The 144179-nt window shown below is 35.0% G+C and overlaps 1 pseudogene; it reads right to left on the bottom strand.

The window, feature by feature from the left end:
* Positions 1–5300: 5300 nt before the first annotated feature.
* Positions 5301–46706, bottom strand: LOC131486309 (large ribosomal subunit protein uL10-like; annotated as a pseudogene).
* Positions 46707–144179: the final 97473 nt, after the last annotated feature.

Here is a 144179-nt window from a genome sequence, read left to right on the forward strand (position 1 = left end):
TTTCTGAGCTCACACCTAAATTAATGAACTTTTTAATAGATTTTTGGCTTTGTCTATATAAACAATCAAGTCATCTTCAATTAGAAATTATTTCTTCTTTTCTAATCATATGTCTTTATTTCCTTTATTCAACTGTATCCTGTTGGCTACAAGTTCCAATTCTTTGTTGAATAGCAGTAATGAGACTGGATAATCTTGTTTTATTCCTAAACATGGAGAAAAAGCATTAAGTGTTTTACTACTAGCTATAGTTTATTTGTAGTTTTTTTAATCAAGTTCAAGAAGTCTTTCTATTCCTAGATTTCTAAGAATTGTTATCATGAATGGATGTTGAGATTTGCCAAATACTCTTTCTGCATCCATTGATAAGATCATGTAATTTTTCTTTCTTAACCTCTTACTACAGCAGGTTATATTTCTTAGATTTGGAATATTGTTTTAGCCTTGCATCCCTAGAATAAATCCAGTTAGTTATGGTTTACTAGTTTCTTATGTTTTTTTCTGAATTCTATTTGCTAATGTTTTGTTAAGATTATTTTTTAATGTCTGTGGGGTGACTGGGTAGCTCAGTCAGTGAAGAGACTGACTCTTGGTTTTGGCTTAAGTCATGATCTCAGGGTTCATTGGTTAAAGCCCTACAACAGGCTCTGCACTCACAGTATGGAGCCTGCTTAGGATTATCTCTCTCCCTGTATTCTGCTCCTCCCCTGCTCATATGGTCTCTCTCTCTCTAAATAAATAAATAAATAAACTTTAAAAAAAATTTTTAAAGAAATTTCTTGTCTCTATATATAAGGAATATTGATCTGTTTCTTCCCTCACTCACTCACTCACTCACTCACTCACTCCTGTACTCCTTCTTTTCTTCTTTCTTTCCTTCCTTCCTCCCTTCCTTCCTTCCTTTTCTCTCTTTCTTTTTACCATCTTACCATCTGGATTTTGTATGAGGGTAATATTAACTGCATCAAATGAGTTGAAAAAGTCTTCCCTCTTCTATTTTTTACATGAGCTTGTTTAAAATTAGTTCTTGTTATTTTTGTTAGTTCTTAAAACATGTAGTAGGCTTTTCCAATGAAACTATTTGAGCTTGAGATTTCTTTTTCAGAAGAATTTAATTTCTTTTTTAAATTTTTTTAAATGTTTATTGTTTGAGAGAGAGAGAGAGAGAGAGAGAGAGAGAGAGAGAGAACAAGAGGGGGAGAGGCAGAGAGAGAGGGAGAATCTGTAGCAGGCTCCAGGCTCTGAGCTATCAGCACAGAGCCTGACGTGGGGGCTCAAACCCACAAACTGTGAGATCATGACCTGAACCGAAGTTGGACGCTTAACCAACTGAGCCACTCAGGTGCCCCTTTAATTTCTTAATATAAGCAGCTCCATAACTATTATCTATTTCATATTGGCTGGATAGTGCTAATTTGTGCTTTCAATAATTGGTCCATTTCATCTATGTTGTCAGATTAATTTGTGTAGAGTTATTTTTTATTTGTTCCCTAATTATCCCCTTTGATGCCAGTAACGACTCTAGAGATATCTCTTATTTCATTCATGACATTGGTATCTTCTCTCCTTTTTTCTAATCTGTTACACCAGAGATTCATCATTTTTACTGATCTTTTCCAAGAACCAAATTTCGTTATATTGATTTTCTTCATTGTTTCTCGGTTTTCTCACATAATTAATTTCTGCTAGTTTTGTTTGTTTATTATTTTCTTCCTTCTGCATACTTTGAGCTTATTTTTGTTCCTCTTTTTCTAGTTTCTTGATATGAAAGCTTAGATTATTGATTTGAGATTTTTAATTTTTGCTAATATAGGCCTTTCGTGATATGCATGTCCCTTCACCACTACTTTAGCTGCATCCCACATATATTGATAGGTTAATTTTATTTTCATTCTGTTGAATGTATCCTTTTCCATTTCCTTTAATATTTTCTTTTTGACTTCTAGATCACTTAGAAATATAGTGTTTAGTTTCCAAGTATTTGTAGGTTGTCCTGTTATTGCTCTATTACTGACTTTCTACTCTGATGCTATTGTGGTCAGAGAATACACTGCATGTGATTTAAATTCTTTTTAATATTTTGAGTTTGTTTTCAAAACAAACTTTTTAAATTTAAATTCTTAAATTTAAATTTAAATTCTTTTTAATATTTTGAGTTTGTTTCATTTGTTTTTCATGATTAAGGTATGGCCTATTTTGATAAATGTTCTGTGGACATAATATGTAATCTATGCTTATTATATGGTATAGCCTATAAATGTCTATCAGATCCTGTTGGTTAAAGACAATGTTCAGTTCTTTTATATTTGGCTAATTTATGTCTAGTTGTCTATACACTTGAGAGATGGGGGTGGGAAACTTAACTATAATTGTGTGTTGATCTATTTCTTCTTCAGTCTAGCAGTTTCACTTCACATATTTTGCAGCTCGGTTGTTTAATGCATGCACATTTAGTATCGTGGATTGGCCCTTTTATCACTCTGCAGTGACCCACTCCGTTCCTTGTAATTTTCTTCGCTGGGAAGTCTACTTAGTCTGATATATCAATACAGCCACTCCTGTTTTCCTTTGGCTATTTGCATATTCTTTCTAAATACTTTAACTTTCAAACTCTATTTATGATTATACAGATATTCCCCACTTTTTTAAAAGTTTGCATTATGCCACTTCACATTTATGAAAGATCTACATTAGTACCTCTTTCCATTAATCTAAAATAATCCGGAGAGAATTTTTACTTTTATGAAAAAAGGCAAAAAGAGCACTTAGTCTTTCTTTTGCAGTGAGTCATTAGAGAGGCAGCACCAACCAGTCGCGGCCAGAGTGTCACCACCTAGCTCCTTCCGCAGGAACTATGCTCAGCATCTCGGAATCAAGCCTCCCTAGCTTTGAATTGTATCTGTGAGCATCTGTGCTTTATCTGGATTTGTTTTGTGCATCCATCAGCAAGATATGTCCTAAGGTATCAGAAAAGCCTAAGAGAGGTTATTTTGACATCTGGGAATGCTGGAAATTTTTTCCATATATATTAATGATAACTGCTTCTTTACTTGATACCATTTCATACCATATGAAAGGTTTCCTAAGAACGCTCTGCTTACAGATAGTTGAGGGAAACCTGTATTTTAAGTGAGGTTCTTATAGATAGCATACAGTTGTATCATATTTTTAAATCTACTTTCAATCTTTATCTTTTAATTATTCTAATTAGACTATTTACATATAATGTAGTTATTGATATATTTAGGCTTATGACTGTCATTTTATTTTTTGTTCTTTGTTTTGTTTTTCATTTCTGTGTTTTCTTTTTCTTCTCTTGCTGTAGGTTACTTAAACATTGTTTAGAATTCCATTTTAATTTATCTGTGATGTCTATACGTGTATTCCTTTGTATAGAATTTTTAATTATTTGCTTTAGGTTTTATATTGTATCCACATAACTTATAAGTCTACCAGTCTTTTGCCATCTTTTGTCATCTTTTGACCAGTTTGAGGAGTGTACAAAAACTTTTCTCTCCTTACATTATTCTACCTTAACTCAATTTATAACATAATTATCTTAAATAATTCCTGTTGAGAGCTAAAATAGACAATTTTATAATTTTTGCTTTAATCGTCAGATATAATTTAGAAAACTTAATAGGAAAAGAGAAGTCTGTTGTATTTACCTATAATTTTACTCTCTGTTGTTTTTTTCTTTCTTTTTGTTGTTTCAGAATTTGTTCTTCTGTCATTTCTTTTCTGTTTAGATTACTTCTTTAAGCATTCTTTTAGGGCAAATCATCTGGCAACAATTCTTATTTGCTTTTTGTTTCTCTTTTGTTTATTTTGCTTTATTTTCAGTCATCTGAGACTGTCTTGATTTCCTTTTTATTTCTGAAGGATATTACTCTTGGATGTATATTCTGGAATGAAGTTCCCTTATTTCAGCACTTTAAAATCATGCTATCTCCTTTTGGCCTCCACAAATTCTTATCAGGAATTCACTTGCATTAGAAAACTTTGCCCATATAGGTAATGTGTTGTTTCTCTCTGTCTGCTTTCAAAATTTTTCTTTTCTTTTCATTTTCAGAAGTTTACTACATGTCTGGGCATGAATTTCTTTGGGACTACCATGTTTGGGATTAGCTCCGTTTTTAAATTCCTAAATGTATGTCTTTTGCTAATTTGGGGAAGTTTTCAACCTTTATTTCTTTGAATATGTTTTCCAACTCTTCTTTTTTCTCCTTTTCCTGGAACTCTGATAACATTCATGTTAGATCTCTTGTAATCGTCTCACAGATCTCCGGGTCCCTCCTTTTGCATTATTCTTCCAGATTATATTCTTTCTGTTCAAAATGTGTAATTTTTGTTGTTCTCCCTTCAGGATTCTTCTTTACATTTTCCATTTCTTTGCTTAGGATTTCTTTTAAAAAATATACCAAATGTGTTCATAATCATGGAAGTAGTTTTATGACGACTGATTTAAAATCCTTGTTAGATATTCTAACAGTTGTATCACCTAAGTGTTGGCATCTGTTGATTGCCTTTTCTTATTCAAATTGAGATCTTCCTGGCTCTTTGTTAATTCAAGAGATATTTTAATTAAGTCCTAGATATTTTGGGAACTATGTATGAGACTTTTGACCTCATTAAAATCTTGTTTTAGCTAGCCTTCTTTGCTACTAATGTGGCAGGGGAAGGTAAAGTGCTGCTCATTTCTGCCAGGTTACAGTGAAAGTCCAGATTCCCCACTTTTCTGGCTCTAGAGAAAGTAACTTCTCTTTACTACTGAGTAGTGATAAAGTGACTATCTAGTAGGCCCACTCTGATACCACCTCAGTCAAGAGTAAGGAGGGGTACCCTGTTACCCTCAGTCAAGGATAGAAGTGCAGGATTCCCACATGGTCTCCACTGATGCCAAAGTAGAAAAAGACACACCAGTTATCACTCATTCTGCAAGGATAAGAGTCCTAGCTCACCACTCAGACTTCTTTGAGCCATCCTAAGTGACAGAAGGGTTGGGTAAAAAAAACATGTTTTTTGATGTTTATTTTATTTTTGGGAAAGAGAGAGTCAAAGCTCGAGTGAGGGAGGGGCAGAGAGAGAGGAAGACATAGAATCTGAAGCAGGGTCCAGGTTCTGAGCTGTCAGCACAAAGCCTGTTGTAGAGCTTGAACTCATGAACTGCGAGATCATGACCTGAGCCGAAGCCAAATGCTTAATCAACTGTGCCACCCACTCATTTTTTTTAATGAGAAGTAAGCTTTTATTTTCTTGTTTCACAAATAAGTTTGGCTAAATTGGTTGCTTTATGATGATTAGTGAAAGAGACCAAATTCCATATCCTTGTCTGATTTCTTCAACCTTGGCTGGGCTGTGGCAGCAGCAGGTGCAGCAGTGGTGTTAGTGGCCATGGGGTGGCAGCCACAAATACAGATGAATCAGCCAAGAAGGCCTTGACCTTTTCAGCAATTGGGAAGGTGTAATCAGTCTCCACAGACAAAGCCAGGATCCACTTGTATCCATTGATGGTAGAATGGGGCACTGATGCAACAGTCAGATACCCTATCCGGAGACATATACTGGCAACACTGTGGACACCTTCCAGGAAGCAAGAATGCAGAGTTTCTTCTGTGATGTCAAGCATTTCAGGGTTATAGAGCCTGTCATTGTCAAACATGTGCTGGATGACTATCTAAAAAGAGAAGGAGGAGATGTTCAGCATGTTGAGCAGTATGGCTTCGCTGGCTCCCACTTTGTCTCCATCTTAAATAGCTGCACATCACTCAGGATTTCAGTGGTGCCCCTGGAGATTTTAGTGGTGATGCCTAAAGCCTGGAAGAAGGAGGTCTTCTTGGGCCCCAGAACAGTGTTCTGGACTGGCACAGTGACTTCACATAAGATTATGGCACCAGCACAGCCATAGCTGGTACCTTATAAGCCAGCATCATGTCCCTGATCTCAGTGAGGTCTTCTTTGGAGAACACAAAAGCCACATTCCCTCAAAGGTGAGGCGATAGTTTTTCCAGAGCAGGGTTGTTCTCCAGATGCCTTCAGATAGCCTGTGTATCAGTATTCTTGCCCATCAGCACCACAGCCTTCCTACAGAGGGACATGGGTATCTCCTGCATCTGCTTGGAACCCACATTTCCTGCTCCCACAGTGAAGCATTTTGGATATTCATCCAAAAGTTAGATGATTGTAAGGAAGTAGTTGGACTTCCAGGTCACCCATCTTCCCTGGACCCCATTGCAGCTTATCAGGAATTGCCTCACAAGGTTTAAAGATGATGTCACTCATAAGGAGGCCTGGAGAGAGGAAGGGCCAATTTTTACAACCAGTGGAGAGTGGAAGTCTAGGTTACACCCTAGGCATTTGCTGGTGTGCATGGAGGTGGAGACAAAAGTTTTTCTGTGATGTTTGGATAGAGTAAAGTAGCTGTTTGCTAAACTTTTCTAAAGTTGTTTTTTTTTTTTTTTTAAATCTTGTTAGACTGCCTCTTGTCCTTTAACTAAACAGGAGGAGGCTTTTGTTAGGGCTTTTATTGTCTGTGCCCATTGGTGTTTACAAGTTACTGGCTTTTATAACACCAAATCTGCAATTTATAAAGAAAAAAGAAAACCCACAGGCTTGGTATTGTGTTATTTCCTGGATGCCAAAGTCCCTTGCCAGTCTGCCCTTTTCTCTACAGTGTTTTACCACTATAATTAGCCGAAAGAGTAGAGGATTACTTCTTCATTTTTTAGGAAAGAGAATTCTTTGCTTATTTGTTTTAATTTTGCTACCAGTGTTTTAAGTGATTAATTTCTAAGCTGTCTAGATTACATCTCTAAGACCTTGGGTTGGCTCAGTCAGTTAAGCGTCTGGTTCGCTAAACTCTTGGTTTCAGCTCAGGTCATGATACCACGGTTTTTTGAGTCCGAGCCCCACATCGTTCTCTGCACTGACAGCACGGATTCTGTCTTTCCTTCTCTCTCTGCCCCTCCCCTACTCATGCTGTCTCTGTTTCTTTCAGAATAAATACATAAGCAAAAATATTTATAAATTCTCATATTTCTGACAATGTACTTTTGGTGCCACAGCTTACATATTACATAAGGATAAATGTGTGTGTGTGTGTGTGTGTGTGTGTGTGTGTGTGTGTGTGTGTCTGTGTGTGTCTGTGTGTGTCTGTGTTTCTCTCTCTAAAAATACTCAGAAATTTTGTTTGTTTTCTTTACCCTTGACATTTACGACTTCTACGGGGATAATCACAAAGTTGAGGTGCTCTCTTTATTTATGTTACATGATAGATTTTAAGTCATCTTGATCTCCAGTTTCAAGTGTTTCTTCACCCCAGAAAAATTCATTTTATTACTTCTTGATCATTGATTTTCATCTTGTTCTTGACTGCACTCTAGACTGCAAATTGTATTTTAGCGTACTTTCCATGTTCCTTCCTCACTCTCATTATTTATGTTCTTTTTTTCTTTTGCTTAAGTATTTTGTGAAAGATTTCTTAACATTGACATCTAATTTACTCATGGGGGTTTCTACAATATCCAATATTGTGTACATTCCTCCATTACAGTTTTTACATCAGTTATCATGTTTTTCATCCAAAGTAAAGCATTTGTTTCTGTGAACAGCTGGCATAAGAATTCCTCTTAGAGAGAAAACTCTATTGAAAAAGATTTTGCCTGTGTGTGAGAAGCTAAGGGAATGCTCAGGAAACAAAGATGATTGCTGAGTTGTAATTTGCTAGAGGAGAGGTGGAACGAATCAAGGAGATTCTGGATAGATCTGAGGCACTCACGATGACCTTTGGGTAGGGCTCCAGCATACTTTCCGCATATGGAAGTTTGGTTAATCATTTTGATTAATTTTTTTGTTTGTTTGAAAATGAAAGCACTAAGTATCGTGTTTTATGTCTGGGCCAATGTGTTTAGACCAGTAAATAAGTAAATAACGTAACAGAAAAAACAAGGAGAACATTGTCTCCTTAGCATTGGCATAGATACTTTTGAAACTCTTGGACTCCCAAGAACTATGGAATTGGTGAGGAGGAAAGTACAATCAGGCACAGAAGAAATTCCAGGCAATCTTTCAAAGACTTAAAATCCAGAGATGGAACAATACAAAGGAAGACCAAATGCAAATAGGGAGAAGATGATCATGTGCAAGTCAAAGAGAAAGGCCCGAAGAGAGACAACTTTGCCAACACCTGATCTTGACTTCTAGTTATCCAGAATTGTGAGAAAACAAATTTCTGTTTAAGCCACTTCTTAGCCCCACATCCCCTCCAAAATAAGGTAATGGGGGTGTTCCCATCTAAGATGCGGTAATGATTTTTTGTTTTTCTCTTGTTCTCAATTATTTCTCCTCCTTAGAGTTGCCCATTTACTTTCAGCTTCAGTGACATTTTTATTCCTTGTTAACTCACTGTGCCTATGCTTCATTGAAATTGCAGAAGGGTTGGGGCACCTGGGTGGCTCAGTCAGTTAAGCATCCGACTTCAGCTCAGGTCATGATCTCGCAGTTTGTGAGTTTGAGCCCTGCGTCAGGCTCTGTGCTGACAGCTCAGAGCCTGGAGCCTGCTTCAGATTCTGTGTCTCCCTCTCCCTCTGCCCCTCCCCTGCTCACGCTCTTACTCTCTCTGTCTTTCAATAATAAATAAATGTTAATAATAATACTAATAAAGAAATTGCAGAAGGGTCATTTCAGAGAGTGGGTTTGTTTTGGTTTCAATCAGGTACACCCAAAAGGAGTAGGAGGCAGAATGTTTATATTCACTCTAATATTCTTTTCCAGTTCAGAGGCCCTCAAATCTGAAGACTTAAGGAGATAGCTAGATAACCATGGAGTCATAGCAGCAAGCATGGAACGCTTGGTTGATTACAGCATTGCTCCTGTTCTCTCAGAGGCTCGTTTAACCTTACTTATTAGAAAAACAAACAAGAGGGGCGCCTGGGTGGCGCAGTCGGTTAAGCGTCCGACTTCAGCCAGGTCACGATCTTGCGGTCTGTGAGTTCGAGCCCCGCGTCGGGCTCTGGGCTGATGGCTCGGAGCCTGGAGCCTGTTTCCGATTCTGTGTCTCCCTCTCTCTCTGCCCCTCCCCCGCTCATGCTCTGTCTCTCTCTGTCCCAAAAATAAATAAAAAACGTTGAAAAAAAAAAAATTTCAAAAAAAAAAAAAAAAGAAACCTCATTTAAAAAAAAAAAGAAAAAAGAAAAACAAACAAGAAACCAAACCTTTTGCCTAGGAAGTCCAGCTGCCCTAAGTATAAGCAAGGAACCGTAGATGCCAGCACAGGTTTCCCACTCTCTGTCATCTCAGGTATCTGTGACCTTTCCCAAGGTCATAGTTGAATCAAGATTTATACCTCCCATGTGTCCCAGCAATCTCTCATCTCTGATGCCGGACTTGTTTTAAATTAACTTAATTATGCCTCCAAACCCCCATTCTACAAGGCTGGTGGAAAATTTAATCTCAGAAATTCTCATACTCTGACAACTACCAAGCACCCAAATATGACCTAAGAGAGACAAACTCTTCCCAGGTTTTATTTAGTGCTATGATGTTGAGGAATTTGCCAACAAGATACCATGTACCCATACAGCCATTAGCAGTGAAAGAGTACAGTGGATGAGTGCAGACAATGGAGCCAAATAGTTCTGAGTAAAATATTATCTCTCCTATTAGTTGTGTGGTATTGTATATTATCTAACTTCTCCATGTCTCTGTTTTTCATCTGTAAAATGTAAATTCTAAGATGTGACCTCAGAAGATTTTTATGAGGATTAAATACATAAATAGGGGCGAAGTTCTCCAAACAGTCCCTCACACACAGCAAGCTCTAGACTTGTGTTGGAGATTGTGTTCCCCTGAGTCCTTGCCTTCTATTTCAAGTGCTGTGGTTTCCCAAAGGACATAGATTACTCAGCCCCCTTCTCAATCTCAGTTCTGCCCATGTATGTTTAGTTGCTTCTTCATTCTCCCTTTCCCATCATTTCCCTCAAAATCCTAGGAATCCTCTTTGCTAAGCTTAAAATTGCACAAAAAGAGAAGAAGCATTTTTAGCTTTTTTTCTGCTCATCCTAATCTGTGGCAAAAAACAAAAAACAAAAATTACAGTACTTTCTGGAAACAGAGGGAGAAAGGTAACTCCATATTATCCTGCCAGGTATGAGCTAAGCCTTTGATCATTTATTGGAATGTTGGAGAGAACTAGAATTTAAATCTATGTGCCTAAGCCTTTTTCTTTGTGAGAAAATTTCAGGTTTTTTAAAATCTAATTTCTGCTAGCTAGAATCCTATAGAATTTATAATTTCTTCAAAATTATGGATAAATTGTTTTTACTATGTGTACAATGAGATAATATTAATAAGATTATAGTAATACAGAATAGAGAGGGGGCATATTCCTTTGTCTGCTACCTTATGGAAATAGACAAAGCATATAATCTACTTATAGAAAACTAAAAACAAAGCATACATCAAGCTTTTTACTTTGGATTTACTCATTCACTATTAAATGTGTCTATAATTTCATATTACTTGTCATTTTCTCTTAATAGCGCTTATATTACTATAGTTATATAAAGTTTGACATTCTGGCTTACTTCATGGATTTCAGGCTGAAATGGTACTTAGAATTGATTTTCTCGGAAATATGGTTTGGTGACATAGAAATTGATCATTTTTATTCCAGTAGATAAGACTCTATAATAATTATCTTTATTAGGTATCAATATTTTCTATCTATGCTTTACAAGTATATAAATCTGATTTTCTATCCATATTCTCACTTGTAGTTAATCCATATAAATACATATATATACATATGCACACTTTTTTTTTGTTCATGATTTTATTTTGCAAATGATTACATACATGTATATTTTATATATTCATAAAAATAATTAGGAATGAATAAGTCATGGGAATAAAGGGCATACCATAGGGAATATGGACAATGACATTATAATAGCATTGTATGGTGACAAATGGTAGATACACTTATGGTGAGCAGATCATAATTATACTGAAGTTGATTCACTGTGTTGTAGACCTATTACCACTATAACATTGTGTGTCAACTATACTCAAATAAAAACATTTTTTTAACATATATATATATATATACACATACACATATTTTTAAGGAATATAAATAATAAACAAATACATAAATAAAGAAATAAAATATATACAAAGAGGGGCGCCTGGGTGGCGCAGTCGGTTAAGCGTCCGACTTCAGCCAGGTCACGATCTCGCGGTCCGTGAGTTCGAGCCCCGCGTCAGGCTCTGGGCTGACGGCTCGGAGCCTGGAGCCTGTTTCCGATTCTGTGTCTCCCTCTCTCTGCCCCTCCCCCGTTCATGCTCTGTCTCTCTCTGTCCCAAAAATAAATAAAAAACGTTGAAAAAAAAAAATTAAAAAAAAAAAAAAATATATACAAAGAAAGATACGTATATATACATTTATATATTAATTTGTATATTTACATAATGTATTTATAGAATATTTCAGCAATTTTCAAAAATATATTTGCATATCTAATGATAATTGTTTCTGATGCCCTAGAATAGCCAAATTTCAACAGAAAATAGTCTCCAAAGTTAAAATAATTTACCAATAACATATTGATATAGTTAATACAATTAATATTATATATCATAATGTTTTATTAATTTATACTAATATGTTAATTCATATTAATATAATGCACATTGTGTCTTCATATAAATTCAATTATTGATATAAATTACAAAGTATGTTAATTTGTAATAATATAAAAATATCATATTAAAATGACCACCTGCCTTTAAGTGCTAAATTTAAAAGCACAATTTCAAAATATTAATTAATTTCAATTTTTGTGGGCAGCATTCTTAATTGCAGATGTAAACCTAATAGTTTTTCTTTAAAATTGCCCATGCACATATTTTTGGAAGAACGCCTCATTCTGACATTTTTGTGTTGCTCAAAATTTTCTCTCTAACCTCTTCACCATCACAAAATGTTGGCAGGGTAACAAGAGCACTGGGAGATGATATGAGCATGTAAGTTATGAAAAATCAGAAGCCACTTAGATTTATAGGTGGTCCATAACTTTCAGGAACAGTATCTTCAAAACACCCATGAATTCTGCAAAGTAATTCTATTCTGAGTGTTATATATGAAGAATAAATAGACCTATTATTCTTAAAATACCTGTTCTAAAGATACCATTGCTAGCACCTAGAAAACAGAAGGGTTTTTCAGGTCTCTAAACAAAAAGAAAAAGGAAGTGCTTTAACAAGTCATATACTGGTGTGATTTTGTGATCTTTCAACTCACCTACATCAAGTTTTAGTGAATAAAAGTTGTAGCTACTCAATTGTGTACATTGCATGTTTCCCGCTCCTTGTTAAGTTATATTTTATTTTAATTTCATATACCATTAATAATTAATCAATTTAAAACTATTAATTTGAAATGAATTATCAAGTAATTACATTATTAAAAACAATGCATGATGTGCTTCTGCACTTCTGTTAATCAAAATGTTATGTGCACGCAAATTAATGTCATTTTTAAAAATCTCCTATTAGAAGGATAACTTTATTTGGAAAATGAAGTAAAAATTGCATTGATTAAAATGGTGAAAAAGTAATTTTAAAAATAATTTTGGCTTAGTACTATTTCATCGTGTATATACACACACACACACACAGATACACACACATATATATGGTGGGTGTGTACACACCACATCTCCACATCTTTTTTATCCATTCATCAGTCAATGGACATTTGGGCTCTTTCCATAACTGGCTATTGTTGATGGTGCTGCTATAAACTTTGGGGTGCATGTATCCCCTTGAACAAGTATTTTTGTATCTTTAGGCAAATACCTAGTAGTGCAATTGTTGAATTATACGGTAGTTCTGTTTTTAACTTTTTGAGTAAACTTCATACTCTTTTCCAGAGTGACTGCACAAATTTACATTCCTACCAACAGTGTAAGAGGGTTCCCCTTTCTTCACTTCCTTGTCAACAACCTGTTGTTTCCTATGTTGTTAATCTGACATGTGTAGGATAATATCTCATTGTAGTTTTGATTTGTATTGCCCTGACGATAAGTGATGTCGAGCATATTTTCCTATGTCTGTTTGCCATCTCTGTGTCTTCTTTGGAAAAATGTCTATTTATGTCTTCTGCCCATTTTTAACTGTATTGTTAGTTTTTTTGAATATTATTCAGCTCTCAAAAAGAATGAAATCTTGCCATTTACAAGGATGTAGTTTGAGCTAGAGAGTATTATGCTAAGCATAATAACTCAGAAAAAGAAAAATACCGTATGATTTCACTCATACAAGGAATTTAAAAAACAAAATATATGACTATAGGGGAAGGGAGGAAAAAGAGAGAGGGAAGCCAACCACAAGAGACTTTACTATAGAGAACAAACTGAAGTTGATGGTAGGAAGTTGTTGGGAGATAGTCTACATGGATGATGGGTATTAAGGAGGGCACATGTTTTGATGAGCACTGAGTATTACATGTAAGTGATGAACCACTAAATTCTACACCTGAATCCAGTTAGCGTATATGTTAACTAATTAGAATTTATATTAAAACTTGAAGAAAAGGGGCATCTGGGTGGCTCAGTTAGTTAAGCATTGACTCTTGGTTTTGGTGCAGGTCATGATCTAATGGTTTCATGAATTCAAGCCCACATCGGGCTCTATGCTGTCAGCACAGACCTTGCTTGAGATTCTCTCTCTCTCCCTGTCTCTCTGCCCCTCCCCCATTCACATTGTCTCTGTCTCTCTCAAAATAAATAAATAAACTTAAAATTTTTTAAATGAAAAAATTATTTGGTATATGTTTTATTCTTACATTTTAACTATAATATTGGCTTATTTCTTTATCAATCTAAACTCAAATAATATTAATGTCAACTTCATACAGTATACATAAGTGTATATAACACTATACTTATATTTCCTCCCTCTTCTCTTTTATATTATTGTTGTCATATATTTTATTTTTACATAGGCAATAAACCTACAATGCAGTGCTATTAATTTTGCTTGGGCAGTCAAATATATTTAGAAAAATTTAAAATAAGAACAAATATATCTTCTCTTTCTTTTTTGAGACCATTTCTGGAACTCTGTATTTCAGATTTCTCTCTGATATTATGTTCCTTCTGTCTAAGTGCAGATATGCTGGTAATGAATTTTCTTAGCACTGGTTTGTCTAAAAAATACTTAATGTAAAAATTTATTTTTCCTGGGTATAATATCCTAGTTTGACTTTTTGCTTGCTTGTGGAATTACTTTAATGATGTCAGTTTTTGTCTTCTGGTTTGCATACTTTCTGACTCTAATTCTTGCCTTTGATTTTTAATCAGTATATGATCTATCTTTCTTTCTTACTTCCTTCTTTCCTTCCTTTCTTCCTTTTTTAAATGACTGCCTACAAGATTAACTGTTTATCTTTGATTTTAAGTGGTTTGAATATAATGTGTCCAGCAGTATTTTATTTTTTGTATTTATTCTGCTTGGATCTCTCTGCATACTGTTTACCCTCTTCCAGCAGTAGATTGCTATTGCTTGGTACTTGGTACTTGCTATGGCTTTGGGGGGAGGAGAGATCTTTATTTTCATGATCGAGATTCAGTGTTAGGCAGATACTCTCTGCCTGTGGCTTTGAAGTGGTGCTTTTTGGCTACGTGTCCCCCCAGTAGCAGATAAACTCTGTCTTGTTTCTTTCATATTTTTTTAAGTTTATTTTGAGAGATAGAAAGTGAGCAGAGGAGGAGCAGAGAGAGAGGGAGATAGAATCTCAAGCAGGCTCCGTGATGTCAGTGCCAAGCCTGATGCAGGGTTTGAACTCACAAACCATGAGATTATGACCTTAGCCAAAATCAAGAATTGGACACTTAACTGAGTCACCCAGGTGCCCCTCTTTGGTACTTTTGAGGGAGGAGAATGTCTTGCTTTCCTCCAAAGTTAGGAGACTGCTGATGGTTTTGGTACAATTTCTGGACCCAAAAATGTCCTAGCCCCAGTAGTAGGGTTATTTTTTCTTTTGGTCTGCACTGGGTCACAATGGTACTTACCTGTGGTCTGGGGCAGCGGGATTCTCCCCTCTTGCCCAGGCAGCTTAGAGCTTTTGTAGAGGAGAGGAGAAGGGTCTCAGTCAAGTCTGTGCCTTTCCTGTCATAGCAGTGGTCTCCTCCTCCATTTTTACCTCACTAAATATGGCTGTCTCCAGTCTCCTATTATGTTCTCAGTCTCATTCATGAATGCTGTGAGGAGGTGCATAGAGAAGAGCCCCAGAGTGGGTATGAACTCCTCTGTGTCTACTATTCCCAGTTACTCTATACTCTTGTTGTGGCTCATGGTCAGTCTTCAAAAGTATATTAAAATTGGGAGCTGAATTTTTCTTACCTGATAATACAGCATTCTGTGCCTCTTCCTCTTCAATGAGTTAGCCAGTGTTTACAAAGCATTTCCATTGGGTTGTGGTGAGGAGATTCTTGGATTTCTGTATTTCTTGGGTTGTGGCCTTGTGACTTCAGCAATCTAGGTTTACGAAAGTTTTATTTTTTGTAGTCTGATTTGTTGTTGTTGTTGTTGCTGTTATATTGGGAGTTAGGTTTTCAAGAAATTTATGTATCTTTGGTAGAAGCAGAACTCCTGAATTAGCACTAAACAACAAGAACAAAAGCTTCCCAGGTATATAAAATATACAACTACAGTTGAGAACCTCAGAAACTGAACACCATGCATGGCCTCTAACGCTGTGGTTTTTGATCCTGAGTACTGATAAGAATCACTAGAGGACACTTTTAAACAATACTGATGCCCCAAGTCCTAGCCTCCAGAGATTCTTGATTAATTGGTCTCATCAAACCTTCAGCCATGGGTATTTATTAAAATCCACCTAGTAGATTCTGATTTACAGGTAAGGTTATGATCGCTGTTCTAATCAGTCTAATGGTACTTTAAGTGTGTAAAGTGACAAATTTCAGCCCATGAACCATGATTTTCTTAAATCTGTTATAACCACAAATTTAGATCACATCTTTTGTACATTTGTAGGAACATATTCTACCTGAGGCCACATCCAAACTATAGTCACAGATTAAGTGAAGTCATTATAGTGATTTGGTTTTGTGAGCTCAGAAGAGAAGTGTCTTTTCCAAGGAATTAAATTACCCCCATTGGAGTCCTCTAATATCATGGTTGGGTAAGCCATCACCTGAGGTTCCTCTGAATAGTCTGCATAGAATGTTAGAAATATGGAAACAAGGACATGTATGTTCTTTTTCTTAAGTTTATTTATTGATTTTTGAGAGAGAGAGACAGACAGAGTAAGAGTGGGGGAGGAGAAGAGAGAGAGAGAAGGGGAGAGAGGATCCCAAGCAGGCTCTGTGCTGTCAGCGCTGAGGGCTACACAGGACTCAAACTCACAAACTGTGAGAGATCAGGACCTGAGCTGAAATCAGGAGTCAGACACTTAACCAGCTAAGCCACCCAGGCGCCCATATGTTCCTTATATGATCTGGTTTTTCATGACCCAGTTCAATAGATGTGGCTATTAGATTGTCAGATATGTCTTGTACTTTATAGTTGACACATACTTGCTACTCAGAATATAGTCTTAATTGAAGAAGTCAAATAGTTATCAGGCAAGTTTCAAGAGCTCTTCTCTGGGGTTTTGACTTACAAAAGAACACTTTTAATAAAATATTCTTGATCATTAAGCAATCAAATTTATTAGTGAACAAAAACATTGAAATTTTGCAAAGTTTAGAAAATTCGAGATATTGAAAGCTTGATAGAATTTGTAATATATACTATTAAAAGACAAAAATATTACATTAAAATATATAGAGAAATACCAAAATAATAAGTAAGAATAGGTACAAGAGTGATTCCAAAATACTGCAGGATTTGTATTATAAAGAGAAGAATTAAGAAATGTCAACTCTGAATTTTATAGAGGTAACTTCAAGTTTTTCTGTTATAACTCAGCTGGGAATGGGAAGGCCCCCTGAAGCCCAGTTATAAGTTGCTTCAAAAAGTAGCTAAAAACCAGTCTATCACTTAGGACTATGCCAAGGAAGATTAAATATTAGGCAGAAAGGAGAGCAAATTGTTAGGTTTTATACTTTTGAAACAATTTTTAGCAAGGGCCAAGCTTCCAAATACTTCCTAAACACTATTTTATTGCTACAAAAGGAGAAAGTTTAAGATACTAATTTGTCATAAGATTTTTGACCCCCAAAAGGTAAACTTCCCACCTATGATTCACCCTAGAAAACTCACACTCTCAAGAAATGCAATTTCTTTATCTATCTTATACATATTTAATTTTCTAAGAAATGTTTTATAGTTTCACCATACTTTCTGAAATCAAATAATTGAGTTCATCATATTCATCTGACAGTCACTTCAGAACTTAAAGAAAAATTTTCATTCACCTGCAAACATGAGAAGTAATCCAATTTTAAAATGTAAGTGGATTTCATGCCTTGAAGAAACATTTACATTAAGTACATCTTAATTTTTTCTATTAAATTTCCAATTTAGCAGTGGAAAAGACCCTGACATGTAATTATTGAATGTTTGTAACAGTATATTTATGTTGTCTTTTTTTTAATGTTTATTTATTTTTGAAAGAGAGAGAGAAAGAACGAGCACCAGCAGGGGAGGGGCATAGAGAGGGAGACACAGAATCTGAAGGAAGCTCCAGGCTCTGAGCTGTCAGCACAGAGCCTCACACAGGGCTCGAACCCACAAACCACAAGATCATGACTTGAAGTTGAATGCTTAACCAACTGAGCCACCCAGGTGCACCTTATGTTGCCTTTTATAAAACTTTAAGATTATGCCATATATGCCACTGGTAAAATAATAGAATTCAGAAATTTCCTCTCTTATGGTCAATCCATGCACATAGAGTAACAGGTCAGATGAAAACAGATAGATAAAATCTTATGGCTATGGCTACACAATTATAGGCTTAGGTGCCTGGGGAAGGAGGACTCAGTCTTCTTTGTTCTAAAGATGCAAACGAAAGACCATGAGGCTCAAAAGGCCACTCCAGATAAACAGGACAATATTTGGAATCAATCTGTGAAGTCTCTAGAGTTACTCTGTGAGACCATACCTTTCATGACAGACATGGAACAATATGTATTAAGTAGAATTTAGGACTCAAATTCTGTACAGAGGCAGAAACACTAATGTTATATATGTAATAAATTCTTCCCCTTTAATATCAAATATTAAAAAAATAAAGTATATGACTTGGGAAAATGTGTTAAGTTTGAGTAAAGACAGAGGTCAGATATGAAGTGCATTGGGCAATAATATCTAACATCACATTTGTAAGCAGAGTATATTTGATGGGTCTGGCTGCCTGAGTGTTTTGGTTTGTTTTCCCGTTAGTGTTTTGCCACTCAGTATGTGTCCTGCTGGGACATGCATGTTAGATAAAAGAAGTTGACCTGGAAGATCACGAGGATTATTCTGTGGTTAATACATATATAATAACATTGCCTTGCTAAAATTTCTTTGAAAACTGTAAACAAAGGAATAATCTGAAGAAATGCAAAAGGTATATGAAAAGTAAATTTTTGAATTAAGCATTTAAAATGGCAGTTTACTAACCATAAATATATATATATATAATATTATATCTATATAATATATAGATATAATATATATAATATAATAATATATAATTATTTATATATATATTCCTCATATATATATATATTCCATATATATATATATATATATATATATATATATATATATATATATCAGAAAATAGGTTTCCATAGTTGGCAGGGCTGACTTACTAGCTTGCATCATGAAAAAGTCAAAATACCTAACTTTAGAATCATAACTTGGTTGCATAATGCTCTATATTTCCATATAGATTTATTTTAGTGCTTATAGGTTTATTTCAACCCTTATTCAATTGAATATCTTTCTCACTTTTCATATTACACTATCAGCTTGATAAAGGCACCTGGCAGGACTTCTGCAACATAGCAGGCTCTCAATAATTATTCACTGAATGGGGGCGCCTGGGTGGCGCAGTCGGTTAAGCGTCCGACTTCAGCCAGGTCACGATCTTGCGGTCTGTGAGTTCGAGCCCCGCGTCGGGCTCTGGGCTGATGGCTCGGAGCCTGTTTCTGATTCTGTGTCTCCCTCTCTCTCTGACCCTCCCCCGCTCATGCTGTCTCTCTCTGTCCAAAAATAAATAAAAAACGTTGAAAAAAAAAAAAATTAAAAAAAAAAAAATTATTCACTGAATGAATGAATCACGATGAATTTCTTCCTCTATTCATGAATTGACAAACTTTTCTATAAAGGGCCATATAATAAATATTTTAAGCTTTGTGGGCTATAGAAGTTCTCTTTGTATATCATTCTTTGTAAGTTAAAATATAAAATATAAAAAAAAATTCTTAACCTGAGGGTAGTTACAAAAAAGGACATGGCCAAATTTAGCCTTCAGACCATTGTTTGCAAATTCCTAATCTCTATATTAAATGGCTCTGGGGGTGCCTGGGTGGCTCAGTCGCTTAAACGTCTGACTCTTGGTTTTGGCTCAGGTCATGATCTCACAGTTCATGAGATCCAGCCCCTAGTTGGGCTCCTCACCGCTAATGTGGAGCCTGCTTGGGATTCTCTCTCTCCCCCATCCCAAAATAATAAATGAACATTTAAAAAAAAAAAAAATGAAAAAAATAAATAAATGGATCTTAAATTTGATTTCTAAAACTCCTTCTAGTTTCCTGAGTTCCCTTTCAGTGGTATATCAGAGCTGGCCACTGTCAGCTCAGTAGACGAACTTGGCAAACAGCATATAAAGTCTCTCTGTTTGTTTATGTATACGTGTGTGTGTGTTTGTGTGTGTGTGTGTGTGTGTGTGTGTGTGTGTGATAAGCTTGTTTATCAGCATACCACTGTTTAAGTTAAAAAAATAAAACCAGAGATTATATTTAAAATTGTCATCAAATTTAAGTATTCAAGTTAAATTTGAAGTTCAGGTAACAAACACAAAATTTAAGTATAAGCGTGTCTCGTAATATTTGGGACATTCTTACATAGAAAATAATTTTTTGTTCATGTTAAATTTAACTTTAGTTGAGAACTTTGTGTTTTTTATTTGCTAATTCTGGCAACTCTATCTGCAACCATTGGAGATCTTTCGAAAAAACTATTAAATGTGGTGGTCATATATGTAATGGAAAGATTTTATATACTTTTTAATAATAGCTTTTCATTATTAAGTAATAAGGATTTTAAAAAAAAAACAAATATTAAATATTGAAAACAAATCCTGTCATTCTGTGGCTGCATCATTCATGATATACATTTAAGCTATATTATCTTTACTATTATAATAAGAATTGAGGACTATTAAGTGCCAGGTATTAGCTTATATGGTTTACTAACATTTTCCTCACTTAATACCTGCAAAATATTCCATCATATAGATGAGAATACTAAATATCATGGAGTTAAGAACAAAACATCAATGAAAATTTAAGAACAAAGTGTCAAAGATCATATGATTAGCAAATGATGAAATCGCTATTTCTTCTCAGATTTTTTACGTTTATATTATATTGAAACTCAGTCCAGTTGCTAGCTATGAAACAAAGCTGTATATTACTATTCTTTGCCCATTTAGGGATTATTTCTCTCTTTGGAACATTTCAAGACTATTCTCTTTGTATCTTTTTTTTATTTTTCTGTGAGGATGCTTACCAATTTATATAGTTTTTAAAAAGAACAATGGTATCTTATTTATGTGAGTATTCCCAACAGTATTTAGCACACTCTTTTATATTTATGTGAGTTTAAAAGTATATTTGGTGAATAATTTATTAGTGTTGAATAATTAATGATGACAGGTTAATAATTAATGATGTGATTGCCTAGTGTATTTGTTGAATGAATGCAAGAAGTGTGGGTTTTTTTTTCTATTACAGTTTTGTTTTGAAACTAAATTTACAGCAAGATACTGAAAACACCAAAAGAGTGACTTTTGTGACTCACCAAACAAGGACTTTGGCACTGAAAAATTAGAGGGATGACAAGAATAAAATAGCCCTACTTTTCTGTAGTGGATATTTTTCTTGGGAAGACAGACAGATATAATATTCAGAGTTTCAGTAAGTGCAATGAAGAAATATAAACCAAAATGAGTGGATAAAAAGTTATTGTAGGGGATGTGATAGTTTACACAAGAAAATGTTTAAAAGGCAATGCTGATAAGGTGATATGTGAGCAGAGATTTGAAGAAAATAAAGTAGCCATTCAGCTATTTAAAAAAATAGCATTTCAGGCAGAAAGAAAATCTAGTGCAAAATCCTTGAGCGGATGTGTACTTGGGGTATTCTATAGAGAACCACGAGACTAATGACATTCATGCAACAAGGTGACATGAATCCACTACTCAAAACTCTTGCTCTGCTGCTGCTGTTTGGAGAATATTCCACAGAAGAGCAAGAGTGAAAGCACAGAGAATAGCTAGGAAGCTGTCATTTAGTCCAGGAGGAGATGATGGTGTCTTGGACTGTGAAGGCAGCAGTGGAAGTAAGGAACAGAGGTTGGATTCTGGATATATTTCAGAAAAATTGTCAACAGAATTCACTGATGGTTTGGATGTGGAGTATTAGAGGAAGAGAAGGATCAAAAAAGATGCTAAGTGAATTGGTCTTATTATCTAGAAAAATGTGGTTACTGTTCCATGATGGAAAGACTGGGGAAGAAACAAGTTTGGGGAGGCAGATTTGGACTTTTTAAATGTGAAGTACTGATTAGTAATCTGGGTAAATATTCCTTATAGAAAAAAGATGGTTAGAACTCATTTGCTTATGATTCTCTTACAAAGTTGAGAAGTCAGTTGGATAAAGAAGTATGCAGTTTGCAGAAGAGGTTGAGGCTGGAAATATAAAGGCATTATTCATTGATTACAAGTGGAATTCAAAGTCATGAAACAGTCTGAAATTATCTGAAGAATGAGTATAGGGAAGTATATAGAAGGATCAAATATTAGGACACTATAACTTTACAGTTTATGAATTCAAGTATAATCCAACAAAGGAAAATAAGGAGGAGTCACGAGTAAGGTAGGAAGAGAACCAAGAATGTGGTATTCCAGAAACTAGTTAAGAAAGGGTTTCAAAAGAGGGAGAGGACATGATCAGTCCAATCCTGCTCCTAGGATGAGTAATATAAGGATAGAGGAGTGGTGGAAACATGGTGATGAGTAAGGAGTTTTGCTGGATAATTGGGAATTTTCATTAAAAGGAGGAAAGAGTTAAGTAATCAAAGAGCACCATCACTAGTCCTCTTGGTTCACGGGTAGAAACCTTATGGAGACAAGAGAAGTAGCAGATAGATGGATTTTTTGATGCACATTCATTCTAAAGTGACTCCCAGGAGGCCAGCAGGAATGGACATCAGATTACAAGTGAGGAAACCTGCCTCATGGCTTTGGGAATTTTCTGCTTCTTTAAGGAATCATTAGTTCTTCTGATATGAACAGGAGCAGGACACAAAAAGAATACATTTGGGCAGAAATTGGCTGCATGCCATTCCTGCTATAACTCAGCTTTAATTGCTGGGTATAACACCAGCTCTTTCCCTTGGGTGAACAGTGAGAAAGCCCTACTGTGTGCCAAGTGCTGAGCTTGTAGCTGTGATGTAAAAAGTTGGCAGCAAGATTCCCCACATTAGGATGTGCAGGTAGAAAATCATCAGATCCTTCTCTGGCATGATCAGGTTAGCTGAATCTCAGTTTTGTGGCTGTCCAGGATTGAATACCTTACTCACTGAGCTCTGTCCAATTTCCATGCAGTTTTACAGAAAGACTATCCTTTTTTTTTTCTTTCTTTCTTTTTTTTTTCCTGAGTGATCAGTCTGTAGGAGATCATTCTGGGATAGGTTAACTCTTCTCTCTCAAGATGGGACAAAAACAGATTGGAATGGGTTCAAGAGAGAAAGGGAGGACAAAAAGTGCAGTTAAAAAGTATAGATAGTACTTAATGTAAATATAAAATTATTATGTGGAAAAATTGAAATTTGATGGAAGGATCATGGATTTGGACAGCGTCCACCTTTGTTAAAATCTTAGACCTATTATGGAACATGAACAAAAAGTTGAATCTTTTTTTTTTCTTAATTTTCTCCGATTTTCTCTGACCAGTAATGCGTTGTGCTATAAGAATCTATAAGCATGTACTGTTTTAAAACCAAGTTAATATTAAATTTAATAATAATAACAGTATCTTTATGACCTTTATATTTTATTTTGCCTGATAAGTCCCATATGATGCTTATAAATTAATTACTATTTAAATAGTAACATTAAAAAGAAACAAAGTAGTCCTGTGATATCTCCATGTGTAAAAAAAAAAAAATGTAGGCATATGGATAAGACACAAACAATAAAGTACAACCATATATCTTTTTTTTTTAATGTTTATTGATTTTTGAAGGAGAGAGACAGAGCATGAGTGGGGGAGGGGCAGAGAGAGAGAGGGAGACACAGAATCTGAAGCAGGCTCCAGGCTCTGAGCTGTCAGCACAGAGCCCAATGTGGGGCTCGAACTCACGAGCCATGAGATCATGACCAAACCTGAAGTCAGATGCTTAACCGACTCAGCCACCCAAGCGGCCCAGTACAACCAGTAGTTGCCATGTCACACTAAATACTCTTAAAGTTGTAAAACAAGTGGGAAATAAAGATTAGAAAGCCCTACTATGTGCCAGGCCCCATTAGATTGATTTTACTAAGAAACTACTCTGGAGTGGTTTTATAATTAAATTGACTTACCTTTATCGTTGTACAACACTGTCCTTGTGATGTAAAAAAGAAACAAGACTACTTGATTAATTGCTAATGTAAAAATCACAATTGCTTTCACCTATTTATTTTTTGTTCCATTGTTTCCTCATGGTTTCCCTCCTGTTCAATGACTCCTTGGCCTCTTAGAGTCCTTTTTTGTAGAAATTACATTGAATCATGTATTAAATTATGTTTTTAAACTTTCAAAATATGCTCATTAGTGCTAAATTTATTCCACTCAGCAAAAACCCCTTGGCAATAATATTAAAATAAAATAAACATTGAGTGTGAGCTATGGCAATTTGGAAATTCATAAAAGTGCAATTTTCTTTCCTTTTGTTTCTTGGAGGCTGTACATTAAGTTTGTAAAGCAGATTGCTGCTAACACTTATAAAACTGGGGTTGGGGGCAAGAAAAGTGATGCTGGCATTACTCTAGGAAGTCAGGTAACAGCTAGCAATGAGAACCAGAAAACCAGGTGGCAATGCCATTAACCCAGTCCGCCTGGCCCTGGTTATCACTGGGAATAACTGTCAATGGAGAATATAATTCCTTAACTTTCCATCCAGTAAAGTATAAGGCAACACATTGAAAATATAAGCTGGAGCACAGGATAAGAATTATTGATGTTGAAGAAGAGGATTTGGTTAGGATCTTAGAAGCATAGTGTACACACTCTAAAGTCCATCATCCTCCTAAAATTACTCAAGTTATTAGTACATTCTCCCTGTGCCTCTGCAACCAATTCTATTTTTAGCATAATATTCTACCCAGTTGTGTTCATATTTAGGGATTCAAAGTATGTCAAAAGACAGGTTTATGAAATATATGTGTGCCTTGAGAAGAAACTGTCTCTGAGAACAAGTGTTTTGCTTATTAAGCTCAGCAAATGAATTTTATTTATTTGATTTGTGAGAAAATTTTATACCACTTCTCAAACTTTTCTTAAATACTATTAAGTCCAAGGAATTGTTTTAGGCTTGTGTAAGACATATATTGTCCTATCTATAATAAACTTCAGCAGAAATATTAGATGATAGAAAACAAACACTAATGATAAAACTGTGTGCTTATTCATTTTAATTGGGAATGTGGAGCATAGATGGACCGTTATATATTTCTATGCTCTAGAGGCAAAGATATTGAACTATTAATATAAATATTAAAAATGGGTAGAAGTTACGTCTGATCATTCCTAATTTTAATTTTTGCTTTGTGATCTTTAATCCTGATTTTACCCAGAGAAGAAGAGTGGAAGGAAAAAAAATCCACTGATGGTTAAAGATTAAAAGTATTGCCTTGTTCAAATCATTTTAAATGATATATATGATATAAGAATTGCGATGGGTCTTTGAATTTTGTTCTTTATGATTTCAAGAATCTTCTAAATTATCTGGAGTAAACAAATATGGATCTCTTTAGAAGATAAAAGTATTTGAAAATATAAACAATAAATAATTATAAAATATATAACTTTAACATTTAAAAAATATTAAATAAAACAAGTATACGTTTTTCACATTCTTTTTTTTACTACCATGTAGTGAGAATGAATTGCTTATCAAATGTAATAGTTACTTACTATTGATTTTCACAGAGCTGTTTGATGTCATTTCTGTACGTAAATAATATATACCTCTGTTTTCTCTGTAAAATATTATGTTTTAATATGCTTATTTGTACCAAAAGCAAAGACAAAATGATTTAGACAACTGAAGTCAGTTTCAGGTACATTTTTTTTTCTCCCTAGATAAATGTAAGCTTCAAGGTCATGGCCATATTATGTATTTCATCTGTTTTCACTGTAGCATGTATAGGTCTAGGCAAATAGTAATTACTTATTTACAGACAGTGTATAATTAAAATGTGTATAACCATTATTAATTAACTCTATACATTTATGGAGAATTGTGAGACTAACACTGCCCCACAGACAGTAAGCTCCCTACTGTTTACCTAGCAAGTACTCAATAAATATTCATTGAGGGACAAAAAGAAGGGAAAATATGTGTACACACTTAGAGGAGCGACAGACACACCATAGACAATTTAGGAATATTAGCTGTTGTTATTGTCATTAAAGTGAGTTCCCTGAAGTCACACAGCTGCCAAGTGGCAAAGATGTGACTCACATCCTCATATTATTTTCTGGCAAACTTCACTTTCCATCATGCCCAAACCTGAGATGATTAAATCTTAGGGAAGTATTTACATAGTATTAAGGATCTTCCCATGCTCTTCTTAGACCTGTTGTAGACATGAGAAATAATCAAAAGTTATCAGTACTGTAAACAAGGGTAATGTATGTTTGCTTACCACATGTACCCACGTGTTAAATCATGGTCTTCTTTTTTCCAATGGATTTCCTGACTGGGAGAGAGTGCTGTATGAATTCAGATATCCAGGGGAAGGGACTTGAGGGCTCCAGGTATCTTTCATTCTAGTAGACTTGGCAGATTATGCTCTTTGACCAATAATTCCAAATGGTGACTAGTACCAAACCATTATGTATGCAAAATAAATACAAAGGGGACCTGACAATGTAAGCCCTATCTTTCTATGGTTCTTCAGTTGCTCTTATCACAAAATCAAGTCTCCCAAATCCATATACATTGAGAGAAATATAGCTGATGCTCATCTTTATCCAAAGAATTCAATGAAGTCTCTGGCTAAAAATTATATGACTCCTCTTGCCTCTTTTATGATATTTCATCTAAGAGGAATGAATTTTCACCATGCATAATTATTTATCAAGAAAGAATTCTTGGGGCTTCTGGGTGGCTCAGCCAGTTAAGCATCCAACTTCAGCTTATGTTACGATCTCACGGTTTGTGAGTTCGAGCCCTGTGTCGGACTCCATGCTGGCAGATCAGAGCCTGGAGCCTGCCCTGGATTCTGTGTCTTCCTCTTTCTTCCCTCCCTAACTCACACTCTCTCTCTCTCTCAAAAATAAATAAACATTAAAAAAATTAAACAAAGAAGAATTCTTGGGTAAAAATCTGACTTTAACATTATTCATAGGAATTTCAACACACCACAATTCTGTGGTACTCTGGCAATGCCCAGCACTTATGAGGCATTATATTTTATTTCTTTACCTTCTCATCTTCCCCACTTTGTTTTGTGTCCCTTGAGGGCAGGGGTCAAGTCTTTTCTTTTTAATCTCAATATTAATAATGGTTTGTCCAGTATCTGGTGCTCCTTAGTCAATGAAGGCATCACATATTTTACAAAATAGCATTTCAAAAGCCACCTTATCCAAGCTTACTGAAATTGTTGTTCACATGAAGCTGGATATACAGCATTAACTGCTTATGTGGCTACAGCTAGGAGAAATGTTTGGTAATGCAATAAACTAATGGTTTCAGATATATGGGAGACATAGCTGAAATATCTCCAAGTCTTTTTTTTTTTTTACCTTGGATATCATTTGTCCTTCATTAAATATTGAACAGGACTTAAAACCACTTCCAATATTACAGAGCCAATAAAAATAAATAAATAAAGCAAAACACAGAGTAGAGATACAGAGAATTAAGGGAGGTGTAATTTCTGGGGTAAGAAAGTTTTCCCCTACTCTTTTTGTCCTTACCTTGTAGAAAGCTCATATTGAAATAAAAGATCTGAATACATATCCAAACTAGCCTAACTCTGAGCAATGTTGTTTTTTTTTTTTTAGGAAAAATAGAGTCAATTTTGTTTAACATTATTGAGCTTCTCTCCTATGTTGGGTGCTATGCATGAGTATAGTAGCCAACAAGGGAGGCATGGTCCCTAATGTAGTGATACTTTCACTGTATTTATTTGGGAATTAAGGTATATAAGATATGTATGTTCCATGCCATCATTAAAAATAAAGAGTAAAACAGATTACTATATGAAAAAGATTATGCTAAATTATTAATTTTTGGTTGATGAAGATAAAAAGCCTTATAATTTATCTGTAAATGACATAAAAGTACTCAGAAAGGAAAGAAGCAATCTCAAAATAGGTGTGTTGGGACAAGGAACACTATAACAGAGCAATAAATGAAGCAGAACGAACATGACCCAAAAAACGCACAGTCATGTTTGCCTTGACACTTCTAGCTCTGGTTTAAATTAGGAATAATTTGAACTCAATTCAAGAAACACAATTTATATTATCTGCAAATTATCTTCAAATTAATGGCTTAATAAATACATGTAGTTCGTTCTGTGATGTACCTCAAGTTATTCTCAATATAAATGATACATAAATCATATAGATGTTATTAAATATTAACATATCTAATAGGTTATCTTCAAAATTCTGGTACTTAGAATAAGCAGATTAAGGAAACAAAACTCTCAACAGAAAAATAAAATGGTTGGTAGCAATAGTTGTACATCAAAGTCACTTGAAGAATTTTTAAGAAGAAAGCAATCATGTCTGGATACCAGTCCAAAACTATCCCTGGAAATCCTGACTCATTGGCCTGGGGTGCTCCTCCCAGTTTTTCAAAAAGACTCTTCATGTGATCCTGATGCACATGTAAGTTTGAAAACCTCTGAAACATGCCTGCCTTAAGTCACATGTTAGCTTTTCCGATAGAAAACACAAATTTAGAAGACTCAGTTTTACCTGCTAGGTGAACAAGCTATCTTCAAGGGAGAAATTTTAAGTAAATACTGCAATTTACAAATATATCATATGTATCCTAGAATAAGCCCATTGTTATTTCTTCTAATTGTTTATTTGCCTTGCCTTTGATTTACTCTATGCACAAAAAAATATAAACTCTCACTTATTTTCAAATATCTGGGATTCCTTTTGCAAACTAGGTCCACCATAGTCTTCCCTGTCATATTCTGACAATGGTATTAAGCATATTTCACCTCACTGTTAGTCTAGGACAATTTCCATTACCTCTTTGAAATCCCAGAAATTCTTTACAAATCGTCGTTCTTGCTTATCCAAGTCCTAGTCGTATTTCTGTGAGAAGGCTTTTCAAAGCATCATAGTCCTCAGCTTTTCTGCAAGGAGTAGAATCTTCCCCTCTTTATTTACATACTAGCTCCAGTGGTCCACATGAAACATAGCAAGGACTAGGAATAGGGATCAAACAATGCATGGGGAAGGGAATGTTAGAGTTGACCAATGATTTGCTGATGTTGCCATTAGTATTAATAATTCTAAGGGAAAATGGCAGTTATAAAGATATATCCATTATTTCAAACTTTTCATTAATTAAGACGGCATGAGCAGTTAAAATCTATGAGGTTTTACTATAATTGACATTGTTCAGCAGTGGCAATTAAAATTAGTCATTCCAAAGACACTTGACAGGCCAAAGTTCAATTAAATTTTCAAAGAAAGGAAGTCTGGATGTTTAGCCAGTTCTGAAACCAGTTTTCATCTATGATGAATGAAAAAATGCCTCATAAGTGCTTCACATGAAAATGATAGGCACTGAGCATCAGTTTTACCCCAAAAGTAAGGCTTCAATTCACTTGTGCTCTAAGTGTGATAGAATAAGCCAATTTGTGTTTAATGAGGAGATGCCAAGAATAGTTAAAGAAAAAAAAGTAGGTCATAATTCTATCCTGTAAAAATATGGTGTTAGACTACCTAATTAGCCCATGACATTTTCTTAAAGGCAAGTGAGGCATCTGGTCATAGAAGTGTCCAATTGTACCACATAACTTTGAAGTGTATTTTGGGCAAACTATTCTTCTCGTTAATGAAGCATCTAAAACACCTTTCTACTCCGTGAAGGCCACAGGTTTTAAGGGTGACTGCTTTTCCCCTGAACTAATTTCCTTCAAAACCTTCTTCTGCAATCATTTTTTCTTTCTTCTTTCCTTGCATTTTCCTACTTAAAATATACCTTTTAGTACATAACTAATAGTGCTTGAAGTTCTAAAGCTCATGTTGTTAAATGAAGGAATCATATTGTTAAAACATAAGATTTGCTTATGTTAATTGATAAAGTAGTGGCCATGCAAAATTGATTACTTTAATCCACATCTGGAATTTGTGGATAGTCCATATCAGCCTACTAAAAGGAGACTTTTGGAAAGTTACTAGGTATAACATAAGCCGATTAAATTATATAGGAACTTTGATTTTATTTATTACAAAGAAAGCAGACTCTAGATTATTTAGTAAAAGATTTTGTGGATACCTCACAGAGTACTGTCACCCTCGAGTAAATATGAGAGACTTCTTTAGGATGCCAAACATCACAATACCTGTTTATTTCAAGAAAGGAATATATTCTGTTAGAATTATAAATAAATACTTTTTGCAGAGAATAGAGTAACAGATGGCTGGAGATGATTGTCCATATCAGTGAGTTAGCAACAGTTAAAAAATACTTCTATAAAATATTAATTTTGCCACTTACCTCTTTTTCATATTGTACTTAGGGAGGATTTAGTAACACAGGCATTGCATGTGGCATGAAAAACAAGGAATGCAGTGAGTTAAACCATCTCATAGATAATTTTCTATTGAAAATGGTAAAGTAATTTGCCATTTTGAAGCCAATTTTAGAGAAGTGTAAGTTCTGTTGTTGTACAGAATAATTATCATTGTGCTGAAGATGTAAGCTAATAAAGAAACAATAACCTCATTTATGAACCTGCTGTGCATCTGGCATGGAACTGGACAATACATACAGCATATCATGTAGTAATAGTCACACTTAGGCAAAGAAATATTATCATACCTACTGTAAAAATAAAGAGAATCTGAATGTCAACCAAAATAATAAGGCATAGTTAGGACACCAACATGGGTCTCTTTACTTCCCAAGCTATCACTTTCGTCCCATGCATTTTTTATGGGTCCCTCTTTTCATTATGTTACCCACACATTAAAACTATATTGTGATATGGCCTCCACATCAGATCATTAACTGTTTTTTTTTAAGATCATTAACTCTTTTTTTTTTTTAATTTGTTTATTTTTGAGAGAGAACTTGCACACCCCCATGAGTGGGGGAAGGAAGAGGGAGAGAGAGAATCCCAAGCAGGCTGTGCACAGAGCTGAATGCAGGGCTCAATCCCAGAACCATGAGATCATGACCTGAGCCAAAATAAGAAGCTGGACGTTCAACCGACTGAGCCATCCAAGTGCCCCTAGATCATTAATTCTTAAGTGAAGGCAAAACTTAATATTTTGTTTGTTTTGTTTTGATTTTTGGTTTTTTGTTTGTTTGTTTGCTGGAAAATCAGACTTTCACTTTGACTCAGTGTATAAGCTCAGTGGGAAACCTCGGTCATCCCACAGGGGGATTCAGGTGTCTGTAGTAAGACCACTTAACATGATTTCTACCCTCTTTAACAACTTTTAACTGCACAATACAAGGGTGTTAACTGTAGGAATGATGTGCTGAGTTCCTACATTTCAGTTTTCTCTAACACTCAGTACATAGCTTTTTATTGCAGGAGCTTAATGGCTGATTGACATTTTAGCTCCATATTCATTTCATACCTCTTTCTGTCTGCCCTATTACTAGGATAGATGAAGTAAAGCATTTCTCTCTCTGGTGGAGTTCCATAAAACAAAGGATCTATTACATTTTTCCAATAACCCTCGAGTCTCTCTAGCATATCTGAACTGAAGCTAGCTGTCAGAATAGGATACTCTCAACCTATCCCTTTAGTCCCACATGGGTTCTAAGAATCCTGAGGTTGGGTGTTAGGGACCTACTGAAAAAGAACAGCTCATGAAGAAGTCTTTCTTTCCTTTTTCTGGAAAATAATCTAGGGCCTGCTTGAAAATTCGGGTACACTATGATAATAGTAGCTAACATTATTGAAAGTGTACCATGTACCAGACACTCCTCCATGTGCCATATATATATATATAAATCCATCCATTCTTAATAACAACCCCAGCTCCTAGGTGTCAGATTGGCAATGTTCTTCAGATTGGCAATCTGAGAAGAGAGTATGTCCCTAATTAGCAAATAAAGTTGATGTTTACAGTATTTAAAACAAAATGAAAATGATATTTAAGAATGTCATACTTGACAGAATCATCTACTAGTGTCTTTTATTTCCTGGTATCATTTGCAGGTCTTAACTGGTGTTGATGAGAGTTGCTATGATGCTAATTCAGAACAATTAACTTTGATTAGTAGATCAGTTTGCAACCTTGAAGTTAAATTTTGACAGATAAAAAATCTTCAAATAGTATATATTCTGTATTTTTAATGAAGCACAGTGAAGTTCATTATGTGATCAGTGGGTACAAAGAAGTAAGTTACTTGTGTGGAAACTGTAGCTCATTCCCAAAATGTTTTATTTCTCCTTATTCTCAAAGACTATGTACACAAAAGAAATACAAGACTTTTTTTTTTTTAACCAAGAAAAAGACTATAAACAGTTGTACTAGAAGTAAATTATACCTGACGTATACACCAACCACTTTAGAGTTTTTCTATCAGGCACAGCGTGGTATAGTGAGGAGCAGATACTCTCAAATAAAGTAACAGATTGGGGTTCTCAGAGTAAAGATCTTCTTTGACTTATGGTTGGAGTTGCATCCTGATACATACATGCTAAGTTGAAAATATTATAAGTTTAAAATACATTTAGAACTTTTAACCTACCAAACATCATCATTTAGTATAACCTGTCTTAAACATACTAAGAACAGTTACATTAGCATACAGGAGGGCAGTCTATAGCCATACTACCCTGAACGCGCCCAATCTCGTCTGATCTCGGAAGCTAAGCAGGGTCGGGCCTGGTTAGTACTTGGATGGGAGCATACAGGAGGGCAAATCATGTAACACAAAATGTATTTTATAATAAAGTATTGAATATCTCATGTGATTTATTGAATATTGTACTGGAAGTGAAAAACAGAGTGGTCATATGGGTACAGAATGGCTATAGGTGTATCAGTTGTTTACCTTCATGACTGTAAGGATGACTGGGAACTATGGCTTGCTTGCACTTCCTGGCATAAGAGAGTATCATATCCCTTATTGGTAATCCAGGAAAAGATAAAAATTCTAAGTACTGTTTCCACTGAATGCATACTGCTTTCACATCATCATAAATCTTAACAACTGTAAGTTAAACATCATAACTTAGGGACCATCTGCAGTGCTATAATTTATCAGGTATTTGATGTAAGGAGGTTGGCTTTTTCTCACGTGTAAAACAGGAATACACATACTTATTATGTAAGTTAATTATCAGGATTACATAAAGGTAATATAAACCTCTTAGTATTAATTTAGTAATAGTTCCATAAATTCTAAAATGGATTTACATTTTCTTTTTTTTAAAAATTTTTTTTTTCAACATTTTTTATTTATTTTTGGGACAGAGAGAGACAGAGCATGAACGGGGGAGGGGCAGAGAGAGAGGGAGACACAGAATCGGAAACAGGCTCCAGGCTCCGAGCCATCGGCCCAGAGCCCGACGCGGGGCTCGAACTCACGGACCGCGAGATCGTGACCTGGCTGAAGCCGGACGCTTAACCGACTGCGCCACCCAGGCGCCCCGGATTTACATTTTCACAGATACTCTTCTGTATGTTATTATCATTACATTAACTATTTTTATTTTGTTAAATAATCAACCCAGAATAATGTTGTTTTCTAAAAGTCTATTTTATTTCTTTTTCAGAAAATTCATTGTTAAGAGTATAAAAACCATGGATTTTGTATGTTAATTTTATATCCTGCAACTTTACTGAACTCATTGATTAAATTTAGCCGTTTTTTGATTGAATCTTTAGGATTTTATGTATATTAAATCATGTCATCTGTAGACAGTTTTACTTCTTCCTTACCAGTTCTAATACCTTTTCTTTCTTTTTCTTGCCTTATTGCTCTAGCTAGGACTTCTAGTACTTTATTGGGTAAGAGTGGTGAGAGTGAGCACCTTTGTCTTGTTCTTGATCTTAGAGGAAAAGCTTTCAAACTTTTACCATTGAATATGATGTTAGATGTTGGCTTGTCATAAATGGCCTTTAGAATGTTTATATATGTTCTTCTATGCCTAAATTGCTAAGAGATTTTATTATGAATGGATGTTAAATTTTGTCAAATACTTTTTCTGCATCTATTGAGATGATCATGATTCTTTTTTTATTCTTTCATTCTATTAGAGTGATATATCACATTGATCTATTTGCATATGTTAAGCCATCCTTGCATCCCAAGCATAAATACCACTTGATCATGGTTTATAATCTTTTTATGTGCTGTTGTATTCTGTTTGCTAGTATTCAATACAGAATTCTGGCATATGTATTCATCAGAGATATTGATCTGTAGTTTTCTTTTCTAATAGCATCATTTTCTGATTTTGGTTGCAGAATAATGCTGACCTTGTAAAGTGAGATTGGGAATGTTTCCTCCTCTTTGATTTTTTGAAAGAGTTTTACAAAGATTGATGTTAAGTCTTTTTTAAGTGTTTGGTTAAATTCACCCATGAAGCCATTTGGTGTGGGGCTTTTCTTCTCTTCGGTGGAAGATTTTTGATTATTGATTCAATCTCCTTACTAGTAATTGATATATGTAGATTTTTTAAAATTTCTTTGTGATTCAGTCTTGCTAAATTGCTAAAAATTCTAAGAATTTTTCCATTTCTTCTAGGTTGTCCAGTGTGTTAGCATATAGTTGTTCATGGAAGCCTTTTATGATCTTATGATCCTTTTCATTTCTATAGTATCAGTTGTAATGTCTCTTTTATGATTCATAATTTTGTTGATTTGAGTCCTTTTTCTTTTTTCCTTGGTCATTATATCTAACTAAGGGTTTGTTAATTTAGTTTTCCTTTAAAAAGAATCAACTATTAGTTTGGTTAATCTCTTCTATTGTTTTTCTGTTCTCTATTTTATTTATAATCTTTATTATTTATTTTATTCTGCCTTCTTTGTGCTCAGTTTGTTATTCTTTTGCTAGTTCTTTAAGGCCTAAATTTAGGTTTTTATTTAGAATCTTTCCTGCTTCTTAATGTAGGTGTTTATTACTATGAACTGCTTTTCTGCACCCTATAAGTTCTGGTATGTTGTATTTTCATTTTTGTTTGTCTTAAGAAACTTTTTTATTCCCTCTTTAATTTCTCTTTTGACCAATTTGTTGTTTAGGAGAGTGTTGTTTAATTTATATGCATTCATAAATTTTCCAGTTTTCCTCTTGTTATTGATTTCTAATTTCATGCCATTGTGGTTAGAGAAGTTACTTGGTATGATTTGAGTCTTCTTAAATTTGCTAAGACTTCTTTTGTAGCCTGACATTTAGTCTATAATGGATACAGAATCCATTTTTTCCTTATTGGTGCTCTGCATGGATAATCTATTCATTGTTAATAGTGGGACATTAAATTCCCCAACTATTATTGTATTACTGTTTATTTCTCCTTTTAGCTATGTTTTTGCTTTATATATTTAAGTGCCCTAATGTTGGGTGCGTACATTTTTATAATTGTTTTATCTTCTTGGTGCTCTCATCCCTTTGTCATTATATAATGATTTCTTTGTCTATTTTTTCCATTTCAGTTTAAAATTGATTTTGTCTTTTATAAATATACTTACTCCTGGGTTTTTTTGTTCATTTGTTATTTGTTATTTTTGTTTTTTGTTTTGCTTATCATTTGTTTGAAATTTCTTTTTGCATACCTTCATTCTCAGTCTGTGTGTGTCTTTAAGGCTAAAGTGAGTTTCTCATAGGGAGCATATTGTTGGATTTTTAAAAATCCATTTAGATATTATATGTCTTTTAATTGGAGAATTTAATCCATTTACATTTAAAGTAATTATTGATAGGTAAGGACTTACTGTTCTCATTTCGTTCATTGCTTTCTGGTTGTTTATTAGATCCATTGTTCCTTGTTTCTTATCCTACTATCTTTTTTTGTTTGTTTGTTTTGATGACTTTTGGTTTCAGTATGCTTTGATTTCTTTATTGTGTTTTGTATATAATTATGACAGGTTTTTCCCCGTGGTAACCATAAAGCTTATGTAAAATATCTTAAACTTTAACACCTGATTTTAAATTGATAACTTCAGTAAAGTTTGTAAATGTTATACTTTTACTTTTCCTCGCCTCACATTTCAGGTCATTGCTGTTATTTTACATGTTTGTTTGTTTTACTGGGTAATAATAGATTATTGTTATGGTTATTTTTACTATGTTCTTTTTCTAACTTTTAAAGTAGAATTGTAATTATGATTATGCAGCACTATTACCCTATTGCAAAATCTATGACCAAATATTTATACTATCTTTTTGTTTTCATAATGTTAATTAGCATTCTTTTACTTTTGCTCCAAGAGTTTTCTTTTTATTGTGTTCTGTAATTCCCATAGGTTGGCTCTTTTCATTCTTTTTTGTTCTTTTTTTCTTTTTGCTCCTGTGACTGGATAATTCCCAATGTCCTGGTCCTCCAGGTTGCTGATTCCTTCTTCTGCATGGTCAAGTTTACTTTTTAAATCCTATTAGATTCTTCAGTTCAATGATTGTATTTTAAACTCAAGAATTTCTGTTTGTATTTTTTTTATTAATGTTTGTTTATTTCTGAGAGAGAAAGAGAGACAGAGCATGAGTGGCGGAGAGATAGAGAGAGAGGGAGACACAGAATCTGAAGCAGGCTCCAGGCTCTGAGGTGTCAGCACAGAGTCCGACCAGGGCTCGAACCCATTAACTGGGGATATCATGACCTGAGACGAAGGCAGATGCTTAACCGACTGAGCCACCCAGGCACCCCAAATTTCTGTATTTTTTGTTTGTTTGTTTGATGTTTGCTATTTCCTTGCCACACTTCTCATTTTGTTCATTCATTGCTTTTTAATTTTGTTTAGTTGTCGGTGTTTTGTAGTTCAATAAACTTTCATAAGAAGATTATTCTGAATCTTTTGACAGTTCACAGATTCCATTTCTTCAGGGTCAGTTTTTAGTGCTTCATTTATTTCCTTTGATGGTGTCATATTTACTTCATTTTTCATGATTCTTGATTCAGTATATTGGTATTTGTGCATTTGAGTGAAGGGGCTCCTCTTCCACAGGTTTGCTTTAGAAGAGACATTTCTTCACCTCATGCTCAGTTTAAGTTTCTGGGTATAGATGCTGGTAATGTCCTTAGGAAGGTGGGTCCTGCTATTATGGCCTATTTTTGGGTGAGGCAGCTGTTCCAGCTCTGAGGCTGGGGATGGGGGTTGTAACATTTCCAGAAAATAGTTGGATAAGACTGTTGAATTTTTTCCCCTATCCAAGTGAGGTTGTAGGATATATGTCTGGATTTTCTGGCTTACTAGATGGTCGGGACTTGGTACCATATTCAGTACCAGACAGAGCTGTGAATTAGCTTCCCTGACTTGGCAGGACAGCAGGACAGAACCCAGACCTGTACAGCTTGTGGTTTGGGGACCTGAATCAGGCCAGAGTGTGCACTGAATTCCCTTGTCAGGTGAAGCTACCAGTTTGACTCTGAAGGTGGGGAAAGTCATCATCTGTGTTCTGTTCAAGTGCTACTGTGGATAGGGATTTTAAACAGGCTATGTTGCTTCCAATGTGCTTTGGTTAGGTTCCCTGGCCAAATAAGTTGAAGGCTGTATTCAGAAATGAATGAATGGGACTACAAGTTAGATTCCCTGCCTGGGGGCAGTGGGAGATGCAGCTCTAAAGCCAATAAAGCTCTGTGTTGTCTTAACCCCAGCCTACCCACATACCAAGTTCCATGACTAAATAAGACCATTGGCTTTGTTTGGCAAGCTGTTTGTTTTGCCTTTCTGTCTCTTGGCTTGAGTGCTACTGACCTCTACAGTGTCCAGGTGTTGTCTCTGGCCCTTCTGGTTAGGTGGAGCAGAAAGACACATTCTACAGTAGGTAGGGCAATGTCTCACCTCCCTTGCCTGGGAATGGGAGGAATGGGCCACTCCAGGCTATTTTGAATTTACCGAATAGGTTCTTTGGTTGGAAGGGGCTGGGAGCCACCCTCAGCATTGGCTATGTATTAATACCCCTGCCTGTGCATAGCATAGGAACATCCACATTTGATACTAGCTCAGTTCTGGGGACAATCAGCTTTGGGCTTCATTGCTTCTAGGAATTGTCTTTAGCCCTTCTGGTCAGATGGGGCTGGAATGTACTCTCCACAGTGGATGGTTCTGTGATTCAACTCCTTTCCTGGAGGTGGGTAAACTGGGCTGTATGCCAGCAAACTTCAGTATCTGAATCAGGTAAATGTGTACCTGCTGAGTTCCCTGGTCAGAATGGATGCCTGACTTGGTTCTGCAGATGAGCAAAACCTCTGATTGGGGTTACTGCTGAGGCAGAGCAGGTATGAACTCTGTCTGCCAAGATACATGTGCTAGTTGTTGAAAGACCCTTCCCACTTCTCCATCACAGATTCCCTGTGGTTGAGCTGTGTACTCTCCCCAGAAATCCTCATGGTGTGAGATGAGACTAGAGGCTCTCACAAAGTGCTCACAACGCTGGGGCTAGTGCTGGTTGTCCCCTATGGGCTCCTTTTTCTGACTGGAGGAACTGGAGGCTCAAGGAGACCTCTCTGATGCTGTGCTGGCCTCGGGGAGGGACAGTGCAGTCAATGTATAGCTGCTTCTCTTTTCTTCTAATGCATTCTGTCTTGGTCTGTGTAGTGCAAGGGGGTGGTAGTACTTCAAACCCACACTCTAGGATTCTTTCAGTGATGTCTTATTCTTAAATAGTTGTTAGTTGTTCTTGTGAGGGGGACAATGTCAAGAACAACCAGTCACCATTTGGTTATGTCACTTATACTCTAAACATCTTTACCTAATAATATCATTTAGTTATTCCAGTAATGCTTCATAGTAGCTTGTTTCCTATACACTGAGGTCATCTCCCATACACCCTATGCATTTTTATTTATTTGTGAGAAAAGGAAAAAAGGGAGGTATATTTCATTAACCCTGATATTTATCATTCTATGCATAACACTGGTCAGGTGCTGTCAGTAGTAACAGACATATTAACTGATTGTTTCTATCCACAAAGAGCTTATTACTAAATTGGGAAGAAAATTTTCATAAAAATGTTCATGATAGCACCCAATAATATTTTATGTGTTGCATGGGGAAATTGTGGAATACATCTGTATATATTAATTAAAGGGTCAAATTTTATTCATATTACATTTAGGATAAGATAAAGATTGGTGAAAGATTTGAGTTACCTAAGGAACACCTATGGGAGATTTAACATGTATGTCTTCTTCAGTAGATTTTAAAGTATCAACAGACATGTTGATATGTGAATAGAGTTATGCCACTCCTTCTCTGAACATTTCTAACCTAATAAAATCATTTAGTTATTCCAGTAATGCTTAATAGTGTCTTTTTTTCCTGTTCACTTACACCCCACCAGTATTATTAAAGCAAGCATGATTAGTCAGAGAGAATTCATTTACCTGCTGTACTTTGCTGAAAAGTCTAGTGGTAGGATCAGAATGATCATGATGATAATTATTGAAATCAGCAAGAAATATATACATTTGGTTATCACTGAATACAGATAAAAAGTATTTGATTTTCTTTAACTACAGTGTCTTTAGAATCAAGTAGGAAGTGGATTAGCGATTGGGTCAATCACTTGCCCATTTCTTCTTAAATCCTTTTCCCTTTCTGTTCCCTCACCCAACAGTTTCCTATTACTTTCTACTAATGTAGGCATTGGCAAGAGATTGAGATTAAGAAAATAGGAGAAACCTGAGTACTTCTCATTCTTTCCCCTGCTTTGATGCTGATTTGAGCAGTCTCTGTTTTCTCTTTCATGAGTCTGCCTGTGTATTCCCTGGGTATTCCCTTTGCTATCTTTCTGGTCCCTGTGCTTGGTTTCTGGTAGCTATATCCTTTCTTTGTATTTCTAGCTTTAAAACTAAGGGTGCTTTCTTTTTTTTTTTAATTTTTTTTAATGTTTATTTATTTTTGAGAGACAGTGACAGAGCAGGAGCAGAGGAGGGGCAGAGAGAGAGGGATACACAGAATCCAAAGCAGGCTCCAGACTCCGAGCTGTCAGCGCACAGCTGGACGCGGGTCTTGAACTCACAAACCCTGAGATCATGACCTGAACCAAAGTCGGACACTCAACCGACTGAGCCACCCAGGCGCCCCATAAACTAAGGGTACTTTCTATACTTGTTACTTTTTGAACTGTCCTACTTCCTCAGTGTTCATCTTTTTAAATACATATCTATCTATTTGCTCATTTTATTTTATGAAATTACCTGGGCTCTGTTTCCCTGGATGGACCTTGAGCACTTACAGCGATTCAGAGGGCCTTTTTTCTGATAGAGTCGTTAGTGGAGAGTGACTACACTTTTGCATCCATTGCACTTCCCAGGTAATGGGTGTGCTACTGCATCTTTTACTCCCTTGCTCAGCAGTTGCCTGTACTTACCAGACAGTAGAGGCAGTGCCATTGACTTCTCTCCATGCTCCATATGTGTCCCCTTCTTGCAGCTACAGATTTGAGGAATAGGATGAACTTGCCTGATAGGAGACATAATTCTTCAATATAGGGAAATTATTTGCTGAATGTCATCAGGTCGAACCTCCAAACAAGTTCTCAATTTCTGTTGTAACTTCAAACACATAACAAGATATTGCAAATGCAGGGAGCAAATGGCAGATTAGGAGTCAAATTGAACTTGATTAGAGTTTTATTTTCACCGTTAACCAGCTGTGTGACCTACAGTTATGGGAAGAGAGACAGATAAAGAAAGATTGCTGGGAGAGGAGACTCATTTGAAAGGATATGTAAAATTATTCATGAATATGACACAAAGACAAAACAAAATGATAATCCATCCTTTATCAGAGTAGTAAATTTATATATAAATTGTCTCTTCATTTCTTGAATTATTTTTAATGTTGTTTTGTAACTGTTTCTAAGAATTTTACTTCATTTTAAAGGATTCTATTCTTTCCAGATATTAGCCAGCTAAAGGGAAGCTTTCTAAGGGGGAGGGGAAAGGGAATACAGGAAAAGGGAGACTTCCAGAACCACAGTTTTCCAGACAAGGCAGGACTGGATGAGTTTTGTATTATCATGAGATAAGCAGAGATGCTATTAGTAATGGGGCAGTAGAGGTGGGGGGATCACCGTGTGGCTCAGAAGTGATAAGGGGCAGGCTAAAGTAACTTTGTTCTTGGCCTCTCCTTCAAATGCTTAGTCAGTCCCTTGGCATGTTACAAATAATCAGCAACAAAATTAGTTATTATTTCTGTAAATAAAATGCGTCTTAATATATATATTTTTAATCTTTGCATATCGTGTCTGACACATCCTAGTGAAAAGTGTAATACTCATAAAAACCAGGTAGATGGCTATATTACTGTATTCTGGGTTGAGAAAAGAAACTTTTGAAACCAGGAGTCAAAGAGTTACTCTGGGAAGAAGCGAGAATTGTAGAATGGGAAGTAGATTTAATAAGGCTTTACTTTTGTGGTCCTGCTGAGTTACTATTATCCAAAACACACAAAAGCTATTTTCACCTTGTTCCTAGTTTCTCCTAATGGCTTTTTCCAGATAAAAGTATTTTCAATGTGTGATTATTGAGGTCAGAGCATTGTTTCAATGTAATTGTTTTTTGTTGCCTTTCATTCCTCTTAGAAAATGGCATAAGAAGATTACAGTTCAGTAGAACCCTTGCCTTTTTTTCCTAAATAAATTAGTTGTAAGTAAATGGTCAGATTGACAACATGTTTGAGTATTGCAACAAGTGAACTTTATTTAAATTGCACTGTTGTTGATAATACCTAGCTCTGAAATATCATCTGTGATTCAAAGGACAGTGACCCTGCCAATACAAGAAGAGTAATGGTTGTGATGTTTGTGCTTTTGCAGTTTGACTGGTATTCAACTGGCTAGTTTTCTTCTTATGTACAAAAGCTTCTCAAACATTACTTTCCTCTGAGTTGCCAACTAGGTGCTAACACTATGGTTGATAAAGCTGCACATTAAAATCACCTGGAGAAATTTCTCCAAACACCCATGTCCAGTCCCTACTTCCAGAGAATTCTGATTTCGTGTTTAGGTATGAAGATGAAACAACAGTGTGTTTTAAATTTTTTTTAAAGTTTATTTTATTTTTGAGAGAGAGAGAAAGAGCGTGAGCAGGGGAGGGGCAGAGAGAGAGGGAGACACAGAATCCAAAGCAGGCTCCAGGCTCTGAGCTGTCAGCAGGGAGTCTGATGCGGGGCTGGAAGGAACTCATGAACTGTGAGATCATGACCTGAGCCGAAGTTGGATGCTTCACCGACTGAGCCACCCAGGCACCCAGCAACAGTATGTTTTAATGTGCAGCGTGGTTTAATGCGCAGCGAGTTCCTCCTGTAGAGGGAACAATGAAGGGGAGAAAAAGTAAAGATTTTTCTTCTATAATGAATTTATAACCTTAATAACTTGATGAGCAACATCTTAGTTTTGCAAGAAATTGAAATGGAGGGAGCCATGTGAAGACAAAGAGCTGGTGATCTGGCAGGTTGGGTGTCTTAGACACAGGTAGGGTGGGGAAGGCTGAGTTGAGGGAGATATCAGAGTGGAGATGAGATAAGGAGTGAGGTCTCATGAGGAGAAATCTGATGTTTGGAAGTGAAATTGCAAATTGTAGGTTTGAATCACAGAATTGCTGCATCCCTGAAACAACACGCCAGTTTTTAAATAATTCTATTTTATTGGCATAGTACAAATATTTTATTTGTGTACACTCTTTTATTTGTGTAGTACAAACAGCGAACTGTGTTGATTCATCCCCCAAATATTATTTTAATATATGATGTAAGTACAACTAGTTTTCTATCAAAACTTCCTGGGCTCTTGACCTTGGCATTTCTTAAAGACTACTGAATTGCACCTGGCTGCATTTTCCACTTAACCTCCATCTTCCATTTTCCACACTGGCAATCACAAGCAATCTGGCTTCTCTGTAAAACCCACAGTTCCATTCCCTCTCCCTCCATAGATAACCCAACCTCATACTTTCTGAGGTAACTATGGCCATCCCAACTCCTTCTCTAATAGTTGACCAGTATCTCTACCGAAATCTCTACCTCTTCCCTTTGACTCAGTGAGAGGAAGCTGCCTTCCTCCTACAGTCTTCACATTTGCTCTGGATCCCCAGTCCTGCCTGCCCCTTAGGTATCCAAACAGTTATCTTCTTCACAGAATTAATTCCATTTGTCTCTCAAAGTTTTATTGAAACTTCACCTCAGGAGAGGAGGCTTCCAATGATTTAGGTTCTACTGGTGCATGGAAGAGGGCAGGATGGAGGAAGCTAAAGATGCTTATAGCACCTAGTTCTCAGATATAACATATAATTGTTGGTTAAACAACCATATCTATACCCATTAAAAAGAGCAATCATGTCTTCTTCAGCTTTCCCTAACCAGTACCTAGCATGGAACAGAGTATGCAGGAACACTCCCATCTAGAGAGAGAGAAAAAAAAAAATAGAACATGATTTGTTTTGAAATAACTGATGGAACATACAATACATAGTTATTTATGAGCCAAAAATAGTAAGAAGAACCTACAGGCCTGCTAAAATCTACACACCGCTCAGAATTGTCAGTGACTGTTATAGGCATTTAAAGGTAATCAAGGAGACCTACTTGTGAAACTTTGTACGGATTTATAACAAATAGCCAAGTGCTGTGAGCTCAGCTCTGCTGTGGACAGTAAGTCACAGCCAGCTTGAGAGTCAGCATCAATTATAACCTCACCCTGATGACACACGCTGCAAGGAGAACAGAAGGTAACATCCAAGTGTGTCCCAAATGTTTTCTGGTGAGAAAACTAAATGAAATCAGGAAAAAAAAACACCAAAATTTTCTAAGTTTCTTCAATCTGAATTTCAATTGGTTGCAAACAAAAGAGAAAATGGCAAGTCCCGTTTTGTGTGGAATGGTTCAGACTCTGAAGAGACATCATGGAAATGATGACTAGCCTTGCCACCTGTGTAGGATAACTTGTGTGGTGGTGCCACACAGTCGGTTGGAGACTTTTCTGTAGGTCAGTAATCTTGGGTTCCAGTTAATATTAGCTATCTTTGATGTGAAATGTGACCTGCACTACCTTAATTAAGGCTGTTTTTATTGATCTGTCAACAAAATCATTTGGGGGATGTTGGAAAATAGAGAACAGTTGGACTGCGGTGTTCAGCCAGAAGGATTTTGAAATCATTATGCAGCATTGAAAAAGAAGCAAAAACTATAGCAACATCATTATTAAGATGATGTCTGAAGTTTATATAGATTGTGTTCATTCAGCATTCATAACAGAATGTGTACATTTTCCTTATAACAGCCATGGTGGTTTTTAATAACTTAAATCATGCTGAAAAGCAAAATCCCATGGGTATCCATGGCAATCAACTAACATCCAAATTGCCATGATGCACAAAGCCTAAAGGATCTTACCCCATCCCATAACCCTTTTATCTTATTTCACTTCATTCTCCCACTTCCTCTTTATGCTCCATCTTCCTTTATGCTCTCCTGGTCCTTTACTTGTGTCATATACACCCTGAGAGCCTTTTTCTGTGCTGTTTCTTTTGTTTGGAATGGTATCCCCCAGATCTTTTCAGTACTAGTAACTTCTCATTGTTCATCTCTGAAATAAAAAGTCATGACTGTCTAATCCAAAATAGCCCTATTCATTTCCTCTCAATCATCTGATTCCCATTATCCAATATTACTCTCCTCCATGACACCTTTCAATATTGGATATTATCTCATTTGCCCGGTTTCTTGTTTCTTTGTTTTCTCTAGTTCTCTCTTGAATATAATCTTCATGAAAACAAAAGACCATATTTATCATGTTCACTTTTGCATCCCTCAAATCTAGGATAAGAGCTACTCAAATAGTTGCTGTGTGAATGAATAATTGACTGCTGTAATGTACAACATTTAAACACTTCTTTATTCCAGGACTGGAAAATGTTCATAACCTTCTAATGGATAAGTAATCACCCTTTTGATTTCTAAGCATGGGGAATTATTAAATATTGCAATTAGTTCTGGACTTATGTAATACCAACAGTCTTATGCTTTAGTGTCATAATAATTTCACATTAGACCTAAGTTGGGAATTATCACACCAGTTCTGGGTGCTGCTGGTTTTATATCTGATGGCTTTACTTATAGCATTCTTACCCAAGTTGGGGGATGAGTGGGTAGGTGCACTATGGCAATTGATAGATTAATGTATCCGTTCATTTAGCAACTATTTATTGAATACCTCCTATCTGCCTAGTACTGTGCTTGATATACAGCATAAATTGGAATGAATGACCCCATGGAGTTCATGGCTAATTAAACAGTTCCTCACAATGAATCACAAAAAGCGTTATGATCAGAGAATGACAGAATGTTATGAACACACAAAGCTGAAGCACTTGACTCAAGTTAGCCTGTCTAAGAAAGTTTCCCAGAAGAAGTGGCATCAAACCTGAGACTAAAAGAATAAATAGGAGTTAGTGAATAGAACTAATAGAAATACCTCCTGGCTTCATCCACCAAATACAATAATTGCTAGAATCCATTCCTCAAAATGCTTCATTCTATTTCAGGAAGTATTAAATGTGGTTTTCTTTTATTTTTTTTTTTCAACATTTTTTATTTATTTTTGGGACAGAGAGAGACAGAGCATGAACGGGGGAGGGGCAGAGAGAGAGGGAGACACAGAATCGGAAACAGGCTCCAGGCTCCGAGCCATCAGCCCAGAGCCTGACGCGGGGCTCGAACTCACGGACCGCGAGATCGTGACCTGGCTGAAGTCGGACGCTTAACCGACTGCGCCACCCAGGCGCCCCTGTGGTTTTCTTTTAAATGTAGCCTACCTTGTTTCCATTTCAAAATCATCATCATCAATCTTTATTCAGGGAATAGTTCTAAACACCTTATATGTTTTATTTAAGTAATCTTTATAACAACCCTGGCATGGTACTAATATTATATTTATTTTACACATGAAGAAGTAAAGTTCCCAGTGTTTGACCCCAGCTCATCCAGCTGGTCAGTACCATGTCGTTCCGTTTTCTACTATACCCTGTGATGTCTGCAATGGACTTAGTTTGCAAGAAGGATATGTTTTGGGTGATAACAGGAGTTACATGTCAGTGTAAAAAAAGGACATTGTGTAATCCCCAGGTCTTTATATTTGACACTGATTTTGTGAATTTCAGGGCATTTCAGATAATGGTACCAGACACTTACCATATAGCTTCAGTTCAGGTCCAGAGTTGCCATAGTGACTTATTCTGTAGCCTAAAGAGAAGGCAGGTATCCTCTACCTCAGGTTACTAAGCAAAAGACCAGTGCTGCCTTGAATTTTAAGTTTCTTCAAGGTATCTTGATGGAACAACATATTTCTTTAATTTAACCTGATAACGTAACATTTTGAGCATAAGAGGGGAGTTACCATACAATGGCTACGCCAGAAGTATGCATCTCCTGTGAATAATATCCACTACCTCTAAATGAAATTTCTATATATGATTCCTTCTGTATCCCCACAGCTTGAAAAACCTTGTCATCAAGATGAAGTCATCGCTTGTGTTTGCTAAGCCAATACACTAGATCTCCGTTCTAGAAACACACAACTATTATAACTCAGACTTGAGGCTTTGCACCGTTTTCATCCTCATAGCAGTAATGGGGTGTTGCACCCACTGGGGCTGTTGCCAGATTCTAACACCGATCTTGACCTAAAAGCAATAGATCGTAAATAAGCCATGTCTACTGGATCTCACTTTGTAGTTATATGTGCTGCTCTTCCAACAATAACAGTGTGATCTAGTTCTTGGAATCATTTCCGTTTATGGTTTACCATTCCTTGACCATTTCCAGGACCTTCACGTTGTATAACATAGCATTTGCCTGGGCCTTTGTCATTGTTGCTGTTGAGTAACCTATTCCTTTCTCTCCTGATAGTGGGAGACCTCATTTGGTCTTGTCAGCCACTATCCAGAGACCTCAAAGGCAACTGGGTAAAAATCATTACTGGAAGGTCTGGATTCCTATTGCCAGACCTTCCATCTTAAGTAATGTTCAAATAGTTTGCTATACCAGTTTGAGATGGCCTATTGTTTTTTGTTTTTGTTTTGATTTTTCTAGTCACTTGTAAGAACCTATTGCTACTTAGATTTTTCTATGGTTTACTGAAAACTTCTGTCTCAGACGTTTATAGAGACCAGATAGGCAATGTAAATGTGAGAAGCCAGCCAGGTGGGCACTCTGGTGACCTCTGGGCATTTCCAGGGAACTGCAGCTATTCCGTTAGTGCTCACTCTTACTAGATTTGAACATGATCCTTATTGTTCCATATATTCCGCTTTTCCTTAGAAGATACAAATTTATATATTTATGTGAAATCTCTAATTTTGTAAAATTGGAAACTAAGTCAGAAATTTAAAAAATACCGAGAAGCCAAAAAATAAAATGAAATAGAGCAGAACAACAGCTATACCAACTCTCTGAAATTGCCCTGATAGCTCAGTTTACACCAAAGGATGACATAATTCCAGTCCTGTTCGTTTAGGGTACCACAGTCCTGTAAGATCTTTAGGAACGCAGCTTAGTATGTCTTCGAATCTGTCTTGTCTAGAGAAAATAATTATCCAGATTGCAATATGAAACGGTAACCTGTTTTGGTTGACCACTTCTAGAGAGCAAATTGAAAGGTACAGACATTTATGGACATATACGTTAAACTATGTAGTACCCTGGTAGTACTGTTGTTGCTACCACTGCTAATAATAGTAATTGGTAGTAATACCATTTGTAAGGAGTTCTCAGACTTGGGGATGTCAGGGCCAAAATCTCCAGATTTTTTGACATGTTTGAGTTTTTTCCTATTTCAGCTAATCTGATTAAGTTTTCCACTTCACTTTCTATGGAAAGAAAGGGTAATCCTCAGCAGAAGCAATGACTTTAAAACATACCTGGGGGGAAATGAAACATCCAGGATTCCCAGAGAGATTTGATAAGTTTACACAAGTCACTCTCTCCACTATCTGCGACCACTTCTATTTCTAGCACCTTTTTAGCGTTCCTGACAACATTCCCAGTTGAACTGAATAATTTACCCTCTCACCTGACAGCAGCTGTCATTATAAAAATTACCAAGCCAATTCAGAGAGTATCTTCACAATGGGGGGGGAGACTTAAACTTTTAACAACCTTCAAGAAAGCCTAGACTCATCCCCACCTCTTGTCAGCTTGTACATGAACTCATCTTTAGTTGCAAAAAGTTGGCAGATTAGAAGATTATATATGACAGATCTGAAATAGCATTCATGACATTCTTCCCTAGTAGTACCTCTGAAAAGAAGCATAATGAAAAATCATATTTAGAAATTTGGTAAGTACTCTACAAATCGAAGAAGGTTAGGTTTATGGCCAACTATTTATAATCTATTTCATTTATTTATAATAAAAGTCCTAGCAAGCTGTGATTTTTTAATATTACAAGGAGGTTTATTAGAAATGCTATGGAATGTTGCTCCTTTTTGGCATGTATTAGACTTTTGCTTTTATGCTCATTTCATTTATTTCACTAAGGAGCTTGGAAGGACACTAACCTTTTGTTTCGTTTTGAATATAGTCTATCTGCTTGAAAAATTGCTACTTCTTTCTCAGCATTCTGTTTCTGGAGTTGAATTATACTACCCTGTATATGCTAATGATGTATGCTAACCTCTTTGTTTGCCAGAGCTTCTGAAAAAGTTTGGTCAACCAAATTATTATATTTAAGTGATAATTATTTATTTTTCCAAAAATTCAATTAAACACATATATATAACTTCCCATGTCCAGAGATCAGCATTGTAAAGCAAAAGTTAGCACATGGGTTTAGACTAATTCTAGGCAATAGCAACGAAAGATAGCAGTTTGTTCTTGGGCACTCCTGTGATAGATGACTCTCATTTTGGTTTCAGAAACTCTATTTTTGAAAACATACTTTGCAGACCCTTCTTAATACCTGTGTAGTTAACCTCTCACCAGCCTATCAGCCACTATACTAGAGTACTATCTGAAGGTTTTTTAATTTCTCTCTTTTTCCTTATTTGTTGTTCATACTTTGAATGTTTCCTCTTTTCTCTTTTTGTAACCCGCTGATTCTAAGCCATGGTAGTATAAAGGATAGCCCTTCTCCAATTACTGTCTTGTTAAAAGCCATAGGTGGTGTTGTATATCTATGTGATGATGTGCTTGTTTACACTGCCTTCACTGACTTGAAGGGGTTTTACTCCAGGTTTGCTAATATATGCATACAGATGTTTTGGCTAGTGGGTGGGAACAGGAAAGCAGTTGTGGCCAAGTAGAGGGAAAATCCCAAACTCATATTTTATAAGTAGTAAGTCATAAATTACTTAGGATTCTATCCAGCTCTCCCCTACCAGTTTAATGAGGTAAAGGAAGACAGTCATCATATTAAATTATGTCAGTTTTTCTGGGAACAGGTGACAGAACAAATCATTTCAAACTCCCTCATTCTACATTCTAAGAATCCACTGAGGACTGTAACTGCTGACCTTTGTAGCAGCTGAGTTGTAGCTTGGGAAAAAAAATGAGGGAAGATTATATTTCACTGGACATTTTTACCCTAGCTAAAGTGATTCTTATCAACTCCCACCCTATAAAATGTTCTTCTGAGAAGATGGATACATATAATAGAGTCTTCTAGTATGGATATTCATGTTGTTAATAACCGTTTTAGAAAGTTGATTACTTTGTCCAGAACTCGACTAACAAGGGTTTATATTTGAATATGTATATTATGTGTATATGAAAATATTTACACATGTTATGCATATATGATAATATATATACATAATAATTATACACATACATATATAGAGATAAATAATATATGTGTAGACAACATACAGATTTGATAATTTGTGTGTGTTTGTGTATATATATATGTGTGTGTGTGTGTGTATATATATATATATATATATATCAGTATATCAAGCCACAGAGAAATTGAACTTTTGATCAGAAAGTTACATTATTAAAAGAGCTAAAATTTTATTTTTTTTCTTTCATGTTCCTGGGGATTTAAAATAAACTCATTATTTTCTATTTCTTGTTCTCTGAACTCTGAAATCAGTATTTCATAAAGAATATTTCAGGGACCATTATTCACACAACATGCTTCATGAGAGAAATAGGAGTTTCACAGCTAAGTAAATTGGGAAAGGCTGTTCTTTCTAAGTATGTGATTCTATCATCATAGTAAAGGTTCTAAGAAATTTGCTTAATTTCGCTTAATCTAGCATTTCTCACATATGTTTGACTATGAAGTTAAGATTCTATAACTGCTTTTTGGAGATATTGAAGTGCTAAAAAAAGTTAGAAGTTTTGAACTTTTTAGAGAAGTTTGTGATATCTTTAAATCAGTGGTTTCAAATGCCTTTGATTCTAAATTTCTCTGGGTTATAACATGATGCTTCTACTTACCTTAGGCATGGCATTCTTGAAACTGATTTATGTTTGCTATTAATTAATTATAATGAATAAACGTCCTTTATTGAACAGATATAATTGTTCCTTGTCTTTGAAGTACAACAACATGACAGGATCGGATGTTACAAGTGAGATTTATGTCACTTGTGTCAGTTATATCTGTTTAGAAACTGTGAAGATTCTTGTATCTAGAGTTTTGCCATTTCAAAACATTTTCCTTATCTTACTCGTAGATTCATGAAATGGAAAGTGATCTGGGTATCATTTGGTCTCAATCTTTTTTTTTTTTTCCTTTCTTTATAGAAGGGAAAACAAAGGAAAACAAAACAAGGAAAATGACTGCTCCAAAGGTGGAAACTTTAGGGGCGCCTGGGTGGCTCAGCCGGTTAAGTGTCTGACTCTTGATTTCAGCTCAGGTCATGACCTCACAGTTTCTGAAATGGAGTTCCACGTCAGGCTCTGTGCTGATAGCAAGGAGCCTGCTTGGGATTCTCTATTTCCCTCTCTCTCTGCCCTTCCCCCACTCCCACTCTTCTCTCTTTCTCTCTCTCTCAAATTAAATAAATAAACTTCAAAGTTAGAAACTTTAGTGAAGGTGGAATCCTCCATTAAGGGGGGCATTGTAGCAGAGTGAGACATCCCAGGCTCTGGAGCCAGATCATGTAAGGTCAAATCCTGGCTTTAGCCCTTATGAGCCATTTGATCTTGGGCCAGCTGCTCACCTGTTGTGTTTTTAATTGCCTCATGTGGAAAATGAGCATACTAATAATACCCGCCTCAAAGGGTAGTTGTTTGGGCCCAAGTGAGCTAAAATATGTGTAGCTTTATTATCTGGTACATGGCAAGTGATGGATAAGTACTTGCTATTATTATTAAGATTCAAGTCTTTAATTTCTAGCCAAGTGTCTTCAGGAGACAATTTATAAAGTGTCCCTATAGGGAATATTTAATAATATTTATTGATTTAGCACTCAGTAAGTACTATCCCACTGAGGCAGTGAATTGGAGGCTGCCAAAATAAAGTCTAGGTTGCCCTTGGTCCTAGAGAATGTGCAATGAACAAAGCAACCGTTAATGTGTAATTTACATTAGTAACAGATAAAAGGTTGTTGTGTAAACTATTGAGGTTTGATTGTCTCACTGTTCTACATGATCTAGTCTAGTCCATCTGAAATTTGTATCTATCAACATAAAACCATGTTTATTTGTGTGTGCATTTCTTTTTCTCTTAAGAAGAAAATGAAAAATTAAGTGAAAATAGGATTGAATGCAGTATTTCCCTTCGCTGATATAGGGCATGAAAAGGAATAGAACTAGAACTTTCTATGCCTTTGGAAATAGCAGGTTTTCAATAAATGAAAATAAAATAATTAACCTGATATGTTGATATATTAGGTAAATGGATGGGAAGAATTGATCATGGCACAAGAGACAGTGTACAGACAGAATAATTGAAATTCAGCTAAAATGAGTTAATTTCCCAGGGCCTCATAAAAAAATAGATGGAAAATTAAAAAAAAAAAAAGGAGGCTTCACTGAGACCCCATTCCAGTGTGCTATTTCCCAACTCACTTATTGTTCCAATACGAGATTTATTGCATAAAGGTGAACAGAACAGTATTTTGGAGGTATAACAGATTGACCTCAATTATTACAAATAATAAGATTGTATTAGTTATATTAATGTGTTTGACTAGAAATTTATCCTATTTCAGTTGTCCTTATGTTATTAAGTCTAATAATTTCCAGTATCAGCAACCTGCAATAAGAGTAACTGATAATGTTTCTCATTTCACCTAATGTAGATACAAGGAAAAACTAATGACGGTTTTACTATTTTGTTATACTTTATGGTATGTATTGATTATATAGAGTAAACAATGGCATCAGGTTTATTTACCTAATTTCTTATATAATATTCAATATTCTTAAAAGGAATTTCTTTGGAACACACTTATTTAGGGATGTCTTCATTTATTCCCACTACTTAAATGGTAAAACTATAAAGAAATTCTTGATAAGATTATGAGGAAGGCAAGAATGACCATTTTTTTCCATTCCTATTCAACACTGTACTAGAGATACAAATTTAGGATGCCTTAATTTTTTAAAAAGTAGGCATATTGATATCAAGAGAGAAAAATATTGCCAAACTGACCAACAGATTTAGTAGCTGGATCTCATAAATCCAAAGGGAGGAGACCAAGGAAATTATAGAATGAAAAAAAAAATTGGTATACACTCAAAACTGGAATAAAGGACTGTATTGTCCTTGACTTATTTCTTAAATTATTCTAAATTTTCAACCAATTCTCTTTAAAATGACTTATTTCTCGGGGCGCCTGGGTGGCGCAGTCGGTTAAGCGTCCGACTTCAGCCAGGTCACGATCTCGCGGTCCGTGAGTTCGAGCCCCGCGTCGGGCTCTGGGCTGATGGCTCGGAGCCTGGAGCCTGTTTCCGATTCTGTGTCTCCCTCTGTCTCTGCCCCTCCCCCGTTCATGCTCTGTCTCTCTCTGTCCCCAAAATAAATAAAAAAAAAAAAACGTTGAAAAAAAAAATAAATAAATAAAATAAAATAAAATGACTTATTTCTCACATATTTTTGTATTAAGTATTCATATATATTTTCTTTTAAACTCAAACTCATAAATCTTAGGTTCAACTTAAATTAAAATTTAAGTTAAAGTTGTTAAATAGAAATTTGTGTTTTATCTCCTCCCCTGTCCTGTTTTGATGATCTGTGTGTTACAGACTTCTCATGTTGCCGCTTAATTATGAACACTGATTAATTCCAGCCAATATTATCCTTTATTAAAAATAAAATCTCTCTTCAGTGCCACTAACATTTTGAAAATGACAATAGCTAAATGAATACCCCATTATTACTTATGTATTAATAAATGTTAAATATTTTCATTCTCTGAGGTAATATATTAGGTTTTAATATGAATATTCAAGAGCCATAAGAAGAAGAACTGATTTTTCTGCCCTGCAAGGTTAATAACTTTTCTACACATATATGAAATTTTTCTATGAGATTCATTCTTCAAGATCCATTTTAGATTGCACCTCTTCGATGAAGCTTTTTCCTGTCCATACAATGGCCATATATTCTTGTTTGAACCTGAGGACTCACCATAATTAACAGCAACCATGCTCTCTTAATAGAGTTTTCATGTCCTGTTTGTATGGCAAATTGCATGGTTGCCCACCTATCCTAGAGATTAGAAAACTAGAATTGAAATGAATCATTATTAATTTATCATATTAATGATTATATTTTGGAATTTATTAACTTTGGAGTTTGGTTTGCCACAGTTTCATTATAAACATATAATATATATAATGTATTGTAAGTACTCATTATGTATAATCTTTATCATATTAGTTTAAAGACAGAAATTTGACATTATCTGTATTCACAACTTGCATACAGTGCATTGAAAACATCTATTTGATAAATTTTGAAAAAAAAGAATGATCTTAGTTTTAGATATAGTTCTTTACAGTAAATGCTAAGTTTTTCTTTTTGTTGTTATTAAAGGTTATTAAATATGTTTATAATTGTTTATTTAAGGTATAAGAGCCTAGCTTTTTAAAATTTTCAAATAACTTATCTCTTCAGTATTAACCTGTTATATATTTTATAGAACACTGCCAAGGGAAATATTTATAAATATTAATAATGTTAATAATTTATTAAGCATTTTCAAGTTGTAAATTAATCCTAATATAGTTTCAGAAGCATGTCATTATAGCAAAGGCAGGTAGGATAAAAAATTAATTCCTCGGGGCACCTGGGTAGCTCAGTCGATTAAGCATCCAACTCTTCATTTCGTCCCAGGTCATGATCTCATGGTCTTAAGATTGAGCCCTGAGTTGGGCTTGGTGCTGGGTGCAGAGCCTGCTTAAAATTCTCTCACCCTCTCCCTCTGCCCCTCCCTGCTCTCGTGTGTGCACACACTCTCTCTCTCTCAAAAACAATTACTTCATCCCACCCATTAAACTTCTTAAAATATAGCACATGCCTATTTTTTTAGTATTTATTTTGAGAGAGAGAAAGAGAGGAAGAGGGAGAGAGTGAGAGAGAGAAACACTCTGTGCTTTCAGTGAGGAGCCCGTCGTGGGGCTCATGGGACTAGATCTTGTGAATCGTGAGATCATGACCTGAGCTGAACTCAAGAGTTGGGTGCTTAACTGACTGAGCCATCCAGGTGCCCCAGCACATGCCTCTTTTAAATGATTTTAAAAATACAGATGAATACATAGTAAATATATAAGAACAAAATGGAATATTACTGAAATTAATTAATGATATATCAGGGGATTATATTAATCATGGATTGTCAAACATTTTGATTGTTTCTACATATAGTGTATAAAGAAAACACTGTAAAATTTAAATTTAAATTTTTTAACTTACGATAGTTTTAAAACACAGTCTCTCTCTTTTTTTTTTTTAACTTAATTTGAATGCTTATGGTGCTCTGATGTGGGTATTTTTTTTACTGTAAATGAAAGCAAATCCAAACATGTTGAATTGTCTGTAATAAACTTGGCATCTTAATAGGTCGTATCCATGCTGCTTTCCATGGGTGCCAAAGAACAGGGTTTAGTACATGTTACCTAGGGTCCCTTTGCCCATAGGTTAAGGATCAGATTCTTCTGAGAGGCCACTATGCAAGATTTGGAAGGCTCTTCTCTGATGGCTATTGTAGCCGGAAATTTATAGCAATTTACCGATAACCTCTTGAGAACATCCTAATTTGTTGGTGTTATCTGGGTACTTGGTGGAAAGTTCTACAGATTCTTTAGCATTACATGTGAATGCTGAGAACCTCGCATTTTAGCTTTTCAGGTTGATGTTCAGTGATGGCTTTCTGGTCTTCCATTATCCCACATACTCAAGTGTTTTCTTAAATTCTACATACCAGAAGATTCTGCTTTGCTCTTCAAATCCTGGCTGATAATGCCAACTAAAAGTGGCCTCAATTAATGAACTTTTATTTTCTCCCATAAGAATTCTAGAGGTAGGCGTGTTCTCGGGGTGATTATTTCAGGGGCTCAATGACATTGTTGGAGACCCGGTTCTCTCCATTTCCTTCAATGCTACCCTCAGGATAATTGGCATGTTGCTTTGATGGGCTCCTCCTCTCATTAGCATTGCAAGACCTGGGCAGAAGATCTCTTGCGAGCACCCATCACTACATGAGAGGAACATTTCTCTGCATCTCTCACCCTAAGCCTCAGAACAGGAGGGAACCATAGCCACATGCCTGCAAGTTGTGTGAGTTGTGCCACTATTTCAGAACAGTAAAATTTAAGCAACAGAAGTGCTTATGTGAAAGAAGATAAATCAAGTTGCTAAGTCCTTTTTCTTAGCATGAATCTCATGGATTCTGGCATACTCACTTCCCCAAAGGGATGAGTTTCCATTTCCTTGCTTCTCTATCTGTTCCTCATACAGGCATGTCCTGACGGTGTGCAACAGTTGCACGCTGTCCTGAAAAATATTCTGTGGTATTAAAAACACATATCCCTCTCAGATTTATATATAAGTAGTTCTACAAGTAACATGAGTAAGGCATGCTGTCATTTTATACTGGCAACAGTATGGGTTCTTAAATATAAGAATTATGATTTTTTTTATTTTATAAAAATATTTAACATTTAATTTAGTTTCAGAAATTAAAACTTTAGCTTCATTTGAATAATGTACATATTGTCAAGAACAAGAGGGAAATGCACAGGCTAGAATTTTGACTGAAAATCAAAAGCTTTCTTTTTTCCGCATATAGTCTATACTTTGTATGCCTAAGTTGATAGCAATGATATTCTTTGAAAAATTAAACTATTATATATGATGCTTTCTGAGTCTGACCAAAGATGAAATATGTGAAGCACACATAAAATTTGACCTTAAAACTCCTTAAAACACAATGATAATGTCATCTAAATCCTGTAAAAACAATTTTATTTAATAAACATAAGACATGACATACACTAAAAGCAAATTGTGGATCTTTAGCAGAAAATCAAATTAATTTTCAACTTGTGCTATCGACAGTGATTTGGCATGGTTTACCAAAAAAAAATCAGATTTAAATCTGGTTATTTTACTTTGGAAAAGATTTAAATTATCTTAAAATCTTTAAAAAATGATTCTTCTAAATTTCAAAAGAAGATTGATTTTAGGCACCTGAAAAATATGCTGCTATTGTTTGTAATTTTTCTTTTTTTGGTAATATGCCACATAGAAAATTTTGAAAAAAAGAGAAATTAAGTACCATAGATGCAATTTATGAGAAAGTAAAAATTTGAATAATATAATAAAAATTTATGATGAAATTTAAAAAATAATGGAGAACTTCAATATAGTTGTGTCAAAATCTTGACTTAACCTAACTAGTGACTTTGCTGAAATGAAAGAAAGAATCATAAATGTATAGAATAAACACTTACAGATTTAAAAAAATGCCTTTATTTTATTTTTCTTATAAATATCCCACTCATCAGCTACCAACATGTATAATATCAGTTAAACAATTAAATTAAACAACTAAATTGTTTTTACTATTTTGCCTATTTGCAGTTATATGAAATTTTAGTTTCATGTACGTATACTTGGAAATTTTATCTGTTGTGAATAGGAGGTATACCATATCTTAATTTCCAGCTGGGTATCTTATTTTTACCTTTTAAATATTTAAACATATGGTTAGTAGGTAGGCTTGTTTTATGTTTATTGTCCCTGTCCTGTAAAAAATATAGGTGAGCCTGTCCCTAATATTCCCAAAATTATGATTATAGATGCAGGTGGTAGAAATGTAGGAAAAATTCTTTTAACTACTGTAAAAAAAGATAAATTAACCTTTCTCAAATTTTTTCAACAGATGGTCCACATGGTAATTTATTTATCCAAGTTCTCTACTTCTTGAGTTAGTTAAGTCAAATTGCATTTTACCAAGAAAAGTTGTCCATTTTATAAATATTTTTCAAATTTCTAGCACATATATAGTGTTTTTATAATTTATATCTCCTTAATGCTTATCATTAGAGTATTAATTTTAAATTTCCTTTGGTGTTAGTGGTTCTTTTCCAAGTGAAATTTGTGAAAAAAATTATATATTTTATTGGTTCACTGACTATATTCTTTAATCGTATTTTTGTTTTTCTAGCATTTAATGAATTGCAGATATCTTTATTTTGCCTTCTACTTTATATAGATTGTTTTTTTAATGTTTATAAAATGAATATTCAGACTAATTTTTTCTTCATGTAATAAAATTATTGACATATAAATATCAGGATAGAACACTGATAATATTTTGTAAATTTCTATGTCATGTTCTTGTTCTTATTATTGGCTTTATTTTAGATTTATTTCCTCATTGATTAAGGAGTTATCTAGAAATATTTTTTGAAATAAAATGATCTGAGTAGTTTGATTTTTTTTTTAGTTTTTTTAATGTTTATTTATTTTTGAGAGAGAAAGACAGAGTGTGAGCAGGGACGGGGCAGAGACAGAGGGAGACACAGAATCTGAAGCAGGCTCCAGGCTCTGAGCTGTCAGCACAGAGCCCAACATGGGCCTCAAACCCACAAACAATGAGATCTTGACCTGAGCCGAAGTCAGACGCCTAACCGACTGAACCACCCAGGTGCCCCAGGAGCTTGATTTTTTTTTGTCATGGGTTTAAACTTGTATTACTCATTTCTATTTTATTTAGTTCAAGGTGTTAAAAAATATGTCCTATGTGTCCTATGTGGAAAAAGTATGTCCTATGTGGAAGCTTACTGAGATTTTATTCTCTTAAATAATCAGGTTTAAAAATCCTTAATACTATACATGCTATCGTTTCCATTTCCTAGGTGCAAAGTTTGATACACCTCTATTAAGTTAATCTTATTAATTAAATTCAAGTACAAATATGCTTACATAGAACTTCCTCTGGAAAACATTCCATAAATAGTACTTGACCCCAGACTAGTTTGGGTATGCCTGCTACACACTACCATACTACTTTCTAATTCCTCCTAATTCCTCTACAAAACACTCTTCTAGACTGAATGGTAACTATATGTAGTTTTATTTTTCCATAGTAAGTTAGAATCTCAATGAGGCCAAAGACCTTATTTATATGTATGTATCTGTAAGTTTTGTATGTTGATTATGTGTTGTGTGCACATGTATGATACCATACATATTCATAGCACTTAGAACAGTGTCTAGCATATGTTCCTGAGGCGCAGATGAAGGCAGAGATTTCAGCGTAGATAGATCATATTTGAAATGAGGGTGAAAAATCTAGAGGGAGATGCCAATAAGGGACTGAATATTTGAATCTACTGCCTAGAAAGCATGTTGTGCTAGAAATATATATTTAGGTGGAAACAGAAAGAAGAACCAAAATGATTCTTTTAAAAAGTGACCAAATATTTGGTGGAAAAGTCTAGAACATGTTATGTCTACGAGACCAAGAGCAGAAAGCAAGTTTTTGAAACTGGAGCTGATTGGATCAAATGAGGTGAGTAGAGAGAGAAAAGTAACTAGGGGAAGCTTAGGACCAGAGAGTGTTTTTGGAATCTTATTATTTTTTTTTTTAATATATGGGAAATACCGTGGAAATACTCATTACAGCCTGAAGATGCAGCAGAAAAAAAAATAGACATATGTAGCCTCTATAAATATAAGAAAGAATGAAGATCAGAGCCCATGTTGAGACTTTCATTGCCTTTGATAGGAGAGGGTACCCCTCCTCCTTTGTCGCAGAAAGGAAACATGGAAAGGGCTAACACAGCATTTTTCACGTTTCAGGGAGTAAACTGTCAATTCAGTCACAGTCATCAGGGTAACATTTTTAAGAAGTAAGAGCTGAATATAATATTTGATATGTGGTACAATTTAAATCAAATAAAAGGTATAAAAACACAAAGAAAATGCATAGTATTTAAGAAAAGATAAGATTTGCACTTTTAAAATAATTTTTTGTAGTCATATACTTTCATGAGAGGTAGGACTACTATTTAATCTGAAGAGAAAGTTTTAGACAAGTGTATTTTTCCCCCTGTTGATTTTTTCTTCAAAAGCTTTAAAGTTGCATGTTTATCTGGAGGTCATATTTTTCATTTTTGTTTTTTCCCAGTTCAGTGATAAGGCTAAAAAGAGTCACAGAGTTTGCTTGTTAAAGGGTAGGGTATTTAGAAAATAAAATAAAAATAAAGAAATATCTAAAAGAGTCAACACAGATATTTTAGTGTGACTTTTATATAGACAGGCTCTGAGAAGATGATTGTTATAGATGTGATTTGCAGGAGTGATCTCAAGAGCAAAACCTGTGATCCAGTGAGGTAGAGGGTAGACGAGAAGAAGCCAAGGAAAGGTATGGTTTGTATTAAGTTACGGTTCAAAATGATTTCACAGAGAATGTGGAGCATCAATGGCACCTCAGCTGTCTCACTTCGAAGTAAGGGGCTGGGTACTTAGCACCCCACATCAGTCATTGGCAATAGGCTTCAATTCCCTCCCTCAGCATGTCTGAGTATGATGGCTGCTGATGTAGAAAAAGGTACAGCTCTGAGCATTTTCACCATAGTGGGTGGGTGCATCTCCAAGTAAATGCGTCTGGTGAGGCAGCTGAGCTTCTATCATGGGTAATGGAAAAATCCCTGTCCTCGAGAGTCAGAAGAATTGATACATAGACCAATTCTGTTTTCAATCAGCACAAAAATAATTTTCTTCAGAGTGATAAAGGAAGTTGGGTTAAATAACTTCTAAGGTTATTTTCAGCAATGTGTTTTAGTAGAAAGGCCATGGACTTTTGAGAAATCTGTTGAAATAGTTGTCTACCAGTAATTAGCTTACATCAGGTCTCTGTTTTAATCTATAAAGTATGAATGATCATTCCTAAATCATATTATGTGTCTTTATCTAATAATGTTCTTGGTATAGTCATCATCCGTAAATAATGATATGAAAATAAATAATATATATTTTGTATTTTTATATACCTTTTGTCCCTGTGGTTCAGGAAAAAAAAAAACTCACCTTTTAAAACTATTAGTATGCTTTGAATATATGTATGTTGCTAAGACCATTTCTAGTGTTTCATCAAATTTGAAGGGTTTACATCTCTTGTCTTCTTGAATCATTGAGCATAGGTCTATAGAGGCCCATATAACTAAAAGCAGTCAAAATAGTCTAAATAAAATTGGAAGTTTGTCCAAGTAAGAGTGTAATGACTGACATATTTTGTTTGTTGGAGGAAGAGAAAGGTGTTAAAAGACTATGATCTCTGTAATAATATTGTTTTTCTACAATTTTAAAAACTTTGATTCATTCTGTATTCCTCAGATACCACTTGAGCAGATTAAAAGACTGAATTAAATGTTGACTTCTATTAGGGTGTGATTTAATCAATACCAACAAGGATTTTTTGCCTAAATCCCAGGGACATGGAACACACATTTACCTAGTGTTACTACTTCCAATAAAATTTCACTAATGAAACAGACAATTTATGGGTTATAGTTCGCTGATTTGATTTTTTTAAATATTACATTAACTTAGTATTTATCTTGATTACTGTGTATTTTGTCACTCCTGAAAATGTGTATTAGACCTGAGTGCCTCACTCATCTTACATTAGTCTTATCTCAGGAGAATAGAATAGCCTCTGTGAAAATGATTGTTAATAATTAGCTGTCCTTCATGCAGAATGAGAGCGTCAAATTTAGATCTTAGTCTAGAAAATGTTTAAAAAGATGAAAATATTGTGTAAACCCTGAGATGAAGGCATTCTTGCAGAGAAGTGTGAATCGAATATCTTCTCTAAACATTCTAAAACATGATGCAAGGCTAACTATAGCAGTGTTTCATTCAGTCATTTATTCATTTAATGAATTCAGTATCTTACTATTTATAGTGATGTCCTTCTCAATGTGAATTAAATTTATGTACCATGAATCTAACCATAAGTTTGGATCAAAAAAAGACTTAGACTAAAAGTTACATTAAACCAGTGTCAGTACTGATGCAATATTAATTAAGAAGTAGTATAGGGAGTAAGGAATGTAATAGCTTTTTATTCATTATTATTATTTAGAGAGAGGGAGAGAGAGAGGGAGAGAGAGAGAGAGAGAGAGAGAGAGAGAGAGAGAGAGAGCATGAGCAGGGGAAAGGGGCAGAGGGAGAGAATCTCTTAAGAAAGATTCTTTTTTTTTTTTTTTAATTTTTTTTTTCAACGCTTTTTTTTTTTTTAATTTATTTTTGGGACAGAGAGAGAGCATGAACGGGGGAGGGGCAGAGAGAGAGGGAGACACAGAATCGGAAACAGGCTCCAGGCTCCGAGCCATCAGCCCAGAGCCTGACGCGGGGCTCGAACTCACGGACCGCGACATCGTGACCTGGCTGAAGTCGGACGCTTAACCGACTGCGCCACCCAGGCGCCCCTTAAGAAAGATTCTTAAGCAGGCTCCATGCTCAGTGTGGAGCCTGACCCAGGGCTTGATCCCACCACCATGGGATCATGACCTGAGCTGAAATCAAGAGTTGGATGCTTAGATGACTAAGCCACCCAGGAGGCCCTGTAATATTTTTAAAGGCAAATCTATCAACCCTGCTGCCAGTAGATCTGTAGATTATTTTGTGTTCTGTCTTTATCACAATGTATTACCTTTTAAAAGTAGCTCCTCTGATTCCTCCAAAACTTATTAGTGGCCCTTGGGTTTTTGTTGTGAGAGTTAGCAATAATATGGGAAAACCAAGCTTCCTTTGACTCATAGTTAGATATCAAGTATTAATTGTCCAATGTAAATTTCTCTATAAAACAGTTGGAAGGATCATATAATTGATACTCAAATATAATAGAAGCACCACTTGGGTGTGAAGTTATTTCATGGCAATTAATTTTCATCCTAGAGAATTATTTCTTTCTTATATGAAACCTATGGCATTTTAATTGTATTTAACATTGTCACTGTTTCCACAATCTCGTTATTTCATTTTTTTTAGAAATTCAGTACTAAGTGAATATTGGCAGGTTCTCTCATTTATCTTTTATTTGGCAAATGCTTATTAAGCATATTAAGTGCTTATTCTATATAAGGTAATAAACCACACAAGGGAATAAGGCAAATCCTGCTACCCAAGAACACAAAATCTAGCAAGATAACTGAGAGACATTTATAATTAATTTCAACCCAAGGAAATTTTGGATTAATACCACATGAGTGGCACAGGCTACATTTTTTTTCTTCATGTTTATTTATTTTTGAGACAGAGACAGACAGAGCATGAACAGGGGAGGGTCAGAGAGAGAGGGAGACATAGAATCCGAAGCAGGCTCCAGGCTCTGAGCTGTCAGCACAGGGCCCGACACAGGGCTCAAACCCGTGAACTGTGAGATCATGACCTGAGCAGAAGCCGGACGCTCAACTAACTGAGCCACCCAGGTGCCCCCAGGCTACATTTTTTAATAAAAGAGCAAGTGCCCCCTGATGATCTGGAAAGCTTCATGGAAGGGGTGACATTACATTAGAACTGATAAATAGCACTGCAGAACGGAAAGAATGGATGTATACATCTCAAGTACAGAAAAGAACATGTTAAGGAAACAAGGCACTAAATCTCAATTTAAGTTCCTGGGAACTAGTTCATGGGAATGAAGTTTATGGGAATGAAGTTGGGTATGATGTTGAAGAATGTTAAAAAATGTAGATGCTAGCTTCATTCTGTAATTTTGTAACTTGGCGATATTAAACACATTACCTATCTTTCTCTGGGTGTCAGGACTTCATTTACAAAGTAATGAAAATAATAGCTAATATCCATTGGTTACTATGCGCCAAACACTGTGTTAAAGGTATTACACATTATCTCATATAATCCTCATGCAAAGCTCATAGTGGACTTTCATTTTAGCCAACTAAAGCTTGGAAAGGTTTAGTAATTTGCCTAAAGTCACAGCACTTGTATATGGCTGAATGGGATTTAAAACTAGGCCTGTCTGACATCAGTTTCCATGGTCCTATCTATGACATTACACTCCAACCACCTATCCTGTCTCACTCTCAGAGTTTTAAAAGATACTAATGGGGGCGCCTGGGTGGCTCAGTCGGTTAAGCGTCCGACTTCGGCTCAGGTCACGATCTCACGGTATGTGAGTTTGAGCCCCGCGTCGGGCTCTGTGCTGACTGCTCAGAGCCTGGAGCCTGTTTCAGATTCTGTGTCTCCCTCTCTCTCTGCCCCTCCCCTGCTCATGCTCTGTCTCTCTCTGTCTCAAAAATAAATAAATGTTAAAAAAAAAAAAAGATTAAAAAAAAAAAAGATACTAATGGCTTGTGGATACATACCTAATCTTGAATGAGAAACAATCTCGGTGTATAATTTAAAGTTTGCTTCTTGTTTGTATTTTGGTTTGATTTCTCCACCCCTACCACCAACCATGACACCGTGATCACCCCACACATGCACACATACCACATTTGCTGTGTATGTGTTCACTTTGCTTTCTTAGCTCTCACTTTGCTTTCTTAGCTCTTATGTAAAGGTAAAGTAAAATGGAAACCTACTCTTGAAGTTTTGTGGGAGGCAGGTGGTATATAAATAATAGCCCTTCTACTCATCCATTTATAAATCCATAGTGTAATAAAGACATGAAACTAATAGATCAAAATATGACCTTTATTACTGATACAGCTGTTTAGAAAATTACTTTAGATCTGTGGACAAGTGGGAATGCTAATAATTCATCCCATAAGCACTGGACAGCTATAGATTTTCCCCACCAACAGTGGCCCCCTTACCACAAGACAGGGAGCAGACCAGAACATGTAGATATGAGGACAGGTTGGCTTCTAAGGATGCTGCAGCTGAGTCAAGCATGCTCAGTTCCTTTTCCAGAGATTACTGAATCTGTAATTCCTTTGTGTTCCCATGGGAGAGAATGAGTGACAAGTGGGGAGGTAGGGAGATAAAGGCAAGAAGTTTAGTTTAGAGTCAGTGGTTTCCATCCCTGGCTGTACTGTGTAGAACTGACCAACAAAGAGTTTCATAATCTGGTGTGAGGCTCAGTCACCAGCAATTCCTTCATGTGAAAAAAGGATGATAGGGAGTAAATTACCCCCAAATAAGTGCTGTCTTATTCCCCAAATACATTGACCTATAGGATATAAAACTTGCATAATATCTTTCTGATTTTTAATTTCATTAGTAAGGAAGCAAATATTAGAATATTCCTCCAATGAAAATAATTTCCACTTGTACATAAGGTGGTAAAAATTTAACATGTTATGTGGAAATCGGCATCTCCAATTCCACTTATATTATTTATGGTTAGGATAAGAGGGAACTAGAATGAAGGGGAACTAGAGTGAATGGGAACCTGGAACACTCCTAGGGCAAGCTTTTAAAATTCTTTGGGAAAAGTTTTATATATAATTCTAACGGTCTGAACATTATTGTTGCTTTTTCCTAAGTTTAGCAGTAACATCTGGGATGGGGGGGGGGGGATGAGGGAACAATAATTCAACTTTTTGCATTGTGTTTTTTTCTTTAATATATAAGTCGATTCCTCAAATATAGTCTTACCAGAATATAATTTTTATAAGAAATAACACATTTCATTTTCAATTCTTTCTCTTTGTGGAGACTTTATGAGAAGTAAGTAATGGGCATGAGTCTTAGTGATGCCAGCTCTTTCCCTATGAATCTTATGGCAGGTCAGGATTATCCTCTTTGTGGCTGTGTTTTCCCATTTTAAAAAAGAAGATGGATGAATGGATAAAGAAGATGTGATACACACACACACACACACATACACACACACACACACAAACACACACACTCACAATGGAGTATTACTCAGCAATCAAAAAGAATGAAATCTTGCCATTTGTAACTACGTGGATGGGACTGGAGGGTATTATGCTAAGTGAAATTAGTCAGAGAAAGATAAAAATCATATGACTTCACTCATATGAGGACTTTAAGAGATAAAACAGATGAACATAAGGGAAGGGAAACAAAAATAATATAAAAACAGGGAGGGGGACAGAACAGAAGAGACTCATAAAATATGGAGAACAAACTGAGGGTTACTGGGGGGGTTGTGGGAGGGGAGGTGGGCTAAATGGTAAGGGGCAACTAAGGAATCTACTCCGGAAATCATTGTTGCACTATATGCTAACTAATTTGGATGTAACTTTAAAAAAATAAAAAATAAAATAAAATAAAGAAGATGATAAATCATATTTTGGAAAAACTGTGATATTAAGTGTAGTAATGCATATAAAATTCACATGTGTGTGTTTATGTGTGTATGTGAAGGAAGGAGAAAAGAAAGAGAGGAAAGATATGAATAACATAAATTTGAATAAGGCTTCATTTCTAATCAGCTCCCTCACATTGAAGAATTCCAGATCATGATTTTCTAGCTCCAAGGAAAAGCAGGCTACTATTTCCATATAAGTAAGTTATGTGGAATGCAGTACAATATATTAATAGTACTTGTAAACATTCAAGGAAAATATTGAAGGCTGTGGGCATTAATCTAATTTTAGTGCTTCATTAGTCCATGTTATGGCAGTGACCCCAATTTCTTATTTAGATATATAGTTTATTTTAATATATTTTCATAATAACTTTCATTAAAAATTTTAAGAAAATATTTTTAAGGAGAAAAATTAAGAAGTAGATGCACAAAGTGGAAAAAAAGAAAATAACATTAATTTTTCAATCTTCATTTGTGTAGCTATGTATATTTTTGGTAACTCATACTAAGAATAATTCAGATCTTTTTACAATTGCTCCTTCTGTGATTTCAAGGAAGCTATCATTATTACTTTAACTTTTTATTCCATTTTTTTTTACTCCTTTTTAGAAACTTTTTTTTATTCAATTACCTTGACTGGTCCTTTCATAAAAATGGAAAAGTCAGCTGTCTTTGTCTTTTCTTAATTTTAATGAGAAAGCCTCTATTATATAGGATTTTAGCCATTCTTTGTGATAGATAATCATTCTCTATCACGTTATTAACTTCTTCAGTTTCTATTCAGTAAAAGTGTTGTGTGTTGTTAAAAGCAATCTACACATGTTACAATGTATCAAATTCTTTTGGGAGGCATTGTTCCAGATTATATGTGTTTTCACTTTAAACCTCATAATGTGATGAATTTTTATTTTCACATTTCCTAACACTGGATCACTATCAGAATTTTGGAGTTAAACAAAGATTTTTATTCTCCCTTTTTTGTTTCTTCTAGGGATTTGGAAGCCGTATATCCTAAAATCATTAGAATACTTGTTATGTTTCAGTAAAAAACAAAATGCCAAACTGAAATCATAGGTAACACTGAATCAATTTCTACTGAAATCATAGGTAACACTGAATCATTTGTTCTTCCTATGCAGAAACCTTTAGCATATTTTTACTTCCTTGCCCATGATACTTCTCCCCCAATTAAATATCACACAGTTAATTTGGTGAGACACCATGGATTTTAGCTCTAGATGATAATGTTATTTTCTTTTAATGTTTATTCATTTTTGAGGGGGAGACAGAGACAGAGACAGAGCAGGAGAGGGTCAGAAAGAGAGGGAAACAATTTGAAGCAGACTCCAGGCTCTGAGCTGTCAGCACAGAGACTGACTAGAGGCTCGAACTCACTCACGAAAGGTAAGATCTTGACCTGAGCTGAAGGCAGGCGCTTAACCGACTGAGCCACCCAGATGTCCTTAGATGATAATGTTGTTTTATACATTGTACAAAAGATATCTTAGTTCAATGTGTTTTCACTGATTATACTTTATAGCCATGTCACCAGTAATTATTTAGATTTTAAATATGGGTATGACTGGTTTTATTGTTCGTAATCTTTTTTTAAGTTTATTTATTTATTTTGAGAGAGAAAGAGACAGCACACAGGAAGGGTAGAGAAGAGGGGAGAGAGAGAGAATCTCAAGCAGGCTTTGCACTGTCATCAAGGAGCCCCATGTGGGGCTTGAACCCATGATCCATGAGATCATGACCTGAGCTGAAACCAAGAGATGGACGCTTAACTTTTAAGCCACCCAGATGCCCCCATAATCTTTTTTATAACACATTTTTTATAATTCGATATCAGACTCATAATTTTTTTCTTAGGAACTTTGTGATTTTCATTATTTGCTAATATTTATTGATGGTAGTTTTGTCTATTTCTGTACTGGCACTGCACTCTAATTGTTGAGATTTTTCATTGTATCGTGGAGTAAGGCTGGTGCCTCATATTGTTATTTTTCTGAATTTTGCTAGATATCCTTTAATTACTTTTTCTATGTGCACATTGAAATAATGTTAATAAGTCGTTACTCCCCATCCAAAAAATCCTGTTTTTTTTTTTTTTTGGCACATTACATTTATTAGTTAATATAAGTAGAATTAACATCTAACATTTTTAGCTGACTGTCCATCTTATTCTGTGTTATTTGGTAGTATTTAAATGAACATTCATACTCTGGCTCATTTTTTGTTGCTGTTGTTAAATATGTACCTGAGTAATTTGTCTTTTTTTGTTGTTGCTGTTTGCTATTTTTATAGGAAGCTTTACTTTTGTACCTAAAAGTTTGCTTTCCTTTGGGTGTGTGTGTGTCAGCGAAATGATAGTTAATTCTTTCCTGTCTGGTACCTTTCTCTTGAATCCACTTTTAGCCATTGTCATTTTTTTTACCAGCCATTCAGTCAAAGGCAAATCCTTGGCCCTGGGATCAGAATGTCCTGTGCTGCTTCCGGTATCTGGGCCACTTCTCTAAATCATTAGTAATTTGTCCACCTCTCTTCCATTCCTCTTGTCTCATCTGTTCCAGCATCAGACGTCGTATTGCTGGTTCAAGCTAGGTTTGTCAATGGGTTTTTTTTTTTTTGACACACTCCCCATTATACCCACGTGGGATTTTCCTTCAAACAGTAAAATAACAGGTCCTGCCCTCAACTCAGTTTAACCTGCAGGGTAGTTTATAGACATTTCTCAAAACATTTATCTAACTTATGCCATCCTGTGCTAGAATCAATTTCTTCTCAATTTTATATTTCTTTGGTAAAATCATTTGGGATTATAATGAACAGATTAATCCATGGGCTCAAACCATAGTCTCCATTCCTCATATCTGTTTATTCTTACAAACCTTTTAAAAAGAAAAGATTAAAGACCTTTCTCAGAGTCAAACACAAAGCTATAGAGAGTAGACTTTATATTGTAAATGTAAGTGTACTGAAACTTCACATAATTCAGTATTTATTATTCATGCCCGATTCTGAGAATATGTACAATATGTCTGTCTGATGAGATTGGAACAGAGTGTTCCATAACCTTGTGGATTCACTGTTTTGTTTTGTTTTTTTCTGACTGGCTTTTCTGATATCCTTTTGACATAGCTTTTATGACAAATGGATATCATCAATTTATAGTACAGTAGCATAAATGAGACAATCAGAATTTTCTTCTGGAAATGTAATTGGCATGTGCTCAACATCATGACATTAAAAAATAATTTTCATGATTTTTCACAAAATTTCAGGAGGAAAAAATAATGAAAGTTGTATTTTATTGGAATGAGTATTTTACATGAATTTTTCTACAAGTGTGTGAGATAGAACTAAATCTCTGTTTTATGTAGGAGGAAATTAAAGCAAAGAGAGTTTTAACCACTAATACAGGTCACACAACTAATTAGTGGAAGAGCCACGATTTAAATCTACACCATTAGATTCCATAGCTATATTCTTTAACATATTAATAATGTGATAATTGCTTCTGTGTATGCAAAATATAACTAGGAGACAGAGAGAGAGAGAGAGAGAGAGAGAGAGAGAGAGAGAGAGAGAGAGAGGGAGAGAAGAGAGATTAGGCAGCCAGTAAGCATAATTTAGGGTCTCATTTTGCCATGAACTAGTTTCCTTCATTTTTTGAGAGATAGCCTATCTTACCAGAGTAACATACTGAGGCAGAATCAAAATTAAGGTACTGTCATTTCTGCCTGGTGCTGTTAAAGTGGTAATTTCTGTTGTATCAGCAAACTCTTCTGTATCCTTATATTACTTGTGATGAATTTTCAGATGCTAACTTCTTATACTTTGATATCCAAGACTAGACTTAATTTTATAAGCAATCTAATAAATTGTCATGTTTTTTACTACCTCATAATAATTTCTTATAATAATTTCTCATACATTCTCATGATAATTTCAATTAAGCTATAGATTATAAGCCTTCAGTTCTTTAAAAAAAAATTCTGTTAACTTTATATAACACATTTAGATATTTCTGATCCACAATTCTGTTTGCTGATTATTTTTTCCTTTTGTTTTCCAAAATACCAGAGAAGTTAGTGATTTAAGAGAATTGGTTTTCTATGTCTACAGCCAAGACACTTTTCAATTTTGACTACATTGAGACCTACATCCTGGGCATAAGGTGATTATGCTGATAAGAAATCAGTCTTGTCTTAGTAATAAAATGAGTTGGCTCTTACTCTCATTTTTTTTTCCTCCAGCTGAAGCCCGAATCATCCTTATTAGGACAGTTTTATGGTCTAATTTTTTTAATAGAGTAAAACCTGACATAAATCAATGGAAAATCGAACCTTAAACCCCTAAACCGTAAGTGACTTACTCTCGATTTAACCACACAGTCTTCTTGAAATACTGATGAATGACAAGTAATTACTTACTCGATGTAATGCTTGTCAATCAACTGAACAAACAATTACTAAGTCTCACACCATATTATTCAGCAAAACCCCAAGCATCCCACAGGGGGAAAGTTAAATATTTCAAAGACCACTGACTCAGGACATCTGTAAGTACATTTATTCTGCTTTGTTCATTGACTTCTTTGACTTACTTTAGGTACAATGCCAAATTAGATTTCCTAAAACAAAGTGAATGATCCTAGTGGCTACCACCATATTTCAAGAAATTTGCTTACTGACATGTTAATTCTGCTTGCTAAAATGGAAAGAATTATAGACTTGGCAACAAAGGCCTAGGTTTTGCTTCTTTACCACTTACTGACTGAGTCATTTATCCATAACATTGCCATAGCACTTTGTGACTTAATTATTCATGTCTTATCTTCATTACAGTATTATAAAGATATTTTGAAGTATACAAAATGTTCTTAAAAATAATTTTAAAAATACTGATTTTAAAAGCTCGAATAAACATATATAAATCTACATGTGTATGTGTGCATATATGTGTGTATAGGTATACATATATTTGCATACATATACATGCATGCATTCATTTTATAAGAATTTGAGGGGAGGTGGGAAATTTGGCACTACTAATGTAAATAAAAATTAGCCACACTTCCTTTGAGATCAGTTTTATAATACAAATCACATGTGTTAAAATTGTACTCTGGCCCAAAGATTCTTCTCTAGAGTGTGATCTTGAGGAAATAATTAATAATTTGCTGAAAGTTTTAGGTGAAAAGATATCAGTACTCAAATTTGTTCAGAATAATAAAACTGTAGGAAAACTTGATGTTAAATATTAAGGAATTTATTAATTATACAGTTTTACTACTACATGATAGAAAACTATGCAATCATTAAATAAATATACAGAATTGTGAAATAGCAAAAAAAGCTTTACAATTTATACACAGTATGATTTCAAATATATAAATATTATCACTGAGCAGAGCAATTCTAGATAATTTCTGAATTGTCCTACATGCAGTTTCCACATCTTTAATATGCTTCAACCATTTATATATTAATAATACTCATTCATTATAATATTATTAAGATATAGCAGTTAATAATAGCTGACATTTTTGGGGTGCCTGGGTGGCTCAGTCACTTAAGCGATGCACTCTTGGTTTTGGCTCAGGTCGTGATCTCGCGGTTTCATGAATTCAAATCCCACATCAGGTGCTGTGCTGGCAGCAGAGAGCCTGCTTGGGATTCTCCGTCTCCTCTCCCCCACTTGTGCTGTCTTTGTCTCTCTCAAAATAAATAAAAAAACCTAAAAAAAAAAAAAAAGCTAACACTTTTTGAGTACTTGCTGTGTACCGGGCTCTCTTCTAAGTGCTTTACATGTATTAACTCATTTAGTATGAATTGAGCTGTTGATATTGCTAAGCATATATAAGAATCTTTCTCTTTTGAGTTTCTCACAGTAGTAAAAACTTCCTAAAAGGAATTTTTTACTTATAACTGACTCTAAATCTTCTCATGAGTTTTGGAGACATGTGACTGGATGGGAATGAAATGAAACTGCCAGACTGAGACAGGTCAGGAGTGTCCGTTGACTTAGTTGACTTCCTGTATGGTGGAGGGCGATTTCATGCAGATTGCAGCTAAAGTTTTCGCTGGCAAGAATCAAGTTCTTAATAAATAATCTAGTTCCAGTGTCACCTGTGGCCTGGACTGCTTCTGCTTATTTGAAAATGTGGGCCTCAATCATGGAAATTCTTTAGACAGTGGAAGCCAGGAGAAAACATTTGACTTGGCAGTTTATCTTTAAGAATCCGTACTTTATGGGAATGGGCAGACATGAGAATAAGAATGCTTTTGTTAAAAAGGATAGATTTCTGTACCCTAAGACATTTTAAGAGATTGGACAAAACTTTGAAGTGCTTGAAGGTAGAAGGCACTTTAGGACATAATGGGAAGATAAGAAAGCAGTTGTAAAGTATTTAATTTTGGATAAAGAGAATATTTTTGCTTTTTAAGTATTCTAAGAGATTATTCCAAGAGACATGAATTAAATAATCTGTTACTGTCAGTGTAACATGCATCATGAATGTAATACAGATGGTTATGGCTTAGGGACGGCTGGAACAGTAGAAAGCCTGACATATCATAAAACCAATATATGAAATGAGTCTCCTAATCACCTCGGTTCATAGCACAGTATATAAAGGAGTCTATTATTCTGTAGCACCTTCATCCTGACAATCCAACTGTAAGTGATTTAAATTGTTTATTCCCCATGTCATCATCCTCCTCCTGCCTGACTGTTGATTTGGTCATCAGCATCTTTTCCATAGGAATTATCAGGAAAAGAGAAAGACATTGACATTGAAACCAGACATAGAGGTATTTGTTTTCTTATGGATGATGAAAGCAATGTGTACCTTGAGGGGTGATCAAATCATTCCAATTTGCATAGACCCCAACTAGATTTAGCCCCCTTAGTCTCAGGCAAAGTCAGGAATTGTGGGAGCCCCCTTAGTCTCAGGCAAAATGGGATTTTTGATCATCCTTACGGTATGTTCTGTATAATACCTTCCACACAGAGAATTATATCTAGAGTGATGGGTGACAAATGTGAAGAGGCTTTGACAAACTGGAAGGTAGTCTCACAAGTCTAGAAACATTAAGCTGATGTCTGACTTTAAACATCTGAAGAAATTTCATGTCAAAGAGGAGGAAACCAATCTGTCACTACAGCAGAGAACTCAGTGAAAGGACAGTGGGCTAGATTTTTGGCTTAAGATAATGAAGATCATGCAGAACCCCCAATATGCCTACCACGTACTACCCTTAAGCTTCAGAGCTCAGCTGGAAATCTTCCTATAATGAAGGTGAAATTCCTAAGCACAGATTAAATATATGTCAGGGGAGTTGTATAGATGATATCAGAATTGATACTTAGATCCCAAGATCCTCCCTAACTCTGACATTCTATAATTCTGTGAAGAGACCAGGAAAAAAAAGAGTAAAATGGAAGCATTTTCTTCCTTCACATTTAAACTGACTCTTTATTGGGATGACACTTTACTTATTTTTAATTCATTGAAAAATATTAATTTTAATTCTTTTATGATCAGACAAAAGGAAATGAAATTGTCACCAAATTCAGTTTTAGATCCTATAGGCTCAATTGAGACTATGCTGTTGCCTCTTGATCCCTGGGTTTATTTATATTTATTTCCATGGTGAACTCTTCTCTCTACCTAATTAGTATCATATCTTTCTTTTTCTGTACTGTCCTTCCTTTTCTGTACTGTACTTCCTTTTTCTGTCCTTTCTGTAAAGGACAATAAAGTACTGTCCTTTGTTGAACAAGTTGTCCAACATTCCAAAGATCATATCATGTATCGCTTTACAGAGACTTTTAGGATATAACAAGAATTCCCATATTTCTTGCTCTTTTTATTTCAACATACTTACCTCTTTATCTTCTTAGCACGTCCTTCCATTTTAGAAGAGAAAATGATTTCCCTTTTTCAGGCTGGCATTTCTTCTTTTCACCCCTAACCAAGTACCTAAAAAAAACTTGACCAAAATTTACACTAATTTTCTTGCATCTGAAGTATCTCTGCCTATAGAATATTTCACTCTGCCTTCAGTATGCTAAACTATTTTCGCATAGAGTAAAAAGGGTTCTATTTGATCCCACTGTTGTATCTACCTATGATATTTTTTTATACTCCTTTCACTAAAAAGCATATTGAATGAGAAGTTTACACTTTAAGAAATGCAAAGTCAAAAAAGATAAGATTATTGTGTATTTTGGTTCCTCTTTCCCTTTAAGTCTATAATGTCTGTTTTTATAGTTCTGTTGGTAAGCAAGATATATGATACATTCATAGACAAATTCCATTTAAGGTTTGTTTTTTGTTTTGTTTTGTTTTGTTTTGTTGTTTTGTTTTGTTTTTGTTTTGTTTTGTTTTGTTTTTGAGAGAGAGAGAGAGAGAGAGAGAGAGAGAGAGAGAGAGAGAGAGAGAAAGCCTGAGTAGGGGAGAAGAGTAGAGAAAGAAAGGGGTGGAGGGAGAGAGAGAATCTTAAACAGACTCCATGCTCAGAGCTAAGCCCGATGTAGGGCTCAATCTCACTACCTTGAGATCATGATCTGAGCTGAAATCAAGAGTTAGACTCTTAACAGACTGAGCCTCCCAAATGCCCCCCATTTATGGTTCTTGTTTAAATATGTGAAAGATGTTTTTCTTCCTTTTCTTAAATAGTTGGAGATATATGTTGTATAATAAAAAAGGAGGAAAGTAAAGTGGGAAGGTCAAAGAAATTGAAATAGTTAATGGAAAACATGAACTGTGAATGAAGGCAGGGCTTTAGAATACACTTCCATTTTCTGAAGAACATTGTTATCTTGCTTAAAAACAAACACTATGATAGCATTATTTTTCTTCAAGAATATTCTCATGGCTCCTCAAATCCCTATATGCTGCACAATAAAAATTTGTGGAATACGTGTTGAATATACCTATACCAGTTCTTACCTCCAGGCAACAACTTTTGTTGTTTTAAACACATTGTTTTACTACTTTTTAATTATTTTATTCCATTTTTGGCTTAAATTAATAACTTTATTTAAATGTTCAAGTGTATCCTCAGAGTTTTACAATGTTCTTACCAAATTCTTTCATAAAATGGGACATTTGTTAAATCACTGATCTCAGGTAAAGTCTTATAAGAGGCCAATATGAAATTGAATAAATGTTCAATTGGTTTTACTTCTTGGGTATTTTATCTGTTAATGGAAAATATCTTAAGACATAACTTTACCTTCACAATATCTTGATGCCATAGTTGGAGTGGTAATATCTCTAGCTCTACTCAATAATGTTGAATAGACAGAAATTAAAAAAAGAAATCAAACATTGAGTAAGCAAAAGTGGAGTTGAAGAAGCTAACCGTGTTTTAACATTCTCTCATAACAAAATGTCTAATTTTGACTAGAGAAGATAAATAATAGTTGAAAATAAAAATTTTATGATGCTAAGAATTATGAAACAACATATGGCAATAAAATGTTTTGGAGGGAGGTATCTAAGATATTTTCTCTTCTACCTCTCTGATTATTATCACTTAAAAAATTCTATTTTCTGCCACAGATTACTGTGTTTAACATTATTACCATTTATACTTGGGAATATAGAAAGACCAGACTCCTCCCTCCCTTAACCTTGGGCATGGCCATGGGACTTGATCTGACCAATAAAATATGGACAGAAGTAACTTGTTGAATTGATCATTTATAATTGGTGCACAGTTCTCCAAATTCTTTTCCCCTGGATGATTTGACTATCAATATCCTACGTGAGTTAACTTCTGTTAGCGTGACTCCCGAAGTGAGGAAGACAAGGAGCAGAAAGCCCTATTGATATGCATGGAAATGTACCATGACTTAGAAATAAATCATTTTTTAAGTTACTGATATTTGGGGTTTATTTTTTCTGAACCATAACCCTACCTGTCCTTACTGATATATCATAGGGAGATCATGACTGACCTAGAATAAGAATAAATATCACACAGAGATAACATCTGAGAATTTTTGTCTATGTTTTTTTGAGAGATGGCAAGCAAATTTTTGTTGTGTGATTACGTGATGGGTAGTTCCATCAAGTTACATGAAAGAATGTTATTGTTTGTCTATTATAGTTTAGAAATTTAAGGTAGAATGGTATCTATGGATGCTGAATAGACAAAGGAGTACATGGTACTGAATTATCTGTTGTAAACATTGCACCAATGTTACCCCAACATGCAATCTTTTATGGAAGCCTAGAATGACATTTTCCAGGACTCCCTTATATTTATGGGTCTAGTTGGGAGTTTATCAGTGAAGAGTATCCATGTAAAATTTCAAAAGTGTAAGAGAAGGGAAAGCATTATATTCTAGTAACAATTGCCGGCAGATACCTAAAAAGACATAAAGTTTTTGAAAATGTCTAGCTGAGGTTGGTAGCAGTGGACCTATGTAAGACTCTCAAGTTTCATTGTGTCTACTGCATGAACACCTGTGAATCACTCATTTGTAGCTGTGGCTTTCTGGAATCCTTCAAACTGCTATATACCTAATAACATCATTTAAAAATACATAATGCAAAATTTGATATATCTGTAAGGAGAAATTGAAAAATCCACTACCCTAATGTGAGATCCAGACATCAATCTCTTAATAATAGAGGAGGCAGATAAAAATTCTGCAAGATGACAGGAATTTCACATCACAGGCTTCTCTCTAGATATAGAATGCTGCTCTACCCTGATCACAAATATATCAGACTAAATATCAGTATCAAAAATATAACTGTACTTTTACATTTTGGAAAAGATTATCTTTTTAAATGCATCAAGTATCCCATGCAATGACCAAATAGAAATATTAAATTTAAAGTCAAGAACAAGACAAACAAACTCATTATCCTAATTTTTATAGTATCAAATTTACCTGTGTTTGTGTTTTTAGTTTCAAAATTTTATCTTCTTGGCCTTTTGGTAATACACATATACTCTAAAGGTTATATTAACTAATGTGACCCTTCAAACAGTTATTATATATTATAATATATTTAATATATTGTATATATATCTGATTAATATATAATATTAACTATAATTAAATTATATATAAATTAAATATAGCTAAATATATTAATTATAAATATAAATTATAGTTAATGTTATATATTAATCAGATATATAAACATATTATTAATAAACCCATTCTTGCCCCACATCATGACCTTCTTTTTTTTCTGTCTTTATATAATGTGTGTAAAGACCATACTGTAGCTTAGACTTTATTATAAAGAAGTGAACAATACAATATATATATTTTCTAATGTTAAGCAACCCCCTCTTGGATACATCTTTTAGTTCCTGAATTATTGTTTTATAGTCTTTGATTTTTTTGAACTCTATAATAACTTAACAAAGATTATTATGAAATATTTCAGAAATACAAAAAGTACAGAGTAATATGCCCACTAATAACCTCAAGAGAAAAAAATATAGTAAATAGTTGAAGGCCTCATTGTGTCCCTTTCCAGTTTCCATACCCCCATGTCAGCCTGAATTGCATGTTTACATGCATTTATTGGCCTTGATACTAAACATATATTTCTAATAATTATGGTATTGTGTTGGATGTTTTAAATTTTATATTAATAGTACCATACTGGATATACATGCTCTGTATCATTTTTTGACCCAATTTCCCTTTTAATGTATAAAGCTTGAACTGATTTATTTTTACTTCTTTCCAAATTTTCATTGAATACACTATAGTTTATTAAGTCATTCTCCTATGAATGGACAATAATTTCAAAGACTATTTTTTTGTTTTATTTATAGGAATTATCTCTTTTAAATCTGCCTCCTCCTTCTTCTTTTTCTCTTTAGTGCCCTTTCTTTATAGCTTGTTATACCTATCTGTGTTTCCTAAATTATTTTAAGGTTAGATAAATAAATAAAATAGGATTTTACGATGTCCTAGTTGTGTTTCCTATTTGCTAAACCTGTTCTCTCATAGAACTTTAGTTTCTATTGTTTATAAATTATAATTCTTTTTACCTGAGTGCTCATCTTTAATACAGCCCTCCACTCTTTCATGTGTGTGTGCCCATACACACGCACATGCATGTGCATACACACATACACACACACACACACACACACACACACACACACACTTGTTGGAGTCCTTTATCCACTACAGAGGGAGTCTGGTGTTTTGTATCTTTAGAAGCTAAGCTTTCAGTGGCTAATAGAATTTTTTTTCTAGTCCTTTCTTTCAACAATGCATCAACCCTTCAAAAATTTGTGCTTTACACAAGAGGCTCCTTTCCAGCTCCACCATCTGGCAAACAGGGAAATCCTTTCCATGTGGAACTCATCAATATAGCGAATTGGGCCTATATGCAAATACAACATCTTGGTTTCAGATCCCACTTTTGTGCCTCCTTTGAGGTGTTTCTTTATTTCTGCCTCCCACCCCTCTACAGGTCAGCTATTTGTTAAAAGATATATTAATAGTATATACATTTTTTATGGATTTTATAGGCAAATTTGGAATAATTGTAATTTATTACAATACCCATATTGTCTGAAATTTTTTTTAATATTTTATTATTTGTTTGATTCCATTCTGCTGATTTTTCAAGTTGTATAAATGGAATTCAGATTAGCAAATACATACTTTACCTTTTAGTTTTTCATTTGATTAAGTATGATTAAAAGTTGTATTTTTCTTTAAATCTCAGTGACAATGTTGTACTCCACCTTTGACCTACCTACAACTTAGCAAAAATACTCTTTTCCACAAAAATTAAACAATAATGTTTGAATATTATTTTAAAAAGCCAGCGTATATAAATGAAAAAAAGAATTTATGTTGGCTTTTTCATTCTCTTTCCTTATTTATACTAAAAATAGGATTTCAACTTAATACTATTCTGCGGCCATGTAACTTCTTACTTTTTTGAAGTTAACACATAATTAAAAATTATGTCCCACATCAATTGACATAGCTTTTCATCCACATTGCTAATGGATAGCTAGGAGTGCCCATCATATAGATTTATACTAATATTGAGAGTATAATAGTATAAACCCAAAACAAATCATATCTAATTTAGTTTTCACAACACCCCTCTGATGAAGACACAATGATTACTCCCATGCTAAAGGGGAGAGACTGAATTTTACAGTGGTGAGGAACTTTCACAAGAAAATACTACTAGAAAATTTCAGAGTCCTGAAGTGAAACAGACTCTCTGATTCCAAAGCCCATATGCCTGATATTACTCTGTGCAGAGTCTTACCAACATTCATGTAACTAATCCCCAATTCTTTAATATTTAAGTTTTCATTTTCATGGTTTCTTTTTTCTATTGTATATAATTATATGTTAACTATTCCAAAGTATAAATGTAAACCACCTTTGTAAATATGCTCTTTGTCTCAGTATAAATTCTTACAAGTGGAAGAGTTGGATTAAATGGCTATTTTTACTGCTTTTAATGCATTTTGGCATATTACCATCCATAAAACTTTTACTAATATGCACACTTACTTCAGTTTAAGAAAGTGCCTGTTTTCCTATGTTCATGCCAATATGAGTTATGAGCAGACTGTTTTTCTTTGCCAATCACCAATTACATTGTCAAAACCCAGAAATTATGAAATGCACTTTTTATTAAAAGGTTTTTTTTCATTATTGACCATTACTTCAATTGTTCAGTTGCAATTTGTAAACTTTTTGTTGATGGATCAAGGGCACGGAAGGTTGACCACAACACTGTAAATAGTTTGCCTTTAGGATGGACAATAAAGCATGTTTAGGCAAAGTCTATAGTTTTTAGACACGCAAACTGAAAAAATGGAAGAAGCTAATAGCTTTAATGTCACAACTTCCATCGAAGTGCCAGGAATGAAACCCAAATGATCACAAAGCCAATTCAGTACACTTCCCACTGTCCCACAACATCTTTGCATTTGGTGTTGATTGATGTTGACCACACTTTTGTAATTGAAAACTTTATAACTGAAAAATATTGAGAACAATAGTAATTTATCCTAACCTCCTGTGAAACAATTCTGAAAGTTCTAAGATATATCTTAAACTTAGTGTCTTACGACATATTTGGCATGATGAAATAAATTAGTTGTCAACTGTGGACCACTATAAGCTTTTAATAATTAAATGCTTCCTTTGTCACTAGGGAGAGAAAAATGCACTCTTTAAATCAAGAGGATAATTATTTTTCCTGACAAGACTTCACTGTGCTTGATTGAGATTTTAGGATGCATCTATATGAGTTGACAGTTTGCATTTGCTGTGTTTTCCCTTAGGTGAAATCTAAAAGCATTCATAAGTTTTAGTATTAATGAGAACAGATCCCATTAACCCTAAAAATGCCCTTTGGCTCAAAGGAATATTCCACCTGGAAAACTAATACAAAAATATTTTTCATCATGAAATGAAAATTTAGCTTTTCAAATGAGATATGTGTCTGTTTAATTTTAGACATAATAATTGGGGCGCCTGGGTGGCTCAGTTGGTTAAGCGCCCGACTTCGGCTCAGGTCATGATCTCACGGTCCGTGAGTTCGAGCCCCGCATCGGGCTCTGTGCTGACAGCTCAGAACCTGGAGCCTGCTTCGGATTCTGTGTCTCCCTCTCTCTCTGACCCTCCCCCATTCATGCTCTGTCTCTCTCTGTCTCAAAAATAAACATTAAAAAAAAAATTTAATTTTAGACATAATAACATAAATGAAATCAGCATCCCTTTTCATGGTAAAAACTATTTACCTTGACTTATATAGAGGGACAAAGTGAGTCACTGTTCTTTGCATTAAGTTTACAGGAGTTAGTCTTTCTTAGATTTTTAAACTTGGGAGCTATGCAAAATTGTCAGAGAGTTAACTTCACTGAAGACTCTGCACTTAGAAGGCAAGGCAGCCCTTTTTTCAAGTATGTGACAAACTATTACAGAAAAGGGGAGCAGGGAGGCATTCTCTCCACATCTTCAGACAACACCATCACAGCGCATTGAAGACTGTGAAGAGCACCCTGCTAATCTGAGAATCCTGTGCACCTCTTTCTCCAGGAGGCTCAAAATTGCTTCTAATGGAGAGAAGGTCCTCTGTGAGCATTAACGGTAGTAACAAGTCACCTCGGTGTGAATCCAAAGACAGGAAATCTTACAGTAAACAACAAAGCAAAAAGATGGAGGTTGAATAGGAAAAAGAAGATGAATAATTGTCACCTAGATTACTCACTCATTATTATTTGTGCGTCTCATGTTTTAGCTCTTGTAGTTTACGCAGCAAATCCTTGAAGTATAATTGCCATCTCTATTCTGCGAATGAATAAACTAAGACATAAAAAGTGATGACATATGTCCAAGGTTCCACATCAAGTGTGTGGTGACACTTGGCCATGAGGTTCCAGAGCAAGCACTCCTAGTGTTAATGCTGCTTGGTCTCTGCTGGGATCAAATGACAGTCCCACATCATGTCCACAAAAACACCAGTTAGGTTACTTTATAGGCTCAAATTAGACACCCTTGGTGAATTCCCCAAAAATTGCTAGGTGAATCAGGTGGCATGAAGCCAGGACGTCAATTAAATAATTTAAGCATAAAAACCCGTGACACCTAATTTCTGATTTTCTTCTTTGCATGTTCCAAATGGATAAATTTCCCATCCATCTTGTCTACATGTTTATCCCTTTAAGTTCCCCAATTGGGTAAAATTTCATGAAAAGCATTACTGCAATAAACATTTTCCTATTTAAAAAAAATGAAAACTAACGCACCTCAATATAAGAAAGTAGTGAGTGGGATAGAGAGCTTTTATAAAAAATTATTTGATCTGTGTTATAGTCAAAAAAGAAAGTAAAAACTTTCTGTTACTAAACTTACACACATTACCTGAGTGAATTCCAACCTGCTTTCCTTTATATGAAGTTTTTAGAAGGGTAAAGATGTATTTAAATTGTTGAATAAATAGAAAGTGAGACAAGGAGAAAATGAATTTTAAGACAATAATGGAAAAAGACTCCAATAAAGGAGGCTTAGGGCAATGGAAGAAGATATAGGATTATTTGTTTTTAATAATACCAGCACATGATGTGAAACTTAACAGGCGAAAATGATATTCAGTCACTTCTATTCCTGACTCAATCAGGCTGTTCTTTTAACGGACAATTAGAATATAGTCTCTTGTGTATTCTTCTTCAATTATATAGGAAAAAGATTACCTCTAAAAGGATTTTTATATCTTTATATAATTTATATATTAAAATATATATTTTTTAATACAATTAATAAATTAAACTTATTTAAAATGCAAATACAATTAATAAATACAATTTATTGTACAAATAAATACAAAATATAACACAATTAATAATACAATTCAATTAAATATATATATATATATAAAGACATGTGTAAATCTATGCATCCATACATATATATGTATATATCTATATGCAATATACAGCATAATAGGATATAATATGTCTATGTGTGTGTGATTATATAAATGCCACTAGAAAACAAGCATAATTCACTAAAAAGGAGAATGTAAAGTGAGTGCAGCCTGGGGTATCTGGGTGGCTCATTTGGTTAAGTGTCCGACTTGATTTCAACTCAGGTCATGATGTCACAGTTTTGTGGGTTCGAGCCCACATGTGGGGCCGTATATGCTGACCTCATGGAGCCTACTTGGGATTTTCCCTCTCTCCCTCTCTCTCTGCCCCTCCCCTGCCCATGTTCTCTCTCTCTCAAAATAAATAACTAAACTTCAAAAATAAATAAAACAAGTAGAGGCTTCTGGTTCATTCTTATAATATAGTCAGTCAATCAATCTGTCTCTTCATGACTGAGCTCCTGCTATGTAGCAGGCTTATAGGACTGCTAATGAAGCATTTTATTAGGAGGAGGTTGAAACCTTTGTTTCGTTAGGAAACAGTTCTTATTTTAAAAAAGGGGAGGAGAAAAGGAAAAAGAAAAGAGAGAAAGAATAAAACAGTGGAGCTGTATCCAAGTTTGCCTGGTAACACTGTGGTAGCCAGGGCCTTTTGTACTCTATTTTGAAGCATAGAGAAGAATGCAAAAAGAAAAGAGAATTCAGGTATCCTATTATCCCTATTACCTAGCCTAATAAACTATCAGGAGAATTTTTCTTTCCAGTTTTTCAGAGCCTTACCTAACAACGGAGCTCAGCTCCATTATTTAAGGTTCAAATTCTGTGACAAAGTAGTTGCTCTTTTTTTCTCTACTAAGTAGATTAGATCCAAGAAGCAGCTAGGAAAAGCATTACTGTACAAATTAACCAGGAATAAATACAAATTTTCAGTCTTGCTTAGAGAAAATAATAGCCTCCAAGGACCACACTGTCTTCATCATGTCAATAATGTATGTAAGTGAGGCTACATAGACGCTTGGGCAAGCTCAAGGAGAGCTCTGTCAAGGCAGGAGGGGGAGAGAGGCAGCAAATGATTGAGGTGGCCGCCTGGGAGTCCACGTTTGGTGAGGTGTGACATGATGGCAGGTAGGCACTCAGTGCTCACCAATGAGCCATGCAGCCCCTAATGAATGTGAGTCTGCACCCAGTCACATTCAGAGGTTCTCAAACGATTCTCCCTTCGCACAGAGCATTTTCCCTCGGTAGTTTAAAGAATAGCCTGATATGTCAGAAACCAGTCTCCTTAGTGAAAACTCAAACAGATTTTTAATGCTCCCTGAAAAAGTGATTTCCACATGTTTTACAGATTAGATGCATGTAGCAAGTATTTATTCGGCATCTGACACATTCTTCACGTAAAGGGACCCTGTGAGTTTTTGGGTCTTTAAGAGAACAAGCCATCTGTGAAATTCGTAAAGGATCTAGATTAATGCTGTCCACTAGATATATAATGGGAGGCATACATGTGAGCCGCATATAGAATTTAAAATTTACTGATAGCCACATTGAACACATTAGAAAAAGATAAAAATAACAAATATATTTTGCTTAACCCAATATATCTAAAATATTATATTTCAGTATGCAATCAGTAAAAGGATCATTGAGTTCTTTTACATTTTTTCATATTACATTTTTTAAATGGTTATTTATTTACTTTGAGAGAGAGACAGAGTGCACACATGTGAGGGGGGAGGGGCAGAGAGAGAGAGTGGGAGAGAAAATCCCAAGCACACTCAGTGCTATCGGGGCAGAGCCCACACGGGGCTGGATCCCGTGAACCGTGAGATCATGACCTGAGCCAAAATCAAGAGTCACATGTTTAACCAACTGAGCCACCCAGGTGCACTTCCTATTACATTTTTGAACTCTAGTATGCATATTTTCCACTTCCAGCACATTTCAATTCAGAATGTACATGTTTCAAGCCATCACTAGCTATATGTGCCCTGGGGCCGCAGTACTTACCAACACGCCTCACGATTCCAGGTTCAGAGAAACATTGTGTGGATATATACAAATCAGTTTTGTTAAAATTTCACATGGCCCTTGGACCTCAAATTAAGATTTCCTGTTTGAATAACTACTGTTCTTTTTGAAAGATATTTCTGTCAGAAATTGAAGAAATGTCTTTAAGAAGGCATGGTAAAATTCTTCCCAAGTATACACAGCCATAAAAAACTGAAGGCAGACAGTATTAAGGATTCCTGCTATTAGACTGTTACCCTTTGCTTCCTACTTTGTGTTCCCTCATTGAATTAAGACTGTAGAAAATCCTTGATACGAGTTCACTCACAGCTTCTGTATTGCCACAACTATCTACCCAAACATTGCTGTTTTCTAAACCATTAATTGTGGATGTTTTGTTGTCCACTTTTTTCTAATTCCACACCAATCCTTCCCTCCTCTCCTGTGTTGTTCTTTCTGTGTCTGCCTGATTCCTGTGTTACAGCAGGTGCAGCTAGTTGATGCTTTGCTTCATTTCCATTATTCAAATACAAAACAATAACCATTTACAAGAGTAGTTCTCATATATTTCTTAATTCATCTTCTACCATTATTTGAAGACATGCCAGAAAATATTTATTTTGCCAGACATCCAAGCTCTTCTCAGAATGTCTTTGCCAGGCTAAAATCAATAGCAATCAAAGGAATAGCTAATTACACGTGTTCGTGAGCTACCAGTTAGAAAGGTAGATTCTATAAAGTTAAGTGGTCGCATACCATGGAGCCATGGACTTGAGCACCAAGTTGTAAAAAATGGCTAACAAAAATCATCTGTATTGAGTGCAAAGGATGCTCAGATTACATAAATTAAGGAAAAATCTTCCATCAAAAGAAGAATTACAACTCTTTTCTATTATTAATAAATTTGAGTATGCCTGGGTGGCTCAAGTTAACTGTCCCACTTTGGCTCGGGCCATGATCTCACTGTTCATGAGTTTGAACCCCTCATCACGCTCTATTCTGACAGCTCGGAGCCTGGAGCCTGCTTCGGATTCTGTGTCTCCTTCTCTCTCTGCCCCTCTCCTGCTCACACTTTATGTGTCTCTCTCAAAAATAAACATTAAAAATTTTTAAAAATAAAAATAATAATAAATTTAGCAGTTTTTCACAGCACTAAAAGCTTCATGATATGAACTCTATTTGAATAAATATTTAGAAATCCTCAATATTAAAAAAGTAAAAATTGAAAAAGTTAAAAACCTTTTCTATTCATAAGTAGATTAATCTTTCCTTTTTTTTTTTTTTGCACATTTGGCACTGTTTCCAGTAATCCTTACAAATCACCCCAATTCATAGCAGTGCTCTTTTTAAAATTTATATTTCTATTTTTGAAATTTCTCGATTGAGTCCAAGGGAGAGCTTTAACTGAATCTTTCAATACTTGCAAATCACTTTTGCTGCAATTAACATTTGCAGCAGTACAATGGAATAACTAGATGGAATCTGGGAGAAAAATAAAATAAAAAAGAATCCAAGAGTAGGTGGGAAAGTACTGAAGCCAGGGGAGAAAAACTTGTCTGAGTGAGAACGCAAACCCAAATTAATAGAGCCTGGGTAACAGGATAGAGAGGCAATGGCATAGTGTACATGACAGATCTTTTCTAATCACATGAAAACAAACCCCTCAGAGTCCATAGAGAAACAGTGTGCCATTAATTCTGCTCTGTTCTCTTGCACACTAACAGTTCCTGTCCTAATTAAATGTGCTCCTGGAACATATGTTTTATTGTCTAAGCTGTGCCATTAGATTTGATATACTTGTGAGTCTTGTCATCTGGGATGGGAAATCCCTCTTGGAGGCTTTATCTGTATCAATGTCTTCCCTGAGCAGAGGTGTTTGAGTGTCATATCATATTGGCAACAAACAGCAGGTGTAAATATAAGAACCAAAAACGTCGAAACCATTCCTTTGAACTTTATATGCTTGTAGATTTCATGGAAAAGGAATTAGATGTGTAGGGAAAAAATAGCTTAAGTCCACCTCTCCTTACATTGATACAGCATTGTTATTTTTCTCTGGGAAAGTTTTATAGTTTTTAAAAGGGGAAAATTTTTATTAATGATAACGAAGCAGATATTATCAGCTAATTACTACCTTCATTATTTATTTAAATTGGTTTGTCAGAGAAACTGGCTCCCTCTAAATTCTTTTTTCTGTGTAGAGTAAGGTATTGCTTGAGTAAGTCGTTGGCAAGAAAGCAGAATGAAGGAAAGAGAGAAGAGTTTTAATTCGTTATGCTGTTGTAATCAAAGTTACTTAACTGGGCACCAGAACTTCCTTAAGGCTGATTGAACTGCATGGAGATTTGAATTGGTTCTACCACTCTAAAATAGAATGTCTCCATAGGGTAAAATACCAAAATATTGGTGAAACACTTGTTTTAGTTACTGAAATCTCTGGGTTCTACCATATAGAAATCTCTGGCTTTTAAGGAAACTAAATGGGAAATGTAGTAACTACAGAAAGAGTCGTAATTCTAGTTCAAGCCTAAAGCTTCAGAAACTTCCAGTCCTAATTTTCAAAGACCCTCAGTTGGAACAGGGCCCTCTATTTCACAGGATTCCTTCTACTTCAGTATCTTGGTTTGGTTTGCCTTTTCATTTCTAAAAGTTAAAGAGGATGAATGCATCTGGTGCTGTGTCTCTAATATCTCTGCTATGCTTCGCACATTACCAAAGGCTAACAGAGTAATCTCGATCCGAAAATGTTTTCAAGCTTTAAGTAGAAATCAAGCCTGTTGAAAATACAAAGTATCTGAAGTTTTCATAAATATCCTCATCAAAATTAGACATGAAACCCTTCACTATTTTAGTGCTATTCCCTGTCTTTAGATTCTTAACCATCACAGATTAATATGGACAACAAGATCTTATACCTCTAGGGGAGAAGTGTCCAAGGACATAGTGTTTGAAGGTTATTTCTAGAAGTAGGGTTTAAGAGAAAAAGAAATATACACTGAAAGAAGAGGTTAAATATATACCATTAGCTGAGAAAGTCTGACTGTAGATTTTTAAAGACAACATTTTTAATATTGTTTAAACAACTCCAAGCAGATGGCCGACTGTAGATTAAAGGTGACATACTGAATGGGCTGCAGCAGTGATGGAATTTGAAAATCTTTGATCTTAAATTTTTTTGGCAGGAGGATAATCTTTGAAACACAATACGAGGACAGTAAAAGCAATGTTTTCAGGCTATTGCCTTCTCTTTCCAAGCACATATACAAATTTTATGAGAACTCTGATGACAACTAAGGTTTCAGTTCTCTGAAGTACTCTTGTTTATATCATTCACTGCTTTTGTCATGAAATCAACACAGGTATACTGTACCAAATTACAAAATATAGATAAGAAAAAAAAGGAAAAGATAATATGATTTTGGAGTTTTTGTTTTGATTTGTTTCATTTTACTATTTTTTCAGTTAATGTTTCTTTGTTGGTTACTCTGCTCTTTGAGTATTTTTACTCCATGAATATGGTATCTTTCCTAGTTTTTTACTCTATGCCTATTATTATCTCTTCCTGTTTGTGTTGCTGTTCTTTCTTGCTAAAACGAATAGGTTTGGTCTTTCAGGTCTATAAATTCATTTCCTACATGTTCTATTTGCTGCACATTATTTGTATTATTTTTTTTTAATTTCTCTAACCATGCTTTCATATTAGAGCATACATTTCCAATCTCAGTCTTTCCCCAGTTCATAAACTGAAAGTCCTCTCAAATCTCCCTGAGAATAACAATTTTCTGGTGGTTCTCCCAGCAACTGTCTCGCATCACAATGTATTTGGTCTTGTCCCTCAGATACTTTCTCTTCTTTAGAACTGGCACATCTCTTTTCTATCACTTGTGCTATTCTTTTGTCTTTGATCATTTTGCCATATGAGTCAATGGACTATCATACAGTTTAGGAGCTAAGGGGAATTCTATCATGTTTATAACTCTCTATTCCAATCTTATAGTCACATAAAAAGAGAAGGGAAAAACTTAGCTCTTCTGAAGTTTTATTTTTCTAGAACAGAAATCCTGTTGCTTCTATCAGCAGAGTCAAGTAGGGCACCTGTGGAGGTGCCTGTGGCAGACAGCCTTCTCTCTGGACCAGTTTCTCTTTCATGTAACTCATAGCCGGCTCTATGTTCCCTTTCTACTCAGTATGACTATTGTCATCAGGAAATGGTGTTGTTTTCATTCCCATGTAGTAGTAATCTTCATTTCCTGAGTAAGTGTGGTGAACACTTTGATGTGCTCCTGAGTGTCTCTTCAATGAAGGACCTATAGACTACTTGGGAATCTTGTCCACAATCAGCCTTCAGGTATCCACTTCTTTAGGAATTGTCTTAATTACAGGAAACCACTTTGTCCAAGGCCACAACCCTCCCCAGGAAGAGTCACAAGTGGTGACTGATTGATGTGGGGTCATAAAGCCCTGGCAATCTTGGCTCATCTCAGGACCGCTCAGGACCATTCTAACTCCAGGGCTTCCAAGGGGTCAGCCAAACTTTGTAACTGAACCTTTATCACAATGCAGCTTCTCCCTATTCTCTGTTGTCATCCTCTTCCCTTCCACAAGTGTTCTCTCCAAAGCATTTTCTAATAAACAATAAATATTTCCTCAGTATTAAGCTCTGTCCCTGACTCTGCTTCTAAGAGAATCCACCCTGTGACAGTAAGTTATATGGATAGTGGATGTATTTTGGTTATGTATAAATTCATTAACTTAGTGAATTTAAAAAAGGCACATGCAATGTCTAGATCTAGCCCCAAGTGCCCCTTTTAATTCCACCCCTTGCCCTTAAGCTAGCAGTTGGCATTGAAAATCCTTTAGTGGTTTCGCCCCCTTTTTTTTTCCTCCTTGGTCTCTTTGCATTTTGTAAACAATGAATTGATTGGCCCGTTCCTCAATCCAGCCTCTCCTTATTTATGTCTTGCAGAAATTCTGAAAAGATTCTGGCATGTGAACAGAGCAGTTGTCCTAGATTCTCACACATTTATTGTTCGCTTTTTCTGTTTCTATACATCATTGATTATTTTCACTGATGTTTTGAAGGGAAGGGAAATCTATAAGCATGAGCTCAGATCACCATTTCAAGGCAAATGTCCTTAGCATATTCTTGATATCAAAATTAACATTTCTTTTACCACCACAAGGAAGGAAAGTGAAATACAGCACTGAAATTCATTAAAACAAAAGTGAACACATATCACACGTGGTATTTGAAAGTCAAATTAAGATATTATCTTTAAAATCACTTTGATTATAAAGTACTTTTTGTTCAAATAAGAGAACAGCCAAAATGTTTCCCATTGAGGTTATAGCTGGAATTAGGAGCACAGATTTAAAAATCATCCAACCTGGATTTTAATCCTGGATGTTTATTGTTGGTAGCATTGGTGCTGGTATTAATCTTGTTTGAGTGTGGGTACAGAAAACTCACATACAAGGAAAATTTACTTAGTTGATGTGACATAATTCCATGAACTGAAAATTTCGATCCATACTATGATTTTTTCACAAAAAAAAGTAGGACCTTGTAAAATTGTGTTAATGCTACTATCACTCAGTTTTCTTATTTGTAAGTGCAAATAAAAATAAAAGTAATATATTACTATGTGCCGTGAAAATCAGACTAGAAGATACATATAAAACTCTCTTGAAAACATTTTAGCATAAACATGAAAGACATTATCACCATGATTCTCTTCTTCAATCCATTTTTATCAGTAGCATTTCCTGAAGTTTGTATTTTAGCAGGTTCTCACCATCGGGTTCAAGGATCAAGGAAGGTCTTGTTACTATACCAAAACTGATTTGCCTGACTTATTTATCTAGACAAACATCTAGAATATGATTGTAACCTTTGACTTTAAGAATTCATTGTTAATCCACCTGGGATAATAAATTAAAAGTAAATATCACCTATATACTCATTAATAAAGCTACCAACTTTTGTTTAATTAGTGCTTTGAGAGAGACAGAATATGTGAGTGTGTGTGTGTGTGTGTGTGTGTGTGTGTGTGTGTAGATGGTGGCAAGCAGCAACAAAAGGGAGAATGGCTCATGATGTTTTCAATCTAGTCTAGCCCTTGGAGTAAACATCCCAGGAAACCATGGAAACAAGGACAAGAACTCAGTCACAGGGTACAATAGAGGATTTCCAGCCTGTTAAAAAATCTTCTCAAAAGTTTGTGGTGAACAAATTGCAAAACAATTGGATATTGTAAATGTCCTCAAACATTTTCAAAGGTATTAATTTTAAATGTTGAAATCATTGAGGAAGACTTCTAGAAATCATTTTCTAGAACTGTCAAGCCAGTGACCAAACTATAAAACCTACAATCTTTAGTGTCAGGTACAGTTATTTCTTGTGCTCTGTGTATAATTCAGTGTTTTGCTAACTGCATATTTTTCAGTTTGTTTCAGCTTTGGCTCTAGCACAGAGAGTAAAAATGAATTCTAGAGATGAATGTAACAAGCAAAGAACAGAATTATGATTAAGATAAGAGGCTTTGGAGTTGAAGCCCTGGGCTTGTATCCTCTCCCTGTTAGCTCTTTGCAATGTAATTTCCCCTAAGTTTCCTCTACTGTTGATTGGAGATACTTATATCCTTAGGGCTGTTGTGTCATAATATAAACCATTAGATAAGCATATAATAATCAAAAAAATTTTTAATAATAACAACATTAGGAGCCACTAACAAATGCCAAGTAAGTTTGGCAAACTACTTTAGAAAATAAAATTTTATTTACTCATTGTGCTATTTTAATTTTTTTCATTGAGTTGCTATAGTTCTCATATTATGTACACACACACACACACACACACACACACACATGGCTTTCAAAAGTAGTGCATTGAAAATAATCAGAATATTCACCACAGTAGACTTCCTCATAATAAATTGTTTATTGAGAATTTTCAATAACTATCAATAACTTTCTCCTTCATGGCAGGTTTATAAGATTTTTGTAAAATGAAATGATGCAGAGAAATCAGAATGTGTTGTTGCAATAAGTAAATATACTATTTATTTTCTAGTTCAAGTTCTCCTGTAACCCCTTTTATTGTTTATATGTGGTTCTGTCCCTAACTATATGAATGTCAATTCCATACACTGCAAGGGTTTTGTAATCCCAGAAGATCCTAAGTAACTCTAGAAAGGATTTGTTCTCAGTATGGTGGAGAACTCCTCACAGATGACTGTGTACCCTGACTGGTGAGGATGGAAGTGAGCATGCATGTGCCATTGCACATAATGAATGTCCCTCAAAGAAGCAACAGCATACTCTATGTCTCTGAAAAGGGACATCTGTAGAGAAAGCTCTGGAGTCCTTTACGAGTATTAAGACAGTGGCCAGTGGGGGTGCCTGGGTGACTCAGTCGGTTGAGCATCCAACTCTTAACCTAGGCTCAGGTCATGACCTCACATTTCGTTACATCAAGCCCTGCATCTGGCTCTGCACAGTGTGGAGCCTGCTTGGGATTCTCTCTCTCTCTCTCTCTCTCTCTCTCTCTCTCTCTCTCTCTCTCTCTCTCCCTCCCTCCCTCCCTCTCTGTCTCTCCCTCTTTCTCAGCCCCTTCCAAGCTCACTTTCTCTTTCAAAATAAATAAATAAACTTAAAAAAAAAGACTGCAGCAGCAATATAAGCCCCACATGTTGGCCAATGTCTGCCAGGATTCTGTAAGAGTTGGGGGACTGCTTATCCAGAGTCTTCAAAATTTGGATTGAAAGTTATTACCAGACCATTTTTATTCATTATTGTCATTGTTGTTTCAGCTATAATTTTCAGTCAGAATGATTTCAGGATTTCTATTAGTAGTTCCTTTCAAATAAATATTACTGGTGCCTCTGAAAGTTTCAAATGCCCTTGAAGGGTATCATTTCTTGTCTGTAGAACTGAACTTGTCATTTACTGTCTTGTCTTCAAATGGACATATACCCCCTTTACATTGTAACCTGAGCATAAACGTAGCAAAGAACTTATGTCCATTTAATTCAATTTGTGACTGATTACTTACATGATTAAAAAGAAATTCTCAACAGTTTTCTTCACCGGAGACTCCTGGATGGCCCAGTCGGTTAAGCATCCAACTTCAGCTCAGGTCATGATCTCACAGCTTATGAGTTCAAGCCCCATGTCGGGCTCTGTGCTGACAGCTCAGAGCCTGGAGCCTGCTTCAGATTCTGTGTCTCTCTCTTGCTCTGCCCCAACTCTGTTTGTGCTCTGTCTCTGTCTCTCTCTCAAGAATAAATAAACATTGGGGTGCCTGGGTGGCTCAGTCGGTTGAGCGTCTGACTTTGGCTCAGGTCATGGTCTCGTGGTCGGTGAGTTCGAGCCCCTTGTTGGGCTCTGTGCTGATGGCTCAGAGCCTGGAGCCTGTTTGGATTCTGTGTCTCCCTCTCTCTCTGCCCACCCCCCCCCCCATGCTCTGTCTCTCTCTCTCCTTGTCAAAACTAAATAAACATTAAAAAAAGAATAAACATTAAAAAATTAAAAGAAAAAAAGAGTTTCTTCACCTAAAAGGCCTAGAGCATTTGACATGCTATCAAGACTCTGCTACAGTAAGATTTCAGTAGATTTTTTTCCTCTAAGAATAATATTTTCAAGTCTACAAAGACAATTGATAGAGATATAAGAACTAAAACTGTAAAAAGAAAAAACATTAAAAATGAAAGGAAAAAAATCACTATACTTGTGAACTATAAGAAACTTGATATCCTTAGTCATATGAAACTTGAAGCATCAAGTCCAATTTTGGTGTCCCTTAGTAGGAGGAAAAAGTCCATAAGTAATGTAAACATATTTAACACATTTTTACATAAGAGTGTCTCCTGAACCTTGAACTTCTTGTGTTAAACATAAAGCTAATGAAAATTATTTCCTAATGAAAAAAAATATGTGTGAAAATATTGGGCAGAGTCATCAAACTGAAAACAATCACCTCAAGCTGGGCAATGTGTCCCAGTCTATAAGCCACTTGCTTAACATATCTTTATCATGAACAAGTCGTGGTATTATAAGATCTTAATTTCACATAAATTTAATTTGGTCAGTTTTGAAGTGCCAGCACCTTAATTTAAAACAAAAATTCATTGGGTCGCCTGGGTAGCTCAGTCAGTTAAACGTACCACTTCAGCTCAGGTCATGATCTCACGGTTCATGAGTTCGAACCCTGCATCACGCTTGGTGCTGACAGTTCAGGGCCTGGAGCCTGCTTCAGATTCTGTGTCTCCTTCTCTTTCTGCCCTTCCCCTGTTTATGCTCTGTCTTTCAAAAATAAATAAACATTAAAAAAATTTTAAACAAAAATATGTTAATTCCCATCTTTATTATCTCTTATTCCTGCTTATAAATCTTTACTCAAAAGCTATATGTATATTTATAAATATGTATATACATATATAAGTTAATAGAGATATACTTTATATTTACAGTGAATATGATTGTTTTTCTAGTGCTTCTAAATCTTTGCTGTTTTCAGTGTTTGTTACCAAGACAGAATACACCAACATTGATTTTAGACTTGGCAAATATAACTCATTCTTTAAATCTCTTCTTACTGTTTCACACAATGAGTGGCTTATAATTCCTCAAATATGCATATGGAAACAAATGAAACAAAGTTCAGGTACTTGCTTTTATCCCAAATGACTATGATAACCCATGCCTCAGGAGTCAGGGTGACATTTAATGGCAAGTGGTAATATAGTGAGGTGGCAGTTAACATTGCACTATTTTTTTTCATGGCACTAACGGGACCAGGTTGCATGCACATCCATGCAGAGATATAGTTTATGTCATTGATATCTAATTATAAATTAGTATGCCTTCACTATATGGCAGAACTAAAGTCTGTGACATTAAGAACAAGAAATCCTTGGGTCATTAGCCTATTAGTTGATGAAATCTGAATGACATCTTCCCCAATTATCCCTTAGTAAAAGTTAACTCACCTTGATATGGAACTGACCCTTAAAGTAGCTCGTTTATGTTTTCTTAATTCAACTGGACAAAATTTAGTCTTGTATTGCTTTGGCAAGTATAAGCTGAGATGTGAGGATATTTCTGGTAGATTTAACCATAGGCAGCAAAGACATTAAATATTTTTCCAGGAAAAAAGAAGGAAAGAAAATAGAGTAAACTGAGAAAAATATGATGAAGAAAGAGATGCTTAAGCTGTGTCATATCACAGTAAGTGTTCTTGATATTTCTCTCAGTTACTGCTGAGCTGGCCAGCCTCTCTCTTAGATATTTGCAAAGCTGCCAACACTAGCTTAGCTCCATTTCTAAACAAATAAAAGCCAACAAAGACATAATTTATACTCGAAATGTTTATTATGGCCGTTGGCTATGCTCAATAACTTGAAGTAGGTTCTCTGTGAAGTTGCTAGATTTGCTCCAGGCAAATAAATGCCAGGTAATAGTGGCTTAATATCTATACTTATATGCATTTTATCTCCCCCTTCCTCCACTTTCTTCCCCTCTTTCTTCACCTCCTCCTTCTTCTCTTCCTTTCTCTTCCCCGTGTCTTTCTTTTTCTTAAAATTCTGCTTCAGTGTCTTTAAGGGATGTTTCCTCTTAAGTAATTATAAGTTGGGTATATCCACAGAAAATTTATTGAAGGGGATAAGGGATTAGATCCTACCTTTGAGAAATTATTCTAAATTTCTCCCTGGTGTCCATACCATCGACATTCTCTCTGTTACATACAGCCCCACTTAGGCTAATCTTTGACAAAATGAACTAATAGATTTGTATTTGGCCTTTTTCCACTTTTCTATACAATATATTATGAACCACAGCTTTGGTTCCATTAAGATTCCAAACCAGGTAGTTGTATTACTGAGCAAAAGATAAGCTAACCCTGTCAGTTCAGTTTTATATGTTTAACATACCAGATTATCATGGCCAGTTAGTCAATGATGGAAACACTGGTACCAATAGAGTTGGAATTTCAGAAGAGCTGATGTTTCTTTCCAGCTTTGACACTAACAAGGGAAGTGATCCTGTTTAGTTCAAACTCTCTGAATCTCAATTTCTTTGTTAGTAAAATGAGAATAACACTAATAACTACCTCATAGCTTGCTGTGATGATCAAATACTTATAAAACATTTGCTTGCAGCTTTGTTTAGCATACATTCACCAACAGGCTTCCCTCCTTTGTGTGATACATAGGGAAATAAAATAACAAAAGAAAAATTAAACATAAATAATTATATTTTATACTGGACACTCAAAATAATATTTTCATTATTTTTACTGTAGGAATCTCTTCAACACTTTCCATATTTTATATATAATGATCAAAAAGAAAACAAAGCTCTCAGTCTGTCACAGTCTTAAATAATCTGAATAATGACATGGTAGACTAATAACTTTTTACCAGCCTTGAGGAAAGTATATTGACCTTTGAAAAACCTGAACACTTGAATAATGCCCACTTGTTAATAAAGTTGGATTTACACCAAGTGAATAATACATTCAATTATACTCATGTTTTTGTGAAATTCAATAAGTCTTTCCCTCTAACTAATTTTCCTAGTAATAAATCCATTACAGAGCACACATTAAAAATAGCTCTGACAAATAACTCATGTTCTTGGCCCTAAGCCTCCATTTAGACCTCTGTGTTCCTTTCCATAGTCTTTGGATAGTAAACATGGATCAACTCTAGTATATCACAAACTGAAAGCTGCATTAAGCAATATTTTCAGGAACAGAATTTAACTTACTAAAGTACTAAAGACAAAAAAAAAAAGAAATTTGCTTTTATGTGTAGTTTTAGGCCTCTCCCCCCTCGTTCTTATGCATATACATACACACTACTGAGTATGAAGAACCAAAGGTCCCTCTTTCTTACCTTTTCTAGAAGTCCAGTTATTTATGATACTCCTAAAGTTATACCTTTCATGGTAGAGAGTCAGATGGAGGAATAATGTGGTGCACATACATGGAGAAGTCAGAGTGTTTTAAGGAGAATTTAATTGTGAATACACCATGTGGGTTTGAAACATAGGGTGCGTGGAACATCTCTTCATCTTGTTTCCCTAACACAAATGGAAGCCTTCTGTATCAAAGCACTGGAGCTTTGTTGCTCACTTTCCTCATCTTCATTTGTTAACTAAAGGCAAGTATCTTAATTAAACTAGAAAATACTGTGCATTTTTTTCACATATACAGTATGTGGCACTTAAAACCACTGATGAGGATAGATGAGGCATAGTATAGAGATTCTGGTAACTGCCTTTTCTGAAGGCAAAGTGATTAGTAGATTCAAAGAACTTACAGTGAGATTATAAAGCAAGACATACCCTAATAATTAAGAGCCTTCAAAATGTGCTGTGAGAAAGTTTTGGAGGAAGACTATGTGATAGGTGTATCTCTGTGACTACTCATGCAATTGCAATTTTGAATTCCAACCTGAACATTTCGGGAAGTTTAAAATCATCCATGACCACTCTGGGTTGCTACTAGTTGCTTTCCTTTTTTTTCTTTTTCCCATTCTTATTCATTCTTGATTCATTCTTATAAATCCATACTAAATAACATTTGTTAACCATCACCAGAGGTTTTAATAAATCTATTTATTTATTTATTTATTTATTTATTTATTTATTTATTATTTATTTATATTTCAAGTTTTTATTTACATTCTGATTAGTTAACATATGTGGTAAAATTGGTTTCAGGTGTAGAATTTAGTGATTCATCACCTACATATAACATCTAGTACTCATCACAAGCGCCTACTAGTTGCTTTGCTTAAGCAATGCCTTACCTCACAGGAGAAACCACTGCATTCGGTTAATAGTAGAGAATGACAATTCTGTACAAGGCCTGTGGACACACCTTGTAGGCAATCACTTACTTGCTATGAACAAGGCTCTGTGACTGCCAACTAGCTTTATACAGAGATTCCCTGGAAGCTTTGTGTAACTAGGATCCAGCTTATCTGTGGAGGACACTTTATCTTTCCCTTTACTTAAGTTCATGTTTGGGAAGACTTGATTACCACAGACGAGTAACTTTAGCACTTTCTTGAGGCTTGTTGCTGAAGCCAGAAATCCAAGTTAGGCCAAGCACATTTTGGATCAGTCAGCTTCTATCAAACATAGTACAAGTGTGAGAGAACCAGCTGGAAAAACAAAGAAAATTCATGTTAAGTAAAGCAACAAAGGGCTTGGGTCCACTCATTCAGAGGGGCCTTTTGTGTTTGTGCTCCACATAATTCTAAATGTGCACCATCCCAGGTTTAATTAAGTGGTTTCTTCTTCCTCCTCATTGAAGATGCCCACCTCTGCATTACAAACATTTGTTGGTACAGAGGGAAGGGGAACATTACCCTGCACTCACACTTACCCACAAGAGTGCTTGGTATCAGCATTCAGTGAGAGTTTTATTTGCTCATTATGTGAGACCACTGGAGAATCAAGAGATCAGTTAGTCCCACGCTATGTGGAAGTTTTTCATTTTTTTTTCACTACTCTTTTTTTTCACTACTTGCTTTATCCCCTAGATTATATCAATGTTTTCAGGCCATGGCTATGGAGCTGGATACCTGAAAACATGCACTGAGAATGAGAAGCACAAGAACACAAAGGAGTTTCAGAGACATAAACATGTTTTCTTTGATTGGGAGCACCTATTTGCAAGGACAAAGTAGAAAATCAAACATGTGAATAAAAATATGAAAGACATAAATTTTAGTACAATTTTCAAGTATGAAAATGTCAGCACAATTTTCCTTTCTCATAATGCACAGCAGAATGTTACTTTTGACTTTAAGAGAGAGGCATAGGGTTGGATAGGTTTTATGTGGTGTTACTGGATTGGGACTTTTTGGGGTGATTAATCTGCTAAGGTACTATTGCTGATTGTGTCTGAGTCTGTCACAGACACATAGGGGCCAAGTATATCAGTGGGAAAAGATTTAGTCTTAAATTTGAAGACAAACTGCTTAACATGTTTTTGTAACTTGCAGAATTTCATATTTTAGTCTATTTTCTGGTTGTTTTATATCTCTAAACCCAGATGTCAAATTTCTAGTGCAGGAAACTTCCAAACCTTACTAATTGGTTAAAAATGACATCTATTACATGCATGAACTTTTTTATTTTCTGTTTCACTTCCCCCATAACCTATTTGTATTAGGCCAAAACTTGGTAGCTTGAAAAACACATTTTATATTGTCTCACATAGTTTCTGAAGTTTCGAAATCTGGGGGCCTCTTAATTGTGTGGTTCTGGGTCAGGTCTTTGCTGAGACTATAGTTACTCTCCATCAGGGCTACTGTCATCTCTGAGGACTTAACTGGGTTAGAGGATTGGCTCAAGATTGTTCATGTGCTTTTTATTTCAAGAGACTTCAGTTCTTGCCACATGGGCTTTCCTGTAAGGTTGCCTTTAGCATTACTTCACCAGAACAAGTGATAACAGAGGGAGAAAGGGAAAGAGAATGATCAGTGGAAGCTGCTTTCACTTACAACCTAATCTCGAACATGATATGTCATCATTTTTATAATATCCTATTGGTCCTGTAGACGAATTCTGGTATAATATGCAAGGGAAGTACACACAAGGTGAATATCAAAAGCCACAGATCATTGTTGGCCATCTTGGGGATTAGCTACAATAAAATTTATTAGTTTATTGATTCATGGGATTTATGCAATTAAATTTAAGTGAGTAACTTTGATTAGTTGAAACATTGAACATTTGTTAAATGCGTATGATGAGCCATAAGGAATTTACAAGACAGTTACATAACAGGAAGTTTTAAGAAGCAGATGAGAAAAGCTAGATCTGGGCTGGGCTCAGAATTCTTTCAGAGCATGATGCTGGGGTGGTCAAGGAAGACTGACATATGAGTAAAGGATATTTAAGCTGAGGAGGAGAGGATCAAAATAACAATGTTGAGGAGATAAGAAACAATGGCATATCATGTCAGCGTCTCAACATATATAGAGGGTAATAAAATATTAAGGGTGCAAAAGGCAGAAAGATAGACTTGTACATATAGGAAATATAAAAACCTTCATATATCCATAGCAGAATCAAAAATAAATTCTGGGACCTCTTACTAACCCTTGGCATTGCATGTTATAGTTCTCAAGTACTGTCTTAAAAATAGAAAAAAAAATCGTGGGTAAATATCCTTGAACTCAGAGGAATGCAGCCCTCTCCTGCGGGGGGCGGGAAGATGGGGGGAGGGGGAGACAATGATGCAAACAGCTTGCAACGATTATATACCTTCATATTCTTTTATCATCCTAATAACCTTTATCAACTTTGTTCTTCCATTTTTAGGTGTTACTAAGTCAACCCCCAGAGGATCCCATTAATAGCTCCAAACCTTTCCAGGAATGACCTGACAAGACCCCTATGTCATTTCACATTTCTCTCTACATCCCACATTTTACTTGTAGGATGCAAGAAATCCATATAAAGCGAGTTGAGAGAATTGATTTTCCATGAAGGGAATCTATCTTTCTTACTTAAATAGCCTCTCTTGTAATGGAATCACCATTTTCTTACCTTTGGGATACTGGATGCAAAATCTTTTCCTTTCAGTGCACAAGGAGAAATATACCACACTAGAGGCAAAGAGAAGACACAATAAATGATACAGAAACTTAGAACTTCCCAAATTCCCCTCCACCATCCAAACCATTTCTATGGTTCTCTCCATTGTATATCCTATGGCCTCAAAAAGAAATTCCTGTATTTATTCTCTCACTAACTTGTTATTGCTAATGATGCTTAAATATAATCTTTTGTCTATTCTATTCTGAATTAATCTCTAGGAAAATTATTTATTAATACATGTTTTTTTAAGGTTATGTAATTTTGTTTTTGTTTTTTGTGTTTTTTTTAACTATAGTTTATTGACATATTGGTTTCCATACAACACCCAGTGCTCATCCCAACAGGTGCCCTCCTCAATGCCCACCACCCACTTTCCCATCTCCCACACCCTCATCAACCCTCAGTTTGTTCACAGTATCTAAGAGCCTCTTATGATTTGCCTCCCTCCCCTTCTGTAACTTTTTTTTTCCCTTCCCCTCCCCCATGGTCTTCTGTTAAGTTTCTCAAGATCCACATATGAGTGAAAACATATGTTCCACCCACGTTTCTGCAAATGGCCAGTTCCACCCACGTTTCTGCAAATGGCCAGATTTCATTCTTTCTCATTGCCAAGTAGTATTCTATTATATATATAAACTACATCTTCTTTATCCATTCATCAGTTGATTGACATTTAGGCTCTTTCCATAATTTGGCTATTGTTGAAAGTGAAGTAAACAACAAAAAGCCAATTTAGCTTTACAATATGGATGTATGGAGTGTTTTGGAGAAAAGCAATTCAACGGGGGTAAACAACTGAGGACTTCACAAGTATAATTTACTTGTATCTATTGCGACTATAGCTTACTTATTTTGGTTCCCTATTGCAGATGATTAGTTTTATTTTCACCCAGTATATACACATACATATATGTATATAATCCAGAACATATGTAGGTGTGTGTATATACACACATATACATACCTATACATACAGTTTTATACACACACACACACACACATAAACATGTGTGTGTGTGTACAATCTTTTAATTATTTAAGTCACTGAAATTACTAACTTCAAGTAAAATTTCCATTGGGCACAATGATTTTTCAAATTCTGTAAACTAGAAATAATGATGTCTTATGTTTTTCAGTGTTGATATTTAAAATATCCATATCTTTATAACTTTCTCAATTACACATATACCCATATGTACACACACACAGATTAAAGACATGTAAGAATGCATATACTTCCATTTTACTGGCATGTAGACAATAAATACCATTAAATATTTTTTAAAAAGAACATTTAGAGAACCATCCTAAATAGGATGAACTCATTAGTGCAAGATAGTCCTAGTTTGCTTCTGCTGTCTCAATTGTATCCATAATCTCAAACTTAACGATAAAGGAGGTTTGACTTCAGTAGGGCTTTTAGGATGGAAGAGAATAGAAGACTTAAAGCAAAGCCTGGTCTACCAAATTTGTGCTGGTTTTTACATGCTCCTATGAAAAAGGAGAAGAGCTGTTTTCTGGTGGGGACTGCGTTCACATTCTCCGCTATCTCTGATGAAAGCCGTTCTAGAATATCTTATTCATCTGCATACCAGATGTCATATAAAATTATAGAAAAAATCTTTAGAGAATCTTTAAATGTCATCTTAGGACCAAGAACAACTGTTTCACATATGATATCCAAAATATGACTTCCTATTGTGAGGGCAGAAACTTATAATAAAACAGTCAGAACTATAGCAGATTTCATATATGTACAGTGAAAATTTTTTAAGGAAATTCTACTAAGGTCTATCCATGATGGATTTGGCAGCCATTTTGGATCCTGTTCAATCAGATTCCTGTTTCAATTTGAACAGTCACTTGTGGATTTTAAAGAGCTTTGATTAGGAAAATGAGGAGAGGACCAACTGACACACTTGCTGTTTGTTTAAAACATCCTGCTCACCCAGGCCCAAAATGCTGTAACGGTTCTGCTTGCTAATTCCTGTTCCCTGAAGACATATCTGCAAGACATGCCTGACAATAGAAATGTTTCTGAAAAGTCAGCACAGGTTATGCGTTGACATGAGGAAGATGGATGTCATGAACCACATCACAGCAAGAAACGAACACACAAAAAACAGTATAGTCAGCAGAATATCTTCCTGCCATGTTCCATTATCTGGAAATCATGCCACACAAATCTGTACTGATGGCTAAAAGGGCACAAAACTGAATAAAAAATATTAACATTCCCTTCAGGGAACTGGAAACACAAGGAGTGACTCCACTGTTGCCAAGTTTATCAAAGGTTGACAAGGAATAACAGATAGCATGGACCATCTGGTGAGGTCTGTGACTTAGATGGGAAAGACATCTCCATCTTAACCTTGTTGAAAGCTTTCTTCAAGCACAAAATTTTTCTCATTGCCACTTAATTTTTCATTTAATCTTCTAAATTAGTGTTATTCTTCTTTTTTATTATTGTTTAATTTTTATTTTTGAGAGAGAGAGAGAGAGAGAGAGAGAGAGAGAGAGAGACCATAAGTGGGGTAGGGTCAGAGAAAGAAAGAGACACACAATCCGAAGCAGGCTCTAGGCTCTGAGCTGTCAGCACAGAGCCCAATGCAGGGCTAGAACCCACAGACCTTGAGATCATGACCTGAGCTGAAGTCAGATGCTTAACTGACTGAGCCTCCCAGGTGCCCCTAAACTAGTGCTGTTTTATACTAAAATTTATGACTAATTTGTCTTAAAGTCAGAGGACTTAAAATATTACTTGTTCTGTCTTTAATGTCATAGTATGCAGATAATTATGTCCTTCTGATTTTGCTTTGAGATTCTCCTGAAGGCCTTTAACTTGGTTCCTGCTCTTGTTGCTCTGAACAAGCCCCAGGTCCCTTCCACAATCCATCACTCTTTGCCCCTGTCTTCTTCCTTGTCCTCATGTTTGGGTTCTCTTTATATTTGGCCTCAGTTCCTCCAGATATAGGACTATGATTCAAACTTATCCACTTCTCTTGTGATTAAAGTTCTGCGCCTGGGCTCTCCCTCCTGTGGCTTCATCTTCCTTGATGTCAGGCTTCCCTGAGATTACATCTCGAGAACTGAGTGCATCACTACTTTACCTGCCAGTAGGGAATGGTTTTCATCAGTTTCGTTAAAAGGCAAAGGAATAAAATGAGATAAAATTAGGAATTTCTAAAATAGAAAAAAAAACACTTTTTCTCATCCAAATTTCACTCCAAAATGTTTTTTTTTCTTCATGTATCTCTGTATTGAATATGATCTTTAAGGTCAAAGATTTCATATTGGATTCATGAACTTATGCCATTATGCACATTTTTCTGCCCCCATCCGTTTCTTCATATCTCTATTATTTGCAAAGGTCCAGTCCCACACAAAATGCATAGAAACTAATGAACCTGGGAGAAATATTGCAGCAGTAACACTTATGTTTCTACATGGTTCAATCAGGGTTTCCTTCTCTCTTTTATTTACTTAAAGCTGTAAGCCAGAAAATAGGGGGGAAAACACACACACACACACACACACACACACACACTATTTAATTAAGTGGAGTTCAACAGGTAAATTAATATACTTTAGTGTGGGAATATGAAAAATATGCCAAAACAGCAAGTAAACAGACTGAATTATGAATTACATTCCCCCCACCATCTTTCACTTCCTCTCTCTGTGTCTTTCTTTCTCCACATGGGACTGAAGTTGCATATAGGGGGAAAGTTTGTGGTTGTTTGTTTATGTTGTTTTTCTCCTCAGTTGATCCATTTGCTTCCATGTCTGACTGGTTCCCAACATGCAAATCAATTTGGATATTCACTGTTAGAAAAAAGAACGTATTTTTAATGTATTTGAATGGATTCTAATCCATTTTATTTGTTGCTTTTAACACGTTGAGCCATGCCAGTGATTTTTATTACAGAGTCTCAATGTTTTCTGATTCATAGAGTGGATACATATAAAATTTGACATGCCCTAAATAAATAAAAGCCTTTAGGAAACCTGAGGAACTTCTGAATCACTTGGAGTGGTAAAATCACACAAATAATATTTTCAAAATTAATTATTTCTCACTCATCACAGATTGCTGGATTTTCTGAGTTTTGCCTCTTCTTGAGCTTATCGTCCCCTATTACTTGACAGAAACTTTTTACTTGGATGATTTTCTAACATTTATTCAGTTAAGTCGGTGAGCAGACTCTCATGGGGAAAAGTACATTTATGGATGGTGGATGGCAGAGTTTTAGAATAGAATATTAACATCCAGTTGCCCAATGTCAGACTTTGTGAGCTATGCATATGCAAATTGCAAGAATGATGTATGCCTGTCCAAAAGAGAGAGAGAGAGAGAGAGAGAGAGAGAGAGAGAGAGAGAGAGAGAGAGAAACCTGCATCATGAAAGCTTTCTGGGAAGTAAGATACTTAAAAAGGAAACTACAGACAAAAATGTACTATTAGCACTTATTACACTTATTTTTATACTAAAAAAATATTTTCAACGTACTTGACCTTGCACTAAGGTTCCTAATTTGGCCCATGTATATGACCAGATGTGAACAGCTTTTTCTTGAACTCAATTATTTCACTTAGGGGATGTTTATGCAGGTGCTTTTTGTGAAATAGAGATCCTTAAGATCTCTAATTTTAACATGAAACTTGTTAAAACAAATGCATTTTATATTTAATTGTTTATAAAACAATATATACTATATGGATATACATTTATGCATTAACGTGTCTACACCTTCTGAAGCAAAAATAATCAGTGTTAACATATTAAGTTATTACTGATAATTAATTTGCGTATTTTCTCAAAAGTGCATGATACTCATCAGTCTTCTGTATTATTCCAAATACTGATGGTAATTAGATTTATGGTTTTCTTGTCTCTGAGGACTCTATAATGTAGTGGAACCTCATCACAGGTAGCCTCAATCATTGCTACCCTCTCATCACCCTTGCAAAAAAACAGTAACCTTAAACATCATCTCAGTTATAGCAAATGGTAGAAAAGTAATTGGTTAATATTCACCCAGGGAAACTGGACTAAAATAAACTTTCAAATTATAGAAGAAATCTTTATAATCTTTAGGAATCCTGGTTGTATAATAACATTTCTGGCATTTTTCTGTGGAAATTTATTTGTACCAGAACCTTCTGTCATTTTCTGAACTACTTTATTATTTTTTTTTATTTCTGTGGCATAAAAATGTTCTTTATTTAAAAATAATTCTTGTCCACCTTGTAATTCAAACTTTGCAGAATTTTCCAAAGCAGCATCTTGGTTTTAAAGTTTTAGATACATGTTTTTTTTTCAATGTGAAGCATAAAAATAAATATATATTTTCTTAACACTTTGCTCTTGCTTTAAATTGAGGAAGCACAATACCACTTAACCTCTGTCTGGGAGAGGTAATTTATTGCGCTGTGTTCTTGTTTAAGTGCAGTTTGGTTTCATTTAAAAAGATGTTCATATTGATATTAAGATGAGGAGCTGATAATACAATCAATACACATAGTTTTGTCTTTAAAATGTAGATATTTACTCTCATATAGAACAAAATATAGCATGATTCATCTGTTGGAAGCATGAAATTAAATGGTGAGGTCCTAATTTGTCTTTTCACATTCTTTTTTCTCTTCTTTCCAAAAAGAACTAATTCTTTCACCTAGACATGGAAGTTTGACACTAAAACTCTGTTTCTTGTCCTGTTGATCTCTCTTGTCATTATCTTCCAAACAGCACACCTACACACACATAACCCCAACACACACACACACACACACACACACATACACACACACACACACACACACACACACACACACACACACACACATACACACACAATCCCCTGTGTTTCTTTTCCGAGATTTGTTTCAAAATCATTCTGAACACTTGAGTTTCTGCACTGAAGAGCTGTAGACTGCTGTTAGAAAGCCAAATTAAATTATATGTTCTCAGATTGTCAAAGAACAAGAAGGGTTGATAGAAAAAATGTTTTCCGCCATTGACACAAATACCATGCCTCAGTGAAGTGAAGGCAATGTTTGGTGCTATCAGAGATGCCAAAGACATTGTTTGTGCAGATTTCGTTTTCCTACCAAGATAAATATTGTCCTTTATACAAATACATACATTTTTTTCCAGCACTGTCAAGGCATTTCTCAATTTACTTGAGTCTAAGAAAGCGAGCTTTTGAAAAAAGAGAGATGCTTCAGTCTGGTTTTGAAAATGAAGCATCACAAGCATGAAATTACATTATTGACCTAGAAAATTAGTGAAGTATTTGAAAACCTTATGTATCTCAAGTTTCTGAATCTTTTAAAAATGACCCATTTTAATATTCCGTTTTAGGTTATTGAACTAATATTGGGGAAGAGCTCTGCTTTAAGTAGTTCTCAAAACTTTCTTTCTGAAATATTTCTTCACTCATTAATAAAGCACATCTTTTGAAATTATCACTATCACCCTTCACCTCAATTTCTGCTCAAATCCTAGACTAAATTTAACTGAATTTAGTGTGTCTCCTGTTAGCCTACACTCCACATGGTAATTTCTTAATTCTCATCTGAAGTCATTTTAGAAACTTGTAGGATCATGTGGATGATATATTTGCTGCTGGTGGAATATCCCTATGCGTCACCCCCCTCCTGCCCCCCACCCAGCACACACACATATTCCAGCCCTCTCGTAACTACCCACGGCCAATGGAATATGAACACAAATGATGCAAAACCAATTTGGACTAAAGCCATTTTTCAACCTTCTAGCATGTATCTCCCTTCCTTTTTCGAAATGACTATAGAGGCCAGTGTAGAGATGGTATATTCTTTTTTTTTTTTTTTTTGAGATGGTATATTCTTAAGATAGAAATATCTTGCATTACTGAGTCACCATTTGGAAGCTGTTTGGGAGATATGCTCAGGCAATAGCAAAGTTTCCATGATTAAAATGTAGACATTTATTTGTTAAAGCATTAAAATTTGGGAAGTTATGCATAAATGTAGATTATCTTTACTAATATAAGTGAATCCTAGTAGATCCTAGACCAGCTATCCCAGAATATCCTCAGACTTGAGTTCCAGTCTTGATCTGAGGAGTAGGAAAAAAAAACCCACAGAAGAGAGGATTAAGTTACCCAGAACAGTGACATTTAAAATTCTAGAGATCTAAGCCAAGAAAAGTTGTTGGTTAATATTTATCCAGGGAAACTGGAATAAAATAAGCTCTCAAATTAAAGAAGAAATCTTTGTAACCTTTATGAATCCCTGGTTGTACAATAACATTTCAGGTGTTTTTCTGTGGAAATTTATTTGCAAGAGAAGCTTCTATCATTTTGAAACTCTCCCACAAAGCATTGGTTGCCCCTTTTTAAAAATTTATTGTCCCTTGAGTGTATTGTTAGGAAGTAGGCTCCAAGAGGCAGGAACTGTCTCTTCATTGGTCTGACTATATTATTTGCCACAGTATCTGGAGTAGAGTAGGCAAAGTAAACATGGCTTACATAAGTGGTTACTTGATAGCTATGCCTATGAGTAAAGTCCCTAGGACAATGGTTGGACTGCATATTTATCTTAGTTGCTTTTAAATCAAAATATCTTAAAAGAGGATTCGATCCTCCAATATCAGGTGAATAGATAAAAGTTAAAATAACACTAATATTTCCTTGTTGGATTAAACACTTACCAGGGACCAAGCACTGTGCCAAGTGTACATTACATAAAATAATCAAATGCTCAACTTGTTCAGGAAATCTTTTGTGTGTGTGTCATCCCAGCATATTGTTAATGGTTCTCTTTCTAAAAAAAAAAAAAAAGGAACTCTCCTCAAAGTTCTGATCAGAACAAAACTTACATGATCCATGTAGTCTTTGGGGATTTGTCTTCAAGGAATCTCTATGGCATTATTATCCACACTTGAGAGGTGGGAAAATGGATGTTTAAAAATTTGAGTGACTTGTCACTAGCTCTCACATGTTTAATAAATAACAAGTCAGGGGGCACCTGGGTGGTTCAACTGGTTAAGTGTCCAACTTTGGCTCAGGTCATGATCTCACAGTTTGTGAGTTCAAGCCCCATATCAGGATATGTGCTGACAGCTCAGAGCCTGGAGCCTGACTTGGATTCAGTGGGTGTCTCTCTCTATACTCCTCCCCTGCTCATACTCTGTGTGTGTCTCTCTCTCAAAAATAAATAAACAGTAAAAAAATTTATTTACATAAATAAGTCAAGTAGGATGGCTTCATAATGCATGTTCTTAACCACTAAGCCTTACCACAACCACTGCTGTCTAGGAACATGGCCATTGCCTTCAGGGATGAACATTCACCTCACCTGATTCAATTTTACTAGATTCCAGAATTATACTTTATTGAAAGCTAAAGTGTCTCAGAAATAAATATGTGTAATGATGTCCAGCATTGCTGCATGCTGTATCCATCACTGATAGATTTTGAGCATTAATAATGAACAAGTAGGATTAAAAGAAATTATGTGTCTCTGCCAACCCATAAACCACAGCAAAATAATAAAAATGGAGTTAGTCAGTGACTTACCGGCCATACTCATGTTCCTAATGAGTAAATAATTTTCCTTCATGAGGAAAGTAGATACTCCTCTGGGTTTGAGATTGTCATTTTTTTCCAGATATTACATCAATATTAGCATTCAATGTTCCTAAACCAGCCTATAATTTAATAATATTTGGAAATAAGACTATCACTTTATTTTTAAGACTATCAGTTTTTTTTTTAAACAAAGTGACATGAAATGGCATTTGCTCCCAGTGGCGGTATTGCCACAAAATTTACCAATTTCTGGCAGTGATAGCATTTGATCAAAGTTCTGGTCTTACATAAATGAGGTTACTGCGATAAGGAGGAACATTTTCTGAAGACAACGCAATTATTTTTTGTTATAATATGAATTTCTAAATACAATGAACATGGGAAAAGTAATTTTGTTGTGAAATAAATGCTATGTTTTGACAACAATAAATTCTCTGAGTACAATGGTGAAGTTTTGCAGATGGAGCATAAGTTCTATGGTGCTGCAATCACATCTTTTTAAAGAGCACACAGACATGTGGAGCTAATGAACTCTTGAATTCTTAGTGCAGAAATAAGTTCCAGCACCTAGAATAGGCCTAAGCTTTAGCATGTTTGAATAAAATAAACCACTTATTAGATTTTTAAAAATATGCACAAAAATATGAATTTGTGTGTGTGTGTGTGTGTGTGTGTGTGTGTGTGTCTGTGTGTGTGCATGCTATGTGTGTGCATACTCTGTGAATTCCCGGTAGGATTAAAACTTTTTAAAATTGGATCAGCTGATTTTATTTTTGCCCCAACTTAACTGTGTAATGACATTTTAATTTACAACGTTATTTATTTATTTGGACATTGCTAATATAAAGAAGAAGTTACTTCTCATCTGTTTGTCATCCCCATATGGAGCAAGAGATTTATGGTTAAAAAAAAAGGAGTGGGGTGGGTGGGGGAGGGGGGAGGATGTCACCTTAGGAAAGTGTGCTGACAGAATGGATCCTGCTTGGGATTCTTTCTCTCTTCCCCTGCCCTGGCTGCTCTCTCTCTCAAAAATAAATAAGTAAATATCTAAAAAAAAATTTTAAACATGGATAAACCTTGAAAACAATATACTCTGAAAAAAGCCATAAATAACAGACCATATATTATTGATTACATATGCAGCCTCCAGGAAAGGGAAATCTATGGAGAAAGTGGTGGCCTGGGGCAGGTGTGCACGGGTGTATATAGACGGTAGATGTTTACATTGGGGATGAAATCTTCTAAAAGTGATTTATAGTGATGGTGACATGACTTGGTGAAGTTACTAAAACATCATTGAATTTTATACTTTTTACTTGAAATGGGTGAACGATGTGATGTATAAAAACTTTGGTTACTTTTGAAAACAGAAAGGGAGGCTTAGTATATGGGGGCAGAAAGACACTCCTTATATTTTGTATGAAATAAAAAAAAATGAGAGTCTTTACTATATGACAAATAGAATGCTGAATTTTGTCAGGCTTTGGAGGACTATATTATCAGTCATTGAAATTCTTCTGATACTCTAAAAAAGAGTTAGCATGATATGCTATGCTACATATGGATAAAAGGAAATGAAGCATAGTTGACTATTTTCCTCATGGCTAGAAAGTAAGTAGATAATTACGCTAAATTTGAAATATTCATTTACTAAAAATAACTTTCAAGTTTTTGTGATTGTCCTTACCTGAACTGCAGAAATAATATATATGCAATAATCACATACTTAGTAGCATTTAGTTTCTTTTTTCTTTATGTTTCTTTACATGGACTGCTTTAGTATTGAATTTGAATTTATTCTCACATTTCTGTTGTTAGAGATAGTAGAGAATAAAGTCAGTGTTGTAGATTGACTGCGTTATATTACATTTTAAAATAATTAAGTGACATCTTCCATTCTGCCTAATAAATCATATTGTTGCTGAATCTCACTATGATCTACTTAGGATCTGTGGTTTGCTTTCTCATGATGTGTTTTAGTAGGATTAATGGGATAATTTCAGAGTCCCCACATCCATCCCTTCTTCCTCTCAGCCCAGTAGACATTAACCTCAAAAAAAGCTTGTTACGCACCATTTGTATATAAATGAATCTCCATCTGTTTAAACCCTTCATCAGTGATTCTTGAACACTGCACTTAAATATCGGTAAAATGTTTTACATAACACTGAAAAACTGTTGCAGATTTATTAACTATATGGGGCATGTAAAAGGGAAAATGCTCTTTTAAGAATGACTTTTCCCTATGATGTCCATGCCTAGAGTTGTGTTAATATGTAGAGTCCTTTAAAATAAATGTGGTAATATGATACAACGTATTTTTCCACTTTATAATCCGTTTATAATCTCAGTGGAAACTGGTAGTTTAATTTCCTTCTTGGTCATTCAAGAAAACAGCCAGTTACATGTTTTATTTGCCAGGAGAACTTAAACAAATAGAAATAAACAGAAGCAATCACCAAACACATTTACTAAAAGTCAGTTTTTGTATGCTTACATTACACACCCCTAGAAAAGTGATCATATTTTGAGATTAGTTAGAATGTACCTGGTTGCCTTAGAAACCAGCCTTGTATTCCCATGAGTACTTTTTACCTCCATTATTTCTTCTCCTGCCTCAGACATTTTCTACATTAAACACATGAGACTAGAAGTAGTGAGTTACTGTAGAAAAACTCCTTCCTTCCACTCACAAGCTAGTCGGAGTAGATATTTCATGCTTCTCCATGCCTTGTTCAAATTCTATGTCTTCAAACTTTCAAACACTGAAGATGCATTCAGACCCATAGATAGTATTTATTTTTATTAATATTTTTTCTGAGTATAAAAGGAAAAGTTTAGTGTAGAAATAATTTTAAAATATTGTCAGACCCAAGAAAAGCAATTTGAAAGGACTCAAAATTCCATTACCAGAGATAACTAATTTAAATATTTTGGAGAGTATGTCTCTAGTAATATGTCAACAAACTGTACAAGAGTATAGGCTGCTTTCAAAAGTAATATACCTAAGTTACCTATTATGCTTTTAGACAGATTTTTTTAAATAAAAGTATGATTAATGATAGCATAGTATTTCAATATTTCATGATATATTTCACAAGTCTCTTTTTGTTCAGGGTGAAAAATGTTTCTGATTTCAATATAATGAAAAATTTTGAAATGTTCTTGTGGGAAAATCTTTGCAAATATCCATAGCAAAATTATTAGGATAAAACTTATAGGTAAGGGATTCCTGGCACAAAGATCATGAACAATCTCTAAAAATGTATAATAGCAATTTATGTTTGTATCAGTTTAAACTTTCATTAACAATGCTTACTGGATTCAATTTTATTATCCATGTATATAATATGTTATAGAAGATACTTCAGCAAAACTCTTGTCACTAGATTTTGATTTTGAACTGTCTGAGGATTTTTATTTATTTGGTTGTTTATTGGTTTTTACATGATAGTTTAGCTGAGTATGAATTGGTTTTTGTTTTTAAGTTTATTCACTTATTTTGGGAGAGAGGGTATGTATGGGTGCGTGCATGCACATGGATATGTGCATTTGGGGGAGGGGCAAAAAGAGAGGGAGAGTCCAAGTAGGGCCCAATCTCAGGAACTGTGAGATCTTGGCTTGAGCTGAAATCAAGAGCCTGAAGCCCAAATGACCGAGCCACCCAGGTGCCCCGCATAGAAGTTCTAAGTTGAAGCTGTTTTCTCTCAGTATTTTAAAGAGTCAATCCAGTTGTCTTTTCTTTATTGGTACTTAGTTGTTTCTCACTGATCCATGTAAGTCATTGTTTTCATGTTCTGGAGATTGACTCCCATATGATTAGATGTGGAGCTCACTTTCCTTATCCCATATAGGTCTTCTCATGATGTCTGTATCTAATTATTTATATCTTTTTTTTCAGTTATGAAAACTGTGAAGCCATGCCATTTTGCATTTATCTCTCCCTCACATCCTCTGTCCCTTATTTCTTAAATTGCTGTTAGATATATATTTATTTTTCCATATATATATATATATATATATATATATATATACACATATACATATTTATGTATATTTTTTTATCTTTAAATATATATAAATTTTTATCTTTACCATTTTGTGCTGCACTGTGGGTCATCTCTTCACATCTGTCTTGTCATTTACTAATTCTGCCTTTAGTTTTTTAAAATACTTAAAATTTGTATTTTTCAACTCATAAAGTTCTATTATTTGATTATTTGATTTCTCAAATTCCCTGGCCTTTTTGGTGCTCTCATATTTTGAGTCTTCTTTCTTATCTTTAGCAATTTTATACATATTGGTTTATATTCTTTATTTGATATTCTGATTCTTCGAAGGGAACAATGGCCAGTGGAGACCTTCACACTGGGGCTGTGGCACTCTCTTCTGGATTAGAGTGGATGAAACCCATCTCCATTTTAGCTACTGTCATCAAATTGGCCTCACCAACTTTTTCAGTGAGAAGTTCTTGACTGTTTGGAGGTTCTTCTCTTGTCACGTTTGCTTGATCCCATGCTCCCTTCTGCACAAATGCTGATAAACCCTCATCTCTGGCTCTTAGTGGTTTCTTACCACCTGATCATATTTTGAGGTTTGTGGGAATGTGTTATCATTTAGTTTTGTTGCAGATATATATGTGGTTTTGAAGTTCTGCTCTCCTAGTTGTCCCATCTGTTTTTAAGGGGGTACCTATGGAAATTAAAGCCTATTCCATCATTGTCTTTAGATTCCTATGGTTTATTCTTTTTTTTTTTAATGTTTATTTATTTTTGAGTGTGAGAGAGAGAGAGAGAGAGAGAGACAGGGACAGAGACAGAGACAGCATGAACAGGGGAGGGGCAGAGGGAGAGGGAGACACAGAATCTGAAGCAGGCTCCAGGCTCTGAGCTGTCAGCACAGAGCCCAACGTGGGGCTCAAACCTACGAACACAGAGATCATGACTTGAGCCAAAGTTGGAAACTTAACCAACTGAGACACACAGGCATCCCTGTGCCTGGTTTACTCTTATAAAGAGAAGCAATTTGAGGATTCTGGGGGGAAAGTGTCATTATCTGATTTACACTTTTAAAACACCACTAATTGCCCTATGGAGAATGGATTAGTGGCTGTCCAGAGTGGAAACAGGGAGCTCTGAAAAGAGACTTTTCTATCAGTTCATGTGAGAGACACTGCTGACCTGGACAAGCAAGGCAGAGGTGGAGGGACTGCACAGAAGGTGGTTATAATTTACGGATACATTTAGGCAGAATGGGCTGATGGATTCCTTGTGGGATTGCAGGGAAGACAGCAATCAATACCTTCTAGATTTGGGCCTTGAGCAATTTTAGGATGGTGATATGAACTAAGAGGAGGAAGATTATAAGAGGAGAAGTTGTGAGAACAATATAAATAAAGAGTCTTGTTTTGATCTTGTTAAATTTGATGACTATTAAATATTCAAGTAGAATATGGTCAAACAAGCAGATGAATGTTTGAGCCTGGAATTTTAGGTTCAATTAAAGCCAGAGACCTCTTTGATTTATCCTTCCTCTTTCTCGTCTTTGAATTTTTTCTATCCAAATTCTAGGAGAATGCCTTTGATTGATTGATTGATTGATTGATTGGTTGATTGATTGTGTTTCCTGAAATTTGTGATCTGCTCTTACTGCCTCCACTAGATTTTTATGCAGTACAATCTTTCCCTCTAAATCTATTTTCCCTCACTGAGTATTGCCTTTCCATAACTGTGTATTCTGTTGTACTGTATATAATGGCCTCCTGAATTACACTGAGAATGCCAGTTGAGAACACCGTATAGTTTTAGCCTTTTACATTGTAGATCCATTTCTAAAAGTATTAGTAGTATAGAGTTCAAAGACTGGTCCCCTTTTTTCAACTGCTAAGTCTATTCGTATGCCCAGTGAACTAATATTTTTTTATTCTTACAGATGGATGGCTACTTTTCACATGACTGGGAATTCTCTTGGAGGTTGCATTGAGTTGTTTAAATCTTTTATGACAGGCAAGATGGAAAAAGTTTAGTTTCAATTTGCCAATTTAAATCTTCAATTGTCTGTGCACTCCCTCATATCTGTGGTATCTCTGGAGGCTAAAATGTTTCTTTTATTTTCTGTTTTATGATTTATTTTTATTTATTTATTTATTTACTTATTTATTTATTTATTTATTTATTTATTTACTTTAGTGATACCTTCCTTCTCCAAATATCATGACTTTTCTCTTTGAAGGTACTTTTGGCAGTGCTTCTACCTTTGATGTTCAGCCTGCTGCCCCTGGGCCTTAAATGAAGCCCATAGTTAATGAAACAATGTAACATCTTATCTGTGTGAATTCTTATACCTGGTCTAATATTTGGAATTAATGCTGGGGTTAAACTTTGTTTAATACAAATGATACCATATTTACCCTTGGACCTGGAGTTGGCCGTATTTGCAAACTTTTTCTGTAAAGGGCTAAAGAGCAAATATTTTAGGTTTTCATGCCATAAGGTCATTCATAGAGGTCATTCACCTCAACCTCTGTAGTGCAAAAGTAGCTACTGAGGATACATAAATGAGTAAGTGCAACTATGTTTCAATGCAACTTTATTTACAAAGGCAGACAGCAGATACATTTGTCACACCAGCCACACAGTTTGTTGACCTCTGTTATGTGATATTACAGGAATTACACTGGAAAGCATTTCCTTCGCATTCAGAGTCTCCTGAGTCAGCCCAAGAACTCCAGAAGTTCATAGTGCTTTTAGCCCTTCCTTCAGTCTTTTTTGGGCACTCAAAATCTTACAGAAAATTTCCTTGATTTGGAGCATACAGGATTTGTCACTCACCCTGTGTCACTATTGCATTCCTTTGATCATTTGAAAAATAATCTGAATAAATGGAAAATTTAAATATGTGCTAAGACCCCCATCTTAGAATGGGTTTCATTTGGGTCCAGTTAGGAAAACATATTAAATGTTTCAAATAAAGTGTATGTGTTTACCCTGATACTGGAATTTTTAAAGAGCAGAAAAAGAAGTCCAAAGTAACCTAGAAATTTCCAACTGCGGAAAGCCACAATCTCCTCCAGGGCTGGTAAAAAAAATGGATGGAATTAACTAAACCCAGAGGCAGCAAGATGGAGATCCATTAATACTGTGCTTTGATGTTGGGGCGTGGGGGTGGGTAAGAGGGAGCAAAGCTTAACAGGTGCTCAGGCTTCTGAGGAAAGAGCAGGGACTGGTACTTGGACCCACAGGAAGTGCATGACCAGTGGACAGGGAGCCTACATTGTGCCTGGTACTCTAGTTTGCTAAGAAGACACGGCAGACCTGGAATGTGAGTGCAAAAACAAACTGCAGGCTTGAGCCTCTTGTTGTCTGCTGCTGGAACAACAAAGTAGGTGGAAAGCCGGAAGGAAGTCTCTTTGCTTATGCTGCAGTCTCCACTTAATGCCTGCCATTAGCATTTTCTAGCAGAGTGCAGACTAAGGGGATGTGAGAAATGTAGTTTGAAGAATCACATGAAAAAGTAGATTCTAAAATAAAGATGGGCTCCGGACTTCCAAACGATAGTAAATTACCAGCACAAACCATATTTAGCTATCTTTATCTTAAGGTTTTAGTAGGCTATGATTTTTGCCTGTGGAGCATAGCACATATGTCATATTTAGAAATATTGCTTATCAGAATATATTTAAAAATCTAAAAACTTGGGGCGCCTGGGTGGCGCAGTCGGTTAAGCGTCCGACTTCAGCCAGGTCATGATCTCGCAGTCCATGAGTTCGAGCCCCGCATCAGGCTCTGGGCTGATGGCTCGGAGCCTGGAGCCTGTTTCCGATTCTGTGTCTCCCTCTCTCTGCCCCTCCCCCGTTCATGCTCTGTCTCTCTCTGTCCCAAAAATAAATAAAAAACGTTGAAAAAAAAATTAAAAAAAAAAATAATAAAAATAAAAAAAATAAAAAAAATCTAAAAACTTTACAGTTAGGCTAACATTACTCAGTTTTGATGATACTTGCCTAACTGCTACATTTTGTGTGCAAAATATGCCTTTAGATAAAATTAAGTTTCATGTAATGAGGATTTCTGGTACTGAGAATCTCATGATTCCTGGGATCTTAAAGTTTTATATATGCAGATATTCATATACATGAATACACACATACATACTTATATTAGCATATATATGAGTATGTATATTTTTAGCAAAGGTCATAAAAAGATTTTACAATATATTATATCTTATATATCTTATATATAATATATATTCTATCTTGCATATATTATATATATATTATTACTAAATATTTATTATATACATGTCTCTTGTTTAACAAACAAATCTTTTATTTACCAATAGTCAGAATTGGTTCCCATACTTATTCATTCAAATATTTTTCAATGTCTTCTAGGCATATAGCACTATGCTGTATCCTAAGGGAATCCAAAATAATATTTTAAACTTGCAATGAAATAATAAAATTTCTGGATGATAGGATTAACTGAAAGAATCAGAACTAATTTAGTAAGGGCTTAAAGCAATTCACACATTTGCATGTACTTTAGTATTACCTCCTGGTGATATCAATACTTTTAATAACTACTATGCCATTATTCATTTCACAAAATAAATAAAAATATCTCTGTATCATTTAATATTTACTCCATATTTCCTTTTTCCTGATTGCTTCAAGGATTTTTTTCCCAACATTTTATTTTATTTTTTTAAGTTTATTTGTTTATTTTGAGAGAGAGAGAGAACGCACACACAAGCACACAGAAAGAGAGTGAGAGAAAGAATCCCACGCAGGCTCAGTGTTGCCAGTGCAGAACCCAAAGCAGGGCTCGATCTCACCAACTGTGAGATCATGACCTGACTCTAAATCAAGAGTTCGATGCTTGACTGACTGAGCTACCCAGGCACCCTTAGCATATTATTCATTTAAAACAAAACTTAACATAGGTACCCATTTCATTTGAATATTACATCTCAAAAATTTTAAGAAACTCTGCCTTTTATTTTTTTATATTTATTGTTAGAGAAGCCAGGATATGTGTCCTGTAGAATGTCCCACATTCTGGATTTGGCTGATTGTTTCTTGTGGTGAGGTTTAACTTGGTCTTCTATCCCTGTTATTTCCTGTATTAAACTAGTCTCAAAGCTAAAGGTATGATTCAGCAGCAATCCTTGTGCCACAAGAACACTTCATGCTGGTTCTGTGCAATTCCTACTCATCATGTGAAATTTTACAGTGTTAATGATTGGGAATTGGGATATATTCCAATTGGGACCATGAAGTTTAGTTTTTAGAAGAGCATGTCAAGGTATTGTGACTGATGAACTGTTTAATGGTATAAAATAAATTCTTAACCCAAGTTAGCATAAATTCTTGAAAAAGTGATGGATACTCCCTCTCCTCTCACAGGCAACATTATTAATGCAAATGTGTCAAAAGAGTGTGATGAGGCTGACAAGGAAGTTAATGTGTAAATGATGCAGAAATGACAGAAAATTCATTGCATGTTAGTCAAAGGACCAAGAGGACACCAAAGGATGAGAAAAAAAATCTATGAGTACCTTAAGGAAAGAAAAGAATAATTTGTTAGAAAGGATTATTCATCTATTTATAAAACATTTATGTTATTTATAAAATACCCATGTTATAATCTCCAGGAAGTTATGTGTGTACATTTTTGCATTCTAACATTCATAAAAGACACATAAGTGACAGTGAAAATATCTTATTATTTTATTTAGTTAAAATTATGTTCATATGAATGTTAGATTTAAATAAAGTTCATTATATTCAAGTGCTTTGAATATTAGTACCAAGTCTCCACAGGTTTCAGTTAATTAGGTAGTCAATACCAAGTCCTGTTTGTCCAACTTCTTGACTGAAGCAGACGTTTGCATGTGTGCGTCTGATTGTTCTGTTATCTAACATGCATTATAAATTATTTACAGCACACAAAACGCACAGAAACGACATTCATGTGACCAGTATACACTTAATAAAATAAAACGTTATAAAACCTATTGGAGTCTCCTGGGTTTTATCCCAATTGCATCCCATTCTCTTTCCTAGTAACTAGATAGATAGCTAGATAGATAAATAGACAGACGTAGATGTATAGATATATGGATATTTAAAGATGTGTATATGTATTTAAACCATGTATAATATTGATTGACAAGTTTTAATATGCATACAAATGAAATCAGAATATATGCATTAGTCTGCAAATTTTTGGCGTAACAATATATTTGTGAGATTCGCTCATTTTGACATGTATATGTCTAATGTTTGCAATAGTCCGTCATGAAAGTATCACAGTTTATTTTTTCATTCTCCCTACCTGTAGAGGGATGGTATTTTGTGCATAATTATTCTGCTGTGAGAAATAACACTGCTACTATGAATATTCTTGTCAATGTCTTCTTATACGACAGTTTCCCTAGATTATACCCAGGAGTTGACATTATTTACTAGATAATTCCAAATTGCTCTCTAAAACGCTTTGAATTTAAATTACCACCACCCCTACTTACCATCATTTCAATTTACCAGATTTTTACATTATTGTAAGCCTGGTGGGTGTGAATGGTATCTCATCATGGTCTTACTATTAACTTCTTTATTAGTGGGCTTTAATAAGTTTTCCTTTTTTTATTGGCTTTTCCAGTTTCTTCTTTGTGAATTGCCACTTCTTTTCCCATGCATTTGCCTTTATTTTATTGATTTGTAAATAGTCTTGACATCGTCTAGAAACTAACTTTTTGTGGGTAATATGTGTGATACATTCTGTATTTGTAGTAAACGAATTGTATTTTCACTTTAGAGTAGAATCATTTGCATCACACAAGTTTATAACTTAAAAATGACCAATTTTATCAATACTTTACTTTGTGGTTTATATTCTTTGTCTTGTTAAATAATGTTTCCTTACCAAGAGGTCTTATTCATATAGTCTTGTATTTGCTTCTACCCGTTTTAAGTCTTGAATTTTTACATCTATGTCTTTAAACTACAGCTATAAATGTTTGTGTATAATAGGAGATAGATATCTAATTTTATTGTTTCCCATGGGAATACCCTTTCCTAGGCATTATACTTGAATAGTCCATTTTGTCCCAAGTGACCTTCATTATCATCTATGTTACATATTAAGTTCCTATAAATATGTACCTTTTTTCCTGAATTCTCAAACTTCCTTTGGATTGTCTATCCCTCTATCAATTCCACATGTATGATCACCACATTGCCATTTGGTAGGGTAAGTTCTTCCAAGTTGTTTTTCTTGAAATTTAACTTAATTGTGGTCCTTACTTCCACATACATTTTAGAATCAAATTCTATATCTAGGCTCAAGTGTAGATCTATTTGGGATTTCCATGTATTTTTTTAGGGAAAAAAATAATTTTTCTTTTTTATGTGAAAGTATTTTATTTTGTGTAATAGAGGTTTACTTTTATGTAAAAGTGAGTCTTCACTCTTATTGTCACAATGTAGTTTATTATATTTCCCAATTTTTAAATTTCTATTATGTTTGTAACTTTGATACTTTTTACTCTTTAACATTTTTATTTGCTTTTTTTGTTTTTTGTTTGTTTTTATTTATTTATTTATTTTTTTGGATCAGGAATACTCTATCCAGAGCTTGAAGGTTTAATAATTTTTTGATCTTTTCAAAACAATATCTTGTCTTTATTAATCCTCTGAGTTGTGTCTTTTTTTCCTACTTCATTAATTTTTCTATTTTCATTACTTTCTTTTCCATTCATTACTTTCCTTTCCATTCTTGATATTACTGTAGCCCTACTAGCTTTTTATTTATTAGCATTTATATTTTAAATGAAGCTTTAAAGTCACCATATTTAATTGCAGAGTTTAGTTTAATTACCTTAAGCTGGTAACTGATGTAACTATTTCTGTCACCTAATATGGGCTTTCTGTTTACTCTGCTTTTCTAAATTTTAATTCTATATTGCACAATTCTTCCTCCTCTAGGATTGATTATTAATTTATTCAATATTCCCCAATAATGGAAATTATAAAAATCTATTTTAGTGTTTATGGTGACATGCAAACATTCATACTTGATTTGACAGTACTGATATCTATTTACGCTACTCTAAAGGCAATTCGGAAAATAGATAGTCTTTTAGCTTTTACCACTATTCCATTTTACATAGCATTCATTTTGTCTTTTCCTCCTTACTCTTATTATAGACATTTTTATTATTTTATATACTCCGTTTTGGCTTATACTTACTCATGTGTTAATCAATTTCTTTGCTCACTGTTCTCTCACATCTCAATCTTTTCTTATGATTTTTTTTGTCTTATTCCTTTTAGAACTCCTTTAATGAAAATATTTTAGTGGTAAACTTTCTTTGCTTGAATATGCCATTTTTTCCCTTATAACTCTATGATAGATGAACACATTTGAATTCTAAACTGGGAATCTTTTGTTCAACATTTTGAAGGCATTGTTCCATAACCGCCCCAGTCTATTATTGCTGTTGAGAAATCTTCTGATTCTCTACTTTGACATCATTCCTCAATTCTAAAAATATTCAGTCCTTATCTTCTTTACTATTACCTCTCCTCCATTCTCTATGTTATATCCCCGAGAGACACCAAGTAGATGAATGTTAGACTTCCCTTGTCCTCTAACATGGCATATTTATGCATAGTGCCAGGCAAGAAACTATTTGCAGGCAGCTGGATTCAGTATGTGCTTTGCCTCACTGACTGGTTCAAGGGTTCTATAGATGGTTTGTGCTGCTTCTCTGTCTTAAAGCTAGGTCACTGTGAGCCACCATCACTGTCGGCGGAGAGATCTTTGGGAGCTACTGCACCTCGGCCTTTTTGTCACTAAATAATCCAGCCCACAGTACCAATTAGCCCTGGCTTCATGCCGGTGCCATATGCCTCTTGCCTTCACCTCAGAGCTTTCAGTAGCTTTTTAGGCATAAGACACTATAAGATTCCTTTATGTTCATACCTGTGTGAACTGTGTGGGGTTCACCTGCTAGGTAGTAAACCTTGGCAAATACCTAAAAAAAATCCAGTGGTCCAGACCAATGCTCATCTCTTTTTCCTCCTGGTTTAGGTAAGACCTATCTTTCAATTCATCATGCAGTTGTGACTAGCTCAGCAACATGCTGAGCACATTTGTTTTCTCTGCTTAGCTTCCCTTTTCCATTCACTTATACTTCGCTGGGCCTGTACTCCCCAGTCAGGTGTTAGCATATGATATTTTGTCTAAGGACAAGGAGGACCTGTGCAAAGACATATATTTACATGCTGTCAAACTTGTATTATTTATTTGCCACATATATGCCTATCAGTTTATTCTCTTTCCTGGTTTAATTTAGCACATCTATTGGTTTTTTTTTTTTTTTAATTAAGGGATTATATTTTTTGTCTTGTAAATTTGTTTTTATAGCTGCCTAATCTCTCTTTTGATAATACTATGTGCCTTTCTATTGTCCTCAGTTCTATCTTTGAACATACTCATTGTATATTCTCCATCAATTGTTTCTATTTTCGTTACCCTATGCTTCATGTCCTTGGTGGTTCTCACTCACTGTGGCTTGTGTCTTCATGGATCTGGTTATTTTAAACAGTGAGCTCAACTTTCTCAAGGTTTATTTAATCTGTGAGTCTAACTTCTGTGATGGTTGGTTCAGGGTCTGTACCTCGGGAGAGTATTTGGGCTAAATTCCGCCAGGCCTAGGTTACTATCAACTGGGGAAAGTTTTAAGTGAAGTTATTAACTGGCTTTTTTTTCCAGTGGACCATGTGGAAATTGAGAAGTCAAATTCCTGACTCCTGAGAGTGGGCTATGATTGTGAATTTTTATGGGAGAGGTTTTTCTCCCACCAGGTCCTAGGCCAAAATAGGCAAATTATCTTGTAGCTTTGCCTTTGCCAACAGAAACAAAGTTTCTAGCCTACCAATTCACTTGGGAGGTAGGCTTTAGGGAGATCTACTTAAGCTGTGTGAGTGTGTGTGTGTGTGTGTGTGTGTGTGTGTGTTTGTGTGTGTGTGTGTGTAGGTGTGTGCACCCACCTCCTTGATACTGTTTAGCAGTAAGGTCTTGTTTCTTGTCTACAGAGCCATTATTAAAACCCAAACTGCCAGCAAAGAACCTTTTTCGCTTAACAAGATCAGCAACTATACACTGGTTGCTTCAATTTTAGGATTAATTTACCATTCTCGTTTCTAAAGCCCTCTTCTTTTGGGCCTGGGGTAATTTACATTACTCTATTGTGAGCTCAGTCAGCTACAATGTTTAGAAAGTTATATTTGTATCTTTTACTCAGAATGTCCAGGTGTGCTTTGTCACTTGCTTCTTCTGTTTAGATAACATTGCTGCTAGAAGCAAAAGTCTGTCCTCTGACATTGAAGCGTGGTGTTAATTTACTATGCTAGCATTTAATAGCCTTGCACCAAGTGTTTTTTTTGAAATTTTTATGTATGACCTCTAATCTTAACTTCTTAAAACCAAATGTGAAAAAAATGCTTTAAAAATGAGAAGAAATGCAGTATTTAAGAGATAATAAAGTGTGTTGGTGAAATCATAAATTTTGGTTTACAGCCTGAGCTTGACATCTGGTTCCAGCTCTTTTCTAATGTTAGACTTTGGACCAGTTGCCATTCTCCTTGATATCCTTCTCATCTGTAAAATGGACCACAGGTAACAGGGTCCACTTCTTTGGATGATTGCACTGATTAAATGAATGAGCATATGAAAAGTGTCTACAATAGTGCCTGGCACATTAAAATGCGCTCTAAATACTTTCTATGATTATTATTCCATTTACGGCCCATCTTCAATGCAATTCTGAATTACTTAATCAGTAAGAGCAAGACAGTCTTTCACAGGATTGTTTTTTTAAACTTGAATTTAATCATGTGCTTTCCTCCCTTTTCAAAAATTGGTTCACATATAGTGCAATAACAATAGCATAAAAGAGTTTGTTCATTTTGGCTTTTTGTTATCCATATAAGTTTTGGGAAGATAGGAATATTTATGCATACTGGAAATATTTAAAAGATTTAGGTACTGAGAACATTTAGAAACCACTTTAGCCTCATGTATTTTACATTGGCTAATCAGTTTGTGATAAGAAACCATATTTAAACAAGCAGAAAATCATTATATGATGTACAAAGTGCTGTAAACAGACAAAGAGAATATGATATCAATTTGAAATAGAAAATGATTTGATTGTTCTCTTTAGCCGAACACATTTTTCTTGGTAAAAATTAAAGGAATTGTGTCAGGCAGAAAATTGTGTTCCATATAGTATTTGCTGAAAATGAACAAATGGCACATTGGCAATTAGTTTTTCCCTAGAATACAAAGACAGACTACTATTCTTTAATATATAATTTGGTGTTTCAAAGAGAATACGAAATTATATAACTCTTTAATAGTTTTTAGTTTAAGTTAATCTATCTTTTACCGAATCAGGACAGACTCAAAAGCCTCCAAAAATTTCCAACCAATATTCTTAAAACAGAAAAAAAAAAAAAAAAAAGAAAACACATGTTGAGGGTGAGGATGCTTTTTCTTTCAACTTTTCAAACAATGGTTCTTAAGCCATTGTTAGTGTATCATACTTGTTGGTAAAGAAATGTCCAAAAATAAAAAGCTATGAAAGTATTTTTATGGTTTGCTTAAAAAACTTTGTGATTTATTAATGCTATATAAATATATATTAAAATAGTAAAATGTGATGTTAAAAATAGTCCCATGAAATATTTCTTCTTAAGCTTAGGTATATCTAAAATTCTCAAATCTAGCTCATCTAACACATAAAAATATTTCTTCCTCGGGGCGCCTGGGTGGCGCAGTCGGTTAAGCGTCCGACTTCAGCCAGGTCACGATCTCACGGTCCGTGAGTTCGAGCCCCGCGTCAGGCTCTGGGCTGATGGCTCGGAGCCTGGAGCCTGTTTCAGATTCTGTGTCTCCCTCTCTCTCTGCCCCTCCCCCGTTCATGCTCTGTCTCTCTCTGTCCCAAAAATAAATAAAAAACGTTGAAAAAAAAAAATTAAAAAAAAAAAAAATATTTCTTCCTCAATAAAGAGAAAAGTTTGCTTTTGAAATTATATTACTAGAATCAGCTCAATTTTGGTTATATATAGACATCCATTGCTATATTACAAGCATTGTAAAATTTTCCTCATGGAAAAGAAAACAGCATTGACTTTTACAATATTTTGGAATTTAAAATTTATTGTGTATATGTGTGCAAATGTGTTTGTATAAGATTATCACCACCATTATTAAGCATTAAACTCCAGCCTACATTAATGGTCCTGTGCTTATCCTATAGCTCATAATCCAAAAAATATATAAAACTTCAATTTTATGTATACATATGTATCTGTAGTATAAATTTGGGACACTTATTATGTATTCCCAACTGAAATAAGCCTTTATATTTAGTATCAAAATTATTTTTCATGACAGTATGAGGTAGGTACTATCATCATAACTATTTGTGATTAAACCATCTGTGAGGCTTGGAGAAGTTAAATACACATCTAGTAAATGACGAATCAAAGTTAGTCAAACTCCAGAGCCTATACTTTTAACTCCACTTCTGGATACAAGATTGATGATGTAGACACTTCATTGATGAAACACCCATGAAGTTAAAAAATAAACAGAGTAGGGGCGCCTGGGTGGCGCAGTCGGTTAAGCGTCCGACTTCAGCCAGGTCACGATCTCGCGGTCCGTGAGTTCGAGCCCCGCGTCAGGCTCTGGGCTGATGGCTCGGAGCCTGGAGCCTGTTTCCGATTCTGTGTCTCCCTCTCTCTCTGCCCCTCCCCCGTTCATGCTCTGTCTCTCTCTGTCCCAAAAATAAATAAAAAACGTTGGAAAAAAAAATTAAAAATAAATAAATAAATAAATAAAAGGCTCATACGATTAGATTAGCCCTGCCTGGATAATCTCTCTTAAAAAAAAAATAAAATAAAATAAACAGAGTAATTCTCCCATAAATAATATTACAGTAAATTTGCAAATAGAAAATGTGATAGTTAGAATTAGGTCTGCTATTAGAATCCAACTAAACATTGTTAAACAAGAGAGGCACTTGTTTCTCATATAAAATTCTGGAGGCTGCAATGGAAATTCTGTTCACAAAGTCCTAAGGACCTGCGGTCATTTCAGCTCTCCACCCTTCAGTCCTCTGTGTCTTCAGGGTTCAAGATGGTTACTAGTCATCTAGCCATTAGGATCTATCTTATAACCAAATTAACATGAGTTAGTTGCAGATAGAAACTACACCAGGTGGAGTTGTCACACCAAAGAAACTTTATTTGTAGCACATAAGGAGATCGCAGGGAATGACCTCTTTTATTTTTTTAACTTTATTTATTTATCTTTGAGAGATACAGAGACAGCATGAGTGGGGAGAGGCAGAGAGAGAGAATGGGGAAGAGAGAGAGAGAGAGAGAGAGAGAGAGAGAGAGAGAGAGAGAGAGAAGGAATCCCAAGCAGGCTCCATGCTGTCAACACCAAGCCTGATGCAGGGCTTGAACTCATGAATCCTTGAGATCATAACCTGAACCGAAACCGAAACCAAGAGTTGGACCCTTAAGTGACTGAGTCACCCAGGTGCCCCACAGGGAATAACTTCTAAAGCCATGATTCCGCAAGCAGGGGTGAGTGGGTTCTTTTTATTTAGGGTTTAGGATGAATATTCAGAAAGGGGAGCTTTATCACCACATGTAAAGGTGACATAAAGTTTCTCAGGTGAACTTAGAAAATATGGCTATACATACATCCTACGTTATGTTAATAAAGCCTGTGTTCCTCCTAGGGCAGAGACTTTAACATTTTAATAAAGCAGAGGTAAATGAGTAGGGTAAGTGGCTTTGGACAGGCTCCCATGGCCAGTATAAACTGGATGGGGTCTTGGGCTCCTATCTCAGGTAAGAAATGCAGGGTCTGGCATACTTTTGAAACAGCACTGGGAGATTTTAACCACTGATTTATTGTCTCTGATATGGTTAAGCTATTTCCTGGCTTGGTAAGACTGCTGGCTTTTGCATTCCCTTTGTTCCCTTAAAATTTTTAACTACTGAGGGTTTTGCATTTCTTTGTAATTCTGACACCTCTTAGGAATTTCTGCAAGAAGTGTGTTTGGGCAGGTAGATCATAGATAACAGAAAATAGCTGGGGGCCTAAAATGACTTCTCTTGTGTCATGAAAACTATGTTTTGTCTGTCTTTCTGGGGACCCCTAATTCTTGCTGCTTACAAAATTACAGGCATCAGAATGTAAAACTAGTTGGAGATTGGCAAAAGACAAAGTAATTGTTTTATCAGTAATGTTGTTCATTGTTTCCAACGTTGTTCATTGGAAATCCTCTCCATAATCTTCTGTTTATATATCACTGATGAGGGATTAGTCACACTCTTTACTTACCAAAAAAATAAGAAAAATTTAAAAATTAAAAAAAAAAGAGGGGCACCTGGGTGGCTCAGTCGATTGAGCTTCCGACTTTGGCTCAGGTCATGGTCTCTCAGTTTGTGAGTTCGAGCCCCGCGTCAGGCTCTGTGCTGACAGCTCGTAGCCTGGAGCCTGCTTTGGATTCCGTGTCTCCTCTTCTCTCTGCCTCTCCCCTGCTCATGCTCTGTCTCTCTCTCTGTCTCTCAATAATAAATAAACATAAAAAAAAGAAAAGAAAAGAAAAGAAAATCCCTATGTCCAGATAAAAATTGGGACATTACTATTACTATGAAAGAAAATGAAGTGAATTCAACACTCAGCACCAGAGTAAGCATTACAGTCACTGTTCTGTACTACGTATTCATTAAGAGGTGGAAAGAATAGGAATTTACAGAGCTTGACTACCTAATGTTTTCCAGAACTAGCTTCCCATGCTGTGTGGCTGATTTCATCTTATTTGGGGTTGTTTTACTGGCTTTCACTATTGAAATAAATGGTTGGTGAAATGTGTGGTAGGTTTTCCACTGGCTACAACTTTTGACTCAGTTCTGTGGCACATCTTCGGTCATTTGGGGGCCTGTGTGGACAAACCCTTCAGAGCTACTTAGAAGTGGGCATCTCAAGAAAGCACAAGTACTTCTCTAGACTCTAACAGGTAGACGGCTCCACACCCTCAGCTTGATGAAATCCTTGGCTCCCTAGGGTGACTAACTGGGCATCGCGGGAGCCGAACCGTTATCACATCCCTACTACATGTTGTGCAATCTGAAATTTCCACCATGCTTACTTTCATTTTGTGGAAAATTAAAGGTCTTGGAATTTTCCAATCTGCTCATAGAGAAAATAATGAACAAATGACATATTTGCTAAAAAACATATGCACAAATATAGCATTTTTATATCAGTCAGATGGGTGTTTTGGCATACTTATAAAAAGTTATAAATTAATAAAATAATAACCTTCACAGTATCAACACATCACTGAGTTAGTTTTCCCTTCTTCAAATTACCTCAAATGTAAGATGTATAATAAGCTGGTCTTCTAAAACAGTAGAATATATAAAAAAAAATTTTAAATGATGAAATACTGCTTGTATTGTATATATAGTATTTGTGAAAGGGCAAATGTGCAACATATTGTCAGGAGTAATGAAGTTCTTGTACGAAAAGGGCAAACATGTTCAAAGTAGAAAGATATTTTTCTCTGATACTAATGTCAGAACCAAAAACTAGTGTAATTTTATATTTTTCCACTTTATATTGATTTTTTTATATAAGGTAAGAAATACAAATATGTGCATGTGTATATGTTCACAACTGGTTTATCTTTACCAGCCCTCAATTTAATACACGAATAGCAATTTTCTGCACTAACCTATATACCATGTATGAAAGAAGCCCTTTTGAATAGATAGATGTCTAAAGTAAAATTGTCTTTAAGGAAAGTTGTCAAGTTGTCTTCAACAGTAGAAACTGTAAAACTTCACTATAAACATTGAGTTCTTAAATGTATTTCAAACTAATAACTGTTTCTATGACAAAACTCATAAAAAGAAGGAAATAAAGGTTAATAGTAAGGTCTCTGACTTTGTGATCTGGATCCCTCTAAGCATGTAGTCTACTATTAGTCATATTATAAGTGGTTGATAAATAAAATTATAGTAAAAAACAAGCAAATTAACACAAGTAACTGGGAAAAACAAGAATGAGATGCACCTTGGCACCAAAGTCAAAAAGGGCACACCAATATTCCTGGAATTTTACAGGAATAAAATTTATAGGAAGCTTGAAGGTAAGTGGAATTTAGGGCAGGAAAGTTGATGAGAAAATGCCTATAAGAGAAGAGGTATTCTTCTAGGATCTACTTCTCTTCTGAAAGATAGGAAGGAGTAAATTAACAATAAAATAAAAATATAAAAGAAAGGTAAAACATAGGTATAACTAAGATTTAAGGTTGTGGACCTTAAATCTTTCAGGGAGTATTATGGATTGTAAAACAATAGTAATCCCATTAGGATGGAATTTGGATAATAATTTTCATTTATTTGATTATTTGAAAACAGAACCCAAAAAGCTGACTAAATGTATCTTTGTAAATTTTCTAATGGATTATGAAGCTGTCACTATTCAAGTATTGCTTCCAGGGATGAGTATATCTGATTAGTCCAGGAGGATACTTAGTTGACTCAGCAGTTGCCCATGGCAAGAAAGTTGAAGGTTTTCAGAGTGCAGTATTATCAGAAAATTAGGTCTAGAATATTTTTGAAAACCTATCCAGAATGCATTTCCAAACTGATAAGTTGCTACTGAAATGTAAGATTTCAAAAAAATATATAGAATCTCAAACTTCAGAATGTACCTGGCATTTATTGGAAGAAAGTCACTTCTTTACAGTGAAATATTGAAAATGATGAATATCTAAATTCTAATATGAACGGCAGGTAAATATGTTTGTCTCTATGTGCACACATATGTGTGTTAATTTCTTATACATTTGGGCATATTGCTGTATTAAGTGCTGGTAATGCATCAGGGTGAAAAACAAAGATTACTGTCTTCTGGTGACTTCTCATCTATAGGAAAGACAGATAATAAAAAATAAAAATAATCAGAAAGTAAATTATAGACTGAGGCAGAAGATAACAAATGTAATGAATAAAAGAAAAAATATAGAGCAGGATAAAGAAGATCTTTTATATGAGCAGGGAGAGAAATTTCTGTTAAAAGAGTACTTAACACAATGAGACCATTTGTGGGCAGAGAATGGTAAACACAAAAGGCCTGAGGCTGGAGAATGCTCCATTTAGTTGTAGAACTTTAAGGAGGCAATTTTATAGAATGAAACAGGAATAAAGTAATAGTAGAGGAATGTTAACAGGGAACTAATCACAGAGGCCTTATAGGCATTGTAATTACCTTGCAGATAAGAAATGATGATGACTCAGACCCTGGTGTTAGCTGTGTTGGTGGTAAAAGGTGTGAGGCTTTAGATCTGGACATAAATTGAAGGTGGGGCTAACATGATTAGATAAAATGGGCTGTGAGAGAATGGGAGCAGTCGAGGATAGTTTGGGCTCCAACCACTGGAAACAATTTCCATTAACTGAGATGGAATGGATGCTGGTTAATTCAACTTAGAGTAGAGCAGTGGTCAGAGTTCAGTTTTGCGAAGGTCAAACTTGCGATGTCTGTTAGATTTCCAAGTAGAGCAGTCAAGATAGCAGGAGACTTGCTTCTGGTGTTCCAGAATGACCTGAGGATATACATTTTATATTCTTCATCACATGCAAGGGACTTAAAGCCAGAGCTGGAATATGTGCAAGGGTGTGAGTGTAGGCTGAGAAAGTGATCAGGACTGAGCCCTAGGGAAACACCACTAAGAGGAGGTTGGGGAAAAGAGGGAGTGGGCAAAAGAGACTGAAAGCAAGTAACCAGTTCCGTTGGGGAAAAAAGAGAGGATTGAATTATGGAAGTCAGCTGCAGATCTCCCTTCCAGTAGAATAGACTGATCAACCCTTTCAAGTGCTGCTAATAGGTCAAGTAAAATAAGAAGGGAGAGGTGAATATTGAATGTAGCAATGTAGGGTCATTGAGGACCTTGATGAGAGTAATTTTAGAGTCATCGTGTGGGTGAAATGCTAATGGGAATGAGTTCAGAGAGAATGGAAATTAAAGAATAGAAGTGAGTAATTAACCCTTTTGAGAAAAGTTGCTGACAGAGCAAAAAGATATAATATTTTTAAAGTGCATTTGAAAATATATCTGTATGTAAAATGCATGTTAAAGATAAAATTAAACTTAAATGTGTTTCCTATGTAGGAATTATATATAAATATTTCAAAAAATTTGAAACATACAGAAAGGTAGAAAGAAGAACGTAAAAGAATGGAAATCAACACTATCATTACTCTAGTATGCTGTAAATAGCACTTTACTAACTTTGAGTTGATAATTATCAAGCTTTCTGGGGCAGCAGGACCAGGAGTGAGAATTCCTTTTTCTGTAAAAATGACCATCTGATGTATTTTAAACTTGCAGGTCAGAGAATCTCTGCCGTAACTACTCAATTCTGCAGTTGTATGGCGAAAGCAGCCACAGACAATATGTAAATCAATAAGCAAAGTTGTGTTCCAATAAAACTATATTTACCAAAACAGGCATTGAGCCCTATTGAGGCTGCCGGCCATAGTTTGCCAGTCCCTGTGCAAGACAGTCATGGCATTTAAGATTGCAGTCCCTACCTTTAACTCCATAAAAAAAGTTGAAATGTTTGATATTTGTAAAGGTCAAATCCATTACTGACAGAAAAGACAGTTTTCCTTTTGTCAATGTGTTTCTCTATATTTATAACATATTTTAAAGCATTTCCCTGAACAACAAGTATTGGTGAGGATGTTGGTTGGAATATAAAATAGAGCAGCCACCATGAAAAACAACATAAAGTTTCTTCAAAAAATTAAAGAGAGAATTACCGTTTGAACCAGCAACTCCTCTCTGGGTATATATCCAAAGGAATCAAAATCTGAATCTCAAAGAGATATCTATCCTCCCCCCCCCCCATTTTAATCTCAGCATTATTTACAACAGTCAAGATAGGAAAGGAATTTAACTGTCCATCAACAGATGAATGGATAAGGGAAATGCATTTTAGCCATACACTGGAGTATTATTCAACTTTAAAAACAAGTTCTGCTATCTACAATAACATGGATGGACCTGGAGGACATTATGCTAAGTGAAATAGGCCAGACACAGCAAGACAAATACTGCATGGTCTCATTTCTATGTGGAATCTAAAATAGTCAAGCATAGAGAGACAGAGAAAGGTGTTTGTTAGGCGTTTGGGTGAGGGGGAAATGAGGAGGTGTTGGTCAAAGGTGTGAAGTTTTACTCAGGTAAAATAAATGTTTTGGAACTCTGTATAACATAAGGCCTATAATAAACAATAGTATATTATATGTTTAAAAAATTGCAGTGTAATTTTTTATTACACTGAGAGTGTAAATCTTATACTAAGTACTTTTATCACAAAAGAAAAAGAAACAGGGTGGGATTTTTAGAGGTAATGGATACATTAATGGTATTGATGGTGATATTGATTTCACAGGTATACACTTATCTCCAAACACAAGTTGTCTACATTAAATAAATACAGCTTTTTGTGTGTCAGTCGTGAATAAAACAGTTCAAAATGTCTCGATTTGGAGGCAACTTTAACAGAAGTCTGTACATGGTTTCCTAGCCTTTTTGCTTGTTGTACAAGCTTTGCCACTGTACTATATGGGTATCAGATAATCAGATTTTTTGCAAAGTCTCTAAAGATAAGTAGCTCTCTAAATTAATGGCTATTGTTTTACCGTATTTCATGACAGCTCATCCATACAAAAGACTTTCTGACTTGCTAAGTTAATAAAATATTGATTAGAAAAATATATAGTTTATTATAAATGACGAACAAGGCCAGCTCAGGCAACATTGTTATATTATTCTGCTTTGTTACTAATTCCTCTGTCATTTGACATTTGCAGGACCACAGAGCATTGCAAAAGGAGATATAGGTATCGATGATGTAGAGATAGATAGATAGACGATATGAATATTGCTGACCTTAAGAAAAGAGCCAGCTATCTGAGTGGCAAAATGAACTTTTTCTGCAATAGCAAATGAGTTGCAATTGACTGGCAAACTAGAGAACAGAGGAGAGGGACTTGCTTTTATAGGAGAAAGAGGAAGCTGAGAGGGGCTGTTGATACTGATTTTAGGGCAGTGGCAGCTGGCTAGGCTGTTATGAGGCAAGGAGAAATTCTCCCCTCTGTCTGGGGTATGTAAAGAAAGCTTTTTCCTGTTGGGGAATGTGAGGTATGCTTCTTACTGTTAGTGGTAGCATATGAGAGCTCAGGCCTTCCTGACTCCATTTTAAATGAAGTTTCCTTTATTTTCACGAAATGTATAAGAATATATACAAAGTATATTATATATAACATATACTATATAAAGCATATACTATATGCTATAGTATACTATACTATATATAAATATATATAAAACATATACTATAAAAAGCATATATATATTCTTTAATAAGAAAAGTCTTTTTTCCTTATTCTTGTTTTCAAAGAACCTTGGATATGAAAAGAAAATAACAAAAGAAGCTGTCATTTAGAACTAATTCAACATTGCCAATTCCTGTTGGATTAGTTTGTAGCAGTTTTAGAGATATAAGGTGACAGAATTCTTAAAGAAATCTCAGATGGTTCTTGGGTATATGGCAACAACAAAAAAAGTTAATCCCAGTGTTACTCATAGCCTTATAACAAAAGGTAAACATGTAAAATTACAAAGAAAATCTTGCTGTTAGAGACTCAAAAGATTAGCTCAACTATTTCAAAAAAGAAATTTGGAGATCATGAACTATAAAGTGTAGGAAAAAAATGGATTAGAAAGCCTCCTGATGAGAATGGAAGGAAGCAAATCATTTTATTTATTTGTGTCTCTCTGTCTTCACTTAAAAATTCAGAGCTTCCTTTGTTACAGAGGGCTATGAAGATTAATTATTTGACATATATTAAGTGCTATGAATGTGCTCCGTGTAACTTTCTCATTAATCAAAATTCAAGGTCTTTCAATCTTTGTCAATGTACAGTTTTTAGAGGCTACTGAGTACAATCTACACATATACAGACTGAGAAACTTGCTTTTTATTCCCCCAAAACATATGCTGGAATTTTTATTAAGCTGATCACTCATCACCCCCAGTCTTCATAATCTCTCAAAAGCCATGTTTTTGCTACTGGGAGTCCTTCTGGAACTTCTTCACTGGAGTGATCTCAGTAAGCTCCAAAATCATGGGCTGTGTTGGGACACCCAGGTCAGAAGCATCTTATGTAGTGAAGGTTTTCTACTCTAGCCTACAGACGGTTCTTGAATTAGAAATGTCTAATATCTATGTTTAATCTCATACCAGAATTTTCCAAAGTTTTTGACCTGATTCCATGGTTCTTGGAAGAACTAAAATACATCTCTGATCTTTCTCATCTGTGATATCTTTTAGGATGTAGTAACACTCATCATGTTCCCAAACTGGAAATAAGCTAGTACTGGCCAAGTTTCCTCATCTCATATGTTCAGGTTGATTATAGTTATTATATATATAGTTATTATATTTATAGTTATTTTATATGTGTGTGTGTGTGTGTGTGTGTGTGTGTCCATACAGCATATGGTTTAAAGCCACTGTGGAATCTGTCACACAATAAGAAAACAGTCTATCTTCTTGAAGCCTCCTTTTTACAAATAAAGTGGCTATTCATAGATAATTTAGACAATGAGAGAGTTATCTCAAAATCATACAACTTAAATCTGGCAAATATGGACAATATAAACATTGCGTTCATTTGTGTGACTTTCATCCTATCATTTCTACTAATGTAACATTTAAGGTCATTTAGACACACATTCAATGGCATTACCCATGCTTCATTTCAATGTAGCAAAAAGAATTAATACTATTCCCCCAAGAAACAAAAAGATGTTCATGCTCATTTGTTATAAATAAGCAAGAAACACTACAGTGTATCCTTCTTATTATCATGACAGTTGTTACTATAATATCTGTTCTTTATGCACTGCTTGTTTTATTCTCCAACTATACTTCAAGCATTAGGAGAGTGATGGGGGCTGAAACTGTTATCCCATTTTTCAACTTGTGAATTAAATTACATTCCATTAGGGATTCATTTAGTGAAATATCCTTTAAAGTATTTAAAATATACAAATACATTGCAGCCTGTGCATAATACGTATCACTACAAATTAGACTAGTTAACTTCTCATATTAAACCCCAAACACTGAAGGAATTTTTCTATCTTCCAAGGACAGTGTGAGTTCTGGTAAGTATTGTATGTCAGTGACAAGCCATTTATGTTAGATGTGCTTTTAATTAATGTTTCCCCTAGCTGCAGCATCTTTCTCTTTGAGGAATGGCTCTGAGAGAATGAAAATGCCTTTTTGCTTTATGTAAATGTCAGAAGCCTCACTCATCTACATAGTGCTAGGAAAAAAGAGTTCTAAAATACATGGGAACCATTCTTAGAAAGTAATCTGAATCAGACTTTAGAATGACCCTATGAGAAACCGCCTTAACTTCTCATCCCACTCCATTTAAAACAAAGTTGAAAATTAGTTTTAAATTGTGACTTTTATTATCACATTTGAATCCTGTTTGCATTGTGAGAAAATAATACACAACAACTTATTTTTATGACAAGTTTATAAAAGTATCTTAAGTAGTATTTGGTGTTACTGCCACCTTCGCCCTATCCTCCTACTCACTGTGAAACATGTCACCAATTTTTGTGAAACAAAAACTAAATATAAGCCCAAGGCTGTATTTACTTTGAAGAAATTTAAAACAATTTAATTGCTGATCTCCTTATCAAGACTAATAAACAGACAGAGAATCTAGCTTATTTATGATTAAGCCTAACTTTTCTTTCCAACATTGTTCTTTCAAATCTCAGTTTAGTAAAGTTTTGGAAGGATATACTATCTATACTTTATGTTAGTCTGTTTCAACTTCAGATTTACCATGTATTGGCAGGGGCAACTCACTTAATCCACTCTGTAGAAAAGCATCACTAAAAGTAATACTATATAATAAAATAAATCTTTAATTTTGATGCAACAATGCTGATCTGGCTTCCATGACCCAGCAATAATTTCTGTTTTAAACTGACAACTGGTGAGCAGTCTGGGTAAGCTGTTACCCACACTTTCACTGAAATACTTACTAAAACGTAGAAAACAGCAAAATCTCATTAGGTTCTGAAAAAAGTCATACTTCAGTCAAACTTCTGCTGGTGTATTTGGTTTTACTTTGAACCTAACTTGATGGAACTTATTTGATTAATTCAAATGCCAGCTCACCTTTGTAATGCCAACTACGAATTCTAGGAAAATCTATTTTCAGCTTTTCTACCTCTTAGTTTAGAAAGTCCATATCTATACCAATTGATGTGCTGTCATTATAATGTTTAGGGCTAATTTTTAAGATAGCCCTTCTTCCCTCTGTTCCAAATCAGGACTTCTCTTTCCACTTCCAGTTTATGATATAATCCAGAGCTATAAACTGCATCCATCCATATGGATGAATGGATGGATAGATGGATGGATGGATGGATATGCAGGTAAGTAGATACATAGATAGATATCAATTGAGTAGGACAAATTCAGAAAAGTGCAATCTTGGAAATTCAATCACCAGAAATAAAGTACTCTACATTTAAAAGCAGAAATTAAAAATTCAGGAATGAAGAATATTTAGCCTTGAGTTTCTATAATTCCAAGAAGTAGGGAAAGAGAGCATGCCATTTCATTACTGCTAATTCCCACATGATAAAGTCAATTTCAACAGCAAGAAGTAGTCAAAGGACTATGGACAAAAATACACTTTCCAACTGCAAATTTGAACTAGGCCCAAGGACACAGATCTTATGAACAAAAGCAAATCATACACCAACAATGTTAAAGGAAGGTTTGTTACAAATGGATCACCTATGTTTGAATATGATATAAATGTTGACATGATAAGACAACAGGATAAATTAAAGGAGATTAATAAGAATTTGGGGAAACTAAAATATGCATTAGAACATTTAAAATCAAAAGAAAAAGACCATTTAAAATTGCACTTAAGATAATGAAAGATAAAATAGACACAATATTGAATGATTGGTATGAAGGGCAAAGGTTTGTAAAGGCTTTCAGAATAAAGAAGAGAAGTACTAATATGTACATGGCAAGTTATTCATAAGAAAAATAATGTGGAGCTAGTTAAGAATATAATTCTCATAAATGTCAAAGATAAAGTCATCTATATTGAATAAAATGCTCTCAGCTGAAAAAAAAAAAAAAAACGAGAATAAACAAACAAAAATGGTTCATCAGATTCCTAGAAAAAAATCTTTGCTGAAGGTCACATATTTAGCCATGGCTATTTTTTAATTATTGTAAAAAGAAAAAAATATATACAAATATAGGCAGAAAGAGACAAGTGGTATATAAAAAAATCAGAGTTCTCCTTGATAACATGAATCTAGAATCAGTGTATTTTCCACGATAATACACGTTGATTCCTTCATACCCTCCTTTTACAATGCATTTGAGGATCAATGAGAAAGGAAATCAAAATTAAAAATTTATAATGGTTCATTTTTTGGTATGAAAAGACTGATATTCATACACTAGGATTCAATCTTAAGGAATATTAAGAAATGCTAATGACTGCAGATCATAATATTGGAAACATGTCCATGGAATGAACATAGAATAATATAACATAGAAATGAAGTACATAATTCAAGGAAAGTGCCATCAAAACGAATATGTTACAAGACTTTACATTCTATATAATTATATATTTTATGTATAATATATAATAATGTGTTAATGTTTATATGATTAGAAGACTATGCACCAAACTTTTACACTAGGTGAGAAGAGTTGGGTAGCTTTCAACTTATGGCTTATTATGCTAAATATTTTTAACAATAATTATGTAATATTTAATAATAAAATTAGAAAATAATATCAATAAAGTATTCATGGCACAAGAACATATTTACAACATAGTATCAAAAATTATATGAATATGTATACTGTAATATATTTGTTGGGAAAACCATTGAGATACCTGCCAAAATTTCACTAGTGGTTGGTTCTATGTCAATGTTTTGCAAACCATAATGTGCACATGAATCACCTGGGGACCTTGTTTAAAAACAAATTGTGATTTCGCTAGTCCGGGATGTAGACTGATACGCATGTCCAACAATTTCCCAGGAGACACTGAGGCTGTTATTCTAAGCACCACACTTCAGGAAGCAGGGACCTGTATGCTCTGCTTAAGGATAATATTCCTGTTTCGTTATGATTTTCTGTATTATAAACTATCCAGAAATAAATACATATTAAATTTATATTTAAGTTCTATATTTATGATGAATTTATTCATTATTAAAAAATGGATACATAATGAAATTTAAACCCGAAAATTTGTGATCCTTTTTTTTTTTTTTTTTTGCCCTCCTCTAGAATCTTTAGTGCAGACCAATAGCGATTGATTCTGTACTAACAAACCATCACATTCCGAAATCTTCTATGACCTGACAAACACTAGTAACTGGATAATTGAGAAAATCGTATAAACTTTAGAGATTTTGGAAAAGGTTGGTAAAGCAGTCTTTGGTAAGCCATATGGGATTTTTGAATCTTAAAAATAATATGTCCCAAATCTTTGAATTCATCTATTTTGAAATCAAATATATAAATATGTTTAGGCCATCCGTTGTTTTCAGGGAAATAATGACACAATTATGATGAAAACTTGCTGAATAATTGTGTATAACTATGGAAACATGAGTCATCTGGGTTTTCAGCTAAAGACCCCTCATTTGGAAAAGACTAACCTATAATTTTAAGTATAGTTTGTATTGTAATTAGTTGATTTAATTTTTCTGTTGTTATGATGTTGATAGGAGCCATTAGTTCCTAATTTGATGTTTTTTAATTGATGGCATGGAATAGAAAGATTTGGATCTTTAATAACATTTTACAACTCTGAGTTTTCCAGAGAAGGCCAAAGGAAGTGACTATTTTTGAGGGGTTAGGGAGAGTATAAAAAGCAATTGCAGAGTTCAGTGATATGAACTAAAATGACAAAGTCCTACCAGTTTGAAATTCCAAATGCTTGTCAGTTCTCATACTCTGAACCACCAACCAGCCCAGTGCTACCTAGGATATAGTATAAGAGATGCCTACACAAAGCATAGACACCAGCTTCTTCTACTTTCTATTAGAAAAGTTAGATATTAGAACCTGTTTGAAGGTTTTTCTTTATCAGCAACAAACATTGTATGGTATTCTTGAACTCTGCTATTTGTGAAAGTCTATAGCATGTTCTCTCATGAATGGGAAAAAAATCTTCAGTAAAGGGTTATAAATATCATAAACAACTACTTTTGGATTTATTTTACCTGCCTATAATTTTTATATGGTTGGAACTTGAGATTTTGAACAAAGTCCTATTCAGGCTTAATTCATGTTGTAGGAATAAATCTCTGCTTCTTGTTTCTTGCCACTATAAGAGCCATAGTAATACCCGATTCCGTATTTGTCATATTCCTTGTCTTCTGGGGAGTTCAGGAGAAATACAGTAAACTCCATTACATTTACTATTTAGGATTGGGAATAATACTTAAATGAATATTTTATATACTAGAAATTTGTATATAATTAATTTTCAAGTTTCATTGAATTATAGTAAAATAACATGGATAAAAATTTAATAAGCATTTCTAGAAAACCATTGCAATATACAAAGATATCTTTAGGTTGGAGAGATTTTTTATTGTTGGAGCATTCTGATCACGAGAAAATCAAAGCTCAGGTTATGCAATTATTATGTAGATTCTAAAGTTCACAGTGGGATTGTTCATGTCATTTTTATATCATTTGGTAAGATTTTGATGGTTTGTATTTGGTCCTGAAGGTATAGATCTCCTCAAGACTTTTTGTGAAGTATTCTTTATGCTCCTGTATTTTCCTATGTACACTATTCCTATGGTAAATGTGACCTCTAGAGTAAAAAGGGAGAATGAAATATTAGTCATGCACAGAAAGTAATCCCTAGGGTCTGGATAGGATTAAAGCCACTAGATTCTGAAGGAATATAAACATTGCATATTAAAATTGTTCTTTAAAAAATTTATTTTTTACTAATGTTTTTAAAGATGTAGTTGTATATATTTTTAAGTAGTAAAAAAACAGTAGAATAAGTAAATAAAAACCAAAATCTTTGTGATAAATTAAGTGTTATTTTAATTTTCTTTTTTTTTTTTATAATAGAAAGGTTGAATACTTTTAATATATAGTTTGGTCATTTTCATTTTATCTTAAAATATTCTATTTAGAGTGACATCAGTGAAAATGGCAGCATCAGGACCTCTGAAAATTTGTCCTTTTGTAAAATCAACTCAAAAACTCAATGCAAAAATTATTCAAAGCAGTGTTTTCGTTTTGTTTTGTTTTGTTTTTTCAAAGCAATGTTTTTAAGACTCTTGAAATTAAACAAAGGTTTGCAACAACTCATGGAGCATTTATTCAAGAAAAAGTGGCAGATTGTTAGTAATTACAGTGAGTTTTGTGGTGTTTTTTCATGCCCTGGTCCCATTCCCTGTTCTCAAGCTCAGCAGTAGTCATGACAAAAATAAAACAGCATGTGTTCCAGGAACTGGAGGGAGCAGAAAAGAACATGAGGTCTTCCAAAGCCTCATTCCGTAGGAATTGTTGTTGACTGATCTGTCTGGTGGTTATCTAGGAGTCTCTACTCAAAAAGATAGTCGTTATATGCCCTCATTCCAGCTTGCCAAGACTAAAAGCATTTCCCAAGGGGTGTGTCCAAAAACATTTACAATTGTTTTAAACTTTGCAACTGCCTGCTGTATAGTTGGGACAAAGCAGAGAATAAGAAAGAAAGCTTTGAAAAACTACTACATATTCCTGGAAATCCAGAAATCACCCATATGTATAGGACCATGAACATGCTCAGGGAAGACTTAAGAAGGCCCTAAGCTCTCACTGCCCACTAAGTATGAGGGTCTGGACAACCAGGAAGTAAAAGCTGAACCAGAGCTGTGAACTTGCTGGATAATTTTTTTTAATTAAGTTTATTTATTTATTTTGAGAGAGAGAGAGTGAGCACCAGGGAGGGGCAGAGAGAGAGGGAGAAGGAGAATTCCAACCAGGCTCCGTGTTGTCAGTGCAGAGTACAACACGGAGCTTGATCTCAGGAACCATGAGATCATGACATGAGCTGAAATCAAGAGTCACATGCTCAACTACTGAGCCACCCAGGCGCCCCTAGGTGATGATTAGATGGAAACCCCAATAAGCACATAGAGACCATTGACTGGCAAAGACTGGGAAGTTTATTGGTTGTAGGTATTGAAGAAAATCTCTCTCACTCTTAAATACAGAGAACAAAGTAAGGGTTGCTGGGTGGGGCAGGGAGTGGGTGTTGGGTGGGAAGATGGGCTAAATGAGCAACGGGCATTAAGTAGGACACTTGCTGGGACAAGCACTGAGTATTATATGTAAGTGATGGATCACTAAATTCTATTCCTGAAATCGTTAAAAAAAATTAAAAAGAAGAAAATCTCTATTTATTACCCAACAACTAACCGACTCAGAAACAATAATGGCCACTTCTGACCAAAAAAAAAAAAAAAAAAAAAAAAGATTTTGCAGAATTAGTGCAGAAAAGTCACTAAGCAACAACTTCAACAAGCAGCAACAACAACAAACCCTGTTAGAGCAAAAAGATATAACAGCTGTAAAAACATGTTCACCTAGCCACCCCTCAAAACGTCTGAAGCAAACAGACTGATGTGAGAAATAAACAATTAATTATAGTTGGAGTCTTTACTATACCACTGTCAACAATTAAGAGACTATCTAGGTAGAAGATCAACAAGAAAATAGAAAACTTGACAAATACTATAAACCAACTAGACTTAAAACACACTTATAGAATACTTCATCCTATAACAGCAAAATATATATTCTTCTTGAACGGACATGGACATTTCAGGATAGACAATATGGTACGAGTCTCAATAAATTTTAAAAGATTGAAACCATACAAAGTATGCTCTGGCACCATAACGTAATGAAATTAGGAATGAATAACATAAAGAAATTTGGAAAACTCACAAGTATCTGAAAATTAAACACAAACTACTGATTAACAAATAACCAAAGAAGAAATTGCAAGTAAATCTAGAAAATACTTTGATATTGGGGCACCTGGGTGGCTCAGTCAGTTGAGCATCTGGCTTCAGCTCAGGTCATGATCTCACAGCTTGTGAGTTCGAGCCCTGCATAGGACTCTGTGCTGACAGCTCAGAGTCTGGAGCCTGCTTTAGATTTTGTGTCCCTCTCTCACTCTGCTCCTCCCCTGATCATGCTCTGCTCTCTCTGTCAAGAATAAATAAAACACTAAAAAAAACTTAAAAAGAAAATACTTTGAAATTAGCTAAAATGAAAAAAATAACATACAAAAGTTACGTAGCAAAAGCATTGTTAGAAGGAAATGTACAGCTGTAAATCCCTACATTAAAAAAGAAGAAAGATCTCAAATCAATAACCTATGTTTGCACCTTAACAATTAGAGAAAGGGTAGTAAGCAAAACTCAAAGTAAATAGTAGGAAAGACCTAATACACATTGGAGAAAAAAAAAAAAAGAAGAAGAAGAAAAAGAAATGATAAGAGGAAAATGATAGCGAAATCCACAAAACTAATAGTTGGTTCTATGAAAAGATCAACCAAATTCACAGATCTTTAGCTATATTAACCAGGAAAAAAAGAAAAAAGAGAGACAAAGAAGACTCAAATTCTGAAAATCAGTCAGGGAAGAGAGGATATAATTACAACCTTAGAGAAATAAAAAGGATTATAAGGAATACTGTGACTACCTAAACATCAACAATTAAGGCATCCTAGTGAAATGTACAAACTACCAAAAGATACAAACATACAAACTGCCAAAAAACCACTCCCATGAAGTAATAAATCTGAATAGATTTATAACAAATGAAGAGACTGAGTTTGATATCAGACTTTCCATAATAAAAAGCCCAGAGCCAGATGGTTTCACCAGTGAATTCTACCAAATACATGAAAAAGAATTAACACCGATACTTCTCAACTCTTCCAAAAAATAAAAGAGGGAATACTTTTTAACTCATTCAGTGAGACCAGTATTACCAAAACCTGACAAAGACATAAACAAACACATAAACAAAAAACCACTCACCAATATACATTAGATGCAAAAGTCATCAGCAATTTACTAGCAAACCAAATCCAGTAATATTTTTAAAAGGTCATTATGGGGCGCCTGGGTGGCTCAGTTGGTTAAGCTTCTGACTTCGGCTCAGGTCATGAACTCACGGTTTGTGGGTTCGAGCCCCTCGTCGGGCTCTGTGCTCGCAGCTCAGAGCCTGGAGCCTGTTTCAGATTCTGTGTCTCCCTCTCTCTCTGCCCTTCCCTCACTCTCTCTCTCTCTCTCTCAAAAATAAAAACGTTAAAAAAATAAAAAAATAAAAGAAAAAGATCATCAGGGAGCCTGGGTGGCTCAGTCGGTTGAGCGTCCAACTTCGGCTCAAGTCGCGATCTCATAGCTCGTGAGTTTGAGCCCCACATCGGGCTCTGTGCTGACAGCTCAGAGCCTGCAGCCTGCTTTGGATTCTGTGTCTCCCTCTCTCTCTCTGCCCCTAACCCACTCGCGTTCTGTCTCTGTCTCTCTCAAAAATAAGCATTAAAAAAATTTAAAAAAATAAAACAAAATAAAAAGATCATCCAGTATGATCAAATGTGATTTATCCCAGAATCACAAGGTTTGCTCAATAAATTAAAATTTAATCAATGTAATATACTACCATAATTGTCTACAGGGCAAAAAACCATATAATCATCACAGTAAAAGCAGAAAAACCATTTGACAAAGTCCACCATCCTGTCTTACTCAAGTTTTATTCATAAACACTCAACAACCTGATAAAACACATTTACAAAAAGCACACGACTCATACCATACTGGAGCTTTCCCCTTAAGATCAGGAGAAAAGGATGTCTGCTTTCCTCACTTCTAATTTGTACTGGAGGTTCTACTTAAGACATTAAGGAAAGAAAAGAAAATGAACGGGATTCAGTTGCAGCGGAAGAAGTAAAACCATCTATTTGCAGATAATATAATCTTATATATAGAAAACCCTAAAGAATACATAGAAACACCCACCCCACCCACCCCCACACTCCCACACCTCTTTATCTTTAGATAAATGAATAAGTAAATAAATAATGGATTCATCAAACATGTGGAATATAAGATCACGATACAAAAATCAGTTGTATTTCTACACATCAGCAGTGAACAGTCATTTAACCCATTGACCTTTTTTTCTACAGTATTTCATTGGATCTTTAAGAGATACTTTAAAACTTCAGTAGTTGTATCACTACATAACCCCTCACCTCACTGCCCCATCACCTACGTTGAAGTCTTTTTTTGTTGGTGCCAAAGATCCTAATCAGAAGTTGTTCTCTTATTTTGGCTTATTTTACTGCCAGGCTTTAGCATGAAGGGGTACTTTTTTCTAATTGAGTGTCCCTTTCTTTACTCAGTAAATGGTGAGGTCCTCAGCCCTTTCCACCTTCCATCCTTTCTTACCTCCTTTTTATTTTTTAGAAGTTCCCCTCATTTTCAGGATTTTTTTCTTAATCTTTCTGAGAGATTTATATGTTCTCTATTGTTTTCTTCCTCCTATCTCATTAATAAGAATTAGGAAACAATGGTGTTAAATTCAGATTACCTCCTGACAGACATTCACTTTGCTTATTTTCCAGCCTTGTGATGCAATGCACGATGAAAAGCACCCAAAATGGTACATGTTTCTAGTCCTATTAATACAAATTATAATTAAAATGGAATCA

The sequence above is a fragment of the Neofelis nebulosa genome, chromosome 9 (genome assembly GCF_028018385.1).
Source record: "Neofelis nebulosa isolate mNeoNeb1 chromosome 9, mNeoNeb1.pri, whole genome shotgun sequence".
Taxonomy (NCBI): domain Eukaryota; kingdom Metazoa; phylum Chordata; class Mammalia; order Carnivora; family Felidae; genus Neofelis; species Neofelis nebulosa.